Here is a 142991-nt window from a genome sequence, read left to right as displayed (position 1 = left end):
GTTATTTGTATTTTTTGGTAAAGTTACCGATGTTGGGATAGCGAAATCGTCTTTTTGTTTTTGTAGTTTTGTTAGCGAACAGATATGTTCTTTGGAACTGACGGACTCGTAAGTGCATTATTTTGGTGGTGCATGTAATTTTTTTGAAGTTTTCTAAAGGGGAAAGGACTGTAGTGTCTACCTAATGATTGTGTGCATAGGAAATCTACCTACATGGCATCAACATCTTTAATGTTCTTCTTTAGAAGGATATAAAAGGAACGAACGCTGAGCACCGACGAAAGCTCCTCCGGCGGGACCGCTTCCTCGATTTCAGCCTGAATCCTGTCGAAATTTTCCTCCATATCGGCTAATTTCCGGAGCCGATCGTGAACTTCGAACGCCTGTGTTTCTCGCTCCGCTAGGTGCTTCACACTTGCATGAACTCTCTTCAGCCTCTCGAAGGCCACGTTCCTTTTTCTGACGAGTTCGTCCATTGTCGCCGATTCCCGCGATCCGGTAATGAAGGACCAATATGTTTTCGACCGGAATTGATGCGGAAGTGGACAAAGCACGACGAACGAGAACTAACGCGAAGTTTTATACCGCGAAACCGGAGTTTTCAGAACTTTCGCAAACGAAATGAAATAAAAACTCGCAAACCAAGATGTCTGCTCTAACTTACTTTTATTGCGAATGAAAGAATACTTATAACAAAGGATCAATGACATGGTATATGAATGATAGGTTGAATTCCTCTTCATGAGAATCCCTCTCTTGCCGCAACTATCCTGCAACCCTCTCCGTCAGGGTTGAACTCGGTTTCCATCACACCGTAAACAACTCCCAACGCGCATTTCGAAGACCCTACCAGAAATTGTCCCGAGATCCTGGATGATCCTCTGATAGTTGCAGGGATTTTTCTTCTGAATGTCTACTAGGATAGCTGAAGGAATTTAGGCAAAATGTGGCGAGAAACTTCGCAACGATTTAGTAAAGAAATCTCGAAAGGGACTCGTAAAAAGAGGTTTGAGAAAAACAGGGATGGTTGAAATTTGATTCAGTGGTCACAAGAGATTTCTTTCGAAGTTTCTTCCGGGACTTCTCTCAGAAGATTTCTTCCGGTGTTGAGAGAAATATGTGATGGCAGCACTGTGCCATTGAGCATCATTGTGCCATTGAGCATCACGCATTCATCGAATACGCAAGTGTGAATGGACCATTAGTGTAACGCAATGGGGCACGAATGAAGAGGGAAAAGGAAATGAATAAAGATCACACCAGTTTGTTACCTCGACCTGTAAAGACGTGTTTTACTGCTTTCTCTGCTATTTTTCCATCCAATAGGTCATGGGCCTGTGAAGTAGCCATTTTGTTTTTTGTGCAAAGTGAACACGTAGAGACAAGTCGTGGATATTTTGTTGAATTGTTTTGGACATTTTTAAATTCGACAAAATGGAGAAGATCGGTATCGCGAAGTTGACGAACGATAATTACGATTCGTGGAAGTTGGAAGTCGAGTTTTTGTTAGTGAGAGAAGGACTTTGGAAGTACGTCTCGCCGGGAGTGAAGCCGCAACTGGATGCTTCCGGCTCGAACGCGGCGGCGGTGGCTGCCTGGGACGAGGGTGACCAACGAGCGCGCGCGACGATCGGTTTGTTGCTGACAAGAAGTCAACACGGACACATCCGGAATACGAATTCCGCGAAGGAAGTGTGGGACAATTTGGAAAAGCAGCACCAGAAGAAGACGCTAACGACCAAAGTGCAACTGCTCAAACGAATCTGCGACATGGAGTACCACGACGGCGACAACATCGAAGAACACTTGATGGAGTTCGAGGATTTGTTCGAGAAGCTGGCTAATGCCGGTACAAAGCTGGACGAAGACCTCCAAGTGGTTCTAGTGTTTCGAAGTTTGCCAAGTTCGTTCGATGCACTGACGACGACGCTAGAAAACCGAGCCGATGGTGAGCTGACCCTGCAGCTAGTGAAGGGGAAGATAATTAACGAAGTGCTCAAGCGGCGGGAACCTTCGGCAGTGGATTCGGTTGTTCTGAAAGCGGACGATAAGAAGAAAAGTGTGGTGTGTTTTTTCTGTGAGAAGCCCGGCCATAAGAAGAAGAACTGCATCTTGTGGCAGCGGCAGAAGAAAGAAGAAGGTGCCAGTAGCTCAGAAGCGAGTGGGCATCGTGAACAGACGAAAGTGTCGAAAAAGCAAGCGAAGGCAAAGCTTGCCAAATCGGAATCGGAAGCGTTTACGTTTCTTGCCAGTGAGTGCGCGACGAAAGAGTGGATTGTCGATTCCGGCGCGAGTTCGCATATGTGCGCGAATCGGAAGTATTTCGTGTCGTTGAGTGAACCGCGGCAGGACACTCCGAAATCAGTAACAGTTGCCGACGGTAAACGGGCGGTAGTGAAAGGCGTCGGATCGTGTGAATTTTCTTGCATCGGAGGCGGTGGTGACGAAAAGCAGATTTCGCTCAGTGAAGTGCTATTCGTTCCGGAGCTCGACATGAATCTCGTGTCGGTTGGCAGGCTCGTTCAGAAGGGAGCGAGAGTCATCTTCGACAAGAACGGCTGCACGATCGCGAACGGTGACAGGATTGCTGCTGTTGCACCGTCAAGCAAGGGCCTCTACCATCTCCAAATGGTGGAACGAGCGAATGCGGTTTCGGGACAGTGCCATGCAAAGGACTGCATACACGAGTGGCATCGGAAGCTGGGACACCGTGATCCTCAAGCTATTCTGGATCTGGAGCGCAAAGGTTTGGCAACCGGCATCAAGGTACGTAACTGCTCAGTAAAAATTACTTGTGAACCCTGCTTGGAAGGGAAGATGGCAAGGCTGCCATTCCCCAAGAAGGCGAAGCGGAAGTCAAAGGCAGTGTTGGATTTGATCCACACCGACTTGTGCGGGCCGATGAATACGGCTACACCTGGTGGTCGTCGATACTTCCTATCGCTAATCGATGACTACAGCCGCTATACCACTCTGTACATTCTGAAGAGAAAGTCGGACACGGTGGATGCTATCCGGGACTTCGTGCGTCTGGTGAAAACGCAGTTCGGAAGGCCTCCGAAGATCATTAGATCGGATCAAGGAGGAGAGTATCACAGCGCAGAGTTGGTTAAATTTCTCAAGCAGGAGGGCATTCAGCAGCAGTTCACGACAGCATACACGCCGCAGCAGAACGGAGTCGCGGAGCGGAAGAACCGTTCGCTCGTGGAAATGGCTCGGTGCATGATCATTGAGTCAGGATTGCACTATCGGTACTGGGCCGAGGCGGTTAACACGGCAAACTGTCTGCAGAATATGCTGCCAACGAAGCCGGTACAGCAGACGCCTTACGAGATTTGGTACGGGACGAAACCGGACATGAGCATGCTTCAGGTGTTCGGTTCAGAGGCGTACGTGTTCATCCCGAAGGAAAAGCGGACGAAGCTGCAGTCGAAGGCGCGGAAAATGACTTTCGTTGGGTACTCCCAGCAGCATAAAGCGTGGCGTTTCATCGACTTGAAGACAAACGAAGTCGTTTTCAGTCGTGATGCTCGTTTCTTGCAGTCGGGTGAGAAGGTTGAAGATGCAGTCGCTGAGGATTTCTTCGAGCTGGCTCAGCTGCCGGCAAGGTCAACTGGCAACGTGGAGCAGGAGGAGTCGGACGGGTCCGATGAAGAATCTGATGAATCAGATGGTGGTCCGGACGAAGATAGCGATGAAGAAGAATTTCGTGGTTTCGATGAAGAGTCTTGCGAGAATTTGGTTCGTGGCTTCGACGATCCAGCAGACCAAAGCGTGTATGAAGATGCCAGTGGAAGTGAAGAATCTTGCCGAGATGAGGATATCATTCCTATCCAGGAGGAGTCGAACCACTTTCAGGAGGAGCAACTCACAGGTACACCTCGTCGGTCTGCAAGGTCAACGAAAGGTATTCCACCTGAACGTTATATGGCGGATGGCAGGTTAGCTAAGTGCCAGCAGGACGAGCCTCGTAGTTACCATGAGGCGGTAAGTGGTCCTGAGAGTGATCACTGGAAGGCAGCCATGAACGACGAGCTGAAGTCGCTGCGGGATTGCAAGGCTTGGGAGTTGAAATCGGTGCCGCCAGGAAGCAAGACGATCGGATGCCGCTGGATCTACAAGAAGAAACAGGATGAGCAAGGTAAAATAATACGTTATAAAGCTAGATTAGTGGCGCAAGGTTTCACACAACGGCACGGCCTGGATTACGACGAAGTGTTCGCCCCCGTCGCGAAGCAAGTGACGCTTCGTACTCTGTTGACCGTCGCCGGGCGAGACGGAATGAAGGTAAGGCACGTTGATGTGAAGACGGCATATTTGAATGGCGATTTGAAGGAGACCATTTACATGCGGGCACCACCTGGACTACGAGTTGGAAGTGACAAGGTTTGTCGGTTGCGCAAAAGCCTCTACGGGTTGAAGCAATCAGCCAGAGTTTAGAACGAGAAGCTGAAAAATGTTTTGACGCGACTCGGCTTCAAGCAGGCGGAAGCTGATCCGTGCCTGTTTGTGCGGAAAAAGAGCGACAGCACAGTGTATATCCTCGTCTATGTGGATGATATGCTGATCGTCACCTCCAATGACAAGGAATACGACGGGATTGTGAAGGCTTTGGCTACGGAGTTCCAAATAACAACACTTGGCGAGGTGAAGCATTTTTTGGGGATAAGAGTGACGAAGGAAGGTAACGCCTACTGCTTGGACCAAAAGTCATACATCGACAAGCTGATTGAACAGTTTGGACTTGCGGATGCGAAGGTATCACGGATTCCTATGGACGTCGGATATCTACAGCAAAAGGAGGAGTTGGAGAGTCTACCGAACAATGACAAGTTCCAGAGCCTCGTCGGTGGTTTGCTGTATCTATCAGTGAATACCCGGCCAGACATCGCTATAAGTACGTCGATTCTTGGGAGGCAGGTGAGCAAACCAACGAATGCGGATTGGACGGAAGCGAAAAGGGTTCTGCGCTACCTGAAGGCGACAAGCGAGCTGAAGCTGGTATTAGGTGCCGGCAAAGAAGAACTTCAGGGATACGCGGACGCAGACTGGGCCGGAAATGTAAAGGACCGAAAATCGAATTCGGGCTACCTATTTCGCTTGGGTGGTGGCTTGATTTCGTGGTGTGCCAGAAAGCAAGCGTGTGTGGCACTTTCATCGACCGAAGCGGAATACATTTCGTTAGCTGAAGGTTGCCGGGAGCTGCTCTGGATCAAAAAGTTAATGAAGGACTTCGGGGAGCCTGTACAGAAACCAGTGCAGATCTTCGAAGACAACCAAAGTTGCATCAAGATGTTGGACGGGAACGCAGGACTGAAGCGATCCAAGCACGTGGACACCAAATATCACTTCGTGAAGGATTTGGCAGAATCACGCAACATAAATGTAACGTATTGCCCATCGGCGGACATGTTGGCGGACATACTAACAAAACCGCTGAACAGGGTGAAGCTGGAGAACATACGCGAGAGGATTGGTCTACGATCTCAGCGCGATGAGGAGGAGTGATGGCAGCACTGTGCCATTGAGCATCATTGTGCCATTGAGCATCACGCATTCATCGAATACGCAAGTGTGAATGGACCATTAGTGTAACGCAATGGGGCACGAATGAAGAGGGAAAAGGAAATGAATAAAGATCACACCAGTTTGTTACCTCGACCTGTAAAGACGTGTTTTACTGCTTTCTCTGCTATTTTTCCATCCAATAATATGTGTCAGTTTTTTTTCTGAATTCACCCTGTAATTTTACTTTTATTTTCTGGATTTGATTCCGGAGAAGCTTCTGGGATTTCTGCATGAACTATTGCTGATATTTCTCATGAAGTTCTTTTGTGACTTCTTTCTGAGCCATTTTCTCGTAGTTGTTTTTCGTATTTCTTGCAGTGATCCACCTGAGATTTTCTCGGGATTACTTCCAAAGCTCATTCCAGAGAACCTGCCAGAAGCTGTCCAGAGATTCTGGATGCTTCTTGTTGGGTTTTTTTATTCGGAATGTCTACTAGGATAGCTGAAGGAATTCAGGTGAAAAGTAGCGAGAAACTTCGCAAGGATTTATTGAAGAAATCTCGAAAGGGACTGGGAAAAAAGGCCTGAGAAAAAGTGGGACATCTCGGAAGTTCTGCGAGTAATATTAGGGAAATTGCCGAAGCAACTTTAAAAATCTCTAAGCGAACTCCAGGGAGGAAATGCGGTCGAAATCCCGCGAGCAAATCCAAGAGAAATGTCGAAAAAAAAACTCTGGAAGAAATACCTGGAAGAGCTTCTACAAAAACCTCGAAAAAATATCGAGAAAAACTGTTTGAAAGCTATCCCACTAAAAGAAGTTCCTGAAGGCACTTGGAATACATTTTGGAAGGATCTCCGGGTGGAATGCAGTGAGGAACTCTTGAATCATATCGGAAAATTCTCTGGAGGAAATCCCAGAAAGTACACTAACAAAGCTCCCGTGAAAAACACTTGCATAAATCCTAGGGGAAACTCTGGTAGAAATCTCATGAGCTACTCTCAAAATACCTCAATGCCCATAAAAAAATCCAGAAAAATCTGCAGGTATTCTAGAAGAAATCACAGGATAAATTTCTTAACCCTTCAGGACGCGTGTCGTTGTAAAAAGTACAACACTACCAAAAAACCTTGGTCGTCGTATACAGCGCAAGCGTGGTGCAATTTCAGCTGTTGGTGGCGCGCGTCCTGAAAGGTTAAGCAACACCAAGAGACATTCCTTTGGGAAATTTTGTCGAGGAATTTGAGGAATACCTGATTAAGTGGTTTAAGAAACTTCTGGAGAATAACTGAAGGCATCCATAGTTTTTTTTTTAATGCCCGAGGGATTCTCGGAAAACTCCCTGGATGAATCCCCAGTAGAATTTCTGGATGAATTTCAGTAGGAATTGCCGAAGGAATCATAAGAGAAGGTTCTAAAAGAACCTCTATTAAAATCCCTAGATTATTTCCTGGATAAATCCACCATTCCTGTGACCATTGGCGTAGTCAGCTTTTTCATCACAAAAATCCGCAGCGGTTGTACTTACCAAAATCTTCAACGCATTCTTGGTCCTGAGTTACTTTCCAATTCGATGTAAACATGCCAACGTGATAGGTATCCCGAAGCATATCAATCAAGCATATGACCCTGGTAACTATCGACCGATAAGCAGTTTGAGGAAAGTCCTTAAAATGGTAATCCTTGTTCGTGTAGTGTCACCTGGAGACAGAGCAATAATGTATTACACCCAAGCAACTTGGCATCGAAACGGGACACGTTTAGACCTAAGCGTTTTTCACTCATCGTCTTTAATAACCGCTATGTTTCCGACAAACTTTTTGCTTTTTTTCTACACCGTCTGTTGTTCACCAGAGAAAAATAAGTTGAATTGAATTTGAATACAGATGCTTTAAGTCGATTGTGCTTAGGTATGCCAACTGTTGATTTCTAGATTATTGCATTGAATGTTGCAGTTATAGATTGTCGAATATTGACACATTTGCTAATGTTCTACCATAATCTATTTCCCCATTTCAGTTAAACTTCGGAGAGGTCAAGGAGGATGTCAAGAAGGAGGACGTAAAAAAGGTAGTGGAAGTGGCTACCAGCAGCAGTACCACCACTATAATTCCCCCTGCAGGCAAGAAGGGAAAGAAGAAACGTGGACCACCGTCTCCTTCGCCATCACCGTGTCCGACGACTCGTATTAAAGCGCCGGTGGACGTGAAAGATGAACCAGTCCCGGCTGTTCCTGTGAAAGCTCTCACCAAGAAGGAACGTTTGAAACAGTTGCAACTGCAGAAGGAAAAGGACGAGAAAAAGAAGAAGGAAGAGGAGAAAAAGAAAAAAGAGGATGAGAAAAAGGATAAAAAAGATGAAAAGCTTAAGAAGGAGAAGGTTGAACCCAAAGCGCCAGAACCCAATGAGCAAAAACACACGAGATCTAAGAGAAAAGAACCTTCGCCACCGAAGGAAGCGGCAGAGAAAGTTGAACAAGCAGTTCCGCCCCCGAAAAAGATTAAATTCGAACATCCCTGCTCGTATTGTTCGGACGAGTTCAAGACGCAAGATGAGCTAGACGGCCATTTGAAGTCGAAACATACGCCGTTGATTCGTAAGTTCGGATGTAGCTCCTGCCGAGAAACGTTCGACACCATCTTGGAATCCAAGGATCACAACCTTTGGCATCAGCTGACCCGTACTCCTTACACATGCCACAAGTGTAAGCGAAAGCACGACAAGAACTTGGCTCTAGTCAAGCACATGGGATTAAATTCGTGTGGCCGCTTTGCCCGGGGAAGGCCTCCATCCTTGCTACCGGATGTCCAATGTCGATTGTGCAACAAAAAGTTCAAAACGCAAAATCTGTACGAATGGCACGGATGTTTTATCAAACCGAAATCAAACTGCCCCAAGTGTGGCAAGTATTTCGTCAAAAAGCAGATTCTCACGCGTCACTACATGATGTTCTGTACGGGAACGCTTCCGCCGCCAGAGCCGGTCATTATCCCCAAGGCGGAACCCGTTGATCCTGCGGAGGCACCCGCACCAGTCCCCACAGTGACCGAGCGTAGAAAACGTCGCGTGGCATTCGCCGAACCAGAACTGCCCAAGGAGGAGCGGGAAATTCCATTCCCTCCACCACTGGAACCGGAAGCTCCTTCGGCTGCCGCCCCTACTCCTACCCCAGCGGCGCCAACCGGAGGCAAGAAGAAGAGCAAGAAGGACACCACTCCGACCGTCACCATCAAACCGGTTCCGCCGGCTCAAACCGAAAAGATCACATCACTTTTAACCACCGGGGCCAAGTTGGACCGCGATAGCGACATCGCCACCATCAACAATCTGCTGAGCTCGGTAAGTACCTATCTGATCTGAGATGATCAGAAGTTAAGTTTTATTGTTTCCATGCAAAGATGAGATCACCTTTTTAGATTTCTATACACGTGCTAATAATACAGTTGTTGATTATGTATCTTCCTAAACACCCCTACAGGTAACGGAAGCCATTGCCAGTATTTCAGAAGCCAAGGCCAAGAAGAAGAAGAAAAAGAAGGACAAGAACAAGGACAAGGCTGAAACGGAAGCAGATCCGCCCGTTCCAGAGCCGGCTCCAGCAGTCGCGCCCGCACCAGAGCCCACCCCTGCACCGAAAGAGGTTCCACCGGAAACACCAAAAGAACCGTCTCCTCCGGAAGAAGAAAAGACTGAGGAAGAGTTGGAAGCATATGCGTTGGCCCAGGAAGTAGGTGAAATGACCTTGGAACAGCAGCTGGCGTTTTGCTCTGGAAAGTTGCCACTGGTGGTGTTGCCCAAGACTACCTTCAAACAGGAGTACACCGAAATCGAAACGGAACCCTCCCAGATGCAGGAACCGATGGATGACGAACAGACGGTTGAAAACGGAGAAAACGATGACGATGGGTACGATGACAACGCCGGAAACGACTATTCCGGTTTCCAGGATGACGACGACGACGGCGATGATCAGGAACAACAGGAAGCTCCAAGACCCGACGAAGAAGCTCAGCAATCTGAAGAACTCCAATTCCCGATGCCAATCAAGCAGGAAGTGGAACCAGAAGAGCCATCTATCGCACCGGAAACTCCACAACAAGAAGAAGCCCAATCACCTCCAGCGGAAGAACCGGATGCACCTCACTTGGAAGAGCCAAGTGCGCTTGTTGAAGCTCCTAAATCACCTGAGCGACAGGAATCTCTGTTTGACGAGCGGCTTGCAATCAACATCAAAAAGGAACCTGGTCTGGAAGAAGACCTACAGCAACCGGCAGCCAAACGGAAACGACCTGAGTCTCGTGGAACTGCTGTTTCCTCTCCGGCTTCTTCGCTGAGTTCGTCGCAAAGCGCCCCGCATGCGTCTCCGAAACTCATTCTCAAAATCAACAAGGGCATGCTGAATTCCCCCAGCGAAACGGCCAAACAAGTCCGAACCATTGTTCTGGATGATGATGACGATGAGGAGGAGGAACACCAACATGTCCCAGAGCCAGACGTGTCAAAGAAGACGAAGGTTTACAAGAAGCCCGACTTCCTGGCAGCCAAGATCAAAAAGGAGAAAGTCGATCCCGCTTACGAACGCCATGAGCCAGCGACGGTCGTGGCTCAAACGGAACTTCCTGGTGGTATTCGAATAAAGCAGGAACGGCTAGACCCCGACGAGGAACCTCCGCAGGAAGATTATGAACCAGTTCCTCCTCCGCAGAAAAAGTCCCGTCTATCTCAGAAGGAAAAACCTGCTTCTCCTGTGGTCGTTGCATTTGATGGAGTTCGAATCAAACAGGAAAAACCGGACAAACAGAACCTTGACAAGCCAACCTCGGTTCCTGCAGTGGAAGATCCTAAGCCGCCACAGGAAAAGAAGAAGAAATCCAAGGGCAAAATCAATCCATTCGCGTTGCTTCGGCAGAAAATGGCAGCGGAAGCTGCAGCAAAATCGGCCGCCCAGTCTGCTCCTCCACCACCGCAGGCACCATCCCCACTGCCAGTTATTACCAATGTAGTCGGAAATGCGCCAGCAGCATCGACCTCGTCGACCAGCGGCTCTTCCGGCGAAAACACTCCCATGGCCGAATCCGATACTGAGAGCGAACGACGAGTACCGGTTATTTCGCAGGTGGCCTCTATAGCCGCTGCCGCCGCATCCCATAAGGTAAGTGCACCAGAGTTCCCCATAGCAATCAAGCAAGAACCGGTGGATGAGCCGGAGGAGGAAGAGGAACAGCACGAGCAGCAGGAGCAGCATGCGGAAGCCGAGAATGAGGAAGAAGAGTCCGCTGAGGATGACTTCCCAATGCCGATTAAACAGGAGGCCCCCGAAGAAACGCCCACCGAGGAGGACGAGAGCCCCGAGGAAGCGGAAGAACCGGAAGAATCTCAACAAGAGGAGTCTGAGGCTGCCTCGAAATCGCAAGCGGATGAACCAGTTGCCAGGATTGACGTTCAGCGGAACGAACCAGAATCTACATCTGCCGCCTCTGATAGCGAGCAAGTGGGCAAAGACGAAAAGGATGGCAAGGAAGAAACGACCGAAGAACAGGAGAAGGAGGATGAGCAAGATGATGACGAAGAGGAAAGTGGCCAGGAAAGCGCGATCAATGAGAATGAATGTCCATCGGCGGTCGTTGAAGAACAGAACAAAAACGATCAGAATGATGACGAAGAAGAAGATGGTGATGAGACGGAGGAAGACATTAAGAAACCAGAACCACCAGTGGAAAATGAAGAACCTAGCAAAGAGGTTCGTAAAGAGGACGACGAGGATGATGGTGAGGAAGAGGAGGAAGATGAAGAGACTTCACCTATCCAAGAGGATAGAGCAGATCCACCAGTGGCAAATGCAGAGCAAAACTTAAAGGATGAAAATGAGGAAGATGAGGATGAAGGCGAGGAAGAAGAAGAAGAAGAGGAAACCGCCGAGGAGAAAGGAGATCCACCAGTGACAAATGAGGAACCAGACAGCGCAGTTCAAAATGAGGAAGAAGAGGACGATGGCGAGGAAGAGGAAGAAGAAACTTCACCTGCCGTAGAAGAAAATGCACATCCAGCAGTGGCAGATGAACAAAACGAAAAAGAACAAGAAGAGGAAGGTGAAGAAGATGAAGAAGAGGAAGCAGGTGCTGAAACTTCTGTTGCTGTTCCGGAAACAAGCGAAGAACCGAAAAGCAGTGTAGATGAAATCAGGGCAGTCGAAAAAGAAATCGAGGGCGAAGATGAAGCGAGTTCATCACCTGCGATGAAGGAAAGTTTAGATTCGGCACCTGAGAACAATAAAGAAAGTGGATCAGAGGATCAAGGCGATCACAAAGAGTTGGAAGAATCGGAACCAGCTTCTTCTGAGCAAAAAATGGAAACGGAAATCCCTGAAAAACAACGGGACGAAACCAAGGACTCAGAAATCACGCCTCAACCTCAATTAAGTGACGAACCAGACAATTGTGCATCGCCCATCTCGGATATTCCAATGGATGAGTACGATCAGAACTCATCAGAGCAGAAACCTTCAGAAGATGGAGCTAGTTCCCAGTTGCAAGAGCCACGGAATGAATCGACTAGCATCGCAAATGTCCCAAAACCTTCCTCAACAAGCGAAGAATGTCCGGATAATCGGTTGGAGTCGCAACTGGAAGAACTGCAGAACCTTCTCACGGAGGGTCTGAAACCTTTGCCGGATTCTTCGCAACTTGTTCCGGACAGCAGCAGTATTCAGAACATGGTCCAAAGTTCTTCCATGGGATCGTCCAGCGTAGGAAACAACGTCGGCATGGCCGGGCTAGACGACGATCTAGACAGTTTGCTGAACAACAAGCTGGAGGAAATGTCGGCGGCACAACCCGCGCAAGACGACCTCAATCTGGCCATCGAACGGGAATTATTGCATGAAATGATGCCAATTGGTGGGTCGGAGAGCAATAGCATACTGGGAGTGGGACAGAACTTACTGCTGGACGGAAACGGCAATAACGGCCAGCAATCGTCGTAATTCATCATATGCATTATTGACATCCCAATCCCCTTCAGCGCCTACTGCGCCCTTGTCCCCTCAATCTATATTTGTATTTAGCTGAAGCCTACTAAGATATTTTAGGCTGCACAACAAACACTCACATACATTTCAAATCATTGCTCGGCGAGAATAAGCCATCCAAAAGTATAGTTTTCGCGTTCTACCGTTTATGGGTATTCACATTATGTCGTTCAACACAGAGCTTGTATATTTTATATTTGCAACCATTTTTTTTTTATATTTCTCGTGACCGCTCTTCTTGGAGCCCAAAACAAAAGCCTAATTTTGTTGAATAAGAAACCACTACCTGTACTCTCTTTCGTTGGTCCTGTTTTAGTTTTATTGATGGATTGATTCCTATCATACAAAAAAATAATGGAAAAGAAAAACCCATAATATATTTAGATTCTGACTGTAACAGTAGAATACACTCCCCCATCGTAGATGTATGTCGTATCGGTAAGAGAATGTAATAAGGTCGATTGTTTAGGAAATGCAAACGGAACAGTAGTATAGCAACTGCGAGGTAACAAATTGTGTCACCGTGAATTACAATACCTATCGATTGCGCGCTATTGAATATAAAGTAATAAATCATCAAATTTGAAAACAACTTCCCGCGTGTTGGTGTTTGCTTTCGCTGTCATATTCGAACGCCCTTTGACCGTGGCTTCGTTGCCCATGGCAACGCCTCTCTGTGGATATTTGTTATTTTCTCGAAGTGAACTGGCCACGATGTTGTCGGCGGCGGATATCAAAAAGCTGGAAGCGGAATGCCTGGAGAAAATCCAGGGCGACGAGCTGTACCAGCTGCGGAACGATGCCAAGTTGAGGGCGGTCTATGCAGCGAAGAACTACGATGAGTTTAGGTAAGTGGCTGATTAATGATAGGTACCTATCTAACCTCCTTATGCTATATGAGATGTTTCTTGTGTTTTTCTTGCTAGGGATATTGTCGATGCAGCACATTTGAACCCGCTGAGCTCGCAGGACAAAAGAAATGCGCAAACTAAGCAACGATTGTGGAACTCAGTTTCGAAAGCATAGACAGTGCGCTTGTATGAAGTTTAAATAAAATTTATGCAATTCAGTATCATAATTTACATTTTATATGACTCATTGAAATGAGTTGCAAAATGAAAAATAGTTGTATAATTTTCATAATGCAACTCATTTGAGTTGCATTATGAACATTATGCAACTCAAATGGGTTGCATTATGAAAAAAATCATTGCATAAAATTTTGTATGAAGCTCGTTGCAAAACTCGATTTTTTCAGCACTCTTCGTATTTATCCAACTCGGCAAGCCTCGTTGGATAAATGTACGACTCGTGCTGAAAAAATCAACTTTTTGCAACTCGTTACATAAATAACTATTACTTGACTATTCGAGGATTCTTTATTACACGGTTTGACAATGAGCCATCTTGCGAAACGAAAACAGTGTTGATGATGGTGATACATATTGATGTTCACGTGTTAGGACGTCACATCAGTCATTCATAAAATCGGTGAGTGCTCGTATAGGTAGGTCCGCTTCAATCGCAAACAGCTATCTTGTACCACGGACGCGCTGGCTTGAAATCTGAAGAATTTTTTTAAATGCTCAGCTCAAAATCGACAAAATGGTCACTTACAACCCTTTGCATCTAGGCCCCTCAAATCATTACTGGTAGTAAAGCGGTATTAAGCAATCTTTTAATGATTTCAAAAGTATGTGTTAAGTAATGTTTAACCAAGAAGAGAAATGTACATTATTTAATAAACGTTGACCGTTATATTCGAACTCTAGTCTAAACAAGCAGGATGAATAATGTGGGATTCCCGAACAGTGGCGTAGCAAGGGGGGTGCGATGGGTGTGGTCCGCACTGGGCCCCCGAATTCAGGGGGCCTCCAAATCAAGGAAGGTTTCTAACACTAGTTTGAATTAAGTTCTTTAAATAGCGAAAGTTTCCTTTAAGTATAACCCAGTTAAGCATTGATCGTATAAGATGTTGCATAAGATGTTAAAGTGGAGGCGATATTTATACGTTCATTTGCATGCGCCTAAATGGAGGCATGCACGCATATGGCCTCCATTTTATCATCTTATGCAACATCTTATACGATTACTGGTTGTCTGGGAAGTTCAACACTTCGCAGAACTGCTGACAGGTATGTGGGGGCCCCTTCGTGGTTATCATGAGGCACATGAATGTCCCCAAAATTACAAGAAAAATGTGTTAGAAATTAAAATTGGAATTTACGAAATTTATACCTTGATTTCGGGAATATGTATTACGATTTATCTAGCAGTTACTTCAAAGACTTTTACAAAAATTCCTCTAAGATTTACTTTAGAACTTTTTTCATGGATTACTTTAGAAATTCTTCTAAGCATTGATTTTGGAATACTTGAATTGATTACTTCAGGAACACCACCAAGAATTTCTTCAGGATTTTTTTCCAAAATATATCAAGGAATCTTTTAAAAATTCCATCAAGGATTAGTTTATTTTACATATTCTTTCAAGCATTCCTTCAGGAATACCTCTTCGGATCCCTTCATAAAGTCCTTCAAGGATTATGTCATAAAGTCCTTCAACGAATCCTTCAGATGAACCTAAAGGAATTTCTCCAAGGATCCTTTTAGAGACTTCTCAAAGAAAGAATGTTGCAGGAGTTCCTCATGGAAAATATCTTTGATGAATTTCTGAGATCATGCTTGATCAGGTATGGCTCTTCAATGGATCATTGTGAGATTTTTGAAGGAATTTCGGAGGAATTCCTGAAAGAATCCTTGTAGAAATGCTTGCAGGAATTTTTGGAGGAAATTTTAAAGGAATCCTCGAAGAATCTTCTAGATAAATTCTAAGATGTATTCGGAAAGATTCATTAGGCTGATTTTGGAAATATCTTTGATAACATACTTGACGGATTACTACAGTACTATGAAGTAGTAGTAGAAGTACTAGATGTTTTATGAGGAATTACGTAAAGGATTCCTGAAGAAATTTTAAAAGTGAAGGGAGTTCTGGAAGAATCAATTATGAAATACCTAGATTTTTTTTCAAAGATATCGATGGCATGAATCCCAAAGAATTCCTCTCAAATTCGTTGATGCGAATCAAAAAACAATTTTCGAAAGAATTCCCACAGATTCCAGTGGAAAAATTTCTGCTGAAAGCCTTGGGGGAATTTCTTTAAGACCCCCTAAGGGAATTTGTGCAGGAATCCTTTGGAGATGAATGTACCCTTGTAGGATTATCTGATAGAAAACTCTCTCCCTGAAGGAATCTTTGTAACATAGCTTGAAAAAAAAGCATAAATATTTATTGGATTTTCTTAAAGCATTCATGAACGAATTGTGATAGAAGAATTTAAAAAGTTGCGTTATCTTTGGATGATTTCATACAATAATTGTTGGAAGAATTTCTGAAGAAATCTTTCAAATTCTTGAACAATGCTTCGTAAGAAATGCTTGAAAGGACTTCCGTAACTCGCGCGGTGGACTACCTGCGTCAGCACCACGCTAATGCTGAGTACAAAAGGCGAGATTTTTTCAACGTGTTGTACAAAATACAACAGCGCGATCGTTCGAGGGTTCAGAAAACCGCTTGAGGCATTCCAAAAAGAACCCTTGCAGAAATTTCTAAAAACAAATCTTGAAGGAATTACTAAAATAAAATCTTGGAGGAATTTGATAAGAAGTCTTTGAAGTAATTCCTAGATGAATCGTAAAAGATATCTCTTCGCAGGCCTGGTAGCGAGTCACTATTTAGTGACTTGGTCACTATTTTCGTGTAAGTCACTATAAAGTCACTATTTTCAAGACGTTTCAACTAAAGTCACTTTTTCTGGTAAAAAGTCACTATTTTCAACTATTTTCAATCTCCTGAAATCTAGTCAAGGAGTAAAACCAGAATTTATATTTAAAATAGTGAAAACCAAATTTTGTGTTACTGGAGACAATAAAATGTTGTCTTTTTAGCATATGAACATGTGACTATACTTAAAACAGGGTATTTTTAGAAGTTTTGCTGAAACTCTTGGCGGAATTTCGTTAAAATTTCCAGTGAGCATGTTGAAATTATTGTGTTTTTGTAATATATGTAATCATTTCTGTATGAATTTCTTGCAACTTCATTCGTATTCCTAGAAGGAAATTCGTATTCCTAGAAGGAAATTCGAGGGCCTGATAAAATTCTTTAAGTAAATAATGTCTAATAAATGCAATCTTGAAAAAATGTGGTATAATCCTTTAGAATGTCTAGAATATTTTTTATAGTACTTCTCAAATATTGTCTGAAAAAAAATACTTTAACCTTCCGGAACTCGCGCGGTTGACTACCTGCGTCAGCACCACGCTAATGCTGAGTACAAAAAGCGAGATTTTTTCAACGTGTTGTACAAAATACAACAGCGCGATTGCTCGTGGGTTAAAAAAGACTACTTTACATTCCGAAAAAAAAAAATGATGAAAGTCATTCAGTGAGCTTTTGTAGAAGTCCTGAATGATTTATAACATAATTTCTCGAGAAACCTCCGAAATGATATCTCCCAAAAATCTGAAAAAATATGTCCTTTTGCAAGAGTTATTTCAGGGGTACCGTAAAATACTATTTGACTGTCTTTTTAGGGAAAAATAACAACAATGGCTATTTTTTACTTATTCATTTATTTGGAAGGCTCTCCATGGCTTCTTTCAGAGAATAATTAAGAAAGTCAAGTCAAGTAACTCTACAGTTTTTGCTAGGATAAACCTAATAATCAGCCGAGAACGCGGCTGTGCTGTTGCAGATGTAATCGAACCAATATATTTTCTCTTGGGTCCATCCAGATTTGAGAAAAGGAAACATAAGCTTTAAATGTTAATGTTTTAATTTCATGCTGACAGATTGTACATTTATGAAGCTTATTAAAAACGAAAGCTAGTAACACTAGTTCTCTAAAGAAGACTAAACCTAAACATTCCAGATAATCTAGTCAACAGAAAACCCGGCAACTTATCCCTTAATTCCACGAAGAATACGCCAGAAAATAAATGAGACATCACGCCCGTAAATATTTTGTGAATCTCATCAAAGACTCCCTAACATGAGATATTTTAAAGAAAATGGAATTCTTCTACGAGTTAATCTAACATTGCTTTGTATATTCAGAATGATAGAATGATAGTTGATTTTCCCCCTGTAGCTCTTCAGAAATTTTCGAAGTGGGTACGCCCAGAAAGAAATACTTCAGGAATCCGATCAAAATTACATTACTACTTTCAGTTATTGGTTTCATCATTTTTTTAGAGGATTCCTGCAAACATATTCAAAAAATCATACTTGAGAAATTCTTACTCAAATTACTCACACATTTTCTATGCATATGTTTTCTACATGAATTTCACTCAAAACCAACCAACCAGGTTTTTAAAAATTTTATAAGAAATTCCACATTCAAAGCATCGCCATTTCGAAGGAAACGTAAATATTATTGATATTGTTAATATTAAAATTGCAATATTGTTATTTTCATTCTCGACAGAATTTTCTCCAGATATTTTAAATCCCTCCAAGATGTTATCCTGAAATCTGTCTACAATGACGAAGAAAATACCAGCAATTTTGTTCACAGAAACTCGTTAAATAAACCTCTGAATGTTTATTCTAAAATTCCTCAGATTAAATCGCCAAGTATTTCTAGGGTTTGGCCAAAAAAAACACTCAAGAACATCCGTTTCCTCTGAGAACTTCGTCAAGAATTTTCCTAGAAATTCCATCAATGTGTCCCAAAGGGTTTCTAAAATTGGAAAATTGAATATACATGCAATTTTAAACAATTTTTGGAATAAGCGCGAGTCTTTTCTTGAAAATGGGTATTATGCGGTACTACAGGTCTTTTTGAATCAAGCCCGTTCAAAAAATTTTAATCACTATTTTTTGTGCGAAAAGTCACTATTTAGTCACTTTTTTGCTTTACGTAAGTCACTATTTGGTCACTATTTTCGAGAAATTGGTCACTAAATTAACTATTTTGACCATCAGGTTTTGCTACCAGCCCTGTCTTCGAGTTCCTCGTTTGGAACAAATGCTTGACGGAATCGTTAAAAAAATTCTTAAAAGCATCGTGAAGGAAATCCGACGAAATTGGTGTTATCGCTAAGTAAATCTTTAATGGTATCAATAGATGGAAACCTTGGAAGAATACTTAAATATTTCATTTAAAGAGTTCCAATAAAACTTCTTGGAGGAATTTCTGTGAGAATTCTTGAAAGAATTCTTACAATTTTTTTTAGAATTTTCCTTCAGAAATTTCTTTTGGATCTTTTACAGTACAGTGCTTTGGAAATCCGTGCAGCAATTCGTTAAGGAATGCCTTTGAAAATTTATTTGGAAATTCCTTCGGCAGTTTTTCTGAAAATTTCCTTCAGGAAATTGGTTTGGGAATTCCCTAAGTAATTTTTTTCTGAATTCATTCTTCATTATTTCTAAATAAATTCTTTGGCAATTCATTTGAAAAATGTCTCAGCTATTGTGTTCGTAATTCCTTTGGTGAAAATATTCAAGATTTTTTTAGGAACTCGGTTATAAGTTTCATTGAAAATTCCTACGACAACTCTTTTGAGAAATTGTTAGGCAATTCCTTTTGAATTTTTTTTTACATAATTAGTTATCGGAAATGCTTCAGAAATGGCTTTGCAAATTTTTTCAGATTTTTTTTTCTACGGAAATTTATTTGGAAATTCCATTCACAACTTCTCCTTATTTTTTTTTTAATCGTTTGAAAAGTCCTCTGATAATTACTTTGGGAATAACTTCAACACTCTTCTTGAAACTTCTTCCGAGAAATTCCCACAAAATTTGATTGGGTAATTCATTTGGCATTTACTTTAGAAATTCATTCGGCGAATTTCCTGTGAGCTACCCCGTGAACATTTTTCATATTACCTATGGCGGAGCAATTTTTTTTAAATTCCTATAAGATTATTTTTGGGATTTTCTTGCACATTTTTTTTGAAAACTTTTTCAGCAATTTCTTTGGTTCAGTAACTCATTCGGAAATTTCTGGGCAATAATATTTGAAATTGATGTAGGTTTTTATTTTAGAAAATATCTACGGCATTACTTTTCGAAATACTTTGGGCAATAGCATCAGAAATTTATCAGGCAACCCCTGCTGGAATCCCCTCAGCAATTTCGTTGGAAGTTTCACCGGCAGTCCCTTTGCTAATATACCTGACAATTATTTTTGTAATTCTTTCAATAGTTCCTTTCAAAATTCATTCGGCAGGTAATCTAAAAATTCTTCAGTCAATTCGTTTGTAAATTGAAGCGGCGATTTTAGAAAATGTCTCCGGTAATTCTCAGAAAATTTGAGGTTCTATGAGATATACTCTTGCGAATTAAAAAAAAAACAAGAATTTACAATGGAACGGCTGAAGATTTTTTTTATATAATTTTATTATCGAGAGCCGAAAGCCGAAGAAAATCTCATAAGAATTATCTAAGAAAAATGTTTGAAGAAATACCAGTAGAATTTCTTTGGGGAATTTCTGTGCGAATTGAAAGATTTCTTACATATTTTTAAAATTTGAATCTGTTGAATCCTTGGAGAAATGGCAAGAGAATTTATTTGATAAACTATTAAAGAAACCTTTGCAAAAACTCCTAAAGAGAGTTTGTAAAGGCCTTTTAAAAAAAATCCTCTAGAATTGCTCTCTCTTGGAGCAATTATTGAATAAATTAAGCAAGGAATGTTTTAATCTTCGCAGAGGTTCCTAACAATATCTTCGATGAAATTCCGAAAGGTTTGTTTTTGAAGAAATATTTAAGAAATCCTTGGAAAAATCCCGTAGGAATTCTTGAAGCGATTCCTGAAGAATTCTCGATGGAAATCCTAAATGAAATCTTGAACTTCCATTAATCACTCGAAAGATGCTTCTTGGCATTCTTAAAGAATTCTTGAAGAAAGTGGCAAAACAGTAATCCTTGGAGAAACTTCTGAAGAAATTATTCGATTTTATCTTATTGAATCAGGTACTTGTTCCTTTACTATTTTCATTCTGCTGAAAACAAAGGAATGAAGCGCTTTTTTTTATTTTTGTTAGAAGTAGGTACGAATGATTACAAAAATTACGTAATCAATCGGTGCGGTAATCGCTTTGTTATCGAATATTATGATTTGGGATTGTATGATTACTAAGGCATGTTGACCCTACTAGGAATCCTTAGAGATTGTTTCAAACGAATTTTCGGAGGAATTTCTGGAGGAATCAATCACAAACCCTGAAGAAACTCCTGACTGAGATGCTTGATGGAAACTTAGAATGATTTTTCAAACGGTTTTGCAAAAGTATTTTTTTTATCTGTATTAACGAGATTTTTAGCCCTAGGCTAGTTCATCTCGGGACCTACGCTTTACTTCCCTTCCGAAGGAAGAACTCACATTTTGCGAGTTTGTCGGGAGTGGGATTCGATCCCAGGTCCTCGGCGTGATAGTTAAGTGTTCTAACCATCACACCAGGTCCGCTCCAAAAAAAAAGTATTTTTAAGGAAACTTATCAGAAGTCGCAATAGATATTTTTAGAAGATCTCCTAGAGGAATTCTAGCGAAAATTCCTGAAGAAATCCTTGGGAAAACTCCTAGATTAGATGGATATTAAAGAATTCGTTGGAAGAAATCCAGAAGGATTTTTGGAAGGAATTTCTACCAAAGTTCCTCTAAGAATTTTCTTAGAGGAACTTCTGTAAAGATCCTTGAAGCATTTTTTTTGAATTATTATCCAATGGATTTTTTGGAAATTTTTTGGAGGATATCTAGGATGAATCTCTTAATAAAACTTTAGAGAAACTCCTTGCATTTTTTTTTGGAAAAAAAAAGCGTTGCTGTAATTTATTGGAGGAATCCTTGAAGGAATTTCTAAAGAGATCTTCAAAGGAACGCCAAGATGTGTAATGAATGCTTGAAGAAATGCCAAGATAAATTCTTGGATGTATCTATGGAGAGTGCTTGACCTCCGTGGAAAAATCATTGAAGGGATATTTGGAGAATCTCTTTACTTATTTGCCGTCTTTAGTTAGAAAAAAAAAAACTACACAGACCGATACTTAATCCTATTTTTAAACTCTATTCTACTAACATTAAAATCAAATTCGTCATAAACAGCATTAAATAATTCACAAAACTTGTCCAGAGGATTATTACGTCCATAATCAGTTCTATGTCCGGGAATCCACAAAAGGCTAGCAACGCGGAGTTGTCGGTTGGGTTCTCCTGAAAGAAACCATGGAGGAATGCTTCTAGAAGGACTTCTCTTCCTCTGACGGAATTCCGACGTAATTTCTTGGAAAAATAGGGTAAAAGCTCCCTTAGTGGAGGTAGTACCAATAGTGGTGGTATAGCCAATTTAGCACTATTTCGACCAAAAAGCTTGCAAATGACATTTTTAATAGATGCATCATAACTCATTAATAACATTAATTCAGTTTTGTGTTCAGGATTTGCCGAAAAACCTATTTTAAACAATTATTTTCCTTAATTTTTTTGCTCCTTTGCACCTATAGTGGAGGTAGTGTTCCTATAGTGGTGGGTCCCATAAGAATTCAATGGGATGCGCCACTATAGGAACCAATGTTAAATTTTACCTCCATAATAGGAACCGTGTACCTATAGTTGGTGCAAGTGATTTATTAGCAAAAACTGAAAGAAACAATGGTTTTTACATTTTTCCTAGCAAATTTTGATGAAAAACTACCGATTAACGTTTTCAGACTTTTTATTTTGTGGTGCTATCAACTTTATTCAATTATTTTACTACAAGGAGCTACTAATAGCACCACTATTGGTACATTTACCCTATCTGGTTCCAAAAAAATCATTGAAAAACTTTTGTAGTGGTTTTTCTAGAATTTCTTAAGAATTCTTTGATCTTATAGATGAATGCTCAGAGATATTATTGAATTGCTGATCAAATGTTTCGAGAAATACTTGATAAAGCCTGTGCATGAATCTTTCAAAGTACTCCAAAGTACTTTTGAAAAAATGCTCGGAGACAACACTGTAAGAATACCTGATGGAGTGTTTAGCGAAATGCTGAATGATACGCTTGCGTTAAACACTTTTAAGATTCTTGAAGACACATTGTTATTCAGAAAGGGTTTTTTTTTAAGAAAACGGTAAAGCAATCTTTGAAGGACTTCCTCAGGGATTACTTGATGAAATTTCTTAATAAATTCGACATTATTCTTAGAAAATAATCATATGCTCATTGATGGAACTCCGGGATGGATCCTTCCAGAAATCCCCGAAGAAATTCATAAAAGAATAGAAATAATGTTTAACCTTCCATCAGTCAGTTGGCCACCACCGCCAGCATCACGCAAATGTTGAGTTCGAAAGTCGAGATTTTTTTCAACGTTTTGTACAAAATACAATATACGGCGTGATCATTTGAGAGTTAGCAGGATAGACTTATCATTGTAAAGTATTTACATTTGTAATTTTCATGGGGGCCCACAAATTTGGTTCCGCACCGGTTTCCCAAATTCCTAGCTACGCCACTGTTCCCGAAGTACAATATACTGGACATCTCATTCAGCATATTGATTGAGGATTTTGAAAATCGTTTCACGCATGTGGTGTAATATCATTACTCAGTAACTGCTTTCTAAAATGAAGCCATTATTGACACAGTCGAGAGCACCATCGGGTACGTGGAACAGGGACGACAGAACGAATGATTCACAGAGCGATTTTGAAGGAGAAGAATGCGACACGATCGGTATAATGCTGCAGCATGGAAGCTGGCAGAACGTTGAACGATACAAACATAAGGAGCAGACCCGCCGCTTTCGAGCTGACAAAAGCCGCCTGGAATTTTAAGGAAAGGAATTGATTGCCGTTCTCATAAGAAAAGTTCATGTTCAGAGATATGGACGTGTTGAAGTAACAAAGGTTGCCAATCGTAGTAGCAGTTGCTAATCAAAGTAACAGTAGAATAATCTCGTTTGACAGTATAAATAGCTGTAGTTGTTAGCCAGTAAGTCATTCTTCAATAAACCATTAAGCGAGAAACATCAATCTTTCTATAGGACGGGATGGGAGCTTCTTGACGGACGGACATGAGGTGATTTAAAGCTAGAAGCAGCATTCTGGTGAAAACTCTACTGGTTCCATTATAGGCATCGTCTTTGTAACGGCAACACATGTCGAAATTTCGAATAGCAAAAATCTAAAAATGTATTATTCATATGTTTTTGAAAATTTGAGGTATAGCTTCGTTATATTTTTACCTTTATTAAATAGCCTTTTTTCCAATAACCAATAGATGCTTCAAATTCCGATCATGCTTCCATATTCTCCAGTATCCATTCTAAATATGCTCCAATGCGCATATACACCCCAGGAAAGTCCATCGTCCCACATGTTTGCACTCCGAAGGACACCACTCCGAACAGCACGTACCGGGGTGACCCCGCCGCCTTATAGTCCGTCTGCCACATCAACGGTCCACCGGAATCTCCGGCACAGGCATCGACCAGATTCACAGCCCCGGCGCAAATTTGCTTTTCACTGATGGTGATGTTGTACTTCTTGCGGTAGGGTTTGAACCGTGCCTGGCACTGGTCCAGGTCAACTCGAGGCAGCAAAGCTTTCTGAAGGACATCCGATTTGTCCAGAGAGTCCGTGTAGCCCCAACCTGCTACGAAGTATTGCGGCAGCAGAGTATCCTTCAGTTCCGCATTCATGGGAAGGCATATTGGCTTGATGTGAGCTACAATTGAAGACGGGGTGAATGGGTGAGTGCATTCGTGGCTAACACGAACATAAGATTATGTATCTAAACCACTTATAATTCGGGAGTCCGTTCAAAACTGTGAACGTCAGCTGTTATCATACTATATATGGACTCAAGGTATTGGCAACACTAAAAAAGCTTCAACCGCACCGGATTCTAAGTGACCTTACCCTAGCACTTACGTTTGAAGACGATCCGCTCTGCCAATCGAACCAGACCTATGTCGTCCCCTCCAAAAGTGCCATTATAATCTTTATAAATTAAGAATGACTCATAACCGACGTCTTCTACAGGCCCCGCACAATCCTGTTCGAAATTACCACTCAGTTCCGTAAAGTTATTGCAATCTGGATTAGTGCTGATCGTGTGCTCTCCAAGCCGCACAAACTCCCTACAAAGTAAAAACATCTGATAATGATAGATGAATCATCACCCTCTCTCGAGAAACCACAAACAATTTACTCCGGCTGCGATCGCTGGATGCCTTCGTCAGACAATGTGCCGCCGTAACCACGTATCGTTCACTAATCAATGACCCACCACAATTGCCCTGCAGCTCATCACTGTCCCGGCTGCGGTACATCAACAACGCCATCCATGGGAACTCGAACACCTCCGTCCTGTTACCGTGGGCAATACGGCTAGATGAGGCAACGCCACATTCGTCCGGTAGTTCGAAGATCTTTTCAGTGGCACAGCAGATTCCCATCGTCGAATCTTCAAGTCGGCATGTGGCATTACGAATGTAATTCTCTTCAGAGATCGATAGCTTTTTGTACAGTTGCTTCGTGAGGTAAAGGTTGGAACACTTTTCCAGTGGAACGCAACTTCCGGTGAGCTGATCCGGCGTTGAACATGGTACGTCTGAATGAGTAAACTCTTTGACACCAAATACTAATCTAATTGTATTCAATGAACTTACCTGCAGCATCCGTAATCCATATAAATAGTAGTAATAAATTTAGCAAAACTAATGTCGCCATCGTATACACTCGATAGCCGGTAGAAGTTTCGCTAGTGATCTGTTCAAACGTAAGATGTGTAATGCAACCTTTGTGGGAACCCCGGCCTCTATGACTGCTTGACGTGTGAGAATAGACGATACCAATTAAGCTCCTACCTCACCTGCGGAAATTTGTATTTTTTATTCTCTTCGTGATACCGGGGTGCATTGCATATGCATTGGAGTTGCACACTCCCCTGCGTTCCCATTCTAGACATCAGTCTTTAACGAACGATATAATTCATCTTTTAATTTGTACATACGATTTATCAGCAAGGCGGTTCAGATCGTTTTCTGTACCGGCTTCCAAAATTTGAGCTCATTTAGTTGAAAATTGAGAATGCTCAAGCCCTTCTAAGTTGAAATAGAAATTAAGTAATTTTAATTACCGTAAACCGTGATCAAATCGATCCGTGGGGTGAAATTTTCGTACATACATTTATTCGTTTAACATCACATTGGTAAAACGAAATATTTTGCATGAGTCGTTAATTTAGATGGTAATTGGCCAATTTACCCTTTGATTGCTTAAAAAATATATATCCATGCTTAATGGCTACAGTTACGAGTGTGGACCTGAAGTTCTGAACTCCAGGATAGTTTGGCTGACCTGGAATATACCTAGTGTCTCTAAATGACATTTGAGATTTCAAGAGCTTCTCGGAACTCAGAAGATTATACAATGCTATTATTTATGGCGAAAACACATACAATCATTCTTGTAGATTTGAAGAACTTCATTATAGGATAGTTTGGAAGATTCTGAATGTCCCAAAGGTTTATAATAACATCAAGTAGACTTCAGATTCCAATTCCCATGGTTTAATATGCAACGTTACTCAGTTTAGCAGATATGGCTGCTGTAACGAATGTAGACCTGAAGGTCTGAACTCCAATGTAGATTGGCTGACCTGAAATATATCTATAGTGTCTCTTAATGACATTTGAGGTTTCAAGAGCTTGACAGATCCCAGCAGATTATGCAATGCTATTATTTATGGCGAAATTACGTAACGTTATTCTTGTAGATTTGAAGGACTTTATTATAAGACAGTTTGGACAACCCCGAGTGTCCCAAAGGTTTATAATAATACCAAGTAGACTTCAGATTGGTCCAGTAACCGCGGTTGATTATGCAACGTTACTCAGAATAACAGATATGGTTACTGTTAAGAGTGTAGACCTGAAGTTCTGAACTCCAAGGTAGGTTGGCTGACCAAGAATATCTCTAAAGTGTCTTTAAATGACATTGTAGATTTCAAGAGCTTTACGGATTCCAGTAGATTATGTAATGCTATTATTTATGGCGAAAACACATAAAGTTATTCTTGTAGATTTGAAGGACTTTACTACAGGACAGTTCGGAACACCTGGAACATCTTATAATATAAAGCACATTCTGATATTCTTTACAAAGGTTAAATGAATACATATGAACGTAACCCATATCCAAATTCAGCTTTTAGAACAACTGGTATGTCAATTAGTTCGTTTCCCCAAACTTTATGGAGTTCAAGATGTTCTAGGTTGCCAGAGGAGTCTCGAATACAAATATTCATTCCCAGTTTTTCTTAATAGAGGACAACAAGTTTGCCGAAGACAGTATTATGTTTGATTGGATGTGTTAAATTATACAGCCGTTTCTATGTTGGGGTCATATATGACCCTTCCGGCTCCAAAGGGTTAATAATAATTTAGTTCGAAATACGCGTACTACGTGGTGCTAGCAGTAGATTTCACTTTGGCATAAGTGTCGTATATCTCAAGTGAAATTCCTTCGGCATATTTTCGAGTTTTTTTCGACAATTTCTTTGGAAATCCCTTCAGCAATTCCTTCGAAAGTTTCTTTTGAGAGTCCTTTTGGCAATCAATCTGATTTTTTTTGCGATTCTACGGTTTTCCTTAGGGAATTCGTTAGGGATTTCTTTCTGAATTGTTTCGACAGTTGCTTTGGAAATTTTGTCGGCACTTGGTTATGCTATTTTATTTAGAAATTTATTGAAAATTTCTGCTTTGGAAACCTTTTTTTTGGAATTATTTTACAAATTAATTTCAAAATCCGTTCAAAATCTTCTCTAATTTTTTTGATTATTCTTTTGAAAGTTTCTTTAGCAATTCTTTTGGAAAAGTTTCAGGTGATTTATTTGGAAAGTATTTCGTTCAATTCCTGTAGGATTTTGCTTTGGCAATTTATATGTGTAACCCGCGGTTACAATTTTGTTCCAAATTTATGTACACCACTGTGTTTTGCAACATTTTAATTGGTTTGTTTCTATGATTTTTTATTTGAAATTAGTTTTGTTAATTTAGGGAAATAAAATCGTATGTATATTGTATCGGTGAGTCATTTGACCCCAATCCCCCACTCAAAGGCACACATCAGCAGCAGCAGCAGCAGAACAATCGTTTGCGGTGTGTGGTGGCTGTTTTGTTTTGTTGAGAGAAGAAAGTTACGAGTCACGGTAAGCGCCCAAGTAACCATGGTGATGAAGCCTTATTGCATGCAGATATACGGTGTATTTAGTGCAATCATTACTTTACATGCAAACTTAAGGTTGATTTAAAGTGGAAGTGGGCAATTATAGAATCAAATTAAGATTATACTGGTATAATCTTAGAGCAGTCGCATAATTGCCCATTTCCACTTTAAATCAACTTTAAGTTTGCATATAAAGTAATGATTGCTCTAAGTCTGCTGGATGGTTGTCCCCAGCATCGTCGGGAGTGAATCAATAAACAATAATTGTTCCCCGAACCTTTTGCCAGCCCGTGATTCGGTAACCAAGTGTAGTGCAGTGATAGCAGCGGCGTCATGGTCGCAATTTTTTCCGCAGTCAAGTTCGCAGATTGTGAACAATCCTCGGTACTCACTTTACGTAATTTATGTTTAGTCCCTTACTGTCAGAGCTGTCAGATCAGTGTAACACGCTAAATAAAATTTACACAAAAGGCAATTTACACGGAAAAAATACACAGTTATGAATATTTACTGGGTACCGGACTGGTCACCGAAAATTTGATCGTTTTCTTTGGTACATCGAGGTCTTGAAATTAGTCTATGGTGATAGTGCTACAAGGGTGACGACCGCCGCCATCACGGGAAGCTAATTATAAAGGAGTGTTTCGCTTCCCGGCGGTTTAGCCAAGTGTCGACAAGCACCCACCGTCTTCGCTACACGGGCTCAGTCAATTGAGCCTTGTCTCGCCCGTGTAGCTAACAGTCAAGGAAGACGAAGACAGGTAGGTGTAAAGGGGCTCACCACCTGTGGTAGTATTCTGATGAGACTACCAGGGCTAGTCACGGCGAGTGACTTGCCCGGCGTATTATCGCCACCGTCGCTAGGGGGGATCCGACAAAGGAGCCCGCTCTTCCCTCTAGCTAAACGCCAAGGACGACTGTTTTACAGTCCAAAAGTGCCCAAAAGTGAAGCAGAAGAAGAAAGAAGAAGAAGGAAGAAGCTCCGCATAGTCCGTGCGGGAGCGAAAGAAACGACCACCACCGTGCCAAACAAGTTTCTAATAGAGTCTGTGTGATAGTGGATTCATACTAATATATGTACCAGTTGGTAACGACGCACGGCACATCTTGTGCTCGCAGTAGGCATGGCAAATCATAGCCACCCGCGTCGTCGTCACTCTTCGCGCAACGTCAAAGTGCAAAGTGCGTGTGCATTCCCACAGCTCCCGCTTGCTCGCAGTTAAGCTAAAGCGCACAGAGTCGCAACAACCCTCTCAAGATATTTTCGAAAGATTTTACAAAGGAATTGCAGAAATTGACCATTTGGAAAATCGATTGTGCCATTGTTACACAATTTTCACAAACCTACGGTGAAATATTATCTAAAATCCAATCCACATAGCTTATCACCTTCGTAAACACTTCAGGTATTTCAGTAATCCACATGTTGTTATTCCAAACGAATTAATTCCATATTGGACGAAGCGTTCCCCATTATGTGAGACAATGTTTCCCAAAGGTGCGCCAGCGCTTCCTCCGCAAATTTGATTCGAGCCAGTAGAACATATGTAAAGATTGCTCAACAACTCCAATCGTCTAACTTTGCCAAGCCTCTGTTTGCAATCAGTGCTGTTGATGAGACGAACGGTCGCTTTACTCCAAACTGAATCCGCTTTATCAACGGCAAAGGGTATCTTCCAAGTGGTTACGACATAACTTTCAGCATAGTCGTTACGAAGTTCAGAAGTAACGGGCAGACAAATCGGCTGGATATGCTCTGCGAAGAATAGGGCGTAGTTAAGTGGAAAATATGTAAACCCTCAATTTTTAAATTACCTTTCATCATGACCTCTCGATCTAGCCGAACCAATCCAATATCATGCTGACATTTTCGTCTACTATATTCTGGGTGAACTATAGTCGACTCAATGCCGAATTCTTCGATTGGACCGACACAGTATCGCTCGGGTTCTACGTCAATCTCGGAGCTTTGACAGTCAGGGTTGTGTGCCTTATCATATTCACCCAGTATAATTTTGGAGCTGAAATTTTTAAAGTAAAAATATGTTACAATAGGTAAGGGAGACTACGTTGAAAATTTGCTCACGGTTCGTAATATTTCACGCATTGGGCAGCCGTCAGTACATAACGGCTGTTGATCAGTGAACCAACACAGCTGTCCTCGAAACGTCTCCCGTAGTACAGTCGGAACCCGCTCGTTGAGCCACAACCTCCACCCAACCAACGAATTCGATTCGCTAGTTGGGTGAAGTGACAGCAGCACAAGGGGCGTGCGCATTGTTTTTTCAAATCATGTTTAGGTTGGAAGTAAAAAATAAAATTTTTCAATTTGTTTTACATTTAGAGCAAAACTGATACGTTTTGCAAGATACATATATGGCCAATGCGAAAAATAATTATTTTCACCCATTTTTAGTCGGTGAAGTGAAAATATAGATGTTTTTGAAACCACCCGGATCAAAGTACAAGCACAACACGCTTTCATTGATCGACAAAATAAAGATTGCCAATGTTTTGCATTTGTTCGAAGTAATTGTACATATTGTTTTTTTTTTGTTAAGAAATATAAAATAGAAATTCTTTTCGATTATCAGTAAAGTTTAAGAAACCAAAAACTCATTAGCTCGCCCCTCGAAATTACAGATTGGTTGTCATTTTCATTTTGACATTGAATTATGACATCCAGGTACTTTTTAGTTGGCTGACAGCTCAACTAACGGAGCCCCAACTAAAAAGTCACCCAACTAATAAACCCCCAACCATCGGGTCATGACTGTAGTAGCGCAAGATAGCCATCCACGGGTAGCTGGCCACATGCGCCTCGTTTCCTGTGTACACCTTATCATCGTCGACGACGATACCTGTTCCACAATCTGATGGCAAGAGACTTATGCCGTTTTTCTTTATTATCCAGTTCCAACCTGGGTTGGAACTGGATCAGATCACAGTTTCAACCCCAACCCGACTTCGGTTTCGCTTGTACTAAAATTTGTTTGACGTTGTTTGTTTACACATTTTCCGCCAAACCAGTTCCAACCCAGGTTAAAAAAGAAAAACGACATTAATTGGGTCTCAGGAGCGGCTTGAATTTTCCGTAATAGTAGAAGCAACACCAGAACAGAAATACTGTCGAAAATTCCCGCCATCGTGCAATGAATAGGCAATGAATGGCAAACCGTTACTGCTAGTAGAGCGATATTGAGCAATCTTTTAATGGTTTCAAAAGTACGTGTTAAGTAACTTTTCAATCAAGAAAAAAGATGTACCTAATGCAATAAATGGTGATCGCTACTTTTGAACTCTAGTTTAAAAAAAAGATGAAGAATTCAAACAGATTCCTACATACCTATACATACATGTGCGTAATAATGTGGGATTCCCAAGGTACATTATGCTAGACTGCTCTCCCAGAATACATGACGAGAGATTACGGATTTTGAAAATCGTTCTACGCATATAGTGCAATCTCAACTGTAATGCTCGTGTAGAACACAAATAAGTACAGTCATGACCCGATGGTTGGGGGTTTATTAGTTGGGTGACTTTTTAGTTGGGGCTCCGTTAGTTGAGCTGTCAGCCAACTAAAAAGTACCTGGATGTCATAATTCAATGTCAAAATGAAAATGACAACCAATCTGTAATTTCGAGGGGCGAGCTAATGAGTTTTTGGTTTCTTAAACTTTACTGATAATCGAAAAGAATTTCTATTTTATATTTCTTAACAAAAAAAAAACAATATGTACAATTACTTCGAACAAATGCAAAACATTGGCAATCTTTATTTTGTCGATCAATGAAAGCGTGTTGTGCTTGTACTTTGATCCGGGTGGTTTCAAAAACATCTATATTTTCACTTCACCGACTAAAAATGGGTGAAAATAATTATTTTTCGCATTGGCCATATATGTATCTTGCAAAACGTATCAGTTTTGCTCTAAATGTAAAACAAATTGAAAAATTTTATTTTTTACTTCCAACCTAAACATGATTTGAAAAAACAATGCGCACGCCCCTTGTGCTGCTGTCACTTCACCCAACTAGCGAATCGAATTCGTTGGTTGGGTGGAGGTTGTGGCTCAACGAGCGGGTTCCGACTGTAACTCAAAAACAGGTAGACTGCTAAATTCACTCGAAATGTATGATACTACCACTTTACACTGTCCACTATATGTCTATCTGTTTTCATATTAAACTTAAAATTGTCATAGTAGGGTATTGGTTCTCTTCTTAAGCATGTGGCTCCCATTTTCATCCTACGAAAAACACTGTTTGTTTTGTTTCTTATTTTTTGTATTTTTTGTTAGAAGTGAGCACCCATGAAAACAAAAAAAAACGGAATCAATCGGTGCCGTAATCGTTTGTTCTCGAATAGGATGAATATGGGAGCGTGAGATTAATGATGGAACACATACCCTAAATATTAAATTTCTGCACTACCCAATTCCCGCATTCTTGCTTCCGTTGTTTTCATAGGAAATATTTTTGGACGGTTCTAGATTTTCTTAGAGAAAAAAAAACAAAATTCTTACTGTTACTAAATTATAGGAAATCAAACGGACGATTGGAATATTCAGCATCAGCTGACGAATGAAAACTGCTTACGACTCATCGATTTCGCCGCCTCCAAGAACATGATTATTCATAGCAGCAGCTTCCAACACAGCCTTTCACAGATCACCACAGGAGAGGGCATCGCAAGTCGACCATGTTCCGATTGACGGACGCCACTTCTCCGATATTATCGACGTCAAGACCTATCGTGGCGCTAGCATCCATTGATGGCCAAGCTGCGTCCAAAATCAGCTATGTAAGGTACCGGCCAATCTCGGTAAAAAGAAAGAAAAATTGACGAGATTCGGTGAAAAAAGTTAAGTGTGTGTACTTAATGTCGCTCAAGATTAAATAATTAATTAATTATAAATGATAGCTGTATAGAATGCTATTCATCTATCTTCGATTTGTTGGCTTATGCCCAAGGGTTACTTGGGGTTACCACCCGCGCTGCGTTTTTCTTCAAAATCACCCTAAACTTTTCGTCGAGCCATTCGCTCCGTCGACTACATCCTACGTACCCGATGATTCTCTCGGTAACGTCGTTAAATTACTACTTTTATTGAACTCCAACAGTTCTCTAGAAGGGGCTACACAGCACTCACCATCGAGCGGCGAGGCTGCCTCGAGATTATGCACGTATGCTGAGGCAACCTACGTTGCTTTAGTCGCTCTAGAGTAGGGTGGCCCACACTTATATGAAAAACAAAAATTTCGAAAAATACCAAGTCTTACCTCCTGAATCAGTTGTTTTGGACTCCCAGAAACTACGTTCAAAATTTGAGCAAAATCGGTTGAGTCTAAGGGGGCGCTCAAAACGCTTGAAGTTTGTATGGGAAAACTTGGCCAAATGTATGCAGAAATTTTAAGTTTTCGAATTTTGCCGCTAGGTGGCGCTGTAAGCGTTCAATAATCAAACCCTTTGGTATTATTGTAGGTGACTATATGCCAGAGAACTTTGTCGAAGACCGCGAAGTGATCCGACGGCTGTGAAAAAAGTTATATTATGTTTCCAGTTGAAAACCGAATTAGCGACATTTTTTCTTTGACTTCCGCTGCTTTTGCCTTGCGTTAAACACAATGTCGGAAGTGGGGCGCTGTATAGAGCACCAGGTGTACAATACAGCGCCCCACTTCCGACATTGTGTTTAACGCAAGGCAAAAGCAGCGGAAGTCAGAGAAAAAATGTCGCTAATTCGGTTTTCAACTGGAAACATAATACCCTAGGCAAAGTGAGGCAAAGTATTGAGATTTCATTATTGATATTATTCCTTTACATGTATTGGAAAAATAATAATAAAGTTTATCCTCACTTTTCCTAGGGTATAACTTCTTTCACAGACGTTGGATCACTTTGCGGTCTTCGACAAAGTTGTTTGGCAAATAGTCACCTACAATAATACCAAAGGGTTTGATTATTGAACGCTTACAGCGCCACCTAACGGCAAAATTCGAAAACTTAAAATTTCTGCATACATTTGGCCAAGGATGGAAGAAAATCACTTCTAACGATAAATGATACACGATACGAACAATCAAAGATAGCCGTTGCTCATGTGGTAGCATGATGCGACACCCACGCACTGTGCCCGCATCATAGAGCGATCAAAGCATCTGCTGCACGCTTTATCGCGGGATCCATCGTTATCGGATCATGTTACAAGTCGCGATAAACTTTATTCATCACGATTAATGCCACTTATGCACCCGGAACCCGAAATTATGACCAGGAATATTACACTCATATACATATCGTGAAGGTTCAGCAATAAGAATGCACAAAAAGTGATTGATAATCGAAATTTATCATTTCGGCTTCATGATAACGATCGCATCGCGGCCGCACATGCCGAGCGATTCATTATTCGCGGAGCATGGTTTGTTATGAATGCTTGACGACAAAATTCTATCATTGTTGCTATGATCGCGCGATGCCTTCCAACCGCGACACATTTGAGATCCTATCATGATCACTAGATTTCCATCCTTGCATTTGGCCAAAATTTCCCATACAAACTTCAAGCGTTTTGAGCGCCCCCTTAGGCTCAACCGATTTTGCTCAAATTTTGAACGTAGCTTCTGGGAGTCCAAAACAACTGATTGAGGAGGTAAGACTTGGCATTTTTCGAAATTTTTGTTTTTCATATAAGTGTGGGCCACCTTACTCTAGAGTCTAGGTTGTGCCGTGGGCCCGTGGCTATCTCCGGTACCGTACATACATACATACATTTATTTGTTCAACATCACATTTAAGACAAGACATAATCAACAATAGTACGCCACAATACTCGGCTTGTGGCTGCCGCTCTCCATCCTCGGTCGCGCCCGATGCTCGCCAGGTAACGCTCCACCTGGTCCGCCCATCGTGCTCTCTGCGCTCCACGCCTTCTTGTGCCTACCGGATCAGTTGCAAACACCAGCTTTGCAGGGTTGTTGTCCGGCATTCTTGCAACATGCCCTGCCCACCGTATCCTTCCGGCTTTGGTCACTATCTGGATGCTGGGTTCGCCGTAAAGTGCAGCGAGCTCGTGGTTCATCCTTCTCCGCCACACACCGCTCTCCTGCACACCGCCGAAGATCGTCCTTAGCACGCGTCGCTCGAAAACTCCGAGTGCTTGCAGGTCCTCCTCGAGCATCGTCCATGTCTCGTGCCCGTAGAGGACCACCGGTCTTATTAGCGTTTTGTACATGAAGAATTTGGTGCGTGGGTGAATCTTTTTTGACCGCAGTTTCTTCTGGAGCCCGTAGTAGGCCCGACTTCCGCTGATGATGCGCCTCCGAATTTCTCGGCTCACGTTGTTGTCAGCCGTCAGTAAGGATCCGAGGTAGACGAATTCCTCCACCACCTCGAAAGTATCCCCGTCTATCGTAACATTACTACCCAGACGGATCCGGTCGTTTTCGGTTCCGCCTACCAGCATGTACTTTGTTTTTGAGGCATTCACCATCAGTCCGACCTTAACTGCTTCGCGTTTCAGGCGGGTGTACAGCTCTGCCACCATTCCAAATGTTCTAGCGATAATGTCCATGTCGTCCGCAAAGCACACAAATTGACCGGATTTTGTGAAAATCGTTCCCCGGCTGTTGAGCCCGGCTCGTCGCATCACACCTTCCAGCGCGATGTTGAAGAGTAGACATGAGAGTCCGTCACCTTGTCGCAGTCCCCGGCGAGATACGAATGAACTGGATAGTTCACCCGAAACCCTTACGCAGTTTTGCACACCGTCCATCGTTGCTTTAATCAGTCTAGTCAGCTTCCCAGGAAAACCGTTTTCGACCATGATTCTCCATAGCTCTGCGCTGTCGATACTGTCGTATGCCGCTTTGAAGTCGATGAACATGTGATGCGTTGGGACCTGGTATTCACGGTATTTCTGGAGGATTTGCCGTACGGTGAAGATCTGGTCCGTTGTCGACCGGCCATCGATGAAGCCAGCTTGATAACTTCCCACGAACTCATTCGATTTAGGTGACAGACGACGGAAGATGATCTGGGATAGCACTTTGTAGGCAGTATTCAAGATAGTGATCGCCCTGAAGTTCTCACATTCCCAATGGTCGCCTTTCTTGTGAATGGGGCAGATTACCCCTTCCTTCCACTCCTCCGGTAGCTGTTCGGTTTCCCAGATCCAGACTATCAGCCTATGCAGACAGGTGGCCAACTTTTCTGGGTCCATCTTGATGAGTTCAGCGCGATACCATCCTTACCAGCTGCTTTGTTAGTTTTGAGCTGGTGAATGGCATCCTTAACTTCCCTCAGCGTGGGAGTTGGTTCATTTCCGTCCTCCGCTGCACTGGCGTCGTCGTTTCCTCCGTTGCCGTGGGCTCCCGTGCCTACGTTCTCCACGCCGTTCAGGTGCTGATCGAAGTGCTGCTTCCACCTTTCGATCACCTCACGTCCGTCCGTCAAGAGGCCTTCGTCTTTATCCCTGCACATTTCGGCTCGCGGCACGAAGCCGTTGCGGGATGCGTTGACCTTCTGATAGAACTTCCGCGTTTCTTGGGAATGGCACAGCAGCTCCATTTCTTCACACTCCGCTTCTTCCAGGCGGCGCTTTTTCTCCCGAAAGATGCGGGTCGGCTGTTTCCGCTTCTGTTTGTAACGTTCCACGTTCTGTCGAGTCCCTTGCTGCAACATTACCGCCCTCGCTGCGTTCTTCTCCTCCAAAACCGTTCTGCACTCTTCATCGAACCATTCGTTCCGTCGGTTCCGTTCCACGTATCCGATGGCTCTCTCGGCTGCGTCGTTGATGGCTGCTTTCACTGTACTGCACTGCCGTGAATCGCATATCAGTCCCATCTTTGCTGGATTTCCTATGCAAATGGGACTGATATGCGATTCACGGCAGTGCAGCAGTCCTCTAGAGGGGCCTCATCGAGCTCGCCCTCGTCTGGCAACGCGGCCTCGAGATTCTGCGCGTATGCTGAGGCGACATCCGGTTGTTTCAGTCGCTCTAGGTTGTTGCTGATGGAGAGTTTTGGGCGCAGTTTGACCATCACCAGATATTGGTCGGAGTCGATGTTGGTGCCACGATAGGCCCTGACGTCGATAATGTCGGAGAAGTGCCGTCCGTCAATCAGAACGTGGTCAATTTGAGATTCCGTCTGCTGTGGTGATCTCCAGGTGTTTACGATAAGGGAGGCTGTGTTGGAAAAAGGTGCTACGTGTGGCCATATTTTTGGAGGCGGTGAAATCAATGAATCGTAGGCCGTTTTCATTCGTCTACTGGTGGGCGCTGAATTTTCTAATCGTCGGTCTGAATTCCTCCTCCTGGCCTACCTGAGCGTTTAAATCTCCTATGATGATCTTGACGTCGTGGCTTGGCAGCAGTCGTACTCGCGTTCGAGCTGCGCGTAAAATACGTCCTTGTCATCATCAGTACTTCCGGAGTGTGGGCTGTGCACGTTTATTATGCTGAAGTTGAAGAATCGGCCCTTGATCCTCAACCTGCACATTCTTTCGTCGATCGGCCACCAACCGATCACGCGCCTCTGCATATCACCCATCACGATGAAAGTTGTTCCCAGCTCGCGTGTGTTGCCGCAGCTCTGGTAGATGGTATGATTACATCTAAACGTTCGCACCATGGATCCTGTCCAACACACCTCCTGCAGCGCAACGATGCCGAACCCGCGGTCCTTCAGTAGATCGGCAAGTATGCGGGGGTTCCGGGTCATTTGGCCGAACGCCATTTGGCCGAATGCCGTTTGGCTGAACGCTATTTGGCCGAAAGGGTCATTTGGCCGAATGCCATTTGGCCGAATGCCGTTTGGCCGAAAATAAATGATGAACTTAAGTGACCATGTCACTATTCCTCGCATAAGTATAACTCGAAAGAACAGCCTATGATTCCAAGAAGGAAAAATCTTTGATAAAATATTGACAGGTTCAACGCCAATTCATCCCTGAATACCAAAACTAGAAAGAATAGCCTATGATTAAAAGAAGGAAATATTTCTGATGATCATTATGGTAGTTGGAATGTCATAAACTTCCTCTGAATTCTTTTGAACATAATTCGGCCAAACGGCCATTCGGCCAGATGGCATTCGGCCAAATGGCGTTCGGCCAAACGGCATTCGGCCAAACGGCGTTCGGCCAAATGGCCGGACACCGTATGCGGGTGCTCCCAATGAAGTTGAGAGATCGGCAGTTCCACGTACCGAGTTTCCAATCGCAAGTCCTTTTTGTTCGCTGAAGCCGTTGCCGTTGGTCTCGATTCGTATTATTCTGTTGCTGATTTTCCGTAACAATGGTTTTTTGCCATAGTGCACAGTTGAGCTTAGAGTCCTTCCCTGGCACTCGGACGTAGATCAGCCGCCCTTAACATGGGGAACAGACGCGGTTGTGAGCTGCTCCTCCTGGAGAACAGACGCTCAGGTTAGCCGAAGCAAACCCCCTCCACCCCCCTCCCCCCCTTTCCTGTCAGCCTATGACCAAACTTCCCACCGGGGTTGGTTACCCGATCTTCCCTAAGGTTGCTCATAGTTTCCGGCCGGTACCGCGAGGAGGTAGAGATAAGAGTTGCTAGGCAGAGGCTAGTGGATCACAATGGGATCTGAATTGCGCAGCATACCCATTACCCAGCCTTTACCGTGCCATTCTGCATCATAAATATTCTACCCTTACTATGCATTGAGAACCAAAACCACAGAAAGCTAGTTTTTTTTTTAAACTCTGTTTTTCCCATATGATCCAGATATATGACGCCGTGATACTAAGCTGGTAACTCCTAAGAAGAGGCATGATATGTCATTAAAGTTGCATAGTTTATCAAATAATAAATGAATTATTCTTCGCCTCCGTACCCGTTGGCGTTTGTTGGGATGTAACCACACAGAGATGATTACCGTAAAACTACCCTTTAGACATTTAACCCGGGAGCGATCGCGTCGTGCAAGCCAAAGTGGATTTCCCCTGAGATTTTTCTATTACAAACAAGTATTGCTCGTTTCAATTTCCTCGTTTGTCCCTGGGCTTCCCGTATCAATCTATGAAGTATAGTCTCATTCAAATGTGCATATATTTGCACTAAATAATCTTACCATTTGATAAGTATACGTACGTACGTATGTATAATAACTCGTCCTCTCAGTTTCAAAATAACGAGATGCATTTCCAGCTATTTTCAGTTCAGTTGATAAAGTTGCATCGTTCGGGTGTGCCAATCAGCAGCCAAGTCTAAAGATGTTCAAGCGGGGTTTTACGTTTTGTGTTGCTCTCGTCGGCCTGTGTCTATGGTTGGAGATCCGAGCTGATACTGGCGGTTTGTGTTTTGATTCGAAATTCCCAAAATGGAAGTTTGACGTCAGCTGTTTGCTGTTGTCTTTATTCTTTAGGATTGGATGCTGAAAAGCTGAAGCTGCTGCCCAGGTATTGTGGATTTGCTATATACAATAGAGTGACCAGAGGAAATAGTACACAATTGTTCGAGAATCCTTGGATAGCTCTGCTGCAGTATGCTCACGATGATCAAATCGAGCATGGTTGCAGTGGAGCGTTGATAAACAATCGCTACGTGTTGACCGCCGCTCATTGCTTGGTCAACCGAACCGAATTTCAACTGTGGGTAACGACTGAGGTAACTTTCTACAAGGTTAATTGACTTATGCTTCACTTCAAAGGCTTAACGTGCGTTTGGGCGAGTTTGACAAAAGTCAGTATAGCGACTGTACTAACGTGGGAGATGACAGTGAGAAAGACTGTGCTGAACCAGCAGACGATTACGACATTGAATCAATCGCTCTTCACCCGGACTATGACGGGAAAACGTCCCAAAACGATATCGGATTGATTCGTTTGAATCGAGACGTTACAATGCATGGTGAGTTCATACCGATGTTCAAACTTCGGTATAGTTCATTATTTATTTTTTGTTAAATCCCAGACAACACTAGCCCAATCTGCCTGCCAACTGAATCGACACTACGTTCGGCGGCCATTCCAAAACTCATCGCCAGAGGTTGGGGAACTTGTGGGAATCAAACGGGCTCAAGCGCATTGCAGGCTTCGGTTTTGACCCCAGTTGACGGCATGGAATGCAACCGGGCAATACCTGGCGTGTCGGTAAGCGGAGATCAAATATGCGCCACTCGATTTACCGGTATGGACGTCGGTGGACCTGTTGCAGCGGTGATGCCCCACTCTCATGGCGCGCCGAAATTTGTCCAGCTTGGAATAGCATCCGGAGCAATGGAGTTGTGTGAACGAGCGGATGTTCCTGGAGTGTACACTCGGGTGGCAAGCTATATGGAATGGATTCTGGAAACTATTCGTGCTTAGAATGTGTGATTATTCAAATAATTCTGTAGTAGTTTTTTTTTTGAACACGAATCTGGAGAAATAAAATAATTGACGTATTGAAAGTGATCATTGCTGCATTTATATACGGTTTACTGTCATTCATAATTATTATTTGATTTTATTCATATGTATAAAATACTTTTTTTGATCCAGCGGATTACGCGTAAATGTCTCTACTTACGGGTCCTCCACCCCCCTTTTTGGCCTTTTATTCAGCGGTATGTTGAATTCAGAGTGGTAATGAAATTCAATCTTTACTGTTAAGTGGAACTGCATGCAGAGCAAGACTCAAGCTAGGATGGTGGCTACCTACATACATACATACATACATACATACATACATACATGTATCAAATACTATTTTTATTATCTGGGGCGTCCTAGGCCGTCCAAACTGTTCAAGAGCTCAGTCCTCAATCTTCTAAATTTAGAACAGTAAGTAGTAGTGCTAAGCAATCAACTATAGACATTACTTGCTATGTATGATTCGTGAAACTTTTGAAATCTCAAATATCCCCGAAGATGCCAATTGAAGTCATGGTGATGAATTTTGCAGTCTTCGGTGCGTCATGTCTGTCGTATTCGAAACCTACTAATCTTAATAACAAAAACAAAATTATTATTCTACGTCGACCGTTCTTCGTAACACGCGTCATATAACTGACGGGAAATTTATTTCGATCCGTTCGCTTCTTTTTCTTCCCTTGAGTTCATTTCAGTATCTGTCATCAATACACACTCAACGTAAACTACGTAAAGGTGATTCGATTTTACTCAATTCTATTCGCCTCGTATTCACTACAATGTCCACCAGCACAATATCTTTTTGCGATGAATTTGAATACTACGGAACACGAAGTAGGATATCAAAGAGCAGCGGCAGCAGTCAAACACCGACATTGTGTGGACGACTATCTGGACAGTGTTGATACTGAACAAGAGGCAACAGAGTTGGCTTTGGAGGTAGCAAAAGTCCACTCGAAGGCTGGATTCACCATCTAAAACTGGCTGTCGAACAAGAAAGCAGTGGTAGGCGGTCTCAGAATCAACAATTTTTCGCCACAACACTCGGTTCGTGCCTGCAGTCCTCCTTCTTCGGTCGCGTCCCTCACTTGCCAGATCGTTCTGTACCTGGTCCGCCCACCTTGCACGCTACCCTCCAGGTCTTCTTGTATCATCCGGATCTCTTGCGAACACCCGGCATTCTCCCAACATGCCCCGCCCATCGTATCCTTCCAGCTTTTGCCACCTCCCGGATGCTAGGTTCACCGTAGAGTGCAGCGAGCTCGTGGTTCATTCTTCGCCGCCACACACCGTTCTCCTGCACACCGCCAAATATGGTACGAACACTTCGAGTGCTTGCATGTCCTCCTCGAGCATAGTCCAGGTCTCGTGTCCGTAAAGAACCAGACCGGTGCGAGGGTGAATCTTTTTCGACCACAGATTCTTGTGGAGCCCATAGTAGCCCCGACTTCCACTGATGATGGTTCTTCGTATTTCGCGGCTAAAGTTGTTGTCTGCCGTTAAGGACATATATGAGCGAATCCAAAGATGGCCGTCACAATGGCTGCCTTGCAAATAACGAAAGCACGGATCTTCTTCTTCTTCTTCTTCTTCTTGGCGTAACGTCCTCACTGGGACAAAGCCTGCTTCTCAGCTTAGTGTTCAATGAGCACTTCCACAGTTTTTAACTGAGAGCTTCCTCTGCCAATGACCATTTTGCATGTGTACACTCCCGTTCAAAAGTTTGGGGTCACCCCCTCAAAAACATGTCATTTTTTTAGGCCCATATCTCCGCCAATTTGCGTTCGATTTCAAAACCCTAGGTTTCATTCAAAAGATAATAAGTCAAAGAAACTTTGAACATGATTTAAAAGAAACTTTTTCAAAAAAAATTGTATGTAAACTTAACCCAAAGTTGCCAAATTTTCTAAAAAATGAATATAAACTTACACACTAAGATTTTTTTGCCGAACCTCGGCAAAACGATTGCCGAGATTGGCACCGCTGAGTGCTCGGCAATCGCCTCGGCAAAAATCAATTTTGCCGAGGTTTTCGGCAACCACAAAAAACAAGATTGTCATTTTTTGCCGAGATTCTCAGCAAAAAATATTGCTGATTTCTCGGCATTCCAGGCGAAAAATGCTGATTCTCGGTAATCATATTTTTATTTATTGTTGTATCAAGGAGAGACCAATCCACCACCGGGGACGTGCTGGAATAATCGTGTGTATTTATGACTCGAGAGTTTTGCACTAAATGTTTCCTTTATTGAGTTAATCCAGTTAAAAGATGTATTTAAAGTCCTGAAGAATCCTTGGCAGAAGAATATTGGAGGAGAAGAACGCTGAAGTTTTTCCGCACATAACCAAGATTTGGTTAGAGGCAGCAGCAATAGGAAACAGAAGTTGGCATTTTCTGCAAAATAAATCGAAATAAAAACTATACACACTGAACATATCATGAGTCCTCACATCTACCTTCTGTAAATAACCGAAAATTTACTTTATTTGCACTTTTTCCACTATAAAATACAAAATGTTTGTCGGACACTGGGGAACAGTTTGATTTTATTATGATTGACAAAAAACTGACGAGTGAAAAAATGACAGATGTATTGCTGAATCTCGGCAAACGGATTTGCCGATTTCGGCATTATCTCTGTTTGCTGGTAGATTCAGCAAAGTAATTTGCCAATTTTCGGTAAAATGAGATGGTTTACTGAAATTTCGGTAAAAAATTTTAGTCAATTTCGGAAAAAATGTTTTGATTGCCGAGATATCAGCAAAATTGGGTTTTGCCGTTTTGGATCAGCATTTTTTTCTGCCGAGCTCAAGAATCGTTTTTAAGTGTGTACGGCAGTGTCGCTGGAAGTTGGGTCGACCAAATTTTAAGATGAGAGCGGTAATATGACCCATTTTCTATTAGCCTCAACTGCTTTTTACAGAACTTAGCTAAAAAATCTAGAAAAAAAAGTTATTAAGTAAATTAATCCTTGATGTCATCGACCAAAAGTTTGGGGTCACCCCTCAAAATGCTGGATCGGTCAAAAGTTTGGGGTCACTATCGTAAAACATGGAAAAGTGATTTGTTGATATCTTTGTCATCTTTCACTCAATTTAAATTCTTCTTGGCTTGTTTGAAACAAAATGAATGATACTTACTGCATAGACATTGAATTTAGTATGTAATTTACATACTAAAACTTAACGTAAAGTTGCCTCATTTTTTGAAGCGTGGTAAAATGTGCTAACTTTACATAACATTTTTATATACAAAAATCGTTAAATACGTCAAGTTGAAGACATCAAACGTAAATTTTGTTAATTATCTTTGAAATGAGCCAAAAATAATTAAAATTGAACTATAGATGACGAAGATATCACCAAATCACTTTTCCATGTTTTACGAAAGTGACCCCAAACTTTTGGCCGATACATCATATTGAGGGGTGACCCCAAACTTTTGGTCGATGACATGAAGAGTTAATTTACTTAATAACCTTTTTTCTAGATTTTTTAGCTAACTTCTGTAAAAAGCAGTTGAAAGCTAATAGAAAATGGGTCATATTACCGCTCTCATCTTAAAATTTGGTCTACCCAACTTCCAGCGACACTGCCGTAAGTTTATATTCATTTTTTAGAAAATTTGGCAACTTTGGGTTAAGTTTTCATACAAAACTTTTTGAAAAAGTTTCTTTTAAATCATGTTCAAAGTTTCTTTGACTTATTATCTTTTGAATGAAACCTAGGGTTTTGAAATCGAACGCAAATTGGCGGAGATATGGGCCTAAAAAAATGACATGTTTTTGAGGGGGTGACCCCAAACTTTTGAACGGGAGTGTATATCGTGTGGCAGGCACGAAGATACTCTATGCCCAAGGAAGTCAAGGAAATTTCCTTTACGAAAAGATCCTGGACCGACCGGGAATCGAACCCGTCACCCTCAGCATGGTCATGCTGAATACCTGTGCGGTTACCGCATCGGCTATATGAGCCCGGAACGGATCTCGTCATCTAAACAACAGAGTTGAAAAAGCAATGAGTTGCCTTGCTCACTCGTGGTAAACATTGAGAAGCATTTTCGTTTTCGGGAAACTTGTGGATAACGAGATCGATGCCGCCGAAAATGCGAGGCAAAAATGCACTTGGACGCGCTTCCATTTCACCTTAATAAGCACCCAAGATAGACGAAGTCCTCCACCACCTCGAAAGTGTCCTCGTCTTTCATAACGACGTAGTCATTTCTGTCTGCGTTCTCCGCACCATTCAAGTGTTAGTCGTAGTGCTGCTTCCACCTTTCGATCACCTCACACCCGCCAGTCAAAATGCTACCGTCCCTTATCCCTGCACAATTCGGCTCGCGGCACGAAGCATTTGCGGGATGCGTTGAGCTTCTGGTAGAACTAATAAGGGAATGGGCAGCAGAGAAAACAAAGACACGTCCGTTTTGTGAAGAGCGATTTATTAACTGACAGTGTGTACGCTTAAACAAATGCAATTATCAGTGGTTGAAATATACACTATAATAAAGTATATATCTATTTTATTGATATTTATCGGTGAACGAGTAAAACAATATCGTTTTTTGCGTGACGTTTCGGCCTAATCACTTTTCAGCCATCTTCAGACGCCTACAAGTTTATTACAAAAAAATTAACATTAAACAAGATTTATACATTTTCATTTTTTCACCCCACAACTCACAATTTGATCGCCGCAGCTGATGCTACCTCCTATCCAGCTGGGAGATCACGTACCACTGTCTAGTAGGGTACTATGCGGTTGTGGTGCGCGTCCTCTCTCGTTTCCTCTTCGTCGTCTATCGTTGTTCGTCACTTGTCGTAGCTTAAACACTAACGCATTGTAGTTCGTGTTGAACAATCCACATTCACGCTGGATGTTCACTGTATTAGTTTCTCCTGCCAGCTTGATGTGGAATGTCTCCGCGACGACTCTGCTCTCCTGGTCGGCGATGCGTTCAATTATTTTCGTTTCGTCAAAATTGAACACATGGCCGTCACATAGTGTGTGGTGCGTTAATCCAGTCCTGTTGTCTTTCCGTTTCACGTCATTTTTGTGTTCGTTGATTCTCGTGTCCAGTTTTCTTCCCGTCTGTCCGATGTACACCTTTCCATCCCCTGTTCCACACGGTACCGAGTACACCACATTTTTATGTTGTCCTGGTGGGATCGGGTCCTTCAGTTTAGCAAAAATCTCATTTTTCAATTTAGATTTTGCTTTCACCGCCAGTGTGACGGCCATGTGTTCAATTTTGACGAAACGAAAATAATTGAACGCATCGCCGACCAGGAGAGCAGAGTCGTCGCGGAGACATTCCACATCAAGCTGGCAGGGGAAACTAATACAGTGAACATCCAGCGTGAATGTGGATTGTTCAACACGAACTACAATGCGTTAGTGTTTAAGCTACGACAAGTGACGAACAACGATAGACGACGAAGAGGAAACGAGAGACGACGCGCACCACAACCGCATAGTACCCTACTAGACAGTGGTACGTGATCTCCCAGCTGGATAGGAGGTAGCATCAGCTGCGGCGATCAAATTGTGAGTTGTGGGGTGAAAAAATGAAAATGTATAAATCTTATTTAATGTTAATTTTTTTGTAATAAACTTGTAGGCGTCTGAAGATGGCTGAAAAGTGATTAGGCCGAAACGTCACGCAAAAAACGATATTGTTTTACTCGTTCACCGATAAATATCAATAAAATAGGTATATACTAGTTAACGGTGATTAAACCCAACAACTATAATAAAGTTCATCATTACTGTCCATCAATATTACATTGTTGCAAATTACCCACTGTGACAAGTTTAATCCTAACAAGAACTTCCGTGTTTCTTGTGAAAGGCAGTTCCATTTGTTCACATTCCGCTTCTTCCGAGCGGCGCGGCGTTTTTTTTCTCCCGGAAGAGACAGGCCTGCTGTTTCCGCGTTCTTTTATATTGATCCACGTTCTTCCGGGTGGGGTCTCCAGTTAGCCTAGTGGTTAAGGCTATTGATCGCCAAACCAGAGACGGCGGGTTCGATTCCCGCCCGTATACTTGATTTCGATCCGTCAAGCGTCGCACGAATCAGTATAATCAGCTTCGCCGGAAAACCGTGTTCGATCATAATCTGCCATAACTAGTTTCTCTTGACTGAATCAAATTGAAATAAATAAACAGATGATGGGTCTGCAAGTTGTACTCCTGAAATTCATCGAGAATCTGCCGCAGGGTGAACATCTGGTCCGTCGTTGATCGGCCCTCACGAAATCCTGCCTGATATTCGCAGACGAAGGACTCCTCAATCGGCCTTAGCCTGGGGAACAGAACTCCGGACAAAATTTTGTACACTGAATTGAGGAGTGTTATTCCTCTGTAATTCGCGCACTCCAGTCGATGCCCTTTCTTGAAAAGAGGGCAAATGAGACCATCCAACCAACTAGCAGGCAGTTCTTCCTCCTCCCATATCTTCAATATAATACGGTGTAAGAGTTGATACAGCTGCTCACTACCGTGCTTGAGAAGCTCGGCCGGGAGTTCGTCCTTTCCAGCAGCCTTGTTGTTCTTCAGTCCTCTAATGGCTTTCTTGACCTCGTCTAGCGTTAGAGGTTCCACAGCTTGTCCGTCACTTATCCGCTCGTCCAGCTTCTGGTGATTTTTTTCCCTTTTGGATGAGCCACTGCGACCAGCATTTAGATCTTTTGTGGCAATAGCCGTATCCTTAGTATTTAGTGCATGTCGTTCTACTCCATTGTCATTGAGAGGCAATGGAGCATCGATTTCTGTACAGATCTTATTTTGTTACCTCAGAGGTTCGAGAAATCGAATGCGATGAAAAAGTACCGTTTTCACAGGGAAGTAAATCCTAGCGAAGGTGCGCCCTTAATCACACATAATCGATTCTATTTCTGAGAAAAACAAAACGGTAGAATTGATATTTATCCATGCATCGGAACTCTGGCTTCATCCATGTCTTGCTCCTAGTTTAGTCCCAGGACAACATTGAAAAACCCGGGGCTTTAGGCTAGTTGCAAAATGCTGACAAATTAGAGAATGTGTTCGGTAATAAGTATTCACGTGAGTCCTTGTATCACCAGTACTTATCAGTCCTTAGTAGGTTATTACGCAATTAGATACGCAAAGCATGTTTGTTTTCCTTACATCAAGTGTAGTCTCGGCGAGGACAAACCGAGTCTTTAACTATCCGTAAGGCAAAATAAATACAATTTTAGAAAATGTCACTAGTAACAAGGGCTTTGTACCATGAATCCTTATTACCTAAACGCATTACCCTAGCTTAACAAGCTGGATGTCACCAGGGTTTAGTTTGGTAGATCCTACTCCATAACGCAACCCAAAAGGGAGATCTACCCACGTTACGGGCTCCGTTAAAGATCGAGCATGTTTTAAACCCCCTCAACCATTCATCCCTCAGCACGGGTCGCCTGACACCTTTGATTGGGGTTCCCTGTTTGGTGGACTTTTACCCCCGGAACAGGGGGTCCGTAGTGCTATTCTAAGCCGGCAACTACACGGGCTAGCTTCTGGTGATAGTTAGCTACCGTACCGTCAACAAATATTATTACATGTTTATTTTAACATCGGTTTTTTGATCTCAGACTGCTCTGTAAAAATGGAACTGAACAAATATATGGTCAGTCAAATCACATCAAACTGGAATGCACTTCCCCATACGAGCCAATCCAAAAGGCTCGTAATGATTAACCCCAAGAAAACCCAACAACTATTAGGTCTCAACAAAAGGGATCTCAACATCTACACCGGTCTAATAACTGGACACTGCCCCTGCAGATACCATCTACAAAAGATCGGAGCAATCCAAACCTCAAATTGCCGCTTCTGTGACGAGGAGAGAGAATCATTAGAACACATCCTCTGCTATTGCAGTGCACTCACCCAACGTAGGTTCAAAGTTCTCAGCAAGCTCTTTTTAGGGCCTGCTGGCATACGGATCTTATCCCCTAAGGACGTGATTGGCTTCGTAAAGCTAGTCTAGAATGGGGGAGTCACATACTGTAACTCAGGATCTCTATTCATCAATAATATATTGTCTTGAGTTCAGACGATACTAAGGTATCTCAGTGACAAACATGTTACTGAGATAACTTGCGTACCTCACGGCAAAAGGGTATATCACAATATGTAGTTCTAAAATCTGGACGCAGTGATCTTCACCCGATAAACGAGAGAGATAGACCCCATTAAACTAATTGTATTTGAATTGTTATCAATAGAAGTTTACTATTTATTAGATTCCTTTAATTTATTGGAAACCAATAGAAAAATCACGAAACGTCCTCACTTGGATAAAACCTGCTTTTCAGCTAGTTTTCTATAAGAACTTCCTCAGTTATTAATTGAGTGATTCATCTGCCAACACGGTTTAACGTCTGTCAGTCGTTGGAGTTTTAGCCGATAACCGAAACATCTACAGTACTCAAATTTAAAACTAAAACTAAAAAAATATGTCAATTGATTTTGTATCTGTATACAGAGTAGAATGACATGATCCAAGCAACAATAATATTTATTATTTACTAGCTGTCCCGGCAAACTTTGTCTTGCCAAGCTGCGATGGTTTGACAACTGTTAAGGTCATCGCAGCAACGCACTCTAGATTGATTTAATTTTGATCACGCTGAATTTGTTCCCGGCTCATCAAAAATCAGTATTTTCACGATTTTCATTCTTTTTTAAATGATTGTCGTAACTTTTTCGGCATATAAACACAGCTACCATGAATACGAATCAAACCCTGCATAAGTCATCCTGATCGGTTCACCCGTTCGTAAGTTTTGTTGCCTCAAATGGACTTCAAACTCATTTATATATATATAGATTTGTTACGAATTGTTTTAAAGTGTAATTAAGAAATAAACTCTTCCCAAGTAACCACGAAGCCCTAAAATTTACCTGGAGGCGAATATAATGCTATTAAGGAGCTGGCACGCTTTATATTGGCCGCTTAATAGCCCTGTAAGCTAAAAGTGGCGAAATATAGTGCTAAGGGGTGATACACAAATTATGTCACGCAAAAATCGACTTTTTTTTAACCCCCCCCCTCCCCCCTATGTCACACTTTTTGTATGGGACCTCAATATTTTTTGTAAGGTTCGTCAAGCTCTGTCAAGCCCCCCCTCCCCCCTAAAAGCGTGACGTAATTTGTGTATGGCCCCTAATGGTTACTAGGGTTTTTTTCATAAAAAGTCCATGAGGACTCTGCAGGCACTTTTCTAACTGTATAAACTTAAATTAATTTTGACTGATAGCAACTTCAGTTTATTAAAGAACTATTGAAAAACAATCGAATCAATTAGTCACTAATAAATCTAATGTTCACTTATTGTACGAACTATATGGGCTTGATTTCTATTGTAAAAAGTAACAATTTATCTACTGTGTGTTTTATTGTGAACAATAAAACCAGTCATATATTAATCATATTTACCATGAAATGAATGGTATTTTTTTTATCCGGATTCACTGGGGTCGTTGCCGTTGGTCTCAGTTCGTATTCTTTTGTAGATGTTTCGGTGCATGATTTTTTTTTTCACGGCTGGCTACAGGAGTGCGATAACCAATCAAGAGTTAGTTATGTTGCGTTGCGTTGCGTTGCGTGGTAACGGAGTAATTCGTAGATTGCATACTGAAAGTTGTCATGTTTAATCTTTAATACTCCTATTCTAATTGCTTATGGAATACTATTTGGGAAGGAACAGCTATCCAATTAAAAGTTGAAGCAAAAAAGACATGAGAACTTCCATTGCCGGCCACGCCCATCTTCTCCGTTACGAGGAAAGGAAAGGATGTGATGGTATGACACCTACTTCACGAAAAGCCAGCGACTCACCGGCGCTCCATAGGTGTCAAGGAGTTGGATATTTGGAATGGGTTGATTTGGGAATCACTATAAGCGAGTGTTGCGATAAGATTCAGATTGTGTAAGTGTAATTGGGTAGATCATGTAGATGTGTTGGTGTGAGTGTAATGTTTAGTATATTTAAACACATACGTTGAGAGTGACGTAGCTAAAAGATTTTGTCACTCCATGGGCCTTTTTGCTTCAGGGATGGGGCACAGGCATTTTCACTGTTCCCTGGCTAACAAGCCTGCACGGAACCGCCAAACTACCCAAAATTGAGTTCTTTTGACGCAATCCCATAGTTCCGCCCAATTAGCCAAATTTGAGTAAATCGATTAAACTCACACTAGGTAAATTGCCTTTACTTCCAGTAAAAAAATACACTTAAGAGTAGGTAAATTCAACACAAGACCGACACTCCCCCCCCCCCTCATTCAACCCAAATTTGAGTATACCTACATTTACTCAAAATTGGCTTATTGGGCTCAAAGACCCCCATTGGGTAGACGCATCTCTGTTTGTTTTTGACAACATCGGTGGGGGAAAGAGGGAAAACAACCTAATTTTGGGTAACTAGTTTATTCTATATACTCAGCTTTGAGTAAAATCGACCCAAAAATTAGGTAGTTTGATTTCTCCGTGTGGGCTTAAGCGCCATTGATCGCTCTCTGAAACGAAAAGAAACACGTTATGTGGATGGGAAGGGATAATAGAGAAGGGATGATATCTATTTATCGAGATGCCAGCGACTCACCGACGCTCTCGTAAATAGAAAGGAGATGGGAGTTTGGTGCGGAAATGGTCTGGAATTAAGTATGAGTTATGCCACTGGATTAAAGGCTCCGTGATAAAATGAATAATATTGTTGAGAAAAGTCACATAATAATATAGCGCATTTAGTTCACCACTGGACTATCGCACTAGTTTTCATGAGTGCGAAAACTTAAATAAAAGTGCGCGATTGCATGGTGTCTTCAGACACTTATTCAGCATACATCGAAGAAATAGTGCGCCGAAGACATCTATTGATTAGATGCAATCGCGCAGTTTTATTTACGTTTTCGCACTTATGAAGACTCAGTGCGCAGTCCAGTGGTGAACTAAATGCGGTACAATACAAGAAGCATGAAACGCTCTTACCGAATTTGAATATTCCAACCGTAGATCCGCTTGAGAAGTGATTTTGCGTACGTCCAAGGGCCTAACGTTAATAGTTGAATCCATTTAAATGACAACTTGGAAATGACCACATCACACGCACTATTTGATCGAAGTTTTACTCGATACTTCTGCCTGCTTTCAAGTTTGACACATTAAGGAATCGCAAAATGAAAACACCGAGAGTCTTCCATTAGATCCGAATAACCAATCAAGAGTTAGTTAAGTGGACAAAAAAACTGCAATCCGTAATATATATAAAACTTGCTTCAAAACACCCTGGACGGCTTCTGGTGGCAATGAATCGATGAATAGCTTCTGGCCTTTACTGGCCAAAATTAGAAGAACGAGATGGAAGTGTTAGGAACCGATGGCTAAGAGGACGAGTGATACGAACATATCCAAGTAGAGATGGTACTGTACGAAGGGTAGATGTTTAGACCTCCTGTGGAATCCTGCGACGTACGAGATCATAAAGATAACTAAGATTTGTGGTTATGGTGGGTCACCACAGAAAGGTAACCAAAATATTCATTGGAGTACAAATTATGGATTTCGGGTCTACGAATTTTTGCTTTTATATCGAAAATTTTAGTAAGTGCATATTTTATTTACGTTACACAGCTACAAAACAAAAATGAACACGATTGTAGCACTATAATATCCGAATAATACAAGCATTGAAAGTCCTGTTTCCTGAATCCATCGAAAAATAAACCCAAATTATCCTCATCAATAGCTGGGCTGCATCTTGTCCAATATCCAATCCATGTAGCTAGCCACGCGGCTGTATACCCCGGGTATGCTACTTTGCCCACAGGATCCTGTCCCGACGGAGACTATGCCGAACTGTACGAATCGAGTTCCTTCTTCATGATTGGCAATGAAGCCTAACGGTCCACCGGAATCTCCTCTGCACGAATCGACCCTATTTTCACCTCCAGCACATATCTGCTTGCTGTCTAGCAGAATGTTGAGCCTGTATCGCTCGTATATCTTCTGACAAGCTTGATTACTTACTCCTGGCAGAACGGCTTCGAGCAGTGCATCCGAGGCGGTGTCATCCTCCGTCGTTCCCCAACCGGTTACGATGTACTTATTGACGGTCATACTTTGAAGCTCGGACGTAACAGGCAAGCAGATCGGTTGGATATGGTCTGAAAGATGTTGACGAGCAATAAGAAATATTCAGCATGTACTTTTCTGATGTTACCTTTCATAATTACACGGCGGTTCAACCGTAGCAGCCCTATGTCGTTGCTATACTTAGGGCGGTTGTAATCCTGATGATATTCAAACGATTCAATGCCATATTCTTCAACAGGTTCAGCACAATCCCTCTCAACAAGCGCTCCATTTAAATCGTAATAATTGTTGCAATCTAAGTCCTGCTTCTTGGTATGCTCTCCAAGAACTACACTATGCCTGTAAAATTAGAAGGCTATGTCACTTTGGTTCATATATGTCAAATTGTTATTAACCTATAGCTTTCATGTTTGTAGATGGAATAAACGTATGAAGTTTAAAAATCAAGAGTCCAAATGAAAGTTTTTAAACAGTTGGATACGTTGGATGTACTATTAAAGTTAACTCAATTTGCAAGACGGGTGTTTTCTTCTCTAAGCCACGTAGCCACTTGAGGTGCTTTCGTTGCCAACAGGTGAACGAAATTCAAATTCCGATTCAAACTATAAGAACGATTAATATCCATTCCACAATAGGTATGTCACTTACAGTCTTTTAGATCTAATGCAGTGTGCTGCCGTTAGGACGTATCGGTCGTTGATCAGAGATCCAGCACAACGATCAGCGATGTTTTCCTTTTCGGTGTACCGTATAATCGCCATCCAGGGATACTGATACACAAGAGTCACATTTCCACGCGATATTCTATCATGTACCGTTTGCCCGCAATCCTTGGGTAGTAAATTATAATTAGCTCCTGAAGTAAAAAAAAAAACAAAATCATTGGTCAAAATACGAAGTTACTCTCGAGTTTTTATTCAGCAATTACTCACGGCCTTGCACTCCAATAAGCAATATGGTAACGGTCCAAATTGAACCTATCAAATATGTGATAGACAGCAACGGTTTCATCGTGCCCAATTCCGCATAAACTGGAACAGACTTTGCAAATTCAGACAAGAAAAAAATCAAACACTGCCGAAACGTATTTGCTGATTATAGAACTGCGTCCGATCCGCTGAAAGTGTTTCGCCCAACTGAAAGAAGTTTGATGATAGATTGCTCTTTTCGAAAAACCTAATCTTGAAGACCTCTGACCTCAAATGTGCGACTGTATACTTTCGTGGGATTCCCGCATGTACACTGTATACACTGTGTATATGCACGGTGGACACGCTGGCAGTTAGTTATCTAAAAAAAAGCATAGGGTATGAGTGAGTAGTGAGTACCCTCCTTCAGCCTATGCCTCCATGTTCATCCTGTTCCAAAAACAGAAGGTTTAAGCACGGATTGTTTCCGTTCTTATCATTCATTATCATTCCTAACAACAAAAAAAAAACAAAACAAATAGCGCTTATTAGCTTTACTCTCGATGAAAATGGGAGCGCTTTGTTCGAGATGGTTTCCGTTTGCCAATGCTTAGTCAGATGCGATAATTTATCCACCTAAACACGTTTTAGATTTAAAAAAAATCTCTGTTCACGCAGAAAAATGGCGCTTGTTTAAAACAATAAAACGCATGGTTTATTTTCAAACTGAGAATTTACTTATTCCAAAATTATATTTAATTGTTTTCATTTAGAGTTTATCGATAAAAACCAGAGAATTTTTTATAGAGATGCGCCAAGACTGAAACCAAAGGTTCCAATTGAACCGTCAAACGCGGTCCCAATCGAGCAAATTCAGGGAAATAGAACAACATGGGAAACAAAGCGCAACATGAAAGCACATAAAAGCGTGTTAGTGCAAAGCATGACGTCAGTTGTTTGCTTGGCATCTTATGGACAGATTAGACTAACACGCACGCGAAAATATAATTTTGTTTACCGCAAAAATTGATTGTTGTTGAGCGTGATGTGAATAAACATAACCAAAATCCTCTTCGCGCATCTCTATAACAAATTCTCTGATAAAAACAACCGATTACCATCAGTTTATATAATGTCAAGAATTTCATTTGTTTCAACAAAATAAGAACCAAAAGCATGGTCCGAAAGCACTCACACATCTATAAAATGCTTACCCCAACATCGCCACAACGAAGAATGTGCAGCGAATCCATCACGCCAACTTCCAAGTGCAGCTTTGGCCGTGATGGATAACGCGCAGGTACTCACGACAGCATCCACAAAAAGTTGATCGATTTCGCCTTTTTTGTCTTTTTTTAGTCGTTCTCCTCTCCATTCGCTTACCGACGGTCTAGAGCTGCTGCAGTTGCTGCCATCACCAACACAATCACATTCCGGGTTTGTTAGTGGCAAAAGTGCAGTCGTTTGAATCAATCCATTATTTCATGCTGAAAATACCATATCTCTGTTTGTTTTAACAAACTGTCAAAAATCTCGACAAATGAAAATATTTGTATTATCAAACAATAGAACAGTTCAGTTTAAACTAGAAATCAGTTTGTCGCTATAGTAAACTGGAAAATCGGTTGATTTGAACTATCACACTCAGTCGAGCTCGGCTAATTTCCATTCTTTTGCCGAGATTCGCACAGCCGAGCGCTCGGCAGTCGAAATTTAACTGAGATATCAGCAAAAAATCAGCACCCATGGGTACCGCTACCATCAAACATTAAACCACCGACGAACCGACGTGACAGTGGTGTTTCAAAACTGTCCCCCCTCAATTTAACGGTCGACCAGCAAAGCGAGCGAACCCTTCTGTCAAATCAGCGCAGTCACAAACCTCTGCCTATATGAACACACGGAGGTTTGGGATCGAGCTAGCAAACCAACGCGAACCGTTATAGAGGTGGCGGTAGTGTTCGGCTATTTTTCATCATGGCGTCGCGGACAACAAATTTGAATTTGGTTGTTCTAGCTGTCACGTCGGTTCGTCGGTGATTAAACTTCAAGCGTTTAGCCGAGATTTCAGCAAATGAACTTTATCCGAGATCCGCACAGCCGATCTCGGCATTCTGTTTTAAGTGTGTAGAAGTCAATTGTGTTTACAATTTATTTTTCTGCGTGTTCCAAAGTGTTGACTAGGTTCAATCGTAGAGGACATTTGGTACAGTGGTATGTAGATATCTGTTGAACATTGATGGAGTTGACACTTGGTATTAAAGCCTGTATCCGCAATATTCGGGACACAGAAATACAGATGTAACTCTGCAATATATACATTAAATTGCTCAAATTTGTCCTAATAACATCTTAAGATGTGTGCACCTACAAAATTTCATGCGAATCGGTGCAGTACTTTTTGTTTTAGCAATGAAAGAGGAGAATGTGCGTCATTGAATTGTCAGCGCTGTAAATTTTGAATTTGGCAAAAAATATGGCTGAAATTTTGAACACAAACCTTTCAACCTACATTTGTAGCATGGGCAAAATGTATTGGGACTGAACGTCCCTCATACAGCAAATAGTCAGCACCTTTTATTGTTTCGATTGTACTATTGAAAGTACTACACCAATAATCATCAAATTTTGCAGGCATAATATACACATAATTAACTACCTTCTGTGAAAATTTCCTTAAAATTGACAGAGAAATTCAAAAGATATGAATAGGCTGTAACGTTTTGCGTTTTTCTAGTTAAATTTAATGGAATAAATCAAATAAATTGAATAAAAGTAATTTAAATTTATGTTGTATTAATGTTGACGATAAAGAAATATTTTATTTGTTCGTAAAATTGGTCCATCCCTGTTATTTATGCTCATGTATGTCGTAGCGTTTGTAAAAGCTTACGTGATTTGAACTTTTATAGCATAATGCGAATGGCGCGTATCTACTTTCTGGCGAATTACAGTCATACTGCAAATTTGTCGCCATGCATGAAAATCGCCATGCAGAAAATGTTGGCGCGATTTTTAATAATAGTCATCTTATTCAATAGTGGGACTTTTGAAAAGCGGCGCAGTTTCTTAGCGCAACGACTGCTTCAAATCGATCATTTCGCTACAAGATCGGCTGGAAGACAGAAGTGCGCGAATTTAATTCGAAGTATCTACCAAGTTTGATTTGAGTTTGAGTTGAGTTTAAGTCAGTTTAAAGTGAATTGAAGTCTAGTTGAGTTTTTGGTGAAAGTTATTCTCCAATTTCTAAGGCAAAAGTAGTGAGTGAGTTTAAAAAGATTATAAGTGATGTTAAACGTATTTCTATGTGATTTCTTTCGTGTTTAGAGGACCGAGGTCCGCAAATTCGCGATTTCTGCAATTGATTTATTTCTCGAAGGAATTGAACTACGAAAAAAGGTAATTTTTTGACAATTAAATTAAAAGTGCTTAAGATTAACATGAATTCCTGTTGGACGTGTAGCGCCTAGCGCTTTTTTCGTACGGCTGGTTTTTTCGTCGTCGTTCGGCGGTATCCCTCGCCGAATCGGGGTTTCGTAGGCGGATTGAACCGCCAGTTTCGTCCGTGAGTCATCGTTTCCGACCCGTGTGCCCAGCAAAGGCCCGCCTTTCAGAAGGCAGTCAAACGGAGGCGCGAGTGAAGTCGCTCAATCATCTCCGTAGCGAAGAATTCCCGTCGGCCGCCAATCACCGACGGTAAGGCCCTTTTCCGTTACACCCCGTGGGCCGGAAATCACGAGAGTCGGTTCGTAGCAGCGTGTCGCCAATTGGCTTCTTTAACGGTGTTGAAATAATTCGATATTCTGAATCTGCATGTCAAACTGAGCCGAAATCCAAATTTTCATGAATTTTGGAGCCCGGGAACCTATTTAAAAATCAATTTGAAGTTTGTATGGGAGCGATTTGTCGAATCACCCCTCATCGCAGTTTGTACTGGGTGGAGCTGTCAAACAGTTGTCCAGCTGTCAAAAGGTGATTTCAAAAAATCTCTTTGAAATTGATTTTAGGTACCAAAATAAGGTTCAAAAAATCTGAAAAAAAACATAGTGACTCAGAAAAAGGTGCTCTTTCGTATAAAATATAAAAATCAATACATTTTTCTTAATTTAAAAACCCAATTGCACGTCACGAACCCGGTCCGTATCTAGGAAGATAGAGGTTGCGGCATTCCCCGCTCGGTCATAGCTGGAAGCATAGTACGCGAAGCCGGGTCGCTGGGCTCTGTTTGCGCCTTTATTGACCGGAGAAAGACCATCCCGGGAATCGCTCGGCATCCGCCGAAGCTCTCTCGTTCGTCCAACAATCGGAAGCTTCCGTCCAGCCGCCACTCCCTCCGCACCGGTAGTTCGGCCATACCGCACACGGGTCCCTTTGTCGACGCTGCGCGCCAAATCGCAGCACGGGCTCGTCGGCAGCCGCCATTCTGCTGTCGCCATTGCCGAACATCGAGGTAGTCACCATCGTCAAGTCGTCGAGCTACGCCAACCCGTCATCGAACATCGCAACTCCAAAACCTGCGCAGGTATGTGAAGAGCTTTTTTCTACATGGCCATGTTTGCTCTTTTTCCATTCCGTTACGAATTTCCCGTCCAATACGAATGAAGTTGCTAAAATAAATAGTTAAAGTTTTTGAAATTTGTTCAATTCCGTTACGTTTCACATTACTTTTTGAATAAACATACTCACTACAGTCCGTTACGTTTTGATTCCGTTTTCGCTCGTATGAGTAAGCATCCCTTCCGGTTTTCCATAAGTTCTTCTAGCCTGTGAAAGAGTTGGAGTTTAGTTTGCGTTTTTGAAGAAATTCTGCCGTTATTTCCAAGAACCGTTCAAAACCGTCCCTGAGTGAGAAAGTCTCTAGCAAAGTCGGGCAAAATTAAACACGACCGGTGGTCTCTCTTTGAGAGTGGCGCTTAAGCCACCGCGCTTTTACAATTCCTCGTGAACAGTTTACGAACGGTTACAAGGCAAACATCGCACATGAAAAACACGAAAATTTTTTACTAACACTCACCCCTATCAACACCAGTAGCTTTCAAACCAATTGATCAAAGTTGATGAAATTTTGAAAAAAATGGGTCTCTATAAGTATCATAACTACTAACGAAATTTCATAATTATCATCAAAGAACTTTGAACTGTAGCGTAAAAGAACCATCAATTAGGCGAAAGAAAATTAGTCATGATTGTTCAAAATGCTTAAAACCACGTCTGTTTGTTTTTCATCCACAGTTAAAAGTAATGTATCGATTTCTATGAAATTTGGTACAAATAATAAACATACACCAAAGAGTTCTCAGTCGATTATTTGGCCAATTTAACCGATTCTTTACAGAGCTACAGCCGTACTTCCCGATTATTGTGGATACAGGCTTTAGACATACACTGAACGAAAACCCCCGCCATGAATTGAATGATTTTTGCCTCATCCGAGCCCCATGCCTAGTTTCAGACAAGATTCGGATGATTTTTATTCGATTCAGCTTCCTTCAAAATGAAAACAATTTGAATGTTTACCCGTACAAGAAACGATGATTTTCGTTACTTTTTAAGAAGCCAACAAATGAATGATATTCATCCTTTTCCGATTTGCTTTGGCGTGAGGTCTGTTGTTATTTAGTACAAATGTGTATCGATTAAAAATAAAAACTAAAACCACTAATTTTGAACAGAATATATCGCATTATTTACTAATTACACGCTAAAACTGCTCAGCACTAAAATGTGTAATACCTACTCAAAAATTCATAATTTCCATACCACTCATAAAATATGTAAGAGTTACACATTCACAAAATCTGCTCGTACACTATTCTAGATGCGAAATGATTATAATTTTTGGTTCGCCAAGGTCACTGGTAAACCTAGCTAGATTGCCATACAAAAAAATTGCAACTTTAACGATTTTGTGGACTCAGGAGCAGATTTTGTGAATGTGTAACTCTTACACATTTTATGAGTGGTATGGAAATTATGCTTCTATGAGTAGGTCTTACATATTCTAGTGCTGAGCGGTTTTTGCTCTGTAAACCATTTATATGCGCTTATAAATTACGTGCAAAGATCCGGCCACATCTCGGAATGTCGATCTGGACGCATATTTATATCCTGTAAATAAATATCAATTACTCGATCAATCATGTTTAAAATATTTTTTTAATAAAACCATTAATTCAAAATTACCTTGCGTGATGCATTAATCACAAAATTTGAATATTTCCTTCTTCTACGCGGATAGTTCCGGAAACACAAAACTCCTAACAAACTCCGAGTCCACCCTAGACTTCGCCATATTGTTTAATGAAAGACAGATGTTGATGATTTTGTTTAATGAAAGACAGAATTGAATGATTTTCAGTATAGGACATTAGCGTGGTTCAAACAATCGTTTTTGCTCCACACCGCTTATTCGATTTCAAACCAGATTATATGCCTTCTCACAAAATTTGAGCTCATTTGGTTGAAAATTGAGACTGCACAAGCCCTTCAAAGTTTGTATGGGAATTACTATGGGAAAACGATGTTTTTCATTCAATCGACCGTAGCTTTTCCACAAGTGCCCTATTGGGTTAGTCGACCCTTGGCAATACTAGGCTACTTTATCAGCTACAACTTTGCCGAAGACCGCATTCAAATCGGACGACTCATTAATTAGTTATCGATTTGTATCCAACTGGGCAAACTTTAGCTATGATCCTCCAGCTTCCCAGCAGGCAACATTGCTGCATATGGCGCCAAAGATAGCACACTGAAATCATGGCTACTATGTTCCACTGCAGAATGCAGTGATGCCCACAGAATAGTTTAACCATCATGAGTAAAGGTTTCGATTCTGGATAAAAATCGGTAACTAATTAATGAGGCGTCCGATTTGAATGCGGTCTTCGGCAAAGTTGTAGCTGATAAAGTAGCCTAGTATTACCAATGGTCGACTAACCCATTAGGGCACTTGTGGAAATGCTACGGTCGATTGAATGAAAAACATCGTTTTCCCATAGTAATTCCCATACAAACTTTGAAGGGCTTGTGCAGTCTCAATTTTCAACCAAATGAGCTCAAATTTTGTGAGAAGACATATAATCTGGTTAGGAATCGAATAAGCGGTGTGGAGCAAAAACGATTTTTTGAACCACGCTAATAGGACATAGAGGTAAAAGCTTTCAGATGAAAATCAGTCACAACAAATCCCAAGCGATAAATCGTTTAGTATTTGTGTCAATTTTTTATATTATAACAGGATTTTCGTTTATTAGGACGCAGAACCAAGAACAAATTCTGCAGTGTTATTATTCAAAATTCCGATTCTGTGGACTTGAGACGACGGGAGTTTTCGTTCAGTGTAGTTGACCCGTCGTTCAACTCTCGAGCAGCCGCGTCTGCGGGCACCCTCAGCGACACCACGCCCTTACGCTGTGTAACAACAAGTGCACCTTTTCATGGTGCTTGTACTCAGTTCACGACGCGACCGCCAATCTTACGCCGTTAGTACACAGGGTCAAATATTTGTCCAAAAAGAAACCATCTTGTTTGACTCGATCGAATTTGCATTAATGTTAAACAGATGTTGTTTCTTGAGTTCTTACCTTGCCAAATATTTGACCCTGTGTACTTCAGGCCTTAGGAAATACACCGGGTCAAATATTTGACAAGAAAAGAACTCAAGAAACTGTTGGAGGCTAGTCCACCATGGCCACGCAGGCCATAGCGAGGCTAGCTCCGTCGATGCCTGTTTCTAAATTACAATGAAAATAAAACGCTAGACATCTTCCATCAAACTAGACGGCTGCCGACTGATACCTCAATCAGCAACCGCTACACTCTTTATTCATTCCAGGTATATACAATTGTTCAATCTTCTTCAATAACAACATACCTACGCCAACAAATCTACCTCGCTCCAACACTCCAAACTCGTACCTGAAGGTTCGACGCTATCCGAGCGCTCAACGCTACCTAACTTCCAACAGAAACAACATCTGTTTGACTCTAATAAAAAAATCGATCGAATCAAACAAGATGTTTGAGCATTAGTTTCTTTTTGGACAAATATTTGACCCTATGTACTAACAGCTTAACACGTTCTCACTTGATCGCACCAATGACATAGTGATGTGATTTCGTATCGTAACGCTGAGCGTGAGCCCGATTCTAGTGTTCCACGATTTGTAGTGTTCCACTGTTCATTTGTTACATTGGCACCCAACGTGGTACGCGATGCATTTGTAAGGCTCTTTTGTATTATGTGTTATCAGGTATCAGGTATCAGTAGGTCGGCTCTAGAGGCACGTTCTCCTCCATTCGGGAAATTTGTGCCATCGCCATGAACACGAGCCTATTCATCATTTACCTGACGGAGAAGGGAAGGAAAAGGGATAGGAGATGGGAAAGGACAGGTAAGGGAATAGGATCGTCATACTCGCAAAAGCGTACCACAATGGGTTCACATAGCGTCCTGAAAAGGACACTGTAATAACGCATAAGCGTGCCACAATGGGTTCGAACAGCGCCCTGAGAAGGGCACTGTGATAATGCATAAAGCGTAAAGAGAGCCTATAGCTCTTTACCACAGCGGGTCAAGAACAACAGAACGTCCTGAAGATTCAGGTTTCTGAAGTCAGTTTCACTTAATAAGTGTTTCCCGAGTACTCGGAAACGCAATTGCGCAAAAGCTGGACAGTTACATATCTATATCTATATTATGTGTTACATGGGAGTCCAAGTAATTTATGGAGTCATTTATAAGAGTTTGCAACATTGGTGCCCGACTTATGGCCTGGATAATTTGAAGCAGTGCTGTCATGGTAAAATCAGAGCTGGTTACTCAAGGTTTCCAAATTTCAGCGCACACCTCCAAGGAATTGACTTCACTATTGCGCCTAATGAAGAATTATTCCGGGAAAACCCTTTCACGCATTATTATTTCACTTTTTCCTTGTAATTAACGCGGAAAGGACATCAAGAAATCCCGTTGCAATTTAGCATACAATTTTTTGAGTCACAAATCTGACGAACGAAGCACCGAACCAAACCACACTTGTTTATCCTGGTTATACCCACTTGAAAAAGAAGCTGATTTTCCAAATCAAGCGCGTTTGTTTACGAATTTCTAAGATGAGTGATTTTGAAAACGTTAGTAGGGGTCTAAGTCGGCCATCGTGGCAGCCATATTTGTACTCTCTGATGTTTCTCCTTTAGGGAATTCTTCTTATTAGTTTTTCAATAACCCTTCTTAATATTTCTAGAAATTTCTCCAGGATTTCTTCCACAGACACCACCAGAAATTCTATTGGGGGTTTTTTGAGAATTTATCAAAAAAAACCTGAAATATTTACAGAAACAAAATCCTCGCCGGATTTCTTAGATTGATTTCAGCAAGAATTCCTGTAAAGATTCATCTTAGTATCCCTTAAAATGCATTTCTGTCCATGGATTTCTCCAGGATTCCTCTAGATATTCCTTCAGGAATTCCCACAGAAATTTTCTTTGGCACTTATTCAGGATTTTCTCAAAATTGATCTACCAGTATCAAGTGTACGTTTTTTTTTTTGCGAAATTTCCCCTAATATTGCTTTGGGAATTGTCTGAAAATTCTTTAAAAATCCTCTAGGAATTTCTCCAGGAATTCCTCTATACATTTCCTCAAAAGATGCAATTTCAGGAGAACTTGTTTCATAAAGATTCGGAGATTTTTTCAGCATTTTTTTTAGGGTTTACCTCTAAAAATTCAGATGCCGCACAGCTCCGCAAATGGGCGGCCCGAAAATATTAGTATAATCTTGCATTGATTATAAATAATAGAGAGTGTAATTGTTAATCTATATGAATATCTGCTACTAGATAGGTTCAGGTTTCTCACCCTCTACGATTCTCTAGATACTGTTATAGCGTGCACATTTGTTAATAAGTGAAGCCTCCAGTAATTCAAAATACAATGTAGCGAAGATCTTGAGCGGAAAGCATTCACTGATAATGATAGTGATTATTTCAATATGGTTTAACAAAAATAACTGTTCAATCAACTTAACTTTTAATTAACTTTTTTTGGCAGGATTTCTATCAAAAACTTTTAAATGTAGCAAATCAGGATGTTTTGTGTGCGAATCACTTCAGAAATTTTACAAGAAGTTCCTTTAGAGGTATCTCCAGGAATTTTTCCATCGATTCCTTCAGAAAATCCTCCAGAAGTTTATTGATGCGTTTCCTAATTAATTTCGTTAGTACCTTTGTCTACGATTCCTGCAGACATTTGTTTAGATACTCCTACAGAATGCCCTTTAAGGATTTATCCAGGAATCTCTCCAGAGGTTTCTCCAGCATGTTTTCCTTGGAATTACTAAAAGAGTTTCTCCATAAGTATTTATTGATATTTAAAAAAAAATGTAAAAGGTATCTGAAGTGTTTCTTCAGGCATAAACCGAGGCATTTATCCAGGAATTGCTTCAGCACTTTTGTCTAGGAATTACTTCAAACAATTTTCAAGAATTTCTCCTGGCATTTATCAAAGGTATCTCCAAGAGATTTGAAGAGATTTTTTAAGAAGAAATCCTGTGGGGATTTCTTAGAGAATTCTCCAGAATTTCTTTTATGTAGTTTCCGAAAAAAAACTTAAAAATCCCAGGAGCAATATCTGAACAAATTCTGGTGCATGGATTTTGGGTTGTGAAAATCCCTGTAGAAATCTTGGGAAGTACCTTTGAATGAATATCTAGAGGAATATTCGAAGAAATCCCCTGGACATTCCTTAAATAATCCCATGAGGAATTTATGTTAAACTTTCTGGAGAAACTTCTCGGTAAATACTTGATGGAATTCCTAGAAAAACATATTGAGCAGTTCATAGGGGAATTCCTTGAGAAATCCTTTAGTAAAATTATTGATTTTCTGAAAGTATTATTGGAGAAATTTGGACGAATTTCTGAAAAAAAAACCTGAACACCTGGAGAAACACATAGACAAGCGTCTATGTAAGATATCCAGGAAAAAACTCTTGAGATACCTCTGAACGAATTTCGGTAGACATTCCTAGGAAATATTTTTGAATAATTTCTTACAGAATCCATGGAGAAATTTTTTAAAATTATCCTTAGAGAAAATGGTGGATAAATGTCTGGGGTAATACATCGAGAAACCTGCACAAAAATACCTGGAAGAATCTGCAAACAATAATACAAGAATCTCTGGACTAACTTGTGCAGGTTTTCCTGAATGATTCCCTGAAGCAATTTTTGGGCAGGTTAATGAGGGAATGTTCAATGGAATCCCTGTAACGATTTCTGGAAAATAGCAAATTTACACGAGCAACCGATGCAAGAATTTATTAAAGAATTTTTGAAAGAATTACTACAGACATCCCTGAAGAAATTCTGATGCAATCCCTGGAAAAATGATGATTTTTATACGAATCCTCTGATAAATTTATGAATAACACTGGAGTTTTAGAAGGAACCCAAATAAATCTACCATTAAGAATTCTTGGAGAGTTATCATCATAAGAAGGACCTGGAGAACTTTCTTAAAGAACTCCTGGAGGTATTTCTTTTTTCAGCCGGAGAAGGAATCCGTGGATGATTTCCGGGAAAAAACATCTCGTACGGACTCCTGACAAAATCTTTGGAGGATTTCTTGATGAAACTCATAAAAGCTTTCCTAGAAGAACTTTGAAGAAATTTCTGGAGAGTCCTTTAATAAAAGTTCCGATACAGGAAATTCTGAAGCGATGCATGATAGATATTCTAAAGAACTTTCAAAAGAAATCCGTGGAAGATTTTAGCGGAAACAATTCTCAATTTTTCTAAGAAACTACTTTTTACATGTGTGGAAGCACAAAAATATAAACATTGGTTGTCTTTCTTATATTTGCGAAAGCGCTCATACTGGGAGTTATTTTTTTTGTCGGATTGTTCTCAAGATCTTGTTACTCTACGAAAATTGTTGTGAAAAGTGTATCATACATAGAAATTTTAATTGCACAATATCTCTACATACAAAGTATTCAGTACGATACAGAAAATAAATCATGTAAACAAACCATAAAATTGACGTGTTGAATTTTTATTTGGAATTCTTATTTACCACCATTGAATAGACAGGGGTATAGAGTAACCAAATCGTTTATTAAAATCAAACAAATTGTTTATTAAATGCAAATTAGATTTTGGTTGTTGTAAACCACTTTTTCTGGTTCGAAACAACCTAACTTTTTGGCTGCTTGCGTTTCTGTCAGCAGAATAACCAATTATATGGTTGTTGCAAACAAAAATTAGTTAAATTCACCTGTAATCCAAATGAACGAAATACTTAAATCCTTAGTTTGTTTTAACCAACACACATTATGGAAGCAACTACCATTTTGGTTGTGTAAATTTCAATCACGGAGAAAAATAAATAGTAAACACAACCAAAATTTAGCTAACATCAACCAAATTTCCACATTGAAAGTGGAATGTGACGTGTATGTGGAAATTTGGTTGATGTTAGCTAAATTTTGGTTGTGTTTACCATTTATTTTTCTCCGTGCCGGCATAAGAACAGCAGATTTCGTATCACTGAAACGAACATTAGTGCCACAGCCAAACAGACGTAACACTTGCGAAATTTCCATCGACCACGCTTTTAACGATATTTTTAAAACTTCATAGTTGGGGCATTCACAGCCAGAGGCGCGAGCATCGTTTTCCTTTGTGTTTGACGTTTCACACTAGCGCCTTCTGTTGATGATTTTGCACAACGCAGTGTTTCGTGAAACATTCCCATCAGGGGATGGTAGTGTGGACTGGGCGATGAATTTTCATGAAAATTGTTATAGGTGTTATGTCTGTTTGTCTGTGTTAGGGCTCTAATTAAATTTAAATTAAGGAAGAGATTTTGAGTATTCGTTTAGAATCATCATATATATAATAGCCCTGTTTGTCTGTCCGGTGACTAGCCAACCAGACGCAGCACGCGGGGAAATTCTCACAAAAAATAAAATATTTGACTCTTCAACTCTTTTTTAGTATCCGATGCAGAGAACAAAACCAGTGAAAACCATAGACAACCAGACACAGCATTTGATGAATAAAAAATCACAGACAACAGACATTGATTTTTTTTAAATATTCGACACTTGAATTCTTTTTTACTATCAGACGCAGAAAACAAAACCAGTGACAACCATAGACAACCAGACACAACATTTGATGAAAAAAAAAAATCACAGACAACAGACATTGAAAATTTTGTTTTTTTTTAAATATTTGACACTTTAATGCTTTTTTTACTGTCAGATGCAGAAAACAAAACCAGTGACAACCTTAGACAACCAGACACAGCAATTGATGGAAAAATCACAGACAACAGACGTTGAATTTATTATTTTTCTCCAAATTTGACACTTTTATGCTTTTTAACTGTCGGATGAAGAAAACAAAACCAGTGACAACCGTAGACAACCAGACACAGCATTTGATGGAAAAAATCACAGACAACAAACGTTGAAATTTTTTATTTTTTTTTTATTTGACATTTTAATGCTTTTTTTCTGTCAGATGAAGAGAACAAAACCAGTGACAACCATAGACAACCAGACACAGCATTTGATGAAAAAAATCACAGACAACAGACATTGATTTTTTTTTTAAATATTTGACACTTTAATGCTTTTTTACTGTCAGAGGCAGAAAACAAAACCAGTGACAACCTTAGACAACCAGACACAGCAATTGATGAAAAAATCACAGAAAACAGACGTTGAAAATTTTGATTTTTTTAAAATATTTGACATTTTAATTATTTTTTACTGTCAGACGCAGAAATAAAACCAGTGACAACCATAGACAACCAGACACAACATTTGATGAAAAAAAATCACAGACAACAGACATTGAAAATTTTTTTTTTTTTAATATTTGACACTTTAATGCTTTTTAACTGTCAGATGAAGAAAACAAAACCAGTGACAACTACAGTCACTATATACACAGTCTGGCGGACTGTCACTTTCGACCGGAGCCAATCGAGCATGACGTCACGGTGTAGCATTTATCGGTGTGGACACTATGACGTCATGCTCGATTGGCTCCGGTCGAAAGTGACAGTCCGCCAGACTGTGTATATAGTGACTGTAGTGACAACCATAGACAACCAGACACAGCATTTGATGGAAAAAATCACAGACAACAGACGTTGAAAATTTTGATTTTTTTTTAAATATTTGACACTTAAATTCTTTGTTACTCTCAGATGCAGAAAACAAAACCAATAACACCAGACACAGCATTCGAGGAAAAAAAATACTGACAACAGACGTTGAAATATTTGTTTTTTTTTTAATTTGACACTTTTAAGCTTTTTATTGTCAGATGAAGAAAACAAAACCAGTGACAACCAGACACAGCATTCGATGAAAAAAATCACAGACAACAGACGTTGGAAATTTCGATTTTTTTTTAATTTGACACTTTGATGCTTTTTTACTGTCAGATGAAGAAAACAAAACCAGTGGCAACCATAGACAAACAGACACAGCATTGAAAAATCACAAACAATAGACGTTGTAAATTTTGATTTTTTTAAATATTTGACAGTTTAATTGTTTTTTAGTATCGGATGCAGAAAACAAAACCAGTGACAACCTTTGACAACCAGACTCAGCATTTGATGAAAAAAAAAACACACACACACAGACAACAGACGCTAAAAATTTTGATTTTTTTAATGCAGAAAAGAATCTGTCACTCTTAGACAACCGAATGCAGCAGTTACTGGAAATAACACAGATAGCCTTGTTTGTCTGTCCGGTGACTTCACCGAAGTATTTTCAGATGTAAATATAAGCTGCATTGAATTCACCAAAAAAACTCTATTCAAAACGTAGAAATAGGTAATGCTTTTCTTATTTAAAATCTACAAGCGTAAATTACACATGAACCGTTTATATTGAAAAAAAAACTTGCCACGGGCGCTACTGCATCCACAAATAAACTAGTACATAATAAGGATTTCGTGTCTTGAAATATTCGCTTGTTATATCATGCATTTTGATGGTTTAAGTTAGTGCATATTTTATTTGTTATATTCTAAATATCAAATTTATCCCTGTTGAAAGTTGCATATAGAAGTATACACGCCAAGATACAGTATTGTTAAGATAATACACTACGTTGATTTTTGTATCCATCGAAAAATAAACCCAAATAGTCATGATCAAAAGCTGGGCTGCATATTGTCCAGTATCCAATCCATGTAATCAGCCACGACGCAGTATACCCCGGGCACGTTTTGTTGTCCACAAGATGCTGTCCCGACGGAGACTATGCCAAACTGTACGAATCGAGTTCCTTCTTCATGATTCGCAAAGAATCTCAGCGGTCCACCGGAATCTCCTTTGCACGTATCGACCTTATTTTTACCTCCAGCACACATCTGCTTGCTGCCTAGCTGAATGTTGAGCCGCGATCGATCGATTCTCTCCTGACAAGCTCCATTACTTACTCGTGGCAGAACGGCTTGGAGCAGTACATCCGAGGGGTTGTCATTCTCCGTCGTTCCCCAACCGGTCACGATGTACTTATTCAAGGGCGCCATATTTCGAAGCTCGGATAAAACTGGCAAGCAGATCGGTTTGATATGATCTGAAAAATGTCGACTGAAAATAAAAAGTATTCGGCATGCTATTTTCTGATGATTACCTTTCATAATTACACTGCGATTCAACCGTAGCAGTCCTATGTCGTTGCTGAACCTGGGCCGATTAAAATCATGATGATATTCAAACGATTCAATGCCAAATTCTTCAACAGGTTCAGCACAATCCGTCTGATCATGATCAAGCATTCCCTTAAAATCGTAATATTTGTTGCAATCTCTGTCCTGACCTTTGGTGTGCTCTCCAAGAATAACGCTGTGCCTGTGAAATTGGAAGGCTATGTCACTTTGGTTCATATAGGTATGTATGGCAATGCATTTTTGAACCAAAATATACGCCGGGCAAGTTGGAATGGGAAGGGTGAGATGAAAAAGCGGTTTTTTTTTTCTTTCCTGTCGGGGATATAGCGAGGAAATGGAACCATTTCGGTGTTGGTGTAACCAGCCACAGGGCGCTGACGCACTGGTTCATACCAGCCCCCAGACACAGGGCAATCTGAATAATTAAGTAGTTTCCAATTGACTTTTTCCTTAAGTGTATTTTAGTATTAAACCGACCTATCAATGTAAACACACGAGTCAGAAACAGTTCTCCGGTTATTCCGTGTTTTTAATCCGATTCCCACGTAGATTCGAGGTGCCACTCTGCTTAGTCCATTCCCTGGTTCCTACAGGTTATGGTCCCAGAGGTGGATCGGTGGAAAACGGGTCGTTTTTTCGCGGAAAAAGTGAAAGTGTGTTGTCGGTCGTCGCGGTGCTTTGCGGCGGTGGCGTTTTTATTGTTGGCGTGTATTGTTCGTCGGGAAGTGTGTTTTGGTGGAGCGGAATGGCGGATGTGGGAAAGTTTACCCTTGCCAAGCTCAACAATAACAATTATGCGACGTGGAAGTTCGAAATCGAGATGCTTCTGACGAGGGAAGACATCTGGCACGTTATAGAGGATCCGAAACCCGATCCTGAGACGGCTGCTTGGAAGAAAGATGACAGGAGGGCGCGAGCAACAATTGCTCTGTGTGTTGAACCTAGTCAGTACACACTGATCCAGAATCACGGTTCGGCTCGTGATGTCTGGGCATCGTTACGGGAGTATCACGAGAAGTCAACAGTTACTTCCCAGCTGTCGCTTTTGAGCAGGGTGCTGGATGCCAAGCTCCAGGAGGGCGGAGATGCGGAAAAACATCTGCTCGATATGGATACGCTGTTCGGGCGGTTGCAGAGTGCGGGTTTACCTATGGAAGAGAAGATGAAGGTTGCCGTGGTGCTGCGCAGTATGCCTCAGTCGTATCACCATTTGGCATCGGCGCTGGAAGCACGCCCGGATGCCGACATAACGATGCAGCTCGTCAAAACGAAACTTTTGGATGAATTCCATAAGCGGCGAGAGAGGGACGGTAATGGACCGGGTGGCGAGCAGGTGCTTAAGGCACAGTCGAGCAGAACGTGTTTCTTCTGCAGACAGCCTGGCCACTTTAAAAAGGATTGCCGGAAGTGGCAGGCAGTGAAGGCATCGCATGAAGAAGCAGGATCTTCCAGAGGCGGCGGTAAGTCAAGTGGCGGTGGTCAAAGCAAGGCCAAAGCAAAACAAGCTACAAACACCGAACGGGAGCCCGTGAGCTTTCTCGTGCAGGAGGAGAGCTGCATCAGCCGTGCCCCAACGGCGAAAAAGCATATGTGGACTGTGGATAGTGGTGCGACGTGCCACATGACAAGTAGTGGTGCATTTTTCGACACTCTCGATGAGTCGAATAGTGTTCAGGTTGTGATGGCAGACGGGAACCAAACGAAATCGGGTGGTCACGGAAGCGGATTTGTGAAGTGTATCGACGGCGCTGGACAGTCAGTGGATGTTCGGCTGGATAATGTACTGTACGTGCCGGATCTCGATAGTGGACTCATTTCGGTCAGCAAGATCGCGGATAAGGGCTATGACGTGCTGTTCAAGCAAAACAGTGTTGAAGTTTTTGACAAATCGAAGAATGTTGTGGCGATGGGAGTACGAAACGGCGGGTTGTATGTGTTGAAGGACCAGGAGCATGCAGCGGTGTCAAATGTGTGCCATTCAGTGAACTGTCAGCACACTTGGCACAGACGGTTCGGTCATCGTGATCCAGCAGTTCTGGATCGGATTCTTCGGGAACAATTGGTAACAGGAATGAAGTTGGTGGACTGTGGTCAGAAGATAGTTTGCGAGTGCTGTTTGGAGGGGAAGTTTTCTCGTCCTCCGTTCCCCCAGCAAGCCGACCGGAAAACCACTCAGCCTCTTCAGCTCATTCACACGGATTTGTGTGGGCCAATGGCAAATGTCACCCCAGGAGGAAACCGGTACTTTATGGTACTGATTGACGACTTCAGTCGGTATCTGGTGCTGTATCTTCTGAAGGACAAGGGTGAGGCGAAGGAATGCATCAAGAGCTTTGTGAAGTGCGTCGAAAATCAATTTGGCCGGAAACCGCAGACTATTCGGTCGGATCGAGGAGCCGAGTTTGTGAACAAGGAGCTGAGGCAGTTCTATCGTGACGAAGGCATTCAGATGGAGCTCACGGCCGGATACGCCCCTCAGCAAAACGGCGTTGCCGAGCGTCGGAATAGGTACCTGTAGGAGATGGCGGTGTGCATGCTGCTGGACGCCGGACTTAAGAAGCGGTACTGGGGAGAAGCAATTGCTGCAGCGGGCTATATTCAGAACCGGTTGCCATCGAGATCGGTAGGCAAGACTCCAATGGAACTGTGGAGCGGACAGAAACCGTGTCTGAGTGGACTCAAAGTGTTTGGATGTGACGCCTATGTTTACATTCCGGACGTGAAGCGTAGGAAGATGGACAAGCGGGCTGAAAAACTGACATTTGTCGGTTACGCCTGCGGATCGAAGGCCTACAGGTTCCTGAATAAGAAAACCGGCAAGATCATCGTCAGTCGCGACGCGAAATTCCTGGAACTCGGTACAGAAGCTGAGGAGGAGTTACAGCCGAAGGTGCAAGTATCGGGCAGCGCACCAAACGAGGTGCAGATATTCAGCGGCGGCAAGGAAGAAGATGAAGAAAAGGAAGAACAATCAGTGCCGGAAAGTGATGAAGAATTTCTCGGATTTTCGGATGAAGAAGAGCCTGATGGCGAAGAAAGTGGCGAAGAAGTGAGTGTTAGAAGATCGAAGAGAAGTACCGCGGTTGTTTTGCCAAAGAAACTGGACAATTTTGTGGTGGGCGTGGCAAAATTAGAGGAGCGTGATCCAAAGAACTACAAAGAAGCAGTAGCAAGTGTTAACAAGGACGAATGGCAAAAGGCTATGGACAGTGAATACGAATCGCTACTTTCGAACGATACTTGGAAGCTCGTTCCTCTGCCCAAGGGGCGCCACGCAATCGGGTCGAAGTGGGTTTTTAAACAGAAAAAATACTCAAACGGACAAACAGTGAGGTTCAAAGCGCGCCTGGTTGCACAGGGTTACGCGCAGCGGTACGGCGAAGACTTCGACGAAGTGCACGCACCAGTGGCATTGCAGCAAACGTTCAGAGTGTTGTTGACGGTGGCGGGCCATAAGAAGCTTCAAGTGCGGCATGTAGATGTGAAGAACGCTTATTTGAACGGAGTGCTACACGAACAGATTTTTATGCGCCAACCGCCAGGCTATTCGGTGTCCGGCAAGGAGGAGCTCGTCTGTAAATTGAATCGCAGCCTCAAGCAAGCCGCAAGAGTGTGGAATGCGACTATCAAGGATGTGCTCATCGGTCTTGGATTTAGGCAGTCGGAAGCGGATGCCTGTCTCTTCAGTAAGAAGCTAGCAAACGGTGAGTGGATTTATATTTTGATCTATGTGGACGACATGGTCCTGGTGTGCCGGGACGGACGTCAAATCGAAGAAGTCGAGACTGCGCTGCGGAAGAATTTTGAGATTTCCTCGTTAGGGGAGATAAAGCAGTTTCTCGGCATTAAAGTGACGAAAGATGCCAACGGAATGTTTATGCTGTGCCAGAGAAGTATGATTCGAGAAGTAGCGGATCGATTTGGATTAGCGGACGCAAAACCATCGAAGTATCCAGTGGATCCTGGCTATTTCCGCCTGGATGGCGGGGAAAAACTTCCGGATAATACACAGTACCACAAGTTAGTCGGTGCTCTACTCTACATCTCTACTAATACAAGACCGGACATATCAGCGGCGGTTTCCGTTTTGAGCCGAAAAACGAACTGTCCAACGCAGCTGGACTGGCTGGAGCTAAAGCGTACGGTGCGGTATTTGATTGGTACTCAGGACTACCAGCTGAAACTATTCAGCGATCGAACGAAGGACTTGGAAGTAGTCGGCTACAGCGATGCCGATTGGGCCGGCGACACCACCGATCGGAAGTCTACCAGTGGTTTCGTATTCCAGATCGGAGAAGCGAGTGTGAGTTGGGCTAGCCGGAAGCAAGCGTGTGTCGCAACATCGACTATGGAAGCCGAGTACATCGCGCTATCCGAGGCAGCTCAGGAAGCAACCTGGCTCCGAAGGTTGTTGGGAGAGTTAGGTCACGTTCAACACCAACCGACCATTCTGAATGAGGATAACCGAGGTTGCATCGACTTCGTGTCACTGGAGCGACAGAACAGAAGAAGCAAACACATCGATACCAAGGTTCATCATGCCCGGGATCTCTGTAACCGTGATGTCATTCAGCTACATTACTGCCCTACTGACAGAATGATTGCGGACGTGTTCACCAAACCTCTGGGCGCAACCAAAATGCAGTGTTTTGTGGAGAAGCTGGGTCTACGCCCGGAACGGAAGTCGGACGCGAAACTCCAGTGATCAGCGAGGAGGAGTGTTGGTGTAACCAGCCACAGGGCGCTGACGCACTGGATCATACCAGCCCCCAGACACAGGGCAATCTGAATAATTAAGTAGTTTCCAATTGACTTTTTCCTTAAGTGTATTTTAGTATTAAACCGACCTATCAATGTAAACACACGAGTCAGAAACAGTTCTCCGGTTATTCCGTGTTTTTAATCCGATTCCCACGTAGATTCGAGGTGCCACTCTGCTTAGTCCATTCCCTGGTTCCTACATTCGGTAGGGCTTCTATTTTGGGCACTTTTCGGCTATAACTCAGTCAATTTTGAACCAATTGGCTTCTTTAACGGTGTTGAGATAATTTCATATTCTGAATCTGCACGCCAAACTGGGCCGAAATCCATATTTGCACAGTTTTTGGTGTTGTGGAACCTGTTTAAAAATCAATTTGAAGTTTGTATGTTCTGCTCCGCCCAGTCCAGCAGTTACCAAGCTGTCAAAAGGTCATTTAAAAAATGTCTTCGAAATTGTTTTGGGGTATCAAAATGAAGTTCTTCAAATCTGTAGAAATCATAATAGCTTAGAATAGGTGCTCTTTCGTACAAGAAAATAAAAAGCTCCAAAACATCATTATCATGGTAGGGTATTGTACCATTTGGGCAGGTGTACCTATTTTGGGCACTTGCCGCTATAACTAAGTCAATTTCAAACCGATTGATTTGAATTTTTGTACAGAGTTAGATACTGTACTTGCCCAACCCTATACAAAATTCCAAATCAATCGGTTTGAAATTAACTTAGTTATAGCGACAAGTGCCCAAAATAGGTACACCTGCCCAAATGGTACAAGACCCTACCTACCCGCGCCGCGATGCTTTTAATAAAGTACAGCATGTTGACACAGTTCAGATCTATCACTCTCGAATTAATAGAAACGACATTTGTTATCTTAATTTTCTTATTGTATACAGAAAGTATTTGCAAAGGCAGTGGTCCAGTAGCATTCTTCAGGTTTATTAAGCCAAATTGGATGCCACCACTGCCATTAGGCTGAATATGAATATCGATTCGAATTATAAGAAAGATAGTCATGAGGCGAGGGATCGTAAGAAATCACTTACAGATTTTCATTTCTGATGCAGTGTGCTGCTGTTAGGATGTACCGCTCGTTGATTAGTGTTCCAGCGCAACGGTCCACGATTCTTCCCTTCTCCATGTACCGTATAACCGCCATCCAGGGATACTCAAACACAAGAGTCTCATTTCCACGCGATACTCTATTAGAAACAGATTCCCCGCATTGTTTGGGTAGTAAATTAGGATCCCCTAGGGTGAAAAAAGAGAAAATGGTAGGTCAAAAAACGGATCGACAAAGATAAATAGATGCCATTTTGGGCCTTATGAAAAGTTACTATCAAATTAATGTTCAGCAATTACTTACGGCCTTGCACTTTATTAAGCAATATGGTAACGGTCCAAATTGAACCTATCAAGTATGAAAGCAACGACTTCATTGTGCACGGTTCCGCATTTATTAGAACAAGTTTAAGGAAATTCAGGCAAAAAATCGAACACAACCGAAACGAAACTAAATAATGCTGGTTCTGCGTCCTTTTCGTTGAAAGTAGTTTGCACAACTGAAGAAAGTTTGGCTACAAATTGCTCTTCCCGTCACCATAAATAATCTTGATGACCTTCGGGCCTCAAATGTGCGATTGTATAATTTCGGGAAAGCCAAGGGGAAAGTCCAGGTGTAGAGTACATTTCTATTATATTCTAGTACTTGCACAGCCAGTATTGAAAAGCATCCTGGAAATACCAAAATTACTTCTGGTATTTTCTTGTCAACATTAATATTTGCAGCAATCATGTATAATGTGATACAAATATTAAAACGGCCATTGCCCACTGTGCAGACTAATGAGTTCAAAGATTATTTAAAAAATTATGGCAATCAGATTATCCACTTATGAATAACATGGTTGACACAGGTATCAAGTAGCAGTAGGTCGGCTCCAGAGGCACGTTCTCCTCCATTTGGGAAATGTGTGCCATCGCCATGAACACGAGCCTATTCATCATTTACCTGACGGAGAAGGGAAGGAAGAAGGATAGGACAGGGGAAAGGACAGGTAAGGGAATAGGATCGTCTAACACGCAAAAGCGTTCTACAATGGGTTCAAACAGCGCCCTGAGAAGGGCACTGTGATAACGCATAAAGCGTAAAGAAAGCCTATAGCTCTTTACCACAGCGGGTCAAGAACAGCAGAACGTCCTGAAGATTCAGGTTTCTGAAGTCAGTTTCAAATTCAATCTAATTGAAAGCTGCATAAGAAGATAAACACCTGTGTAGCATTAGTATGATACATAATGGAATCAATACAAGCGCTGTGTTGATTGTTTTTTATTCTTAAATCACGTAACCTAATTTACAGCTCTTTCGTCCACTAGGGCACTGCGTGAGCGATTCCAATTGGAAGCTGTACTTACAATTTGTACAGCGCCTAAATGTATTTTCTATTCTAATTCTACTATATCCAACTGGTTGCCGTTGCGCTGCTTTCACTTTCTACCCTATCATGGTAGAATGATGAGCACGAGGAAGCTGATGTGTGGCTGTAGGTTGTTCCTGTTTCCAGTCCGATTGGGGGTCCATTATGAGTTGCCGTTCGCCGATGTCCAAGTATCCGGGTCCATTTAAGCCATTGGCTCAGAAGAGGGTCAGTGTCAGCTGCTCTCAGGGAGAAAGAGCAACTGACGAAAGTGCCGCGGCTGGGATCGAACCCATGACCATCTGCTTACGAAGCAAACGTGTAGCCACTATGCCACGGGCCCCATCTAAGCGCAAATTGTCCGCATCAAAAGCTGGGCTGCATCTTGTCCAATATCCAATCCATGTAACCAGCCACGAGGCAGTATACACCGGGCGCGTTCTTTTGTCCACAAGAATTTATTTCGGTGGACACTATACCGAACTGTACGAATCGTGTTATTTGTCCATAATTGGCAAAGTATCCCAGAGGTCCACCGGAATCTCCACTGCACGTATCGACCATATTTTCGCCTCCAGCACACATCTGCTTGCTGCCGATTTGAATATTAAGCCGCAATCGATTGAGTATCTCCTGACAATCTTCATTACCTACTCGTGGCAGATCGGCTTCGAGCAGTACATCCGAGGAGGTGCTATTCTTCGTCGTTCCCCAACCGGTCACGATGTACTTGCTGAAGGTAATACTTTGAAGCTCGGGCGTGACAGGCAAGCAGATTGGTTGGATATGATCTGGAAGATGTTGCGGCAAATAAAAAACATTCAGCACGCATGTTCCTGATAATTACCTTTCATAATTACATTACGATTCAACCGTAGCAGTCCTATGTCGTTGCTGTACTTGGGGTTATTGTATTTATGGTGATATTCAAAAGATTCAATGCCATATTCTTCAACAGCATCAGCACAATCCCATTAATTTGGACGATATTTGTTGCAATCTGGATCCTCGTTCTTGGTATGCTCTCCAAGAATAACGCTATGCCTGTGAAATAGGAAAGCTTTTTCACTTTAGGTCATTTATGTCGAATAATGATTGAACTCTTTCATGAAACAGTTTATACGTAGATTTTACGATTTCAGTTGATCGTTCTAACCCTAATTGCAAGACGGGTGATTGTTTTCTAAACTACGTTGCCAATAGGTGAAAATAACTCGAATTTCGATTCCAATTATAAGGGTTCAGAGCAATAACTTACAGTCTCTTAGATCTAATGCAGTGTGCTGCCGTTAGGACGTATCGTTCGTTGATCAGAGATCCAGCGCAACGGTCAACGATTTTGTCCATTTCCATGTACCGTATAACCGCCATCCAGGGATAATCGAACACAAACGTTTTATTTCCCAGCGATATTCTATCAGCTGTCTTTGGCCCGCAATCCTTGGGCAGTAAGTTCAATTTATCCCCTAGAATAAAAGATTCGAAGTCGTTGGTCAAAAAGTGGATCAACGAAGAGAGTTTGGGACTTATGAAAAGTTACTGCCAAGTTAATGTTCAGCAATTACTCACGGCCGTGCACTTCACCAAACAATACGGTAACGTTCCAAATCAAACCTATCAAATATAAAACGGACAGCAGCGATTTCATCGTGCCCGATTTCGCATTAATGGAAACAACAACAAAAACCACGAAAATTTCGAACTCAACCGAAACAAAACGGAATAACGCTGATAACCGGACTGCGTCCCAATCAGTGAAAGAATCTTGCACTACTGAACAGGGTACGAAAAACGGATCACGCCGAAAAACAAACGCTTTGTCCTAAGCGGTGCATGTTGGTAACAAAGGCGCTCCGCAACAAACGCATGTCAGGCGATGAGAGAAATAAAACAAACATCGCTTGCCGTGCGTGTAACGATATTCTGGCTTTTCTGCAGAAATTTTTAACCCACATCATCGAATTTATAAGCATTTGGACGAGTTAATACTCTTGCAAACCTCAGAATCTAGTTTCACTTGTAAAACAATGCGAAAATCACGATGTGAATAGAACGAGACAAATATTCCTATCGTTTTTGTTGTGAACAAACTCGGGAGCGATTTTGTCATTATCTGTTAAGGACAAGATATATGGAGTACATTGCTCAAAATTTCTAGAGCACCGTTTTTTAGAACCGTTGAACGGATTTGGATTAAAATGCATCACGCTATTGACAACTACTGAACAATTAGCGTGATGCATTTTCATCCAAATCCGTTCAACGGTTCTAAAAAACGGTGCTCTAGAAATTTTAAGCTATGTACTCCAAATACCTTGTCCTTAACGAAAAAACAAAGCGTTGTTGCCGTGCCTTCTTTGTTGCCTATTTTTCGCTTGCGGGGGCAAATTCTGCGTACACTGCTACTGAAGAAAGTTTCTTCATACCTACATTGGTCTTCCCGTAACAAGAAATATAATCGCCAAGACCTTTGGCCTTTCGTGGGTTTCCCAGGTGGAACGTTTATGTAAGCAAACAGTAATGGTGGGCACGCTGGCCGCTTCAATACTTGTAATGCATCACCGATACACTGCAAGCATTGATAATGACAAGAAAAATGTTAAGAAGAAGTCGATTGTATCGTTTTCCATGATTCTGATGGCTGTGTATGTGTAGACTAGACTAGACATTTATGGGGTTCTGACAGAATAGGGGTACATGAAATGCAATCCAATATTGATTGCCAACTTTCTGACCACTTCGGGCAGAGGTCAAGTACTATAGATGTAAACCTTTCCCTGCCACGGACTTCAAGTTAAATATTGAGCTCAAGTGTCGGAACCCGAAACGGAATGCCCGATTAGGATAAGTTTTCCTAGACAAAAACGAGCTACGAAAGCAGCAGCAATGACTGTCAACTAAAAGGCGAAATGCCATTCAAAACACAAATTCCAGGATGATTGATGGATCTAGAACAAATATGAAACCTCGTCATCCTGTGATCGGAACGGGTTATTCATCTGGATAACAGGGCTCATTTATGTTATATGTTGTGCTGTGTCCATTTGTGATGTTTCTAATTTGTGCATTTGTAAGGTTCAGTGTTGTGATGTGTAATGATAATTAATTTTCTTTTATTTTTGTAACACTAATCATCCTTTCCCTGTCGCAAGGACGTGGCCAGGACAGCTTTTCGATTGTTGGAGGATTACGTCCATCTTGTCTCAGAGACAGTGATTAGCTCAAAATCTCTGCACTCTTAAAAGTCTTCACGTCCAATTGACGAGAAAAACCACGTAGACATGCGTTCTCACTTTTTATGGACATGATTCATGTGAAACCCACCTGGGATCACGTCAGATTGACGTTAATTTCATGTAGCAGTGACCTGGTTATCAGATATGCAAAAATTAATGAGTGCGTTTACATCGTGAGCTGCCAATATGGCGTCGTTTTTTATATTTATTCCATCATTCCTGGGGGTTCTTTCAAGGGATTTGAGGAGCCTTAGAAGCGTGTTCCAACAGGGTCATTAGTGTTTCGTTGGGATTACGGGGTAATGACGGTAACTATGGCTTCGGAGGCCAGGGGGCGTTTATAGGTAAGAATAAAGGGAGGTCTCAAGGTCATTTCAGGGGGTTTTCATAGGCCTTACAGGCGGTCTGATGGGTTTTCAAGGGCGGTTCAGCGAATCTCAGAGGTGCATCGAAGCATCTCAAAGGGTTGCAGAGGGTCTCAGGGGAGTTCCAAGGCCACAGGGGCGTTAAAGGACGTATCATAGTTGTCTCAGGGGGTTTCAAAGGGCATTTGAGGGGGTCTCAGAGGCGTGTTAGGGGTCTCCTGGGAATCCATGGATCTTCAGGAATGCTTTAATGCGTCTCAGGTGATTCCAGGGAAGTTCCAGAGGATCTCAGGTGCGTTCCAGAGGGCTTTAGGGGGTAACAGGAGATCTCATGGGCTTTTCAAGTGGATTCCAGAGACTTTCAGGGAACACCATGAGGTCTCAGGGACGTTTAAGGGTGTCTCAAGGTCGTCTCAGGGAGATTCAGGGAATTTCAAAGGCCTTCAAGGGAATTTTCCGGAGTTTTAGAGACGTTGCAGTAGGTGTCACGGGGCCAGGTCTTAGAAACACTTCAAGCTGTCTCAATGGGATTCAGGGAAGTTTCAGAGGGTCGTTTCAGGGGCGTCTTCAGGGATTCAATGGATCCGCAGGAACGCTTTAATGCGTCTCAGGTGATTCCAGGGAAGTTCCAGAGGATCTCAGGTGCGTTCCAGAGGGCTTTAGAGAGTAACAGGAGATCTCATGGGCATTTCACGGGGATCTCAAAGAGTTTCAGGGGATACCATTAGGTCTCAGGGGCGTTTGAGGGGGTCTCAAGGTGGTGTCAGGGGTTTTCAAAGGCCTACAAGGAAATTTGCCGGAGTTTTAGAGACGTTGCAGCAGGTGTCACGAGATTCCAGGCCTCAGAAGCACTTCAAGCGGTCTCAAGGGGATTCAGGGGAGTTTCAGAGGATCGTTTCAGGGGCGTCTCCTGGGATTCAATGGATCCTCAGGAACGCTTTAATGCGTCTCAGGTGATTCTAGGGAAGTTCCAGAGGATGTCAGGTGCGTTCCAGAGGGCTTTAGAGGGTTACAGGAGATCTCATGGTCATTTCAAGGGGATCTCAAAGAGTTTCAGGGGATACCATAAGGTCTCAGGGGCATTTGAGGGGGTCTCAAGGTCGTCTCAGGGGTTTTCAAAGGCCTACAAGGGGATTTGCCCGAGTTTTAGAGACGTTGCAGCAGGTGTCATAGAAATTCGAGAGCGAAAGTGTAGGTGGATCGGCCACACTCTACGTAGGGGCGGAAACGAAATCTGCAAGCAAGCGTTAGACTGAAACCCAGCAGTACATCGCAACAGATGCAGACCCAGAGGCTCATGGCGGCGCCGCTTCAACGACGAAATAAAGCAAGTCGACAGAAATTTGACCTGGCCACAGGTCAAGGCGTTGTCCCAGGATGGAGATCTTTCAATTCGACTCTCTGCACCACCGTGGGTGCTTGATAAGTACTCCATAAGGGTCTCAAGGGGCGTTTATGGGGGTCTGAGGGGCGTTTTAGGGATGGCAGGGGATTCCAGGGATCCTCAGGAACGCTTCAATGCATCTCAGAGGGTTTCAGGGAAGTTCCAGAGTATCTCAGAAACGCTCCAGGGGGGTCACAGGAGATCTCATGGGCTTTTCAAGGGGATTCCAGAGAGTTTTAATGGATACCAGAGGTTCTCAAGGTCGTCTCAGGGAGTTTTAGGAGGTTTGCAGAGGCCTTCAAGGGGGTCTGTCGAGCTTTTAGAGACGTTTCAGCAGATGTGAGGGGGGGTTCCAGGGGGCTTCAGGAGCACTTCAAGCGGCGTCAGGGGATTATAAGGGAGCTTTAGATGGTGTCAGTGGGTTTCAGGAGCATTTCTAGGATATTCCGGGTATACTAAGGGATCTCAGATGCGAGGCAATTTCTGACAATCATAGCAACAATGACGGGATGTGCCGAACAACTGCGGGAGTTCTCCAACGTATGACTAATGAGAAGAATGCCGACAGAAGTCGAATGCTAGCGACAGGCACCGGGCTCAACAGGGAACGGCACTGGATGGCAAGAGCAGAAGGAAAACGAATCCACCGCAGCTAGATACGGCAGCATGTAGTGAATTCTGAAGATCAAGAAAGCATGGACAGGAACTATATGCGGAGCTATAATGTAACAAGACTGTCCCATTGCCTGCCATTTGCAATAACCGGGAAGGTAATTTTCTGACAGATAATGAGGGCGGCCAAGGAGTGCTTCGAAGGTGTGTTGAAGCTAGCAATGAAAGTGTATCCAGGAACGTCACTATCATAGCTGACTAACATGATGACCTTAAGAAGGCCCCTATGGTGCTGAAAAAACAGCAAAGCTGCTGGGAAGCATGACCTCCCGATTGAACTTCTTAAGCGCGAAGCAAACAGCTATATCAATCAATTCACCAGAATCTTATAAATCAGGAGATAGACAAAATGATCTGGACAGGCAATATTTTCATTAAAAAAAGTTCAACTAGCTGTAACTTTTTGAAAAGTGTATCAAATATTCTCAAATTTTTAGTGTAAGTTGATCAAGTAGTTGTGTATCAGTGGTCAAAATTTGGAAAAGATCGGGCTATTCTGTACGAAGTTATAAATATTCTAGAAAAAGCTAGGATTATCCGATAGCCAACTTTGAGCTGTTGTCTATCTCCGGATTCTATGAACCGAATGCAATGAAATTTCGACCAGACTTATGACTTATATAATTAGCTCTGAAAAACGTTTAACTTAACTTAAAGTTATTAACAAGAGAAACAGTTGTAGCGATAACATTTATTTTATGATTTTTTAGTAAATTGGTCTATTGGTCTATTAATATTCATCCCATTACTTTTTCAATTTACTGCCGGCTATGTTGTTATTTTCCTTTAAAACATATTTATATTCAAGTTAATTAGGGGGATTAGTATCTTGAATTTTGAAACGATGTTGAAATTTTGGATAACTTGGTGTTTTACTAGAAACATAATCTAATCGTTATAACTTTCTTCCGTGCTAAGAATTTTAAGTTAAGTCAAAAGTTTTTTATAGCTAATTATTTAAGTCATAAAAGCTCAAAATTTCATTGCATTCGGTTCATTGAATCTGAAGATATAACAGCTCAAAAATCTAAAAAATCATAAAATAAACGTTATCGCTACAACTTTTTCTCTTGTTAACAACTTTAGGTTGATGGTCATGCTCATGCTTAATAACTTCAAGTTAAGTTAAACGTTTTTTAGAGCTAATTATATAAGTCATAACTAGTCGAAATTTCATTGCATTCGGTTCATAGAATCCGGAGATATAACAGCTCAAAGTTGGCTATCGAATAATTCTAGCTTTTTCTAGAATCTTTATAGCGTCGTACAGAATAGCCCGATCTTTTCCAAATTTTGACCACTGATACACAACTACTTGATCAAGTCACAGTAAAAATTTGAGAATATTTGATGCACTTTTCAAAAAGTTACAGCTAGTTGAACTTTTTTTTTTCAAAAATGAAAATTTTGCCTGTCCCGATCATGTTGTCTATCCCCTGTATATGGGAGGATGAAGAATTGCCCACCAGCTGGTTGGATGGCCCCATATGCCTAGTGGTACTAGCGTAATTATTGCAGACCTGAGGACTCTTGAAAAGTCCTTCATTGACGAGTATCAGGCTGGTTTTCATGAGATAGTCCTAAACGAATTTTGGCAGTATAACTTTGTAGACTTACCATCTGTTCGTTTATTTTAAAGGATCGTGAGGTTCAATCAAAACAAATGACCTTTGGTATATCATATCAGAATGTGGCTTTCTGGCGAAACTAATTTGGCTATTTCAGATTTTTTCAGAGATTCCTTCTGGGATTTCAAGGAATTGCATCCGGGATTTATCAAGGAGTTCCCGGAAGCCTCCAGGAATTCCATTCGAGGTTCTCCTAATACATAGTTTAATTTGGAATGTCTTAAAAAGTTTAACTTTCAAAAGTTTGGTGGCAAATATTCCTGAGAATTCCAGCAATTTCACTCGGGTTTTCAACCGGGATTCCTCCGGGAGTTCTCTCGGGGATTACTCAAGGAATTTCTTCCGAAATTCTCCTTCCAAAATTTCGTCAGAGATGCCTTCCAGCAAATTCAAGCAAAATTTTTCGCAGTGTTCCTTCTGGGATTTCATCAGTATTTTTTTTTTAGAGATCTTTCGAGGAATCCTACAAGTATTCAATATTCAGTATCCCTTCAACAACTTCTCTGGGATTCTTCCATGACATCCTTTCCAGATTTTTTTTTAAAAAACTACTCCTGGGATTGCTAAAAGAATTACTTCCGGAGGAATTGGTAATTCCACCGAGAACTCCTTCCGGGATTTCTTTAGGAAATCTTTCCTAGATTCATCAAGGAACTCTTTCCTGACTTCCTCCAAGAGTTCCGTTTGGAATTCCTGCAGATTCTTCTTATTATTCAATTTTTTTCAAATTAAAATTCTGCAGGAGTATTTTGAATGGAATCAGTGTACCAGTTATGGCTATAGTACCTCAAATTTGCCATAGTCGATTTTCAAATGTGATGCAAATCAGCAAGAAAAAAATGTGAACAACAGATTACGTTTACAAAAGATGGTTGCAATCATTCAAACATCACAATTTGCTCAAATTATGATAGAAATAAATCTTTTTCCTTAACTTTTCAGCTTCCTTGAACCCTGTTTCGCCATAGTGTACCAGTTATGGCTAATCCCATAAGCAATGCATGCAAATAGTGCGAAGTGGAACCTAAATTGACAAATGTGTCCATAACTGGTACAGGGTTTCTATCATTGGCACACGCCGTGCATCTTCCACATTTTTCTCCCCCATTTTCGATAGAGCGCGCTTCAAGGTATCCACAAATCTCGTTGGATTGTGGATGAAACGGCGGAGTTCACATGTGCTCGCTGCCAAAACTTTTGCAAAATTGCTTGAAAATTTCCGAATCGAATTGAGTGCCGTTGTCGGTAACTACTATTTGAGGACAGCCAAAACATGCGATGCATTCGTGAAGTTTCCTTGTGGTCGTTGTTGCCGTTGAACTGGTATAGTTGGGAATATTTCAGGCCATTTTGAATGAGCATCCACTATTACCAGAAAATACCGTCCTTGAATTGGTCCAGCGCAGTCCAAATGTAGCCTGGTTCACGGTTGAGAAGGTATAGGCCACAATGATAGAGTAGTCTTCACTGGAGCTTTTGAAGCTGCTGTGCAGTCACTACGTAGTCCTCAATGTGAGCGTCAATATTAGGCCAGTAGATGAAGCTTCTTGCTATGGATTTCATTTTCTGCATTCCGGGGTGCCCTGCGTGCAATTGCTTGAGGACTGCATTCTGCAAAGACAGTGGTACTACCATACGATGCGGGAACATGAGGCACCCGTCTGTTTCACACAACGATTCGCGCCATTTGAAGAAACACTGAAGTGCATTGGCTTCTGGTGGTGTTGTCCAGTTGTTCCGAAGATGTCGCATGACGGATTGGAGAGTTTCATCCTGCTTCGTTTCTTGCTGAATGATACGGTAGGTTACTGGAAGTACTGCTGCAGATTCGGCTTGCATACTTTTGATGTCTGCTTCTAACTGAATCTCATCCGGCTTGGAATGTTCACCATCCGGCTTGGAATGTTCACCAATCAATCGTGACAGGACATCAGCATACCAAAAACTGTCAGTAGACTTGAATTCCAGCTTGAAATTGTACTGCAAGAGAGTTAACGCCCACCTTTGCAGACTGTTTGCTGTATGAATTGGTATTCCTTTTTCGATCCAAAAATTCCTAGTAGTGGCTTGTGATCCGTGTGTAGTGTGAATCGTCGTCCAAGAATTATGCGATGGAACACAAGAGCGAGTCTTTCTTTTTCACCTTATTTGTAGTTCTTCTCAGCATTGGTCAACGTCCGGGAAGCGTGGCAAACTGCTTTAACGGTGCCGTCAGGGAAGTGATGAAGAAGAAGAGCACCCAGGCCATTCTGTGATTCAAGGATCTGCTTGTACTTGTTGAATGATTCCTGGCCCGCTTGACTCCAGTTTCATTTACAACCTTTCTTGAGTAGAGCATCAAGTGGTTGGCGTAGCTCATGCATGGACCTTACAAACTTGCCGTAGTAGTTTATTCTTGAGTTTATTGCTCCCAGGAATGAACGCAATGTTTGAACGTCAGGAAGCGCCGGCATCTTGACAATTGCCTTGACTTTTTCTGGATCAGGTCGAAGTCCTTCTTCATCAGCGATTAGGCCAAGGTACTTAATCATGAGAAAGTTGCTCTTCTCAATTTTCAGTTGTAAACCGTATTCTTCAATGGGGCACGTTCGGTGTAGTACTAGATTTGTAGTAATGAGCTGAATTTTAGTATGGTGAGAAGGTCAATTCTCCGTTTCTGCAATGAAATGGTGCAAAAAGCGTGGGTATTATGATTCCTTGCCTAATTTGATGCTGTTTGAGCAAAACTTTGGATAACTATGTTGTTTATGTTGCAAGAAATGGATAAAACAACAACACTGTTGCCCAAAGTTTTGCTCAAACAGCATCAAATTAGGCAAGGAATCATAATACCCACGCTTTTTGCACCATTTCATTGCAGAAACGGAGAATTGACTCACCATACTAAAATTTAGCTCATTACTACAAATCTAGTACTTCACCGATCTGTCCTATTCGTGCGAACAACCGGTTGCTCTATGTGCTCCTCCAAGGTGTCATCGAGATATGCGCTAACGTCCTCCAAATCCGCTATCATATTGTCCACGATATGCTGGAACTCGCCGGGGGCCGTCTTGACACCAGGGGAAAGTCGATTGAATTGGAATAAGCCTTTGTGAGTGTTGATTGACAGCATCGTCCTGGACTCTTCTGTGACTTCTACTTGTAGATAAGCATCAGATAAATTGATTTGAGTAAAGTACTTCTTGCCCGCCAGCTTCGCAAACAGGTTCTGTGGTAACGGTAACGGATGTTGATTCGGTTCCAATGCTTCATTTAGTCCGGTGGAATAGTCCGCGCAAATTCTCACTTTGCCGTTCGGTTTTCGTACAGCAACGATGATGGGAGCCGCCCACTCGGAGTATGGAATTGGCGAAATGATTCCCAAACTTTGTAGACGATCCAGCTCGGCTTCAATCTTCTCTGTTGATGCATACGGAACTGGCCGCTTCGGACGAGATACGGGCTTGGTACCTGGCTTGACTGATAGCAATACCTTCTTCTTAGTATACAATCCAAGGTCTTCACTGAATACGTTCTTGAACTTCGATCGTAGACGGTGGACAATAACAACGTTGATGGATGTTTGTACACGTCCGAAGAAATCACGGTGATGTCTGCTGCGCTGTCTAGTTGTAGTCGTACTGGATGTCCGTTGATTTCCAGGTTCACGAACTTACGTCTGGCTGCGATACTGACCTGATTGATGGTATACAGACCTTGTGCCTTAGCCACAGCGTGATGATTGAATGGTCGCTTCTTCTTCCTATCCTTTTGCTTGAAACAGGAGCAATAACCTTCCTTATGTCCAGTTTTCTTGCAGGATTTACACTCATGCTTGAGGTAGGGGCAATTCTTCGAATATTGCATGTCGCCGCATCTCCTACACGGTGTGTTCGGAATTTCGGATTGCGGTTTGCTGTTGTGCGGCGGTATTGATGAATTCTTCACTGCACAAACGGTTTGTTTTCCTCCGGTCTTCTCTATCATAGCGGTGTCTCGTTTCAGATTTAGGAGTCTCTGGTATTCCTCGGCTAGCGAGCGTAAAGTCATCGGCGTAGCGGGATTGGAACTCTCGATCCGGGATAGAAGGGATGTCCGAACACCCGAGTCCTTGCTTGAATTCAGGTCGGAAACAAACATCAAACACTTGAACTGGTCCGCGTTGATCTCTGAGAGCTTGAACTCTTCGCACTTTTCATTCACAATTCCAGCGTAGGTGAAGTAGTCGTCGGTAGGATCCTTCTTGAGTTGCAGACACTGGTAGCGATGTTTGACGACCGAAGATGGACTTCAATGCCTTGATGGTTTCATCGAAAGTCACTTCCTTCGGCTTCTTCGGGAGGATATAGCTCACATACTTCTTATGCGCTACGGTGCTCAGGTTCCGAAGCAGCAATCGAACCTTGGCCGGTCCGTCCAGAGCTCGAGCGTCTTCTTCGAAGCGATCTTCATATTTGGCAAACCAGGCTACAAACGTTATTCCTGCTTCCGGGTCGTGGTTGAACTCGTTGATTACGCTTGATAACGATTCGATCAGAAACTCGCTTTGATTCCGCAGACGTGATTCTTCCGGATGCTGCTGATTGCATTGCAGATTACCGTCCCCTTCTCCTGCTTGAGCTTCAGCCGCCCGGGAAGCTGACAACTCTGAAAGAATGCGGCTTTGATTTTCCAGGATCCTCAAACGATTCGCTTCGAATTCTGGAGACATTTTGCTTCGTGTGGTTTCGTAAATTCTCGTCGCCAAAAACTGTTATGTGAGTTATGACTGCTTTTGTTGATTTTTTTTAATCATGGCTTGCTTCACTCCCCAACAGTCACCCTAATTCTTCTTGCAGTTTTTGTTTATAGAGTTCCTCAAGAAGTTCCTACAGGATTTAATATTCCCGGAATCCATTTTTCCAGAAATACCTTCTCAAAGTCGGATAAACTTCTGAAGACATTTCAAAAGTTCAATTCCCGGAACTCCTTGAGAAATCCCTTGAAGTCCCAGAAGGAGTCCTGTAAGTAGCTCCTGGAGAAATCTCAGATAAAAATCCAGAGGGATCTCCTCAAAGAACCCAAGAAGAATCCCAGATATAGCTTCCTGAGGAATCACAGAAGGAAATTCTGTGAAAATTTGTAGAAAAACTACGTAAGGAATTCCTGGAAGAATTTCAGGAAAAATGCTAAAGTAGTCTTAGTAGGAGTAATCCTGGAGGAAGCTCGCAAAAAATTTCAAGAGAAATTTTGAAAGGAATTTTGAACAAATCCAGGAACTCCTAGAGTAGTCTTAGAAGGTGAGAATCTCTGGAAGAATCCCGGGAAAAAACCAAACAGCCTGTAAGCTGAAATTACTCATATGTGGAAACTGCTTGTCAAGCACGGTTTAAATGCAATGAACTTCTAATTTACCTTTTTATTAGACCATCCACAATAAAATGTCTCAATTGACTTAGCTTGACCTATTGGTAAGTTTGCTAAATTCACATCAGTACTATATTTAGACTCAGTCGTGATCCTTTCAGCCTATCAGCCTATCTCTTATGAAACTGCTCCGGGCAGGATGTGATCTAACTTCATATTCTCGAATACGGGGACCACTTGGGGAAACCACAATATAAACAGCAATCAACCTCGAAACCCATGATCCCAGCTTTGTGGGTTTTTATTCACTGCCACATGTGCACGTACGAACCTTGCGACATGTGCTTTCTTTCTTCGGTATACCACTCACGCGGGGAATCCCGCTCAGTGGTTTTCAAAAAGTATACACCTATTTATAATTATCACACAACACCACAAAACCGTTTATAGTGGTAAAGGCGCTGCGAATCGGGTTTTCCGCATGCATGCGATACCGGTAGGTAGGCGGATAGCTGAGATTCGTCCTCTCGGACAACTCGACGACGATCAGTCGTCTCCGTATCTCTCTTGTACTCTCGCGCCGAATGGTCCACGTCCAGCGTCTCTTACAGCTTTCGGGAAGTTTGCGTTCTTCTGGTGAACCCTAACATAATCTCATCGACAACAGACAGCGCGTCGTCCAGTCCAGTGTATCAGCTTGAACAAAAACTGATCAATCCAGTTGTTCTCAATTCTCTCCCGGCGATCGCGACTCTCAATTCGCGGTCCATCGACAAATCAGCCGAAAACTTCGTGCGCCATCATCGATCGATCGCGTATCAGTTCTTCGCGTTGAATTCAAGCGATCGGACGCATTGTTGGGCGTATGCCAATCGCGGTACAATCGCAGTGCAGAAACCTGAAATACTAATCTACATCTTCGGAGCCATCCGGACCGGACACCCATCCTTGGGGCATCAGCAACAACAGCAAGTCGAAATGGAGGCTGGACCACTCGTACGGGCGTTGATTTGTTCTATGGTGATTCTGAACGTGTGCCATATTGCGGTGAAAGCGCGTACGTATTCCGGTTGATATTAGTAACTTGTTTGACTGGTTAATTAGCCGCTTACTAATACCCGCAGAAGAGCAGACTGAAGAAAAACAGTGGCAGTGGTTTTTTTTTTGTGTGGTGGAGATGATATTTTCAAGGTGAACAAAACGGTGACAACACGCTATGAATCCGCATGATTGTGGGTGGGCGTTGAGGTCGCCGACAAGGCTTTGACCTTCGTTTGCACAGCGGATAAGGTCAGGGCTTCCAACTAGTCTTGTAGAGAAGACTTGTAAATGACAAGCAGAAGAATTGAATAAAGAGTGAATTAATCACACATGATCCCTAGGTTCATGGTCAAGTTCATGGAGAAACCCATATTTGGCTGCGCGCAATTCTAGGAAGCTCAGAGTAATTCATAGCAATCCGCAAGCTGCCTCGAAGTGTAGTCGCATGCAATGATTTACAAACACCACAAGGATACAGTATTGTTATCAGCGGTGTTTAATGTGTACTGACAAGCGCAATTACTGTGAAGCTCGTGCCGCCGATGATTCTGTGCAAAATTTGCGTAGGAAGTTAAACCGGTTCACGACGCTGTTGAACTCCACACATAATCGTGATAATTAAATGTTGTTTGTTATACTACTTATGACTATACTGATCCTGTACGACTGAACAATCATACACGGAGCTGTTGGAGTGTATTCTTCGCTTGCTTTTGTTGTCTGATCAGGAATATCTGAACCACTACAGAACCTGTTCAATGGTTAGTAATGTGTAAATAGTTTCATGAGCGGGCAGGTGAATTAATTTAACTGACTTCTACATAGAGTTTATCCTTCCGTCTGCATCTTTTAGTCTTTTTTTATATGAAAACTTTTCTTTTCCACACATTTCAGTGCTTAGTTATGCTCACCCATCTATATTACCTCAGGGCATCCCAAGTAACATTTTAAGTTTTGTTCGGTTGTATAAGAGATTTTCATGACCAATTTTATAAAACTAGCAAAAAAACTGATTCATACATCAAAACTTCGTGATAACCTTTTTAAGAGCATCTTCCGGCTAAGTGGACCACACTCGGAGAGGTTTTGCAAACCACATTAAGAATAGCAATAAAACTGTTTTAAAACCTAGTTGGAAAATTTTCTATGCTCGAAAAAAGGTTTGATTGTTGTTGTTTTTTTTTTTCAACAAAAACTATGACAGCTCAAGACGCAGAAAAGCTTCTCAATGGCACGTAAAGTTCAGAAGGAGACATCATTCTCAAGCAGAAAGCGATCATTTCAAAGTAATATTTTACCTTTACGTGTCTGACGTATTTTGAGCACTCAAATTTTGATGTTCATTTGACTCTATTTTCTTCAATTTTTACCTGATTTTGATGAAAATTTGACGGAATAACCGGAAATTACTTCCATTTCAAAGAAGTTGTAGAAGTTGGATGACCGGTTCCGGATTTATACGGAAACCCAGTGGGGTACGTCGGTTGGCCAAATGAGACATTTTCGTTGTTTTTTACAGATCTTATATCAAATAATAAGTTTTCACATCTGATTCAGAAAGTATTCATATCTTTGGATAATAGGTCATTTGGAACTATAGTGGCCTGTTCCGGATTCTGAGGTACCGTAAAACGGGGTAACTTTGACAGTTTTATGCACGCAGTCGCAGTGAATTTAGCAATCAAATCATTTACCACATATTTTTTTCTTGTACATCATCATATTATTATGTGCTACGCATATTGAGTTATCCTTTTGAGTTGTAGGGTATGTGTGCCATCAGTAATCTCAAGCTCCCATATTCATTCTATTCGAATACAAGCAATTACGGCACCAATTGATTCCGTTCTGTTTTGTTTTCATGCGTGCTCACTTCCAACAGAAAATACAAAAATGAGAAACAAAACAAACAGCGATTCAATCCTTTGTTTTTCGTAGGATGAAAATGGGAGCCACATGCTTAATAAGGGAACCGATACCCTATTAGGAATTTACATTAACAAATTTTGGAAACAACAGTTCTATCTACAGGAAATTACAAGATATTGCATGCATTTAGGCGTTTATTGATTTCCGTCCCAATTTTCAAAATTGTTTCCAATACGTAAAAATACGCTTCATTAAGAGATTCAAGATCATATTTAGATTCTACAACAATCGATCTTCCGAGAATAAGCCATCAATTGAAAAAATGGCCAAAACATTGTTGTACAGCAGATTGTTTGAAGGCGGTCTCATTTGGTCAGCCGACGTACCCCACTGGGTTTCCGTATAAATCCGGAACCGGTCATCCAACTTCACCAATCGGCGCATTCTATGAAATGGAAGTAATTTCCGGGTATTCCGTCAAATTTCAGGTAAAAATTGAAGAAAATAGAGCCAAATGAACATCAAAATTTGAGTGCACAATATACGTCAGGGACGTAAAGGTTAAGTAATTATTGTGACGCTAGGCTTATGCGCATTCAATTTTACCATGAATGTTGGGGTTGCAGAAACATAAAATCAATGCGCTTCTAAAATGCTGAATATTAACATCTTGGAATGAAATAAATCAATTTTTTAATTTAGTAAAACTATCTCGAATTACAAGAAAACTCAGCTGAGAGAGTTTATTTACATGAGCATGCTGTGGAAATGACGGCAAACTATCAATTCATTGCTAATTTGAGCAAAATTAACTAGGGGAACTTATGTATTCTCGACAGTTTTGTTCTCTTCGTCATGGGGTTTTTTAGGCCTGTTGTTCCCAGAATTGGCCTCAAATCCTTCCCAACTAAGCTGAGTTATATGCCCAAATTTCAGGCAATTCGGCCCACAAAAACCCCCCATGACGAAGAGAACAAACCTGCCGATAATACCCTTCGTCACCCTATTTTCCATTCACGTTATCTAATTCTTCAATATGGCGACGACCATAACTAGCGAAAATAAAACGAAAGCAAGTTTACTTTTATGATGACCGCATTAAACTTAGCAGTGTCATAGTTTCGGCTTTTCCACCAACATTATCGTTACTAATCGAACGGATCGCCATCTGTTGAGAGTTTGAATAGTTTTATTGTGGTAATAATGAATGCCAGAAGGATTACATATTGGAGAGTTTTGTTTACTCTTTAAATCTGACTTTATGGATATCTTCAAGTGTACTAGAAAACATTTCATCGATGGTTTTCATAAAAGTAGCCATAAAACTGTGAGTTTTAATCATTGCTGTAATAAAACCCTAATAAAAATCAAACAAAACCAATCAGCAATAGAATTGTTACTTGGGATATTTTTCCGCAAGGAATAGTGACATTCAGTATGCTTTGCAGACATAAGGAACCCCTACCACCAGTGAAGAGAATTGTCAGACAAAAGAGGTACAAAACAAGCAACAAAGAAGGCGCACGATTACTCTTTATCCCCACTGGTAACAGATAATGACATGATCTCGAAAGTTTTTGTTGCAGACAAAGCGGAAGCTGAATTTGTTGCGTGATTTTCAACTCGTGAATAATCAATTATTACTAACGCAAAGTCGAAACTGTTTGATGATAGATCTTCAGCAGAGTTGCTGTGTTTACCGACTCGCAGTTACCGTTCGAGAATCGCAATGCAATGCTTAAAAATCTCTAAACTCGTGGTGTACGATGTTTATCCTATTATTTTCAAGTTGGGACAAACTTATGTCGCATTGGGTGGATTGTCGCAACGAATACAGGTTGCGACATTGTCATTATTGTTGCGCGATGGTTGAATTTTGATTCACTGCCTACCACTCAATACTGCTCAAAAACACGAAAACACCCTTCGATACTTAAGCAGTTACATACCTTGCGGGGATAAAAAAAACGAACTTAATTATTGCATTATCTGATAAACATTCGTTTAGCCAAGGCCCAAAAAAATTCAAGAAAGTCTTAGGAAACTCATACAAAAGATTTTATGATAAAACTTTTTTATTGCAGGGATTGTATATCAAGTACTGTTTTACGAAAAGGTGATACATCACACTTATATATAGTTGTCTGCCTACACGATTCAAACTTACACTTACATATAGTTGTCTGCAGACGATTCAAACTTTTAGAACATTTTACTGCGTAAATATCTGAACCAGTCTTGTGCACTATCACCATCATAACACAAAAAAGCCGTAACATTAACATTGCCCTTCTTCCTCCATCAACGCTACAGCCGACCGTCTCTATGTTGCTAACGAACACATTCGAGACGAACGCATTGATACGGTGGCTGCCGCCGCCTCGCTCTTTCGCTGCACATCTCCTGAGCAGCCGAACGCTTGTTAACCGTCGTTTCGACGCAGAGCTATGTCACTCACTGCTGGGTGACTCTCATCTGAAAGGGCCAGGATGAAGGTCAATTTGTTAAGTAGTATTGCATGGCGCTGCAAACACAATCATAGCACGCCCTATGAATAGAATGCAAGGCGTAGAACAAAAACTCGCTTCGGTGTTTCATCGTGTGGTTCGAAAACAAGAGACGATCGCTGCGGCTGGATGTGGTTGACTCTGCATTTAACGAGAGTTGGCTTGAGTGGCTTTTGCGTGAATCGATTATGTTTTGATGGACTGCGTTTGTCGTATGAAGTGATGGTTAAAGCGAGTGTCGTTCGACATTAACCATCCTGAAACTGCACAACCCTGATCTGAACAAATATCGATAAATTTTAGCAGATACCTATTATTGGAATAGTTTCTGAAAAGCAGAACTTTCAGGAAGACCTTCGGAACGGATTGCATAGACCAGGGTTTATCAAATCGGGCATCACGGTGCACTTCGTGTACCGTGAAGTCTTGTTAAATGCACCGCGACACTGTGTTCCTCCTTAAGGTTCTCTCCCCATCGGCCACCAGATATAAACGATTTACATCAAACTGTTTCACAACCTTGAATGACCATTCTCTCATGCTCGGCGAACTTTGGTGGTTCAACGGTTCCTCTGTCAGCATACTCTTTCTGGATCTCTCGTTCACGCTCTAGTAGTTGCTGAACATTCACCGATACTCTTGGCCTGAGTGCTTCCAACGTCATCGGCATATTTGAACGTACCAATCGGCCCATGAGACGCTCATTGGGCGAAGGTATGGAGCTGTTACGAGGTGTATTTCTTATGTGAAGCAAAGCCAGTTGTATGTCCGATTCATCATCACTGCACTTCTTCAGCATTGATTTGGCCATCTGCACATATCGTTCAGCTAATCCGTTACCCTGTGAGGGCTCTATGTTTGGTGTTCGAATCCCCATTTATCGCGAAAATGGCGAAACTCCGCTGTTGCATGTTGAGAATCATTGTCCGTCTCCAAAACTTGAGGAATACCATGAATAGAGAACCATTCTTTTAGTTGTTTAATGACCTGTTTAGATGTTGTTTCTGATAGCAGTTCCACGTCAAAGTACCCACAAAAGCTATCGACGAGCAGAAGATATTCCTTCCCCTTGAAGTGGAACAGGTTGGGGGCTGTCCATTAATTACGTAAGGATTTATGGGGGGAGGGGGGGTTTGAGAAATCTTACGTGCCATACAAAAATATTTGGGTTCTCATACAAAAAATCTTACAAGGGGGGGTGGGGGTGTCGAAAAATCGGAAAATTTCCCTTACGTAATTAATGGACAGCCCCTTGGACGCAACCCCGAATGGTGGACCTGGTATATCCATCAGAATAATACCTCCCGAACCTATTCAGAACACCACTTGCATCGTCCTTCGAATACAGCTCTGAATGCCTGCATGACCACTGTGTATCTTGGCCAACATCGCCTTCCGCAGTGGCTGAGGAATTAGTACCTGGTTTGACTTGAATATCAGCCCATCATAAACTGCCATATTGTCTCGAAAGTTCTAGTACTTGCCAAGTTCCGGGACCATTGCATTGACCACGGGAGTCCGTGCGTGAATCTTTTCAATCACGTCGAGGCGCTCCACCCAACTAACAATCACTCATTTTACAAGCACCTTTACGACGAATTAATTCAGCAAGATGCTGAATAACATTTGGATAATTTTCAGGCATAACCTTTGTTCGGGTTTTGTTCACACTATAAAGCATAGTGTTGTGTACCAACTGAACTGTTTGTTGTTTAATCGTTTTACAACTATATAGTAAAGCTGTTATTCAGCTTTAGCAAAAATGATTAAAAATTCAAAAAATGCAAAAAATTTCAATTTCCACGAGGAGTTTGTGATTGGAACTTAATGCAGTGAACAAATATTGTGAAATAATAACTACACATAAATTTACCTAAATCCAGATTCGAACTCGAGACCCGTCGATTGCCAGCCGCATGCCTTCCTATCTGCGCCATCCTAGAGATGATGAATTGCAGCGCTCAAATCAAAACATAAACTTCCCGTGGTTTAATAATGATCAGACTTCGACTCCTATTCAGCAGTGGTGAATTAGCACAACATTATGACTAACGACTGAACAACAGATTAATTCTGCTGTTGTTCAGTAAAAAACACGTGTTTTTCATCATGTACTCTGAGTCGAAGTATGATGAAACGAAAACCCTTATGTGACTTGTGAAAAACACATTATACAGATACATGTCCTAATTTCTACATGTATTTAACAAGAAGCAGAAAAAAGTCTTGTTAAACTATGTTGTAAAGGAATTACTGCGAGTCGAATAAAAATCTTATTAAACGTTTGAAAAGTGTTTTAAATTATCATTGTTAATACCAATACGAAAAGTTGAACATTGGCTACTTTTTCAATTCAAATAGCATTTGTACAGTAAGGTGTACAGCATAATTTTAGTTCAGCTAAAATTACTATTATTAACACATTGCAGCGAAATGGTTCTGTAAACCACATTTTCGGCAGGTTCTACCAGTCGCGGGACAGGACCGCTTCGAGTGCTTCCTCCCACATGTTTTACACTGGAAAACTTCACCAATCTCTTCCAGCCAACTTTTTCTTCACCGTCTTCACGGAGTCAACATTGATTTCACCGGTCAACGCTTTACTTTGCATTGACGTTAACTCAAAGTTCGTTTTTTGCAATGTTAGATCCTCGTTCAACAACTGGGGCACCAAGCTAGTGTATCTCACTCCGATTATGATTCGATCTTTTACGTGGGAATCATGAAGCATACTGAAAGAACTTTTTTTCCTTGCTTGCTCTTCAACGCGAGTAACAAACCTGACAAACTTTCGCCTTCTTGCTGAACGATTTTTGATTGAAGTTATACCGTTCGAACATAATGCACGACTTGGGTGTGAAATACTCATCAAACTTTGTTTTGATCACTTCGACGTCGTTTTCTTCATCAGGACGCAGGCAGAAAGTATCGAAAATTCGCACACAGTCTTCCCCAATCGCACTCATGAACGCTGCCACCTGGCACTTCATCTGACTTTTCTGACAGCTGTGATGCGGTCACGCATAATGAATATTGCCGAATCCAACTCTTCCGTGTTTTCCCCCAGCACGATGGGCTTCGGCAGACGACGCCATCTTACTAGATCTCTTGGTGGATAATCTTGTTTGACGAAATTAAACGTTTTCACGCCGGCCGACTCCCGAATTTTTCTCTACGTCGAATAATTGGCACGTTATCTCCATCGTCGAGTTGTTTCTTTCTGCGATTTTACCGCATTTATCTATTAAAACAATTTTCACGACACGGTTCCTTCTGACACCATAGGGTACTGCAAGCACCTGATCTAACCTCACTTTGTCTGACAGTTCAGCGAGCTTGTTTACAAGGTGTTAGAATTTTTAACGAGCGACGAAAATTAAATTTACGTTTTACGTCCCGAAACCATTATGATAAGGAAATATCGATTATATTCAACTCTACTAATACAAAACCAATCGTCTAATTACCGTTTTACTGAAGTTGTATCGAAAAACAGTTTTGCCGGATCTCCGCCAGAGACTAAGTCCATGTAAACAAGCTCGCTGAACTGTCAGTGCACGGCTTCGTGACGTCATCTTGCAGTATCCTTCCTATGTAAACAAGTTACGAGTCAATCAAAAACTGTTTATTTCTGGTAGTGTGTGTATGATACAAAGGTAGGATACAAGGTGTTGTATAGCAAGGTACAGACATGTTACGCCAAGATTTTTTCCCAGAATAAAATACTTCTAACAACTTCTGGGAAATCCCATATTCCAGGAACTAAAACGTCCTCCTTTTCCTTTCTTTAATTTAGAAATTTGAAAATTGATTTCAGAATTTTGCCAACATTTTTTTATATTTCCACGATACTCTTCCAGGGGTTCCTCTCGCAGTACTTCTAGAAGATCCTACATGCATTTCTGCCATGTGCAGCATAGTTGTCATAGTTCCCATAGAACATGGGACAACTATGCTGTAGACGGCAGTAAATGATATTCTTACAGTGCCTCCAGAAGTTATACGTATAATTCATTCAATTATTTCCTCTGTAATTCTTGCAATTTGGATTTTTTCTGAATGCTTGCTCAAAGTTCTTTCAGGTTTTCGAATATCAGTAGGTCGGCTCTAGAGGCACGTTCTCCTCCATTCGGGAAATTTGTGCCATAATTTTGTCAGACATTTCCGAGGACTTGTCCTGTTTGTTGAATGTTATCTAAAGAAAAGTAGAGGTTTTTAAAGTTGTTCATGACCCGACGTACTTTCAATGATTGGCGACCATTCTGCATTCCAATTTCGAAATAAAAAGCTTATAGCTTAGCTAAGCTTAGACTGGATGTACATGTCAATGGTTGCTCCTCCGTGATTGATCTGAACTGGTATGACTTCCGCTGAGATCCAACTGAATAAGCGGCTGGGACATTCCACTTATTCTCAAAGTGCAATACATTTTGGATCAATACCGGCGCCGGCCAAGTCCTTACATTCATTTGGGAAGGGAAAGGAATAATAGGTGTGATTGTGGTTGCTACTAAAGACGCAGCACTTTGCGTCCTCACAACCAGCACGGATGGGGTATTTGTTAGTAGGGTAGGATGTGGGGGATCTGGGAGTCACCTTTGGTCGGTGATGCGATCCATGGTGATAGATTGTGTGTTGATTAATCTGTAGGAAAAGCGGCACAGTTTGCTTGGTTGCATAACTTGTAGTCGGTTATATGACACTGTGCTATGAAAGTTGGAAGGAAGGGAAACAGCTATTTCAACCCGTTTCTGTTCTAGCGATGGCTATGAACTAAAGAATATACATGAGTTGATATGTAGAAAAGGGAAAAAGAGAAAGTAGATAGAAAGACAAAAAGCAGGAGAAAAGGGGAGGGCCTGGGATTGAACTCAGGACGTGCTGCATGGCGAATCAGAAGCGGGAGCCACTAGAGCAACAAGCCAGTCTAGTAGTCAAATGTGAAAAAGCTTAATTTCAAATTGTATTCAAAATTCCTCTCCTCTTCATATTCAAAATTGCATTCAAAGGTGTCGGGTCGTTCGGCCGAAGTTCATTTGGTCAAAGGTCATTGGACCGATTGCCCATTAGGCCGAATGGTCACTGGACAGAATGATCACTAGGCCGAATGGTCGTTGGGTCATCTGATCACTGCACTGAAACTTCCAATATTCAAATGATGATTTTTTTTCCTTCTATAGGCTATTCTTTCTAGATTCACTGCTCACCGTTTTGCTTCTCGAATCTGCTCTTCTAGGCGTCTCACTTGTACATTATATGAAACGATCTTCTATTTTTTATTGCTCCCACAGAAAGCGCCCCATGTACAACTCCGACCCAGCAGCCCGGGTTATGCGTGGCAATTGAACGTTGTCGGAACATCTACAACATAATATCCAGTCCAACTCCCATACAAGTTGGCATTGCCAACTACATCAAGAGGGCAGCCTGCAATCTGCCCAATGTGCAGCGAAGTATTTGCTGTCAACCGGCCGAAGTTGTACCGGTACCAACGACGGTCGCTCCTCCCCCTTCGGCAAACAGTTGGACCCATTCCAATCTTAACCTTCTGCCCAGAGATTGTGGGCTTAGGGTCGACGATAGGCTGGCGTTCGGAAACCTCACCAAGGTATTCTCGTATCCCTGGATGGCCGTACTGCGGTACGACTCTAACGGTGTCATCGTCGATGGATGCGGCGGTTCGGTCATTAACAATCGATACGTCCTGACCGCAGCACACTGTGTGAAAACGAGAAGCACTATGCCGTTGTAAGTGTTTGATAGTTTTTAATTTACGTTTCCATTTTCATTGAATGCTTGCTTCTTTCGATCCATTTCTTTTATTTATTTCATTTTTTTTTGTTGTTTTCCTTTCTAATAAACGTTTAATTTAAATTTAAATAATACCAATCCTATTTCTGTCCTTTGTGTTTAGACATAGCGTAGTACTGGGAGAGCATACGAAGAACCAAGAGCTGGACTGCAACATCTACCATGACAAGAATGGCAAGGAAATTGAAAGGGATTGTGCTGAGCCGGCTGAGGTGTTTGGAATCGACTCGTTTGTGGTTCACCCGGACTACAATCGTCCTAAGTATAGCAACGATATTGCACTGATTCGACTCAACAAGCAGGTCGTTATGAAAGGTAACTGCTCCTTTGAGTAACCAACCATGAAAACCAAATTCAATTCTTACCGTTACTCGAAAATTCCGTTTTAGATCACATTCGTCCCATCTGTTTGCCGGTTACATCCGCCCTCCAGAAGATGACGTTCGACAAGTACATCGTTACGGGCTGGGGTACAACCGAGCAGAAGGTCGGGTCAAACATACTGCTGCAGGCCAATTTGCCCCACGTCAGTGTCTCCGACTGCCAGCAGAAAATGAACGAAAACCGTCTGAACATCCAGCTGAGTGACAAACAGCTGTGCGCAGGCGGTGTGGATAAGGTGGACACGTGCAAGGGGGATTCTGGTGGACCGCTCGGGTTCAGCGCACCCTACAACGGAGCCCGGTTTGTGCAGTTCGGAGTCGTTTCGCTCGGAGTTGATTCCTGTGGGGAGAAGAGCGTACCCGGAATATACTGCCGAGTGTCTGCCTACATGGACTGGATATTGGATAACGTGCATGCTTAGCCTCCTCGAATAGGAAATTATTATGAAGCACCGTGTGCCTGTGTTCTCATAAGACTTGCGATAGTGTGATAAGTGAGATGTAATTTTGGATAACGCCAAATATATTTTAAATTAGATTTGAAAAAAAAAACATTACAAACTCCTTTGTAGAATTTAACAGATAAACTAAGGTTTATTAAAAGTCTAGTGAAATTAAACACTGAAAGCATAAAGCTTACTTTTTCTTTCCATTATCTTACAACACTGCGTAGTTACTTTGAGATTACTCTAATTTCCTCAGGGATTTCAAGGAATCATTTCCGTGAATTCCTCTTTGACTTTTCGCAGAGATTCCATCCATTCTTGCAGAAACACCTCTTGAAATTACTCAACATTTCTTCCATAGATTCCTCTACTCCAAGGATTTCTCTAGAGATTCCTCTACAAATACCTCTTTGAGTTTCTTTAGGAATTCGCCAAAACGTTCTCTATAAATCTCTTCTTGGAACTTGTGAAGGTGCCTCTACAAATTCTCCCAAGCATGTCTTCACTCTAATGATATTTCTGGAGATCCCTGCTGAGGTTTTTTTCATGGATGTCTCTGGGTATTCCTTTAGGAATTCTACCCGGGCTTACAACTTGCATTCCCCTATATTATTTTTCAATTCTTCCTGGGATTTTTCCTATGGTTTCTCCAGATAATCCTCTATAATGTCTACGATGATCTTCTCCGGGAATTTCTTATGGAATATGTCGAACAGTTTATCGAATGCCATTGATTTTTCCTTAAAACAATCTTTCATGACCCAACTAACAATCACTCATTTTACAAACACCTTTACGACGAATTGATGAATTGAATAACATTTGGAAAGCTTTCAGGCACAACCTTTGTTCGGGTTTTGTTCATACAAATTTGGATAAACTATAAAGCATAGTGTAGTGTTGTGTACCAACTGAACTGTTTGTTGTTAAATCGTTTTACAATTATATAGTTAAGCTGTTATTCAGTTATTAGTATGATTAAAAATAAACAAAATGCAAACATTTTCAATTTCCTCGAGAGTTTATGATTGGAACTCAATGCTGTGAACAAATATTGTGAAATAATAACTACACATAAATTTACCTTAATCCAGATTCGAACTCGAGTCCCGCCGATTGCCAGCCGCATGCCTTCCTATCTGCGCCATCCTAGAGATGATGAATTGCAGCGCTCAAATCAAAACATAAACTTCCCGTGGTTTAATAATGATCAGACTTCGACTCCTATTCAGCAGTGGTGAATTAGCACAGACTTTATGGTTAACGACTGAACAACAGATTAATTCAGCTGTTGTTCAGTAAAAAACACGTGTTTTCCACCATGTACTCTGAGTCGAAGTATGATGAAACGAAAGCGCTTATTTGACTTGTGAAAAACACATTATACAGATACATGTGCTAATTTTTACATGATCTTAACAAGAAGCAGAAAAAAGTCTTGTTAAACTATGTTGTAAAGGAATTACTGCGAGTCGAATAAAAATTTTACTAAACGCTTCAGAAGTGTTTAAAATTATCATTGTTAATACCAATACGAAAAGTTGAATAGTGGCTACCTTTTCAATTGAAATAGCATATGTACGGTAATGTGTACAGCATAATTTTAGTTCAGCTATAATTACTATTATAAAGCAACAATTCAGCATGCATGCTTGTTTGCGGCTGGCGATTGTTAGTTGGAGATTTCTTCCAAAATTCCTCCAGGGATGCCCCCAAGAATTCTTCAAGGTTTCCCTTCACTAATTTCTCCAGCGATTTATAGCATTTGGGGCGATAATTTCAATACTCTAGGTAAGTCTACGACAGCGCGGGAGGTGATAGGCATTGCTAAAATACGACGCAGGAACGGGTGGTTCGACGAGAAGTGCCAGAGAGTAATGTGGCGAGAAGAATGTTGCCAGGTTGCCAGGATGCTGGTGCCGGAGACCCGGCACAGCAGGGAGCGATATAGGGAAGCAAGAGTATCCACCGCAAAAAGAAAAGAGAGCATGAGGAAAAAGTTATTGCTCACGAAAGAGAGAACGAGGAGGATCGGAATGATATACGCAGATTTTACGAAACTGTCAATGGCGTGCGGAGAAAAACAGCGCCTTCTCCCGTCATGTACAATGGCTGTGATGGAAACTTGCTGACAGATAAAACAATGGTGGCTGCCCGGTGGAGAGAGCACTTCGAGGTATTGTTAAACGGTGATCGATAGATAGAATTCGAATCGACGACAGACTTGTTAGAATCCCAAAATGGCCGCCACAATGGCCAACTTTGGTACCTACTCACGATTTCGAGGGCACAAATCTCTTCGTAAACAAAACCAGCGCACCTGAGCTTTTTATTTTAAGCTAATTACAAGTGAGCAAGAACAGAATAATTAAATACATTGTTATGTAAAGCTTGCTTCTTGAGATTTGTGCGTCTGAAGTTTCGATGCAATGTTGAAGCGGGATTTCAAGACGTTTGTCCTTATACGGTGATCGATAGATAGAATTCGAATCGACGACGACAGACAAGGTGTGGGTGGAACCTTCAACGCTAGACAAGGTCAAGACAGCCATCAGAGGACTGAAGGGACCATGTTAGGGGCGGCTGATCTACGTCCGAGTGCCAGGAGGGAAGGACTCTAAGCTCAACTGTGCACTATGGTCCTCCGGAAAGTAGGGGGTTGGTGTCAGGCCCTACGAGCCAGCCGTAAAAAAACATTGTAACGGAAAATCAGCAACAGAATAATACGAACCGAGACCAACGGCAACGACTCCAGCGAACAAAAAGGACTTGCGATTGGAAACTCGGTACGTGGAACTGCCGATCTCTCAACTTCATTGGGAGCACCCGCATACTCGCCGATCTACTGAAGGACCGCGGGTTCGGCATCGTTGCGCTGCAGGAGGTGTGTTGGACAGGATCCATGGTGCGAACGTTTAGAGGTAATCATACCATCTACCAGAGCTGCGGCAACACACGCCGATCGACGAAAGAATGTGCAGGTTGAGGATCAAAGGCCGATTCTTCAACTTCAGCATAATAAACGTGCACAGCCCACACTCCGGAAGTACTGATGATGACAAGGACGCATTTTACGCGCAGCTCGAACGCGAGTACGATCGCTGCCCAAGCCACGACGTCAAGATCATCATAGGTGATTTGAACGCTCAGGTAGGCCAGGAGGAGGAATTCAGACCGACGATTGGTAAGTTCAGCGCCCACCAGCAGACGAACGAAAACGGCCTACGACTCATTGATTTCACCGCCTCCAAAAATATGGCCATACGTAGCACCTTTTTCCAACACAGCCTCCCTTATCGTTACACCTGGAGATCACCACGGCAGACGGAATCTCAAATCGACCACGTTCTGATTGACGGACGGCACTTCTCCGACATTATCGACGTCAGGACCTATCGTGGCGCCAACATCGACTCCGACCACTATCTGGTGATGGTCAAACTGCGCCCAAAACCCTCCGTCATCAACAATGTACGATACCGGCGACCGCCACGGTACAACCTAGAGCGACTGAAGCAACCGGATGTCGCCTCAGCATACGCGCAGAATCTCGAGGCCGCGTTGCCAGACGAGGGCGAGCACGATGAGGCCCCTCTAGAGGACTGCTGGAGTACAGTGAAAGCAGCCATCAATGACGCAGCCGAGAGCACCATCAGGTACGTGGAACGGAATCGACGGAACGAATGGTTCGACGAAGAGTGCAGAACGGTTTTGGAGGAGAAGAATGCAGCGAGGGCGGTTATGCTGCAGCAAGGGACTCGACAGAACGTGGAACGTTATAAACAGAAGCGGAAACAGCAGACCCGCCTCTTTCGGGAGAAAAAGCGCAGCCTGGAAGAAGCGGAGTGTGAAGAAATGGAACTGCTGTGCCGTTCCCAAGAAACACGGAAGTTCTACCAGAAGCTCAACGCATCCCGCAACGGCTTCGTGCCGCGAGCCGAAATATGCAGGGATAAAGACGGAGGCCTCTTGACGGACGGACGTGAGGTGATCGAAAGGTGGAAGCAGCACTTCGATCAGCACCTGAACGGCGTGGAGAACGTAGGCACGGGAGCCCACGGCAACGGAGGAAACGACGACCCCAGTGCAGCGGAGGACGGAAATGAACCAACTCCCACGCTGAGGGAAGTTAAGGATGCCATCCACCAGCTCAAAACCAACAAAGCAGCTGGTAATCATGGTATCGCAGCTGAACTCATCAAGATGGGCCCAGAAAAGTTGGCCACCTGTTTGCATCGGCTGATAGTCAGGATCTGGGAAACCGAACAGCTACCGGAGGAGTGGAAGGAAGGGGTAATCTGCCCCATTCACAAGAAAGGCGACCATTTGGAATGTGAGAACTTCAGAGCGATCACTATTTTGCATGCTGCCCATGATCATCTTCCGTCGTCTGTCACCTAAAACAAATGAGTTCGTGGGAAGTTATCAAGCCGGCTTCATCGACGGCCGGTCGACAACGGACCAGATCTTTACCGTACGGCAAATCCTCCAGAAATGCCGTGAATACCAGGTCCCAACGCATCACCTGTTCATCGACTTCAAAGCGGCATACGACAGTATCGACCGCGCAGAGCTATGGAGAATCATGGACGAAAACGGCTTTCCTGGGAAGCTGACTAGACTGATTAAAGCAACGATGGACGGTGTGCAAAATTGCGTAAGGGTTTCGGGTGAACTATCTAGTTCATTCGAATCTCGCCGGGGACTGCGAGAGGTGATGGACTCTCATGCATACTCTTCAACATCGCTCTGGAAGGTGTGATGCGACGAGCCGGGCTAAACAGCCGGGGAACGATTTTCACAAAATCCGGACAATTTGTGTGCTTTGCGGACGACATGGACATTATTGCCAGAACATTTGGGACGGTCGGTGGCAGAGCTGTACACCCGCCTGAAACGCGAAGCAGCAAAGGTCGGACTGGTGGTGAATGCCTCAAAAACAAAGTACATGCTGGTAGGCGGAACCGAAAACGACCGGATCCGTCTGGGTAGTAATGTTACGATAGACGGGGATACTTTCGAGGTGGTGGAGGAATTCGTCTACCTCGGATCCTTACTGACGGCTGACAACAACGTGAGCCGTGAAATTCGGAGGCGCATCATCAGCGGAAGTCGGGCCTACTACGGGCTCCAGAAGAAACTGCGGTCGAAAAAGATTCACCCACGCACCAAATGCACCATGTACAAAACGCTAATAAGACCGGTGATCCTCTACGGGCACGAGACATGGACCATGCTCGAGGAGGACCTACAAGCACTCGGAGTTTTCGAGCGACGCGTGCTAAGAACGATCTTCGGCGGTGTGCAGGAGAACGGTGTGTGGCGGAGAAGGATGAACCACGAGCTCGCTGCATTTTACGGCGAACCCAGCATCCAGAAGGTGGCCAAAGCCGGAAGGATACGGTGGACAGGGCATGTTGCAAGAATGCCGGACAACAACCCTGCAAAGCTGGTGTTTGCAACAGATCTGGTTGGCACAAGAAGGCGTGGAGCGCAGAGAGCACGATGGGCGGACCAGGTGGAGCGTACACAATTTCGTCCGGAATTCTGTTTAAAAGGCTGAGGCCCATTGAGGAGTCCTCCGTCGGCTGGGGTTTCGTGAGGGCCGATTAATGTATAGATAATATATTCTAATAATAATAATCTATAGATCGGCGGATCGCAGATTCTTAATAAATTTCGGGAGTACAACTTGCAGACCCATCATCTGTTTATTGATTTCAAGGCGGCGTACGTTTCAGAGAAACGAATTATGACTAGGCTGACCAGATTTGTCCCGTTTGAATACGGGACACTTTTTGGAAACTCAACAAAAGAGAAATCAATGTTCAAAAACAGAACTGCATATTGTTAATAATGCTAATTCAGCTGGAAAACTGATTGATTGAGTCATAAGCGGTAACTATGCTACAGTGCAGTGGTGATTGTTTGAAATTTGTGTTGTCCCGTTAAATACGGGACGGATGGTCAGCCCAATTATGACAGATTATGATTGATCATATACTGAACATCCTCCCTGTATCGTCTGATTTGTCTTTCCCTTTTTCCGAAAACTTAATCCCCCCAAACCCAAATAACAGCAACAGTTGAAAATGTTAAAATCGTTTTCCCGAATGAAAATTATTCGATAAGCATACGACTTTTTATTCGTGTTGTAGGATCTGTCATTCGTTTTTTAAATGACGATTAACCGACATCAAATCATCCGTGAACTGGATGACAAATAGTTTAGTTGCGCCCCTAGACGCAAATCATTCAATTTTGGTAGGATTTTTTTCCCACGGAAATTTCGGGCAAGAACGAAGGCTGTTGTTCAGACACCATTTTTGTTCTGTACAGAAAAGCATGCGAAGCGAGAAATTTTCGATTCACGAATTTCAAGTAAGTTTGTGAAAATTTAAACTTGTCTAGGTAGTATATTTGCATATTCTTCATTTTTAGGAAACAGCCACCAATGTTTACCCCACCGAAAAGCTGAAAAACGACGGATTAACTGGAGCTTGCAGTAGCGTTACAGTTTGCCTCCGGTAGATGTTGGAAATAAAAACACAGGCGAGGCTGTTCTCCAAACCCACTGACTGATATCGCTACCAGCTCAGTGCCTCTCCTTTATTCAATCTAGGTATAACATATTTACAATTTATTTCCATTTACCAGTTGATACCTAGCTCTCCACTGAGCTGTGTGATGCACCTCCGAGGATGTACCTACCATTCAACAGTAGCAATATCCCAGGCGGTACGGCAACCCGACAGAGGGAAATTTTCTCCAGCATGGAAAGGAAGGCCAAAAAGCATTCCACGGGCCATCGAAGTGGAAACTCTTTTTCATATTGCGCTGTTCATAAATGATTTATGGAACCAAAGTTTTTAACCAATAAACAGTTGAAACTCACTCGTATTATTTTTTTCTCAATTTTTGCCATTTTTTTAATTGTATCATTCGAAATTCCAAATGTTCTGCCTGTCTGTCATACAAATATCGGTTTAAAAATCAGATGAAGTTTGGCTGAAATCCATTCAATTTCCGATTGACCAGCACCTGCGTTCTGCAAGAGTTCCATTCAAAATTAGGATGATTCGCATACGGTGACGTCATCCATGATCGGATGCAACCGTCTGACAGTCATCTACTTCACGACTGATGTTTGTTAAAGGGCGCAAGCCAGGGAGGGTGCAGGCACGTCAAACTCGAACAAACTACGCCTACCTAACATGCATCGCGCGGGCCTTCCCAAACAACACAATGCGATTTCGCGGGCCATCCCCATCGACAAAACAAACCGATTTCCAAGCAGGATTCGATCAGGCTTCTGGGTCGCGTTTCCAGTCACACTAACACACTCGCAAAAGATGAGCAGTAGGCCTACCTTGCCGCATGCGGGTCCCCTGGCGCAAGCGAATCACTTTTCAGTCGTTGAAAGGAGGATGTTTTGGTTCAGTGTAGTTTTCCGGCGAAGCTGATTACTAGACTGATTCGTGCGACACTTCTGGAGCAATATTTGAAAAGGGCATACAAGCATTGGTAAACAATGACTTTACACGTCGCTCCTGAGCCCCCATCAGATTATTCACAAAAACTAAGGCCGTTATCAGATAGAGCGAACATCGATCTTTCGGATAACGGTGCTCATTTGCGTGGGCGGGCTGCTGTTATGCCCTACGGAGCGTTTTCGAAAAAAAGACACAAGACCTCTTGGGCCCTTTTCAAATGTTGCTCCAGACTTGACGGATCGAAATCAAGTGTACGGGTCTCGGATGAAATTTCGTCATCGTTCGTAACCTTAGACGGTTTAAAGCAGGGCGATGTTCTTTTTTTCGCATACCGAAATTACCAAGAGTTCTGATAAAATAATGTTCTCTACACACTTAAAATATAGTACCGAACTCGGGTTCACATTTAAAACGAATCTAGTCGGTTTCCAACAAAAAATCGAATGATTCGTTTAAAAACCTGTTGTTTACAACAATATTTTGGAATTTAACCGAATTTTCGGCTCCCGTTTGACAACATTGATTATTTTGATGCTGGCTGAACCGAAAAGTACGGTAGCATCGTTGTATGAACGAGTTCGGTTAGCGAAAACCAAAAAAAAAACTCGGTAAAACTTGGAAACGTCATCGGGGTGAATCTCACACCGGATAAAGAAACCGAACAATCCGTTTTCACATGAATTTGATTTCAGCCATGTTTGTTCTTGACTTGATTAGTTCCTGGGTTAGTTATCAAAAGAAAATAAGATGTTTTTGCTTTGTGAAAATTGGAAAGAGGCCTTTCAGAGGCAACAAAAGTTGATTAATACCTGGTAAGTATTTTTTTTTTTCAATAATCCAACAGAACATTAATGCTTATCTGTGTTTTAGCCCGAGGATACGTACGGGAAACTTCATTGAAGGTTGACTCTTCCTTCAGGAACCTTTCATGGTGCAGTTAGCAAGAACATGTCACATATCGTGAAGATTGTGGTGTACTGCTTCCAGAAAAGCAAGTGAAAAGCCAGGAAGCTGCGAAAGCTTGCTTTAAAATACCCCGGATAAGAAGTGTGCGTAATAAAAGAACAATTAAATAAGTAATAAAATGTATTTTGCTAAAAACTTGGCTAGGCTTTTTTCTAGACGAAAGAAAATTTTGGTTTTTATTAAGCTCTGTTAAAAAGAACCGATTTCCAGTTTATTTGACAGAGTTCGGTAGAATGGATAGATCATAGAAACTAACCGAAATTCGGTTGTTCGTTCTTGTCAACCGACTTTTTTCGGTAGGTTTGACAGATCGATGCTTCGAAAAGGTATACCGAAGACTCGGTTGCTTTTTCTTGAACCGAGTGAACTACCGAACGTTCAGCAGATAAAAACTCGGTTGAAAATCAACCGAGTTCGGTACTATGTTCTGTACATTATATTTTTTTGGGCAATTCAAGATTAAGATCATTTTTAATACCTCCAATTTTTTTTTGTTATAACACAGCTTATAGAAAACTAGGGTACAATCGTGCTTAGAATCCACTCCATATAGCTAGCCACCCGAGTGTACACTTCAGGTACATCGCTAAGTTCACACCGGGCTGAACCGATTGAGACTATTCCGTATTGTACGAAGCGTTCTCCATTATTATGCGAGACACTGTTTCCCAAAGGTGCTCCGGCGCTTCCACGGCAAATTTGATCTGATCCCTCTGTGCATATCTGCCTCTCACTCAGTTTCATCCTGTTGCTTATTCTGGCAAGTTTCTGCTCACAATCCGTGCTATTGATACGAGAAACAGTCACTTCTAGCAAGGTGTTCGAGCTCGTTGGAGGTGCACCGACGTCCATCTTCCAAGTTGTCACGACGTAGCTTTCAGCGTTTTCTCCATGCAATGCGGTGGTTAAGGGCAAACATATCGCTCGGATGTGATCTTCATGAATTGGAAAAGGTTGTTAATCTCGAAAGAATTACAATAATGGTTTTAGGTTACTTTTCACCGTGACATCTCGATCTAGCCGAATCAGTCCAATGTCATTCTGATACCTTCGTCGGTCGAAATCTGGATGAACCATAACTGAATCAACACCGAATTCCTCGGTCTCCAAACTGGTTGGATCGAGTTTTTCCCCGTTGAATCGTGTTTATAGTAACAGTCAGGATTCCGTGATTGGTCGTACTCGCCAAGAATGACAGTGAGACTAAAATTCAAGAAGTGTTACAATATATCGTCTTAACATTTCTGTTCTGTTCTGTTATTCTGTTCTGTTATAATCAACGCACCCCCTGGCCGTGGCCAATCTGCGTTGTTTCGCTGGGCGATACGTCTACCAGTAGACTTGTATCTGCCCTATGCTAAACCGATTAGCATATCAAGTCCTTTCCACTGATGAGTAGGCTCGAATGTCCCGCCCCTCCCTATAACCCATAGGGGGAAATAAGGAGTTTCCAGTTTCAAGTATTGTATTGATTATGACACCAACTCTTTCTATTCCTTGGGAAAAAAATCACTAGACTTGGATTATCGGACTACTATTAATAATGAACATAATTAAGATACAAGTTTACATAAACAATTTTAAAAGCAGTGTTAGATACTTTAAAGTGAATTGAAAAATGTGAATAAGATAAATTGTAAACTATTATTTATTTTTAAGATAAATTGAGACACTATTTCAATAGTGTCATAAATAAAGGCGCAAACAAACAAATAATTGATATTGAAGTATGCATATTGCATTATCTATTAGCAAAGTAGTAGAAAGAGTTGGGTGCCTTATTATAAAATTGTTGTACTTATCTTGTGTGTTTCGGACCAGTCCCGTTTGTGTTGGATATTAGGACACTTCTTGCTTCAAAACGGTCGTTTCTGGAATGGAAAGAGAATAATTGGCCGCACAACTCAGCAAATGGGCGGCCCGCACATATTAGTATAATGTTGCAATGATTGAAAATAATAGAGTATAATTGTTAATCTATATGAATACTGCTACTAGTTCAGGTTTCTCACCCTCCACGATTCTCTAGATACTATTATAGCGTGTTTGTTGTAAATTTGTTAATAAGTGAAGCCTCCAGTAATTCAAAATTTAATGTAGCGAAGATCTTGAGTGGATAGCATTCATTGATAATGATAGTGATTATTTTAATATGGCTTAACAAAAATTACTATTCAAATATTTTAAATCGGATTCGTCAATAAAATTATTGTTCATAAATAATTAACCATGCGAATAATAACATGATATAAGAGCTCTCGTGTTTCAATTAATGCTGTCATACTATCTACCAAATCTTACAAAGAGGATTGAGGAAGTTATATAGATATTGGTTATATGAAATACTACTAATTACTATACATCTTCAAATGGATAGTGTAACTACAGAGATCTACAGAAGAGTTAGCGGTATTTGTATTATTGAAGTGATATACCCAATGGGTGCCCCAGAAATAAAAATCCATTAATTTGATTCAACTAGGAGTTCGTTCATAAATCATATATACTTCATGAGGAGAGGCAAAGTTGTAACTTCATGCAATTTTGGTTTTGCATGGACAAAACTTTATGAGGGATCGGTCTATATGTTTATGAACGGACTCTAATATATGGATTTGCAGCATAGCTGAGCCTTTCCGTCATAAGACTGACGAAAACCAATAGTTTGTAATGAAATTGTCCGCGTGGATTTGTAGTACTGAATCAATTGCTCGACATGACCCTATGTCTCACATACGATTATGCTAATGACTCATTAAAAGATTAAAATCTGATACTCATCTCATGTTTGTCTTCAAAACCTTGTCATATTTAGAAAATGTATGCTTTTAAGGCTTAGCTCTTAAGCTATCTTAATAATTTTACTATTTACTGACTAGATAGCCAAAGTTAGAATTCACAGAGAATGAGATCATTTATAGTACTACAGCACCATAGGAGATCACTCACACTGCGTTTTCATAGAACGGCATTTTGTTCTACTAATAACAAACAGATGCTACTGATCTCCCTTAGCATAGATCCGCAGCCTAATGCACGCGCCCTGTCGGATTTCATAAGCCTCGGAGCTTATTACCACCTTCAATGGTATTCCCATATACTATCCCACATTATTGTCCCATCAAGGGTCTGACTGGGCTCATAACCCCCCTCAGTGGTAATATTCTCACCAGCTTGGAATTATATTTTCCCGGTACATAAGTGATTTCGACAACATACCGTTACACTATGCCGTAGTATAATTGGAATCACTATATCAGAGGTTTGAATTATCTGATTTTAAAATTTACCATTGAATCTACATTCAGTTCAACCAATCAACACTGCAAAGCACAATGGTCATATGACGAAAATCAATGCTTCCTGGAAGATATAAACCAAGCCCAGGGACAATATATCGTCTTAACATTTCAAAATAAAACCATGCTCACGGTTGACGTCGTGGATAATTCAAGCAATGGCCAGCCGTCAGTACGTAGCGTGTGTTGATTAGTGTGCCAATGCAAGCGTCCACGCTGCCTCTGCTGGTGTTATACCGTAGGATGGCCATCCAGGGATACTTGGCCACTTCAGTTCCAGCATACCCTCCACCGTCGGCGGTTACACTGGATCCACAATCTGAAGGCAGTAGATTCGACTTGCTCTCGGGAATCCCTTGGATTTCGCCTACACTGATAAGTAATGCAAACACCAAAGTAAGTGGACTTTTACTGATTCTCATTGTAATTAGATGTGATCGCATCGAATCGCAAATCGCAACTGTTGATAGCGAGTGATCGAGCAAGCTTTAAATGATGCAGTAGTTGAATAGCTGAGTGACAATGTAACTTTTTTCTTGTAGTATACAGATTATTGAACAAAGTGATACAGATTTTTCAAAAAATCATCTGGCAGCCCTGGTCGAGACAATTACAGAACATAACATAACATATTGCTTTTTTCACTGAAAATTTTCCTTGCTTCGCTGAACAACATGACGTTTTCTTCCAGCGAAGGCTTACGCGATACAGAAAACCGCTGAATTTCACACTAACACTGCAGAAAATCTGTCAACAATAACTCAATACACATGCATTTTCAGCGAAAAGATCTATTTGCGTGACAACAATCCACTCCCATGACTACCGGCGGCCGCCGTCAAATATCAGGATTGCCAACTGTCCGGCGACTGCTGTCAGTTTTCTTTGTCGCCGAATCTGGCGCTGGGTCTTCGGCGCGGAAACCCAAAGGTGGGAATAAAATTTTGGGGTTTGCGCGCAATATACGGTTTCTTCCACAGATGTTTTAGATGTAATTTTGCGAAACATCATAAACAAAGATTACACAGTTACTGCATTAGCTGATTGACTCGATTCCCGTTCGTTATAGGAACTACTCGAAATAAAAATGTCCTTGAATTCCTTGGGCATAGAGTACCTTCTTCGTGTCTGCCATGCGATATACACAACTGAGAAATAGGCTTTGTCCCAGTGCGCCAAGAAGAAGAAGAAGTGAAATATAAATACAACTAAATGAATAATTAAACTTCAGAATCCAAACGCAATAACACAGAAGCTCGACCAGACGAGAAGGATCTATTTTCAAATGTATACGACGGAAGTAGTCATACACATAAATTATCAGTAACGTGTAATCAGACATGGGAAGTCCCTGCAAAACATAAACAAACGTGGAAACCGGCAAGGTTTCTAAAAGACGTACAGCTGATAGGGATCCAGCTATTTTTTTTTCATTTATTTAGCATTAAATTATTATCATAATAAAACTGAGTCAACAATTCCTCACCACCACGCTCACTTGGTGGCTGAAGTTCTCCATTCTCGTCTGCTCTGCGTCCCACATTTGCCAGATCGTTCTGGCACCTGGTCCGCGAACCTTGCACGGTGTGCCATCCAGGTCTTTTTGTACCATCCGGATCTCTTGCGAACACCAGTTATGCAGGGTTGTTGTCCAGCATTTTCCCAACATATCCTCCCAAGTAACATTTTTACGATCAATTAGGCTTGTGGAGGTTTTGAGAATCGTCATAAAGCGAAATACCTTTTATGTTGGTTTTAAGATGGCTCTAAAAACTTCTGATAGTCTAAAACACATCGTTTTGCTGTACACCGTCGAAGATCGTCGTTAGCACGCGTCGCTTGAAAACTCTGAGTGGTTGCTGGTCCTCTTCGTGCATGCAGAGCGTTAATGATTAATCATAAATTTAATCATGATTAATGATTAATGATTAAGATTAATCAAAAATCATCAATCATAATCAAAAAAAATTCTCATTTAATCATTAATCATTAATCTTAATCACACTTATTTCGCAATTTAATCATTAATCTGTAATCATAATCATAAGAAAAAATGTTAATCAATCATTAATCATTCATCACCAAAAAATGATTCATCACATAAAATATATTATTCAATTAAAATTGGTGCAAATGCTGTTCTAAATATTATAATTTATGATTCTTCTTTCAAAAATCTCCCAGACAGAGTTACCTTTAACTATTGAAACTTCAAAAATATTTTAAACAACAAATATATTTTAATCACTTCTAGTTTTTTGTGATTGATTAATCATGATTAATCATGATTTTTAATCAATGAGTCATTTTTAATCATTAATCATAATCAATAATCACAGATAAAACCAAATTTAATCATTAATCATAATCTTTAATCATCCTTAAAATCAAATTAATCATTAATCATAATCAATAATCACCGAAATAAAAATTTTAATCATCAATGATTAATCATGATTAAATTTTTAGTTAATCATGAACGCCCTGGTGCATGGTCCATGTATCGCGTTCGTAGTTGTCCACTGGTTTGATAAATGTTATAAGCCGAAAGATTACTAAAGGAAGAATCCTTAGGAAAGGATTCTTCCTCTAGTAATCTTTAGGCTTATAACGTATAGGAAGAGTTTCTAGAAAAATCCTCAAAAGGAACTCTGGAGATATCCTTCAAAAAATCCATTGGAGAATCCATTGGATGAATTTGAGGAGAAATCAGTAGCAGAGTTACTGCAGTGATCCTAGAAAGAATACCAGGAAGAATTCTCATAAGAATTAGCGGAAGAATGCAAGGAAGAATGTAAAAAAGAACTAACGGAACCCTTTTGCGAACTACCAGAGAATAATGCTTAGAAGAATTTCATTGAGAATCCTTGGAATGAGCTATTGGAATATCTTAGGAAGAAATTCCGTAGGAATCCTTGGAAGAATTATTGAAGAATTTTCAAAAAAATCTTGGAAAAAATATGCAGAATCCATTGAAAGAAATCCTGGTAATATGGTCAGAATTTCTGCACGAATCCTTGGAAGAATTTTTGCATCCATCACTACATGAATTTCTGAATTAATTATCTGAAAAATCCCAGGACAGGAGGAGTCCACGGAAGAGTTCCTTGGGAAATATTGCAAAGAGCTGCTAAAATCTAAAGGTATTTTCAAAAAAGAAAAAAATCCGGATCAAATCTTTTGCACGGTCCTAGCACAGATATCTGAAAAACCTTTCAAAATGCAGTTGCAAACAAAAAATCTTTTCTTTAGTATTTGTTTCGCTCTATCGTGGCTTCATAATTGTGAAATTTCATCTTAGAGGTGAACTAGAAAATCTCTCAACTCGATAGCTTTCAGGATTATTTAAGTATTTAAGTATAACTTTGAGCAATTGAAAGCAAAGTGCGTTTAATTGACAAATTGAGAGATACATTTGTGAAAAAAATGCCACTTTTTTGGTGGGATCCGAACCCACGACTCCGTATCGTTATTGCGGCACTTTAAAAAACTAAGCAACAGAATAAGTTACGATTCTACGGAATAGAAAGTCAAACTGGGTTCAAAGCGCCTGTTCTGTGGCTTAGTTGGTTATAGCGAGTTCTTCCTTACATTAATCAAACTTTTTTTTCTGGAGTTTAGCCGAATTTAAGTTCCGGCCCTGATGATTACGTATTTGTGCCCATAAATAGCTCCTTCCGTGATTTTTCCGGTGTTCTGTCGGGATCTCTGAGAGTTGTTCCTGAAATTTCTACCAGAGTTTCTACCAGCATTTCTGCAGGAGTTTTTACGGGGTCTCTGCAGGAGTACCTCCCGGGACGTTTTATAGAGCTTTCCCAGACATGTTTTCAGATTTTCTCGCTGGATTCCTCCCGAAGATCCTTCCAAAACTTATACAAAGTTCCTTCAATTTCTCTTAATGGTTTTCCTGGATATTCAGCAGGCTTGGAACTATCTGATAACGGCGACATTGGTTCGAGATTCGTCCGCTAGGCGGCACCAGTGTCAAAAAAGTTTAAACCTCTATATTTCAGAATCCTGATCAGATAGAATGTTGATGTGTCCGGCAAAGATGTTCAACAAGCTATAAACTATCTGACATTTTTTGTAATTTTAACGATAGGATCTAATATTCTAACACGTGTATCTCAAGACCCTCGACTCTCGACTTTAGTTCGAGATTCATGAATTGCTCTACAGATTCCACTAATGATTTGTTTAGGGATTCCTCCAGGGATATGCCCAGGGATTCGTCTAGGAATCCATTCAGGGATTTTCCCAGGAATTTCTCAAGGGATTGCTCCAAGACTTTCTTCAGGGATTCCTCTAGATATTCCACGAGGGATTTATTAGGGAATTCTTCTGGGGATTCCTCTAGAGGTTTTACAAGGGGCGCAGCCAGGGTTTCCTTCAGGAAACCCTTTCCATCAAATATATATCCAGAAATTCCTGTAGGAACTATTTCAGGTATTCTTCTGGAGATTCTTCCAAAACTTCACCAGAAATACCTCTACAAATTTCACCAGCAAATCACCCAGGAATGCTTGTAATATTTATTTTCAGGTATACCACCACGTCTTCCTCCAGGAAACCCACAAAGGATTTATCCAAGAATTCTTCTGGGGAGAGAATTCTGTTTGAACAGGGTTTCCCAAAAGGACTTTTTATGCACTTACTTAATAATTCCACAAGGAATTCATCCAAGGGGTTTATCCAAGCGTTGCTTCAGGAATTTTGCCAGGGATTGCAGGCTTTTCCAGATCTCTCCATGGATTTCTCTCGGGATTCCATCAGTTATTCCTCTAGGCATTTTCTCAGACATCCTCTTCAAGATCTTCGGCAAAGAATTCCACTAGAGATTCCACCCGAAATTCTACCAGAGATTTACACAGGAGTTCCTCTAGGGATTTTTCCGTGGATTTTCTTGGGGGTATCTCCATAGATTTCTCTGGGAATACCACCAAGAGTTTGTCCTGGAATTCCTCTATGGTTTATCCAGGGATTCTTCCAGAAACTGCTTCAGAAATTCCTTCAGTAGTTCCTCTAGTAGGGATCCCTCCAGGAAATGCTCCGATAATATCTCCAAATTATGCCAGCAATTTCTCTAGGAATCTCGGTAGAAGTTTCACCTTGGTTTCAAGTAAGGATTTTTCCTGGAATTTGGCCAGGAACTTCTCTAAGGATTTTTCTGAAACTGCATCATTATAGCTTTTTTTAACTAGTTCATTTATTTGAGACTCAATCGCCCATCATTATAGCTTCTTGTAGATTGAGATTTTGTGGTATGAACGATTTTGACACAAAAGTAATAACTATTTGTGTGCTTTTCCGAAGGTGAAAAATGTATGTCATCACCAGGTAGTGGTCGGAGTCGATGTTAGCGCACCGATAGGTCCTGACGTCGATAATGTCGGAGAAGTGGCGTCCATCAATCAGAACGTGATCGATTTGCGATTTCGTCTGCTGTGGTGATCGCCACTCGCCAGGTGTAACGATAAGGGAGGCTGTTTTGGAAGAAGGTACTACGAATGGCCATGTTCAGAGAGGCGGCGAAACTAATAAGTCGTTGGCCGGTTTCGTTCGTCAGCTGGTGGGCGCGGAACTTGTCAAACATCGGTCGGAATTCCTGTAACATTCTTGAATCGCTCCTGAAACGCTTCTGAAACTTTTTGAAACGCACTTGAGTCCCCCCTGAAGCATCTCTAAAACCTCTCAGTTTTACGGTACAGTTACTAAGATAATATTGTGTGGGTGACTTAAGTGAAGCGAAAAAGTTATGGCAGCCAAGTTTTGTTTTAGGGTATGCCAGTGTTCAGCAAATGAAATAAATGTTTGCGTGGATTTTCTGCATACCAAGCATCGTATTTCACAACCACAGAGAAAGATTTTTTCGTTGCACTGTGATGGTGTTTTATGATCTGGTTGGCAAAACTATTATTTAAAACTTTCTGCTCTATCGTACATCGAATACATGATTTGATTTGGATTGCGAAGAATTTGACTGACTTTTCGAATAAAAACCTACGGTCAAATCATAATTATTGACCATCCTATGTACCATAGTGTCACATAGAAGGTGTGCAGGGAATCGAATTCAGGCTGTGCCCAAAATAGACGTGGACTAGACGGAAACAGAATTCGAGGGACAATTATTCATTCTTATTATTTCAAGAAAAATGGTAGTTCCTTTAAAATATTTTTTTTTACATGATATGGAAGCTAATTTATAAATTAGTAATTTATATCAAATTGGCCATGAGGCGTTAAGCGAGGTACAAGAATAAATTCGATCATTATTGGTCGGTGCTTAGATAGACGGGAATTGAATAAAAACCGTTTCGTTTCGTTAAGTATATCCTTACGCACGATGTTTTATTTTAATTCGAGAACTATATTTTCTTCAAAATAGAGAATATAAAAATGTTCTGTTCATTTTGAGCGTTTCGAAAGTGCAAAACATATGCTGGCACTGGGCGTACATATTATAATAATCATTGGCGTTTCTAGAATTTTTTTCCTAGGGGGTGCCAGTTTTAGTGGCAACCAGCTTTTGTCTTTTTTTTGTAAAGGGAAATACCGATCCTCCCTCAATTTCTTAGTATAATGATATACTGCGTCGCGGGAAAAATAAGCCCGTAAATTTAAACGCACTGTATTTTAAAGAAGTTTTTTTTTTGAAAATCCGATCGGTATTGTACTGATTTAACACTTTCTCCGCCATGTGAGGTTTAAAAACTTGATTGCGTATAATACATGGAATTTGCATTTTCCGTTTGAACTTAACAATCATCGCGACAACCCCTTTTTTGTGGATTGAAAACAATCAGGTTCGTAAGAATACATTTTCAGAGCAATTATTGGAAGTGTAAATCTCGGAAACTCTTTGTTTTATTGCATAATAACAACCCTTATAGAAACAGTTTTCATGAACAATTGTGAGAGTTATAAATATTTAAAATTGCAAAATCCTGATATATTTGCATTTTTGGTTTGACCACAATATTTATGGCGATAGAGTTTTTGTTTCATTAGTTGAACACTACCACGTGGACATGAGCATTAGACTGGGTCAACCAAGTCGATTTTTCGGAACAAAGCTTTTTCGATTCACTTTAGCGTCCAACGTAACGGTGCAAAATTTCGGAGCGGTTGGTTGCTTCCCCGTATTCCGCATTGCGATTGAAATTTGTATGGAATTTAGTATGGGAAAACGTGCTTTTTTGCATTTTTCTCATAGATTGAATTTTTCGTCGTAAACAATCTAACCAACGATGGTAAAGTATAGCCTAGGATATGCCGAAAAACTTTTCCAAAGACCGAAAAGTGATCCGATACTTCTGAAAAAAGTTATAACGTACAGATTTCCCAGTGGTGCTTAACATTTAACATGTAAAGGAATAACATCAATAATAAAATGTCAATTTTTGGCCTAATACCAGGCGAATAACTTTTTTCACAAGCGTCGGATCACTTTGCGGTTTTCGGCAAAGTTTTTCGGCATATCCTAGGCTATACTTTAACGTCATTAGTTACATGGTATTGGTCAAAAGAATTCAACTTATGAGTAAAATGCAAAAAAGTACGTTTTCCCATACTAACTTCCATACAAATTTCAATCGCAATGTGGAATAAAGGGACGCAACCAATCGCTCCCAAATTTTGCACACTTGTTTTAGACGCTAATATAGGTTAAAAAAGCTTTGTTCCGGGTTGATACGATCAAATTTAAAGTTTCTCCATACAACGTTGACCCACTCTGACCATGCTTTTACAGAGAAAATGTGAGTATGATTCCCAAAACTACAAAATTTGGACTCGATTATCCTTAGTTCCGTTCTGAAGCTTCACGAACATATTATCAATCCAGTTGAAACCTGGAATTTGGCGCGATCGAATTTTTATTATTTTGACTAGATTGATAATATATCTGGTGAAGCTGAAAGTCAAGCCAAACTTACGTAAAACCAACAGTGTAGTAATCAGTCAAAATTTCAGCTTCGTTCACTTGGATAATCTATTCTGGTTTATACAAGAAATTTGTGTTCTCGCTCGGCAAAATGTTATTTTGGTAATTCCTCAGGGAATGTTTCCGGCAATTTATTTGGAAATTGTTTATCAATTTATTTCAATTAATACTTCTTTTGGAAATCTCATTAATTTCTTTGGATTTGGCAAACTTCTTCGGTAATATCTTCGGATCCCCTTCGGAAATTTCTATAAACAATTATTTGGTAATATGTTTGGAATTTTGTACATAGCACGCATCCTTTGAAAATTTCATTGCCAATTACTTTGGAAATTTCTTTGGTAATTCCGTTAGGAGTTTATTTGCCTTTTTTATTTCATTGGAAATGTTTTCTCGAGAGTTCCTTCGCGATTTTTTTAATAGTGTTTCAAGCATTTTTTTTTTGTTAATGTCAGTAATTTTATTGATATTTGCTTTTTAAAATTATCCAATTACTCTTCAGGCAATTCCTTTGGAAATCCTTTTAGTGAATCCTTTGGTAGTTCATTCAACAAAGATTCTGGGAACTTCCTCACAATTTTTTGTTTGGAAATGTCTTCGGCAAGTACAGTCAACTTTCGTTCGTTGCACTGAGCTCTTAGCCCAGCTATTCATTTATTTAGTTAACATCAAATTCATGATAATACTGAATCAACAATTTGCCGCCATAATACTCGATTCGCAGCTGCAGCTCTCCAACGTCGGTCACGCCCAACATTCGCCAGATCACGCTCCACCTGGTCCGCCCATCGTGCTCTCTGCGCTCCACGCCTTCTTGTACCAACCGGCTGGTTAGCAAACACCAACTTTGCAGGGTTGTTGTCCGGCATTTTTGCAACATGCCCTGCCCATCGTATCCTTCCGGCTTTGGCCACTTTCTGGATGTTGGGTTCGCCGTAAAGTGCAACGAGCTCGTGGTTCATCCTTCTCCGCCACACACCGTTCTCCTGCACGCCGCCGAAGATCGTCCTCCGAGTGCTTGCAGGTCCTCCTCGAGCATCGTCCATGTCTCGTGTCCGTAGAGAACCACCGGTCTTATTAACGTCTTGTACATGGTACATTTGGTGCGGGGGTGAATCTTTTTTGACCGCAGATTCTTCTGGAGCCCATAGTAGGCACGACTTCCACTGATGATGCGCCTTCGTATTTCACGGCTCACGTTATTGTCAGCCGTTAGCAAGGAACCGAGGTAGACGAATTCTTCTACCACCTCGAAAGTATCCCCGTCTATCGTAACATTGCTGCCAAGGCTTGTCCTGTCTCGCTCAGTCCCTCCTACCAGCATGTACTTTGTCTTAGCTGCATTCACCACCAGCCCGACCTTTGCTGCTTCGCGTTTCAGGCGGGTGTACAGTTCTGCCACCGTTCCAAGTGTTCTAGCAATAATATCCATGTCATCCGCAAAACAGACAAATTGGCCGGATTTCGTGAAGATCGTACCCCGGCTGTTGACCCCGGCTCGTCGCATAAAACCTTCCAGGGCGATGTTGAATAGTAGGCAGGAAAGTCCATCACCTTGTCGTAGTCCCCGTCGAGATTCGAATGAACTGGAATCCTTACGCTGTTCTGCACACCGTCCATCGTTGCTCTTATCAGTCTGGTACGCTTCCCGGGAAAGCTGTTCTCGTCCATGATTTTCCATAACTCTGTGCGGTCGATACTGTCGTATGCCGCGTCGAAGTCGATGAACGGTGGTGCGTTGGGACCTGGTATTCACGGCTTTTCTGGAGGATTTTCCGTACGGTGAAGATCTGGTCCGATGTTGACCGGCCGTCGATGAAACCGGCTTGGTAACCTCCCACGAACTCATTTACTTTAGGTGAAAGACGACGGAAGATGATCTGAGATAGCACTTTGTAGGCGGCATTCAAAATGGTGATCGCTCGAAAGTTCTCACACATTAACTTGTCGCCTTTCTTGTGGATGGGACAGATTATCCCTTCCTTCCACTCCTCCGGTAGCTGTTCGGTTTCCCAGATCTTGACTACTACTACGTCCTTACCAACCGCTTTGTTGTTTTTGAGCTGGTGGATGGCATCCTTAACTTCCCTCAGCGTGGGAGTTGGTTCGTTCCCGTCCTCTGCTGCACCAACATAGTCATTTCCTCCGCTGCCTTGGTCCTTCGTGCCTACATTCTCTTCGCCATTCAGGTGCTCGTCGAAGTGCTGCTTCCACCTTTCGATCACCTCACGTTTGTCCGTCAGGAGGCTCCCGTCCTTATTCCTGCAGATTTCGGCTTGCGGCACGTAGCCTTTACGGGATGCGTTGAGCTTCTGGTAGAACTTACGTGTTTCTTGTGAACGGCACAGCAGTTCCATTTCCTCGCACTCCGCTTCCTCCAGGCGGCACTTTTTTTTCCCGAAGAGACGGGTCTGCTGCTTCCGCTTCTGTCTGTATCGCTCCACATTCTGTCGGGTTCCATGCTGCAGCATTACCACCCGCGCTGCATCCTTCTCCTCCAGAACCGCTCTGCACTCCTCGTCGAACCAATCGTTTCGTCGACTCCGTTCTACGTACCCGATAGTGCTCTCGGCTGCGTTGTTGATGGCTGCTTTGACTGTACTCCAGCAGTCCTCTAGAGGGACCACATCGAGCACACCCTCGTCCGTCAACGCTGCCTCGAGATTCTGCGCGTATGCGGTGGCGATATCCGGTTGCTTCAGTCGCTCTAGATAGTACCGGGGTGGCCGCCGGTACTGTACATTGTTAATAACGGAGAGTTTTGGGCGCAGTTCAACCATCACCAGGTAGTGATCACTGATCAGAGTCGATATTAGCGCCACGATAGGTCCTGACGTCGATAATGTCGGAGAAGTGCCGTCCATCAATCAGAACGTGGTCGATTTGTGATTCCGATTGTTGTGGTGATCTCCAGGTGTAACGATACGGGAGGCTGTGCTGGAAGAAGGTGCTACGAATGGCCATGTTCTTGGAGGCGGCGAAATCGATGAGGCGTAGGACATTTTCGTTCGTCAGCTGGTGGGCGCTGAACTTTCCAATCGTCGGTCTACATTCCTCCTCCTGGCCTACCTGAGCGTTTAGATCCCCTATGATGATCTTGACGTCGTGGTTTGGGCAGCGGTCGTACTCACGTTCGAGCTGCGCGTAAAATGCGTCTTTGTCATCATCAGTGCTTCCGGAGTGAGGGCTGTGCACGTTTATTATGCTAATGTTGAAGAATCGGCCCTTGATCCTCAATCTGCACATTCTTTCGTTGATCGGCCACCAACCGATCACGCGCCTCTGCATGTCGCTTATCACTATAAAAGCTGTTCCCAACTCACGTGTGTTGCCGCAACTCTTGTAGATGGTATGATTACCTCTAAACGTTCGCACCATGGATCCTGTCCAACACACCTCCTGCAGCGCTATGATTCCGAACCCGCGGTTCTTCAGTATATCGGCGAGTATGCGGGTGCTCCCGATGAAGTTGAGAGATCTGCAATTCCACGTACCGAGTTTCCAATCGCAAGTCCCTTTTCGTCGCTGTGGTCGTCGCCATTGGTATCGGTTCGCATTCTTCTCTTTTTGATTTTCCGGTGCTAGTCTTTTTTACGGCTGGCTCGCAGGGCCTGACACCAACCCACTAACCCAGGGAGCTGGGCTTATCTTCCCGGAAGCTACGGGTTCTGCATTGGCATTTCCTCCAACTACAGTGCTAAATAGCTAGGCGCAAGCGCCAGCCCTCGCCGGAGGTGGTGTTTTTAATGGGCGCCTAGGAGATAATATATTACCTGAGCTTCCACCCCAAAGACTTTCACTATCTGGGCTGAGTTTTCTGCTGTCAAATAAGCTCTAACAATATAAATTCAGGGCTACTACTATCCTTCGCAAATCGCGCTTCACTTAAAAAGTGACGTTTGACTTCGTTTTAGTTGGACTATAGCCCACGTAATGGGCGCCCAGTTAAAGCGAAGCCCACCTAAACGTTGCCCAACGAACGAAAGTTGACGGTAATTCTACTTTTTAATTGGGATTTTCGTCGATATTTTGGACTTTCATTATCTATGCCATTCAGTATTCCTTCGCCAATTCCTTCGAAAACTCCTTCGGAAATTCTGTAATAAATCGCTTCTATAATTTTAATGATAATCTTAAGACAATTCCTTCAGTAAATATGTAAGAAATACTCTTCGGCAGATGATTTCGGAATATCTTCCGCAATTCCGATGCTACTTGCATTGAGAAATTTATTTGGGAATTTCATCAGCAATTCCTTTGGAAATTTTGGAAACTTCGATTATTACTTTAAGAAATTCTTCGGTAATTCTTTTGGAAATCGATTCGCCAAATTTCTTAGAGATTTCCTTCGGGAAATCATTTGAAAAAATCTTTGGCGGTACTTTAAAAATTCTGTCACGGTGATTCTACGGCAATTACTTTTGGAATTCTTCTAAACTTTCTTCAGAAATTCCTTTGATGATTTCGAAGCATTCTTTGAAAATTTCTTCGATTTTTTTGTGAATATTTGTGGAAATTTTTATTTTGAGGTTTGGCCAATTTCTTTGAAAAGCCTTAATATTTTCTTCCGGAATTCCTCTGGAATAAGAATTCTTCTTGCAACTACTTTGAAAGTTCTAAGGTAATTTTGATGGTTTTTTTCCGGCAATTGCTTTGGGAATTTGTCAGCAAGGTTTTCGTGAATTTCAAAGGATATTCTTTGTGCAAGTCCAGTTTAGAATTTCTGAATTTCCAGTTCAGCGATTTTCGAAAGCAATATATATAAATACAATAAGAGAATAACAAAAATAATCACGATTAAATTGCCTTAAAAAATTGCAAAATGAATGAAAAAGAAATTGCTGAAATAATTTCAGAGGAATAGCCATTGAAATTATAGAAAATAAATCCAAAGAATTTGCTGATTTACCACAGAAATTTGCAACAAAAAAAAAAAACAATCATGCTGAAGGAACCCTCAAGGCAATGACCATACTGTGGTCTAGCAAATACGGAGTCGTGGGTTCAAATACCACCAGAACGCGTTTTTTTTCACAAAGTCATCTCTCAATTTTTCAATTAGCAACATTCGGTGCCTTCTAATCAATTAGATTTTCCCGTTCATTCCTATAGGATTTCACTAGAGAGTTGTCCAGTAATATCTCCTAGGATTTCTCTGGAAATTCCCACTATTCTCGAAATTCGTTAAGGAATTCCTACAGAGATTTCTGTTGGGATTCCTTCAGCTGGAATTTGTTGAAGAAGGCAAAGAGGAGTTCTAGAAGTAATACCATGCTTGATTTCTAGAGTAATCCATGATTAAAACTCTAGAGGAATTCTTGGTTGAGTCTTTAGAAAAAAATCCCTGAAAAAATCGAAGGCATTTTTGGAAGTATCCTAGGAAAACTTCCTAGAAGAATTCCAGCAAGAATGCCTGTAGAAGTATCACAGTAAGAACTTCTGGAGGAGACCTAGGAGGCATGCCTGAAACATTAGAAGCAGCAGAAATAGCTTATGAATTCTGAAGTACCACAGTTGGAATTTTTGGAGGAAGAATAACTGGAAGAACCGCAGGAATTGCTTGAGGAATCCCAGCTGGAATATCTGAAGGAATTCCTAGAATTCCGGGAGGTACCGTAATCCGGGGTCAAATTGATCACTTTAAAACAACTTTTGCGGATAACATCAGTGACAATTCAAATATTGCCAAAAGAATTTCTGTAAAACCAGTACAAATCTTATATTTTGACGTTTTTCGTTGAGAAAATGTGAATTACTTAAAAGGTGACCCATCTTGCCCCGCACTTTTTTCACGGTGCAAAATCGATCACTTTTTAAAACTGCTCGTTTAACATCATATTTTGTATTTTATGAACTTTTTATCGACTTTTAGCATAGCTAACTAGTGTATTAAAGAGTAGCGGACGAATACAAACCAATACGATTTGTATTTACAAAGTTATGGTGATCTATCCTTATGCGACCCATCTTGCCCCGCCCCACCCTACATTGCAAATTTCTAAAAAACTAAGGCAAAACTAACATTTAAAAAAAAAAAAGTCTACACTTATCTCTAGACATCTACGAACCAGGAGACGTAAACAGTTTAGGATCATTGCGACGCCTTAGAGTTCCTAGTATGGGATTACAATGTAGTACCAGAATGATCAATTTCACCCCGCTGATCAATTTGACCCTGGTTTACGGTATCATAGAAGAATTTTCTAGATAAATCCTTGAATCCGGAATGTCGGGGATATCCTAAGAGAAGTTTCTCTAACAAATGCTTGGAGGAATACCTAAGTTCTCCTTGAATTAATCGGTAGAAGTATACTGGAGAAATCTCTAATGGAATCTCAGGAGGAATTCTTGAAGGAATCACAGGAGGAATGCCAGGAGAAATCCCTAGAAGTATTTCTGAAGGAGTTCTAAAGGGAATTGCTTGAAGAATTTCAGCTGAAATTCATAGAGGAGGGTCAATAAAAGTTCCTGGAGAAATCCCCTGTGGAATTTCTGGAGGATAAATCCATGAAGAAATCTCTGGAACAATCACCGAAGGGATTTTCAGATAAATCCCAGAGAGATTTTCCGGAAGAATTTCCAGAAGAACTACCCTAGTAGAATTCCTAAAGGTACCAGAGTGAGATTTTTCAGAGGACGTACATTTATTTGTTCAACATTTTTGGAGAAGTTCTAAGAGAAATTGCTGGAAGAATCTCAGCAGGAGTTGCTTGAGGAATCCTAGCCCGGAGGAAGGCCAATATAACCTTCTGGAGTAATTCCATGAGAAATTTCTGGAAGAATCTCTGAAAAAAATCTCTAAAGGAATTCTTGGAAGAATCACCGGTGAAATTGCTGGATCAATCTCTGCAGAAATTTCTTGTATGTACAACCACATCAAGCAGAAGCAGAATTCTAAGGGAAGTTTATCGAATAAATATCGGGAGGTTATGGATTCCTCCCGATATTTCTTCAATAAACTTCCTTTAGGATTCTGCTTCCTGATGTGGTTGTACATACAAGAAAGGTGGCCTAGAAAAATCATTATTGTATAAATAGAGAGGTATTTCTGGAGGAATCCATGGAGAAGTCTGTTCATTGTTCTTACCAATTTCCAAAACGCCAAAACGTACAACAGGTATATAAGTATTTAATTCCAGGTGTGCTTAAGTTTGGTTCAAATGTGCCATTAATAAATATTGGAATTATTGTGAGAAGTTTTAAATTTTAGGTGCCTGTCAAGGAAAAATTCTACCAAATTTGTTCTAGGGGGTGCCATGCACCCATGGAACCCCCCAAGCTACGCCAATGATAATAATTTCGCAACTTCAACTCTATGAATCAATGTGATGATATCGACCCACAAAGATTTGACTGTATACCAAATTTCCAAATTCCGGCGTGGAACACGTTTGTTGTGCGATTTCAAGTCCCGCTTCAATAAGTCGGCAGCGGTTGTGCCTGCATTGCGAGTATAGGCCCACCAATCGCTCCGAATGAGAGAGATAACTTGAGCTCAAAGAAAAATTCCCCTCTTGAGGCTAACGAGCGGAATTAGGAAAAACAGAATGATAGTAATTCATTCAGAAGCGGTGTGTGCTGCTGCAACCATGATCACTGCGGCAAGTTTGGTGCTGATTGTGTTGGAATTGTCGCTTTTCGGGTCAAATCAAGCCACCGTTGACATAGTGGGGGTCCAGTGTGGAGTTCAACCGATAGGGCCCGAAGAGCTGGCCGAAAAGGAGATCGATGCGCTTCCGGGAGAGTGGCCATGGCATGCGGCGATCTACCAGATCGGACTCAATGGAACCCAATACGTGTGTGGTGGAACGATGATCGATGAACGGTTCATCGTAACCGCAGCGCAGTGTGTTTGTGATCGAGATAGGGGAGTAAAGCTGAGCAACGAAGCGGTCCTGGTGCGATTGGGAGTTTTGAATTTGGGTGCTTCGGTTCAGTTGATGTCGCAGCAGTATTCGGTGGAGGAGATTATTGTTCATCCGATGTTTACACTGGGTGACTATCGAGCGGATATTGCAGTATTGAAGTTGAGCTTGGTGGTACGGTTTAGCTACTATGTTCATCCGGTATGCGTAGACCAAGAAGGTGAATTGCGCGAGTCCCCTGGGACATTTGTTGGTTGGGGCTCGGCTAATGTGACCAGTGATCTCAACGATTTACAACTTCCAATACATAGTGGAAGCGCTTGTCCTTCGATCGACGAAGGAAGCTTTTGTGGAGGATATGCGAACTTTACCTATGTGTGTTCCGGAGACATTGGAGGTGGGATATATACCAATAATATGAAAACTTGGAACCTTGTGGGTATTCTGACTATGCTTGGAGATAAAAATGTCGATAATGAGAAGTGTCGCATTGATGGATATGCTACATTCATAAAAGTCAATAATTACATACCGTGGATTGAGAAGGTGACAAAACTAGAACTGGTGGAGAAGGACGATGATTACAAATTCGTAATACGTAAGTGGTAATGCATTTCGTTTTTATGAGAGCTATTAAAACAATTTCATATTTTCCACAGCAAATGGTATCCCCGCCCAAAAGTGTACAGTAAAGGAAATTGAGGATACAAACTCGAGTTTTAATCATCTTCCACAAGACTGTGGTCGCTACGTGGTTAATCGAATTCTACAGGGCCAAAAGACGGAGTTATTTGAATTTCCCTGGATGGCCATAGTTCGTTATTTGGTGGCTCCCATACATGAATTGGAAAATCTTTGCGTAGGAAGTTTGATCAGCAAACGTTACGTTCTAACGGCGGCACATTGCGTGAAGGAGAGTAAAAAACCGTAAGCGAAACCTTGACTTCAAGTATCAAAAACCTATAATTCGTCTACATTTCAGATACCAAGTGAGATTGGGCGAACATACCATGGATCAAGAAAAAGACTGTCGTCTGGATGAGGATCGAGAATGTGCTCCACCTGTACGGGATTACGGTATAGAATGCATCGTGCAGCACCGGGGCTATAACAAGCGATTACAACAGAACAACATTGCTCTGATCCGCCTAGACCAGGATGTTACGTTCGAAGGTAATTCCATACGTGGTTCACTCTTAACGAACTGATAGCATTCCTCCTTCCAGATCACATCCAACCAATCTGCCTTCCTACTTCACCGCACCTGAAGGCGTTGCAACTACCGCGGTACATCGTAACCGGTTGGGGTGACACGGACGATGGTGACAAATCGATGACCCTACTGAAGACCATGCTGCCTCAGGCTAATCGTTCCGAATGCCAAGCGTGGATGAGCCTACGAGGCCTACAGCTGACAGAGGAACAGCTGTGCGTAGGTGAAACGGATGGAGCGGATACCTGCAAAGGCGATGGAGGAGCCCCTCTCGGGTACAGTGCAAAGTACAATCGAGGAATGCATTTCGTACAGTTCGGTATCGTATCGTTCGGGTCGGGATGTGGAGTGGTGCCTTCGGTTTATACGAGGGTTGCTAGCTATATGGAGTGGATAACGGCTAATATGCAGCCTTGAAAAGGTTAGGAAAATAGTCGAAAACCTACAGAGCTTGCAGTCAGATTGGAGCCAGGGTTATTTGTACACTCCCGCAGAAGAATTGAAGATCAGTTCGAATACTAGAAATAAAAAAAAGATATTTTATTTTATTGACAAAGGAATGAAGAGTATGTTGCGAGAATACTGTTCATGGAACGGTGTATTCTTCAATATAGACTATGCTATATTAGCGTGGTTCAGAAAATTGTTTTTGCTCCACACCGCTTTTTCTATTCATAACCAGAAAGTATGCCTTCTCCCAAAATTTGAGCTCATTTGGTTGAAAATTGAGACTGCACAAGACCTTCAAATTATTACTATGGGGGATTACTATGGGAAAACGATGTTTTTCATTCAATCGACCGTAGCATTTCCCCAAGTGTCCTAGAGGGTTAGTTGACCCTTGATACTTCTAGGCTACTCTATCAGCTATAACTTTGCCGAAGACCGTATTCAAATCGCATACTTAATTAATAAGTTACCGATTTTTATCCAGAACAGAAATTTTTACTCATGTTGGTTTGAACTGTTCGGTGGGCATCACTGCATTTTCCAGTGAAACATAGTAGCCATAATTTTAGTGTGGTATCTTTGGCGCCATATGCAGCAATGTTGCCTGCTGAGAAGCTGGAGGATCACTGTTAAAGTTTCTCCAGTTGGATACAAATTGATTACTGATTAATGAGGTGTCCGATTTGAACGCGGTCTTCGGCGAAGTTGTGTCTGATAGAGTAGCCTAGGAGTACTCTAACCCTCTAGGACACTTGGGGAAACGCTACGGTCGATTGAATGAAAAACATCGTTTTCCCATAGTAGTTCCCATACAAACTTTGAAGGTCTTGTGCAGTCTCAATTTTCAACCAATTGAGCTCAAATTTTGGGAGAAGGCATGGAATCTGGTTATGAATCAAATAAGCAGTATGGAGCAAAAGCGATTTTTTACCGACGCATGCCATAGTATAATTTAGATCGACTGAAGCAGCTTTTTGTTACAAAAACTGCTTAAACTCATCCATGACAAATTTGTTTCAGTGTTATCGACAGTGTAATCGTTTTAGGTTAATATATAGCAAAGTCACACTTTCAGTTATTAAGAGACAATTCTGAAAACCCGAATGACGGTTGTGGTTAAAATATTAATACATTGATATCCCGTTGATGCCAATCGACCATCTTATCAGCACAAATCGTCAACTACCTTTAAATTTGTGCTCGTAAAATTCATCGTGTGACCTTAAGTCCCACGTGAAGAATATAACCGTAACGTATAATTCCTGACAAATACACGTGACATTAGTTAAATCTCAAGCGACTGTACGTTCAAAATATGTTTTGTATTCAAGTAGTTAAGAATCTCACAACCAGAGGGGCGCACATCGTTCATTGTAGGTTTCGTCACCCTGATTCTTCATCGCGATAGCTGTGGACAAGAGTGCTGCTGGAATCAGTAAGTATTTGGTCTAGTCCCACCGCAATAGGAACACCACAGCAATCGTGTTACCAATTGGAACATTGTGCCGACACCAACATTTGGTGGCTCCAGGGAGGAGCTACTGTCACCAACACTTGGAGAAAGTCCAGATTGTGAGATTCCAATGGAGCTCTGGGGTGATCTGAGGAAAATACTGATAACATTTCCAAAAACATTCCGCTGGGATTCTTGAGAACTTTTAATGAGGCTGTAGCGAGAAGTATAAGACTATGGTAAGATACTATTTGTAAATTCTAGCAATAGTGTAGTTCAAACTACGAAGGAGGCGTTCCTTCTGCAGTTGATCAATGACATCGTTGTAGGATTTCTACAACGACGTTTTGCTAGTTTCAATCCTATATGTTGTTTGTAACTTCTCCAGCTGTATTTCCTGTCAGAAATCCTTTCTGAATTCATTCTTGAAATATTTCAGAAGTATTTTTTCTGAGCATTCTCAGACATTCTTTCTGAAAGCCCTGAAAACAGTCCTTTTAGAAATCTTCCAGAAGTACTTTGCAGGAATATTCCAGGAGTTGCTTGTGGAAATCCTTTAGAAGCTATTTTTGGCATTTCTCCAAAAGCTCCTTCTGGAGTTCCTTATGGGAATTTTTCAGGAGTTTGTTCTGGGAATCCTCCAGCAGATTCTAGTAATCCTCGTTTAGTTACTTTTGGTTTCGCTCATGTTTTTTTCTCCAGGAATTATTTCTGGGGCTCCTCCATGAACTTTTACCGGGAATCCTTAGGGAACTTCCTTTCAGAAACAACTTCCTACCAGATTTGAGATACCTTCAAAAATTCCAACAGATTCTTCTGAAATCCCTATGGATTTTCACTCTTGAGCTCTCTCAAATAGTTACAAACCTATCAGGATTTTTTACGGAAATTCTCCAGGAATTTTCAATGGCATTCTTTATGGAACTATTCTCAAGAATTGAATATAGAATTCTTCCATGAGCTTTTTATAAAACTTCTACAGAAGTTTCACAAACAAATTGTTTTTTCGAGAAATTCTTTCTGGGAATCCTACAAAAAATCCAACTATATTCCAACGGGAGCTGGAGAATTCGCAGAAAAAAATCCATAATGATGAATCCTTGGAAAACGTTCTAAAAGAATCTCTGAAGGAGTTCATAGAGGAAACTCAGAGACATCCCGGAAGGAATCTTTGCAGAAATCCCAGAGGAACTTTTGGAGGGATCTAGGAAAGAGTTGGAGGGTTTTTAGTTGGAGTTCAGGAAGGAATCCCAGAGAGCTCTACGAGGAATCTCGAATGAAATAGCTAAAGGAGTCCTTAAAGAATCTCGGAAGAAACTTCTGAAATAATCACGGAAGGACCTTCTAGATCGAGCAGTATGTAATCCTGGTTGAAAATCCAGGAGGACAGTCGAAGTGAACTACAGGTGGAACGTCAGGGAAAATAAACTGTGTGGATCAGAATATGACAATGATTTTACATTAGGGCTTAACTGACTTCATCGATTTTCCCCCATAGATTCTCTCTTTCGCTATTAACTTGATCAAAATAAACTAGGGTGAAGTCGGCTGTTCGGATCTGTATGAAGTTGATAACTAATATTAACTTCTTTTCTCGATCAGCCTAGATAGCTGTGTAGTGTCGGTAGCGGTTGTCACAATTGGATAAGAATAACACTACGGACTACCTGTTCCGGTAGTAAGAATCCACCAACAGGTGACCCCTAATTCATGGTGTGATGCGGTTATATGCTTACCGTGCCTAGGAATGAATGGTTAGGGGGGGTCTGAATCGTCCGTCATTGCTCTGTTGTTAGTAAGATGCAAATCTCAACTTCTACTTCATATTATTGGCTAAAAATTTGATCGTTCATTTGCTCACTTCCGGTGCACAATCGACTAAAGTTTCCGCTACGTCAGTGCAGTGGAATTTGATATTTGCATCTTCAAAATCGTGAGGCAAATTGTTAGAAAGAGAGGGAAAATAGGAAAAAATACACGTCGTCCCGTGCGGCTTTAACGGAGACTGTGGAGTACTAGGGCGCCCTCCACAGTATTCTGCCCTTACTGCGCGAACCGGAGCAATGGTGCAGTTGACCTTGTGTTTCTCCGAGATAATCTGCTATCCTTCTTAAGCCTCAACTGCGAGGCTCAATAAGGGTGGGATTATTAGTATGTTGTTTATTAGCTTTAATTATAACCTATCTATGTGGCTCTTCACATTATGCGTTCTTCACAGTGTTCTCTGTGTATCTTCGTCTCTGGCGTTGTTCAATCGATACCGAATTGGTTTTTATCGCTGCTCTTTTTCTTGTGTTGTGATTGTAAGAGTTTGATCGTGCCTAGTTTGGGTAGTGGCTATGGTTATGACCTGAGAGAGAGGAGACAGCTGGCTTCGATTGCGTGCTACTTAATGTAAAGCAGGACCTGTCACAAACTGTCACCGCGAACCCAACTGAAAATCGCACATTGTTGGTGTAAGGTGGTCAAATTTCCAAAAATTTCTTTTTAAAATACGGCTCCGTTTTTTTTTTGTAATTAAAAAAGATAAAATAATGATGGTCAGTTTTCCCAAACCAGCGCAACGAATCCATTAATTATTCATGGTTTGTAGCAGCGAACTCAATATGAAAATCATTTTTGACCAATTTTATATTTTCAAACCATTGTGCGGCGCCCAAAGTTGTACAAACAAGTAAGAAGAAGAAATGTAAACATAGTGGCTGTCAGTGAGCTGTCTCCTCTCTCTCAGGTTATGACAGCTCAAATCAACCTTCAGCATAAAATAACAGCTTTGGTCCAAGAACCTTACTTTCGTAGGGGGATTTCTATGTAGATGTAATGCTTTAATTAACACCTATATGGTTCCACATTTTTTGCGTTTGACCCGATGTTTGCTACTTTCAGTAAATTTGAAATGACAATCTCGCGAGTCATGCCTCGAGCCCCAAAATGTTTTGATAAAACTGCATGTTTGCATCCTTGCTATTCCCAAATCTTGGTGGGATTATACTGTCATGTTTATTCCGTAAGTGGATAATGCATCGTATGAAAATCAGACCTATCAATATGATCTCTTTCTTCTGAAATGATTAGAACGCTTTGTCGAGCATCACACCCGTGATGTTTTTCTGGCAAACATGGGAACCAACATGCTTACCAAAATGGAAAGTCCACTGTGATTTCACAGACAAACAGACGTCTCACTCTACTCACTTCCCATCGTTACCCTTTTTAACGGTTAGTTCAAATATTTTGTAGTTCGCAAATCGCTCGGTCACGGCGCTCGCATCGTTTTTGCTCCTGTTTGACGTTTGCTCAATACTGCCACCTACTGAGTGGTTTGCGTAATACAGCCTGGTTAGCATTGGGCGATTATGTTTTCGAGACGATGATTTTTATCGCAATTTGTTCCAAGTGGTACGTCTGTTTGTCTGTGGTGATTTGTTTACACATTGTTGTTTAAGATATCGGAAAAGCATTCATTCCAAAACAATTTTGTTTGGGTGTTTTCTTGGATTTCCAGGATACTTTTTAACACGTACATTTCGATTCCATATTGGAAGCCGCACGGATTGTCCTATTTATCTTTCAATGATTTCCAATTGGATTTACCAAAAACTAACGTCTCTTCTCGGTATTACGTCAAGCAGCAATTAGGAAATTGACTGTTTGTGGATGCCCCCATGTGGAAGTCTTGCCACCACTTTTGAGGAATCTCTTATCAGAAACGAAATTGAGATTATTCAATGTGGTTTTCCTACTTAACTTATGATTTTGTCCGTCATAAGCCTCAACAGGCTGCTTTATTTTGTATATCCTCGTCTTCTTCTGTATGACTCTACGTTTCCACTGGAATTTGGCCTGCCTCTCTCCAACTTAGTGTTCTTTGAGCACTTCCACAGTTATTAATTTGAGGGCTTTCTTTGCCAGCCATTGCATGAATTTGTATCTTGTGAGGCAAGCACTATGATACACTATGCCCAGGGAGTCGAGAAAATTTTCCCGACCGGAACGGGAATCAAACCCTCTCTCTCTCTCTCTCTCTCTTCTTAGCGTAACGTCCTCATTGGGACAAAGCCTGCTTCTCAGCTTAGTTATTAACTGAGAGCTTCCTCTGCCAATGACCATTTTGCATGCGTATATCGTGTGGCAGGCACGAAGATACTTCTATGCCCAAGAAAGTCAAGGAAATTTCCTTTACGAAAAAATCCTGGACCGACCGGGAATCGAACCCGTCACCCTCCGCATGGTCATGCTGAATACCCGTGCGTTTACCGCCTCGGCTATATGGGCCCCTGGGGAATCGAACCCGCCATCTCCGGATTGGCGATCCAAAGCCTTAACCACTAGGCTAACTGGAGACCCGACTGAATCATTTGATGTGTAACTACCCAGTTTTTACGCAACTGCGTTTCCGAGTACTCGGTAAACACTTGATTAAGTGAAACTGACCTAAAAAGCCCGAATCTTCAGGATGTTTTGTTGTTCTGAACCCGTTGTGGCAAGTAGCTATAGTCTTACTTTACGCTTTATGCGTTTTCTACAGTGCCCTTTTCAGGGCGCTGTTTGAACCCGTTGTGGTACGCTTATGCGATTATGTCGGCCCTATTCCCTTACCTTCCCTTTCCCTATCGCATCCCTTATTCCTCCCTTTCCTTTCCCTCAGGTAAATTATAAATAGGCTCGTATTCATGGCGATGGCACAAATTTCCCAAATGGAGGAGAACGTGCCTCTGGAGCCTACCTACTGATACCTGATAGGGTGACGATGGATATTATCGGCAGGTTTGTTCTCTTCGTCATGGGGGGGGGGGGTGGTGTCGGCGGCCAAATTCCTTGAAACCTGGTCATATAACTCAGCTTGGTTGGGAAGGATTTGAGGCCAACTCTGAGTTCAATAGCTTTAAAAAAAAACATGACGAAAAGAACAAAACTGCCGAAAGTACACAATTTCCCCTATATCATTATTCTTACTGTTCGCTGTTCCAATAGACAGACATCTTGCTTGCCTTCATCTACGGTTTTTTTATAATTTTTTTTTTAAATTCAATAAACATTCTGTAATACCATAACAAGAGGATCGAAGAAGATATAAAACGATCAAGTCAGTCGGGCCATATTGAAAAATGATTGGCATGTAAAGATGCTAGTACACAGGGACAATGACTAAAAGCAAATCAATGCTCAAAATTTAAAATCTGGTTTGACTTGATCGAATTTTTAAATGTGTTAAATCGATATTTTCTCTTCAGTTCATTCCTTGTAAAATAGGGTGACTTAGGGCATTATCGGCAGGTTTATTCCCTTCGTAAAAGAGGTTGGGGAGAAATTAAGGTCAACTCTGAGTTCAACAGGTTTCAAAGCCCCCCCCCCCCCCTTCCCCACCTACCAAGATAACAAAACAGCGAAAATGGTTTCCCCTATTTGACTCCGTATACTGGATGCCGAAGTGTAATGAATTCGCGTTATATTTACTGAAAAAGTTAGATATTCATGTCAAGTTTTTGATGCACAATCATTAAGGAGAAACGTTCAACAGGGAACCATCCTCTCACCGTCAGCACCTTTTTTTTCAAAGATACCTATCACGTGAAAGAATTTGAGAAAGCTCCAAAGGAAAAACAAATCAAATGACGCAAAGCATCATGTGCCTAAATGCGCCAGTACCAGAAAAAAAAAATCTTGATTAGCTACCTATCCATCGGTATGTCTTTTTTTCAGCTTAGGATATTCTAGCGTGCTAATATTGAATACTTTTAAGTAAACATTCTGTAAAAAACAAAACAAAAAACGAGAATTCAAAAATGCTCCCTCCAAAGCTCCTTCCTAATTGCAAAACAAGCATCGTTGAGCCACTTTTTGTCAACCAACTTGATTCTTCTTTTAATAAAATATCAAAACAATACCTACAGGTAGGTAATCAATCAAAACCGGTTTATCTAAAAGTGATACGCTTTTTTTGTTTGAATGGCACTTACAGAAAGTAAACAACAAACCGCTTTGAACCAGTAACTGTGTATTAAAGTGAACAAAACACAATGAATCGAATGAGTCACATCACAGAAGGCGTTCTTTCTCTTTTGCTGTTTAGTGTGACAATGCGGTGGCTCATGCGTCGTGGGGGAAGCAAGAGCCTCGTGGATAGGAGGATTTGTAGTTAGCTCATGCGAGCGCATAACTACCTTGAAGCAAATTAAATTAAATACAAGCTACAAATTGCTTCAAAAACTAGGTTCTTCGACATCCTCATACACAGCAGAAACGTCGTTTGGTGGGGTATGAACAAAGATTAGTGACATTCCCCTTAGGTGTCCTTCCCCTAGCACGGATTGCCCGGTGCGTTACGCAATATTCACACGTTCGATGTCAAATTGAAATTAAATTTGCGAAAAGAAATCCTCGTGCTCAGAGGGAAATCGAACCCTCGGCTCTCAATTTGCTAGGCGGACGCTTCTTACTCCACCACTTTTACTTACTTTTACGTTACTTTTTGACGATTTAATTTGTTTCAATTGTCTGTGCCAATTAACAGCACTGAGTATGTAGTGAAGATTAAAAAGTTGGAGTGGGTATTTTGAGTGAGTAGCAAGGAGTCAGATGGGACTAGTGAGGGGTAGGCAATGAATAGTGAAGAGTGAGAAGGGTGAGGCAGTGAGGAGTGAGCAGAATGGAGTTAAAAATGTGTGGAAGAAATGAGCAACGGCTTCGTGCCGCGAGCCGAAATATGCAGTGACAAGAACGGGAGACTCTCGATAGACGGACGTGAGGTAATCGAAACATGGAAGTAGTACTCCGATGAGCACCTAAATGACGTGTAGAACGTATGCACGGAGACCACGACAACGGAGTAAACGACTACGCCATTGCAGCAGAGAACGGAAATGATCCATTTCCCACGCTAAGGGAAGTAAAGGATGCCATTCACCTGTTCAAAACCAACAGGAAAGACTGGTATCACAGCTGAACTCATCAAGATGGGCCCAGAAAAGTTGACCACCTGTCTGCACCGGTTGATTGTCAATACCTGGGAAACCAAACAGTTACCGAAAGAGTGTAAGGAAGGGGTAATTTGCCCCATTCACAAGTAAGGCAACCATTTGGAATATGAGAACTTCAGAGCGATCGCCATTTTGAGTGCTGCCTACAAAGTGATATCCCAGACCATTATTCGTCGTCTGTCACCTAAAACGAAAGAGTTCGTGGGAAGTTTTCAAGCATATTTTATCGATGGCCAGTCGAGAACGGACCTAATCTTCACTGTACGGAAAATCCTCACTATCCAGTTCACTTGAATCTCGCGGTGGATTGCGTCAAGATGACGGACTCTCATGTCTACTCTCCGACATCGCTCTGGAAGGTGCCTCGGAGTTTTCGAGCGACGCGTGCTAAGGACGATCTTCGCCGCAGTGTGCTTGAGAACGGTGTGTGGTGGAGAAGGATGAACCACGAACTCGCTGCACTCAACGGCGATCCCAGCATCCACAAGGTGGCCAAAGTCGGAAGGATACGGTGAGCAGGACATGTTGCAAGAATGCCGAACAACAACCCTGCGAAGTATGAATTTGCCACAAGAAGGCGTAGTGAAGGGTGAGAAAGTAGTAGTGGGGAATCGGCTGAAAAAAAGTGAGAAAAAGGCTGTGTAGAGTATGGAGTAAGAAGTGAGAGTCAGCAATGAGCAGAATAGAGCATAAAGTGATGAGAAGTGAATAGTGAAGAGTAAGCAACGAAGAGCGAGAAGAAAAAGGTGAAGAATGAGAGGTAAATGAAAGGAATGATCAGTGAAATAGTGAGAAGTAAGAAGTGAATAAAGAGTGAGCAACGAGGAGTAGGGGCGATATAGTCACAGCTCTTATGACGTGGGTATTCGGCATTACCATACTGAGGGTAACAGGTTCGATTCCCTGTCGGTCCACGTAATGAAAATTTCCATAAATTCCTTGGACTTATGGTATCTTCGTGCCTGCTACACGATATACACATATAAACGATGGTAGAATAAGCTCGCAGTTGTAACGGGTTCGAGCCCTGAATTTATTTTTTAAGGGCATTTATATTTTATTATAACGGTCTATGGGAGCCCCGTAAATTCATAACTGGGGAAGGGCTCATAAAACACTAAGCTGCCCCCAGTGGGAACGTTATACCAAGAAGATGCAATGAGGAGTGTGCGGTGAGAAGTGAGGAGCGGGGAGTAACTGAGAATTAAGCAGTAATGAGTAAGCATGTGAAAGCTATTTGAGGATATTGAATTGGCTTGCAGAGAGAAGTCAGCACCTTGGAGTCAAAAGTGAACAATGAGAAATGATATAGGAAAACAATAAGAAAAAGAAGTGAGCAAAGAGGAATGAGCAGTAAAAGTTAGGAGTGATAAGGAATCACTGAGAAGTGCACAGAGAAAAATGAGCAGTAAAAGTGAAGAGTGAGAGGAACCAATGAGAAGCAAACAGTGATGAATGAACAGTGAGATATGGAATGTAAGCAGTGAAAAGTGAGAAGCCAGAAGCAGAGTATTGTCAGGTAAAGGAGGCACGAAACAAGCAACAAAGAAAGCGCGGCGATTACTCTTTATCCCAACTAGTAACAGATAATGACATGTTTTCGAAAAATTTTGTTGGGGACAAAACAGAAGCTGAATTTGTTGTGTACTTTTCACCTCGCGAATAATCGATTATTACTAAACCAAAATCGAAACTTTTTGATGGAAGATCTTGAACGGTGTTGCAGTGTTCACCGACTCAAAGTTACCTCTCGAAAATCGCAATGCAAGGCTCAAAATCTCGTGGTGTACGATGTTTATCCTATTATGTTCAAGTTGGGACAAACATGTGTCGCATGGAATAGACTGTCGCAAGAATTGCAGGTTGCGACATTGTCAATATTGTTGCACGATGGTTGAAATTTGATTCAGTGGCCAGGGGTAATAAGAGAGAAGTGGTGAGTGATCAGTAAAGAGTGAGAAGTGACTTATAATAAATGAGCAGTAAATGGACAATAGTCAAGAGCGTGATGAAGTGAGAAGTGCGGAATAAAGAGTGAGAGGCAAGGAATTAGTGAGAAGTAAACAGGAGTGAGCATAGAAAAGTTAAGAATAAGAAGTAAAGAGTAGGAATAGAGCAACGAAGAGCCATAAGTGAGTAGTAAGCAGTGATGAATGAACAGTGAGGTGTGTGGAACAGTGAGAAGTGAAGAGTAAACAGTGAAAAGTGAGAAGCGAGGAATTGAACATTAAGACATTCCATATTCCAATTCTTGACCGTTGTTTCATGCTAGGTAAAAGCCGTTACCGTTGAATCAATCTGTGATCTTCCTCTGTTGGTTTTTTGAATGGTTTCCTGGGACTCAGAGACAGTAGGCTGTTGGTCTAATGTCCCCTATCCATCGTGGACATTTATCGTATAGCTTCCGGTGGAAGACTTCAGTGTAGTGATCTGTTAACAAAACGCACAACGTGGGGCCAGAATAACATTTTCTGTTTTCGCACTAACTGTTGTATGTGTACTATCTAACGTTTTCTGTATCTCTGAAAGAATTCTAAGAATGTGTTGCTAATGCCCATAGAACCCTCCCTTCCCTTTTGATGGTTCAAATGTCCACTCGATGTGCACATGCCATCACTGTCGGATCAAGTCGCGCGCAGACAAGTTCGATACCTATAATAATCCATGTCCGAGTAACTTATCCAGCAACTTATACCGGAGAGGGCCGGTTTCTCTGGGGTTTTTTTGCTCGTTCACGTTCTCTCCCATATGCACGGCGCGTATCCATCAATACCTATGCCTCTCGACCCAACGAATGAGGCAGTTTGGCGTCAAACGGCAGGCGCGAACACACCTCTCCCCGGGTCTTCTCAATAGGCGCGAAAGGCGTCAAGCTGGGTCAGTTATGCCATGCGCTGGGGGATGGCGAAGGCACGTGACTCAGATGCTGCAGCAGCCCACTAAAACGGTCACATCTGGCGCCTTGCTGGGCAGCTTGAGATTATGAGAGATTCGCCCGCGTGATGACGATTGAAACTCATCGAACCGGCATTCGAATCCCGTGACGTGACTTCGTTTCCTCGTCACTCCCACGATCCTCGCCGCCGCGCCAATCTAACCACCACAGTGGAACGTGTTGCGTCGCGACGCGACACGAAACCAGCGACGATCAACGCGCGGCGCAAATATAACTTCGGATAGGTTATCCAGTGGTTGACATCAGTCGTTTCGAATGATCAAACCAAAGAGGACGTGTTTTTAAACAGTTTCGTACTGAGTCAGGTTCACGCGTACCCCCGTCGATCGGTAGCGGATCAGTGATCAACAACAGTGTTAACCATCGTCGTAGCGCGCCGCAAGATGGCATCAAGTTTGCTGATAATAGTGTCGTTAGCGCTTTATGCGTCGTCCGAAATTAACGCACGTAAGTATTGTTTGAGTGCTCTTCTGGGCAGACAAGTTCCAAATGCAAATCACTTGGGTGTGCCATATTCTGGCAAAATTGTCAAACTGGTTCGACTGGAGTTTGGAATGAATCAACTACCGGAGCTGTGGTCTGAGAAAACCCACGAATAGAATCCTTTCGGAAGGTGTTGAAAGCTGGAAAATCCGAGACAGGAAATCGTTGACACAATCGTTTGACAGTGAAGGAAGTGTTCAGTGCAGAACGGACAAAAATTTGCCACTGTGATAAAATGAAGAGAATGTTAACATACAACCAATGTATTGATCAACATTCAAATAAACCATTTGGCAATAACCGCACGAACCGCACAGAAAAGATTCGCAGAAGAAAAAACAATGATTGATTGGGTATTAACGATAAGCAGAACTGGAAGTTTTATCGTTCAGTAGAGATCGTAAATCAATCACGTCTTTGTTTGTCATAAGATGCAGAATTAATGGTTGAGTTGTAAACATTAATACGACAAGTTTAGAGCAATTTTCTTGAACATGTTGATGTAAAAAGAGAATGTTCTCTCGATTCTACCAGTGTTGCAGTTCAACTGAAACATGTGCAGATGCAAAGCTAGTTCAATAAAGATGCAGACATCTACGGCATCTACTACTGAAATCGACTTTACACACGACATCGTAGGCAACACACAATATTGTGATGTGTAGATAAAGGGCATATATATTTGATGAACATTAACAGGTTCACGGTCGGCTGTATAATGGGGCATATATACAGCGAACGCGTTAAACGTACAGCCACACAGCAAGACCAAGCTAAGGGTGACTGGGTACGTATCCTGGTGAGGTCGAGGATCATTTTTGACTTCTATACGAATCAGTGCTGAAAATTTCATTTTGTCATATCTGGATTCAACCACCTACAGCTCATTTTAGAAGCTGAACCTAAGAATATGGTATATGAAAAACTTGTGGGGCTAGACCAGTTCTGCAAGAAAGTCACGGAAAAACCGCTATTTTTCGAATATTTAAGGTAAATGTCACGGACTACCTTTCAAAAATGCCAAATGATATTCACCGTGAATATCATTGGCATTTTTCGAAGGTAGTCCGTGACATTTACCTTAAATTTTCGAAAAATAACGGTTTTTCCGTGACTTTCTTGCAGAACTGGTCTAGCCGCATAAGTTTTTCATACACCATATTCTCAGGT

General features: G+C 41.8%; 10 protein-coding genes, 1 long non-coding RNA gene and 1 pseudogene across 12 annotated transcripts in view; 6 read left to right on the top strand and 6 right to left on the bottom strand.

Moving 5' to 3' along the window:
• LOC109416070 (titin) overlaps nucleotides 1–13125 on the top strand; it is a 31458-nt gene extending 18333 nt beyond the window's left edge. The window contains exons 3-4 of the mRNA XM_019690037.3: nucleotides 7526–8845; nucleotides 8985–13125. Coding sequence (XP_019545582.3) covers nucleotides 7526–8845; nucleotides 8985–12488 — 4824 coding nt within the window. The 3' untranslated portion in view covers nucleotides 12489–13125. The remainder of the gene's footprint in view (nucleotides 1–7525; nucleotides 8846–8984) is intronic.
• Nucleotides 13126–13193: 68 nt separating this feature from the next.
• LOC109416104 (coiled-coil domain-containing protein 103) lies at nucleotides 13194–13602 on the top strand. The gene is made up of 2 exons (XM_019690074.3): nucleotides 13194–13381; nucleotides 13460–13602. The coding sequence occupies exons 1-2, from the start codon at nucleotides 13194–13196 to the stop codon at nucleotides 13557–13559; spliced, it is 288 nt and encodes a 95-aa protein (XP_019545619.2). The 3' UTR covers nucleotides 13560–13602.
• Nucleotides 13603–21543: 7941 nt separating this feature from the next.
• Nucleotides 21544–25614, bottom strand: LOC109402921 (serine protease grass). 2 transcript variants are annotated; one of them, XR_009997511.1, is made up of 5 exons: nucleotides 25204–25614; nucleotides 24737–25145; nucleotides 24464–24672; nucleotides 23776–24257; nucleotides 21544–23714 (listed from the first exon to the last, which is right to left on the bottom strand). XR_009997511.1 is itself a non-coding variant. In XM_062850579.1 (4 exons), the coding sequence occupies exons 1-4, from the start codon at nucleotides 25262–25264 to the stop codon at nucleotides 23827–23829; spliced, it is 1110 nt and encodes a 369-aa protein (XP_062706563.1). In that variant the 5' UTR covers nucleotides 25265–25614; the 3' UTR covers nucleotides 23760–23826. The 2 variants fall into 2 exon arrangements, 1 of the variants encoding a protein (XP_062706563.1); XM_062850579.1 differs by lacking the exon at nucleotides 21544–23714 and having other exon boundaries at nucleotides 23760–24257.
• Nucleotides 25615–28081: 2467 nt separating this feature from the next.
• On the bottom strand, nucleotides 28082–31015 carry LOC134292254 (serine protease 7-like). The gene is made up of 3 exons (XM_062861269.1): nucleotides 30824–31015; nucleotides 30504–30650; nucleotides 28082–29933 (listed from the first exon to the last, which is right to left on the bottom strand). Exons 1-3 carry the CDS (start codon nucleotides 30907–30909, stop codon nucleotides 29846–29848), a joined length of 321 nt encoding a protein of 106 aa, XP_062717253.1. The 5' UTR covers nucleotides 30910–31015; the 3' UTR covers nucleotides 28082–29845.
• Nucleotides 31016–38937: 7922 nt separating this feature from the next.
• LOC115260995 (melanization protease 1) lies at nucleotides 38938–40184 on the top strand. The gene is made up of 4 exons (XM_029862366.2): nucleotides 38938–39081; nucleotides 39155–39380; nucleotides 39440–39639; nucleotides 39703–40184. The coding sequence occupies exons 1-4, from the start codon at nucleotides 39003–39005 to the stop codon at nucleotides 40095–40097; spliced, it is 900 nt and encodes a 299-aa protein (XP_029718226.2). The 5' UTR covers nucleotides 38938–39002; the 3' UTR covers nucleotides 40098–40184.
• An 11570-nt stretch (nucleotides 40185–51754) lies between these two features.
• On the bottom strand, nucleotides 51755–53392 carry LOC109416100 (serine protease grass). The gene is made up of 4 exons (XM_062847257.1): nucleotides 53189–53392; nucleotides 52905–53112; nucleotides 52384–52595; nucleotides 51755–52327 (listed from the first exon to the last, which is right to left on the bottom strand). The coding sequence occupies exons 1-4, from the start codon at nucleotides 53265–53267 to the stop codon at nucleotides 51903–51905; spliced, it is 924 nt and encodes a 307-aa protein (XP_062703241.1). The 5' UTR covers nucleotides 53268–53392; the 3' UTR covers nucleotides 51755–51902.
• Nucleotides 53393–67469: 14077 nt separating this feature from the next.
• LOC109402955 (serine protease grass-like) lies at nucleotides 67470–98076 on the bottom strand. Its single transcript, XM_062847256.1, has 4 exons — nucleotides 96859–98076; nucleotides 74678–74882; nucleotides 68833–69050; nucleotides 67470–68775 (listed from the first exon to the last, which is right to left on the bottom strand). The coding sequence occupies exons 2-4, from the start codon at nucleotides 74788–74790 to the stop codon at nucleotides 68348–68350; spliced, it is 759 nt and encodes a 252-aa protein (XP_062703240.1). The 5' UTR covers nucleotides 74791–74882; nucleotides 96859–98076; the 3' UTR covers nucleotides 67470–68347.
• Nucleotides 74788–96852, bottom strand: LOC109402912 (serine protease grass-like; annotated as a pseudogene).
• On the top strand, nucleotides 89237–100906 carry LOC109416077 (serine protease grass). The gene is made up of 4 exons (XM_029867625.2): nucleotides 89237–89718; nucleotides 99370–99826; nucleotides 99993–100204; nucleotides 100279–100906. The coding sequence occupies exons 1-4, from the start codon at nucleotides 89640–89642 to the stop codon at nucleotides 100692–100694; spliced, it is 1164 nt and encodes a 387-aa protein (XP_029723485.2). The 5' UTR covers nucleotides 89237–89639; the 3' UTR covers nucleotides 100695–100906.
• A 7571-nt stretch (nucleotides 100907–108477) lies between these two features.
• On the bottom strand, nucleotides 108478–112924 carry LOC109402919 (uncharacterized). The gene is made up of 3 exons (XR_009997509.1): nucleotides 112609–112924; nucleotides 110173–110380; nucleotides 108478–110112 (listed from the first exon to the last, which is right to left on the bottom strand). It is a non-coding gene; the product is annotated as an uncharacterized LOC109402919 (long non-coding RNA).
• Nucleotides 112925–127911: 14987 nt separating this feature from the next.
• Nucleotides 127912–131258, top strand: LOC109416079 (transmembrane protease serine 9-like). The gene is made up of 4 exons (XM_019690045.3): nucleotides 127912–128884; nucleotides 128946–129213; nucleotides 129269–129459; nucleotides 129513–131258. The coding sequence occupies exons 1-4, from the start codon at nucleotides 127969–127971 to the stop codon at nucleotides 129914–129916; spliced, it is 1779 nt and encodes a 592-aa protein (XP_019545590.3). The 5' UTR covers nucleotides 127912–127968; the 3' UTR covers nucleotides 129917–131258.
• A 9860-nt stretch (nucleotides 131259–141118) lies between these two features.
• Nucleotides 141119–142991, top strand: part of LOC109416080 (serine protease grass-like) — a 16042-nt gene continuing 14169 nt past the window's right edge. The window contains exon 1 of the mRNA XM_029867633.2: nucleotides 141119–141785. Coding sequence (XP_029723493.2) covers nucleotides 141722–141785 — 64 coding nt within the window. The 5' untranslated portion in view covers nucleotides 141119–141721. The remainder of the gene's footprint in view (nucleotides 141786–142991) is intronic.

Source organism: Aedes albopictus, chromosome 1, assembly GCF_035046485.1.
Source record: "Aedes albopictus strain Foshan chromosome 1, AalbF5, whole genome shotgun sequence".
Taxonomy (NCBI): Eukaryota; Metazoa; Arthropoda; class Insecta; order Diptera; family Culicidae; genus Aedes; species Aedes albopictus.
This window is presented reverse-complemented; position numbering and strand designations above follow the sequence as displayed.

Excerpts from the sequence above, each read along its gene's own strand:
- LOC109416104 (XM_019690074.3), top strand. The coding sequence starts at position 13,194 with ATGGCAACGCCTCTCTGTGGATATTTGTTATTTTCTCGAAGTGAACTG. Across the intron at positions 13,382-13,459 it reads AAGAACTACGATGAGTTTAG|GGATATTGTCGATGCAGCAC; the intron begins GTAAGTGGCTGA and ends TTTTCTTGCTAG.
- LOC109402921 (XM_062850579.1), bottom strand. The coding sequence starts at position 25,264 with ATGGCGACATTAGTTTTGCTAAATTTATTACTACTATTTATATGGATT. Across the intron at positions 24,673-24,736 it reads GATCGCAGCCGGAGTAAATT|GGAGTTTGTGCGGCTTGGAG; the intron begins GTTTGTGGTTTC and ends TTTACTTTGTAG. Across the intron at positions 24,258-24,463 it reads AGAGCGGATCGTCTTCAAAC|CTCACATCAAGCCAATATGC; the intron begins GTAAGTGCTAGG and ends CTTCAATTGTAG.
- LOC134292254 (XM_062861269.1), bottom strand. The coding sequence starts at position 30,909 with ATGGCGGGAATTTTCGACAGTATTTCTGTTCTGGTGTTGCTTCTACTA. Across the intron at positions 30,651-30,823 it reads GCTCCTGAGACCCAATTAAT|TCTCTTGCCATCAGATTGTG; the intron begins GTCGTTTTTCTT and ends AAACGGCATAAG. Across the intron at positions 29,934-30,503 it reads GTTGGGGGTTTATTAGTTGG|ACGTTTCGAGGACAGCTGTG; the intron begins GTGACTTTTTAG and ends GTACTACGGGAG.
- LOC115260995 (XM_029862366.2), top strand. The coding sequence starts at position 39,003 with ATGTTCAAGCGGGGTTTTACGTTTTGTGTTGCTCTCGTCGGCCTGTGT. Across the intron at positions 39,082-39,154 it reads GATCCGAGCTGATACTGGCG|GATTGGATGCTGAAAAGCTG; the intron begins GTTTGTGTTTTG and ends TTTATTCTTTAG. Across the intron at positions 39,640-39,702 it reads TCGAGACGTTACAATGCATG|ACAACACTAGCCCAATCTGC; the intron begins GTGAGTTCATAC and ends GTTAAATCCCAG.
- LOC109416100 (XM_062847257.1), bottom strand. The coding sequence starts at position 53,267 with ATGAAACCGTTGCTGTCTATCACATATTTGATAGGTTCAATTTGGACC. Across the intron at positions 52,596-52,904 it reads TGCATTAGATCTAAAAGACT|GCATAGTGTAGTTCTTGGAG; the intron begins GTAAGTGACATA and ends CTAATTTTACAG. Across the intron at positions 52,328-52,383 it reads CCGCCGTGTAATTATGAAAG|ACCATATCCAACCGATCTGC; the intron begins GTAACATCAGAA and ends AACATCTTTCAG.
- LOC109402955 (XM_062847256.1), bottom strand. The coding sequence starts at position 74,790 with ATGGCGGTTATACGGTACATGGAGAAGGGAAGAATCGTGGACCGTTGC. Across the intron at positions 69,051-74,677 it reads TGCATCAGAAATGAAAATCT|GCACAGCGTTATTCTTGGAG; the intron begins GTAAGTGATTTC and ends CCAATTTCACAG. Across the intron at positions 68,776-68,832 it reads TCGCAGTGTAATTATGAAAG|ATCATATCAAACCGATCTGC; the intron begins GTAATCATCAGA and ends GACATTTTTCAG.
- LOC109416077 (XM_029867625.2), top strand. The coding sequence starts at position 89,640 with ATGGAGGCTGGACCACTCGTACGGGCGTTGATTTGTTCTATGGTGATT. Across the intron at positions 99,827-99,992 it reads ACGAGAAGCACTATGCCGTT|ACATAGCGTAGTACTGGGAG; the intron begins GTAAGTGTTTGA and ends CTTTGTGTTTAG. Across the intron at positions 100,205-100,278 it reads CAAGCAGGTCGTTATGAAAG|ATCACATTCGTCCCATCTGT; the intron begins GTAACTGCTCCT and ends ATTCCGTTTTAG.
- LOC109416079 (XM_019690045.3), top strand. The coding sequence starts at position 127,969 with ATGATAGTAATTCATTCAGAAGCGGTGTGTGCTGCTGCAACCATGATC. Across the intron at positions 129,214-129,268 it reads GTGAAGGAGAGTAAAAAACC|ATACCAAGTGAGATTGGGCG; the intron begins GTAAGCGAAACC and ends TCTACATTTCAG. Across the intron at positions 129,460-129,512 it reads CCAGGATGTTACGTTCGAAG|ATCACATCCAACCAATCTGC; the intron begins GTAATTCCATAC and ends TCCTCCTTCCAG.